This window comes from Oncorhynchus tshawytscha, linkage group LG19 (assembly GCF_018296145.1).
Source record: "Oncorhynchus tshawytscha isolate Ot180627B linkage group LG19, Otsh_v2.0, whole genome shotgun sequence".
Lineage (NCBI taxonomy): Eukaryota > Metazoa > Chordata > Actinopteri > Salmoniformes > Salmonidae > Oncorhynchus > Oncorhynchus tshawytscha.
Window position 1 is genome coordinate 27,535,561 of NC_056447.1, and position 144,179 is coordinate 27,679,739.

The following is a 144,179-nucleotide window of genomic DNA, read 5'->3' on the forward strand; positions in this document are numbered from 1 at the left end:
GGTGGGTGATTCTGTAACGGTTCTCTTGTGGTGAAGGAGAGTCGGACCAAAATGCAGCGTGTAGATTTCGATCCATGTTTAATAAACAAACGTAAAACACGAATCAATTATAAACACTACAAAACAAAGAACGTAATGAACGTAACGAAAACCAAAACAGCCTATACTTGTGTAAACTAACACAGAGACAGGAACAAGGACACTAAGGACAATCACCCACGAAACACTCAAAGAATATGGCTGCCTAAATATGGTTCCCAATCAGAGACAACGATAAACACCTGCCTCTGATTGAGAACCACTTCAGACAGCCATAGACTTAACTAGAACACCCCACTAAGCTACAATCCCAATACATACACACCACATACAAAAACTCATGCCACACCCTGGCCTGACCAAATAAATGAAGATAAACACAAAATACTTCGACCAGGACGTGACACTTATGATCCATGGAGAAGAATGTGGAACCAGTCATATGGAAACAAACTGAAAATGATATCGACATGTATTGTAGCCCCTTTTCCACATTGAAGTAGGCTATAAATAGCTGTGCCATTATTCAGAATTCTTACTGTGTGCCCTCACAATTTGCATGAATTGAGATCCAAGCTATAGGCTTCTCTAGGGCTGAACCTGCTGAATTGATGTATGCGCTTTGGAATTAATTATATACATGGCCCTTTATCCATTTTATTTACAAATTGTATCATGTTAAACATTAGCTATTGTCGGGGGCCACCGTCAGTTATACCCACATTTATAACTGTCACTTTAGAGTTCGTTTTCTTACATTTGGCCTCATTCCATTCAGATACGTTTCTTTCCTTTGTCACATCCGTGTAGTTGTTCCTGAGGGTAGCTAGCATTATTGGATCATATTAGGTGAACGTTGTGCATTCATTTTGGAACTCCGACCACGAGTAGCAGGTTAAACCTGGAGCATGGTTCACGACACTGGACCGTTGTCATACAGTTCCATGATTTAGTGAGAATTATGGTAGATTTATTGTTCAAGCCTTTTTTATTTTTTTTACCCCCTTTTTCTCCCCAATTTCGTGGTATCCAATTGTTGTTGTCTCATCGCTACAACTCCAGTACGGGCTCGGGAGAGACGAAGGTCGAAAGCCATGCGTTCTCCGAAACACAAACCAACCAAGCCGCACTGCTTCTTAACATAGTGCGCCTCCAACCCGGAAGCCAGCCGCACCAATGTGTCGGAGGAAACACAGTGCACCTGGCTACCTTGGTTAGCGCGTACTGCGCCCGGCCCGCCACAGGAGTTGCTGGTGCGCAATGAGACAAGGATATCCCTACCGGCCAAACCCTCCCTAACCCGGACGATGCTAGGCCAATTGTGCGTCGCCCCACGGACCTCCCGGTCGCGTCCGGTTGCGACAGGGCCTGGGCGCGAACCCAGAGTCTCTGGTGGCACAGCTATTTTATTATTCATAAATACTTTCCTAACCCAAAAATGCCCCTAAATAATCAACTAAATCTGAGTTTTTTATCTACCAGCTGGTGCTTAAACGTAGACGAATATGCACCCTGATCTGTTTCACCTGTCTTGTGCTTGTCACAACCCTCCAAAAGGTGTCTCTTATTTTTCAGCCTGCCTGCCGTTCTGTCCCTCTTTGACCCTGCCTTGGATTACGAACCACTGCCTACCCTCGACCTGTCCTTTGCCTGCCCCTTTGTATAAAATACAAATTTGGAGTATCGAACTATATGCCTCCTGTGTCTGCATCAGGGTCATGTCCTGAGTCGTGATAGTACAAACTGGCCATTACTGACCAAGCACACTCATACCAGCTCCACAATGCTGTCTCCCTGCAAGGAGCCACCATTGGAATACACAAGGAGCTACTTCAGAACCTTATGGAGGAATTCCATAACTTGGAGGAATACCATGACCATATATTAAAAACTCATTACTGGAATAAACCACAATGGAAACCTCCCGGGTGCTCAGTAACCTCACTACTAGTGATGCTTTTCCCCAGCCTACCCCGACAACCCTGCTTACTTCCTCTGGAGCGCTATGCAGGAGAACCTGGAACCTGCTGGGCGTTTTTCTCCCAGTGCTCTCATCTTTCAGCTACAGCTCTTGTCATTTCCTTCGGATCAGTCAAAGATAGCATATCATATAACGCTGATGTCTGGAAGGGCGCTTGCTTGGGCTACGGCAGTGTGGGGTCAACAATCCACCATTTGCCTTAGTCTGGAGGATTTCGTAGCAGAGGTAAGGAAGTTGTTCGATTCCCCAGTGTACGGGAGAAAGGCGGCTCGGACGCTACTTCGTCTGCATCAAGACTCCCGCAGTGTGGTAGACTAGGCAGTAGACTTTCGCACTCTGGCTGCCAAGAGAGCCTGGAACCCAGAGTCCCTGTTTGACACCTTCCTTTGTGGATTATCGGAGGAAATGAAAGACTAACTCGCTGGAACGCAGGAGGGAGAGGTCTGTTCTCAGCCACACTCGCTCGTCCACGGTTTCTCCCTCTTCTCCAATTAACCCCGGAATTCCCCGACATATGCATTCCCGAGAGAACCCGAAATCACTCAAACCCCCTCGGGTGGTGGCTAGTGACTCGTCTCTTCCGGAGCCCATGCAACTGGGCAGGGCTAGATTGTCTCCTAGTGAATGTTTATGCAGGCTGAGCTTGAACAGTTGCTTGTATTGTGGTACTAGAGGACATTACAGATCTATCCAGTAGGTGGATATGTAATCATCAGTATGTACGGAACACTGGTGGGCCATACAGGGATTCTCCAAACTCCCATTACTTGTACTCCTCTCCACACTATCCTGCTGTGGGGTGACCGTTCAAAATCTCTCTGGGTACTCATTGACTCTGGGGCTGACGAGAGCTTCATGGACTCTACCCTGGTATCTGAGCTGGGTATATATACTCAACTCCTCTCCATTGCCATGTATGCCAAAGCTTTGGACGGATGCTCCATTGGCAGGGTCATTCACAGTACGGTTCCCATTAACCTACGAATGGTGTTGGGTTACCACAGAGAGTTCATACAGTTCCTACTAATTGAATCTCCTCATGCACCTGTGGTTTTGGGATTTTCATGGCTCCAGAGGCACAACCCCCTGATTGACTGGGCTACTGGTTCTATCCTGAGTTAGAGCCCATTCTGCAACGCACATTACATTAAGGCGGTGCAGCCTGCCGTGGGACGTCCTTCTGCGGGCTTAGGTAAAGCCTCAGATCTCTCTGCTATCCCCGTGGCGTACCAGGACCTACTGGAGGTTTTCAATAAGACTCGCGCCACATCTCTTCCTCTGCATTGACCGAACGATTGCGCTATTGACCTCCTCCCGGGCACCGCACCACACCACCTTGGAGGCAGATTTATTCCCTGTCTGGCTCGGAGACCAAGACCATGGATGTATACTGAGTGGCGCAGCGGTCTAAGGCACTGCATCTCAGTGCTAGAGGTGTCACTACAGACAACCTGGTTCAAATCCAGGCTGTATCACAACTGGCTGTGATTGGTAGTCCCATAAGGTTGTGCACAATTTTCCCAGCGTTGTCTGGGTTTGGTCGGTGTAGGCCATCATTGTAAATAAGAATTTGTTCTTAAACAAATTAAAGTTAACACATACAGTACATTGAGGACTCTATAGCGGCCGGGATGTAGGGAGTGTAGGGATTTTCTTTCTGGGAAAGGACAAAACCCTGTGCCTGTGTAACTACCGAGGCCTCAATGACATCACTGTAAAAAATCATTACCTGCTACCACTCCTCTCTGCTTTCGAGCCTCTCCAGTGGGCATCATATTTTGAAGATGGGCCTGCGGAACGCCTATCACCTGGTTTGGATACGGGAATGGCATGAGTGTAAGACAGCTTTCAATGTGGCTAGCGGACACCACGAGTACCTGGTTATGCCGTGTGGTCTGACCAATGCTCCCGCAGTGTTCCAGGCCCTGGTTAATGATGTGCTCTGTGACATGTTGAACCGGTTTGTGTTTGTCTATCTCGACGACATCCATGTCGGTTCAAAAGCATGTTCTCCATGTCTGACAAGTCCTCCAGCGTCTCCTGGAGAACCAGCTGTTTGTTCAAGTTGAGGACTGTGAGTTCCATCATTCCACTATCTCGTTTTTGGGATACGTCATTGCTGCAGGGAACATTCTGATGAGGTGAAAGCGGTGGTGGATTGGCTCCAACCCACATCCAGAGTGCAGCTGCAATGTTTCCTTTGATTTGCTCATTTCTACCACCACTTTATTTGGGGCTACAGCACCCTGGCCTCCCCTTCTCTTTACTCACCTCTCCCAAGGTTCCGTTCATGTGATCCCCAGCTGCTGACTGGGCATTTCTGGATCTGAAGCACCGTTTCACCACAGCCCCCATCCTCATCCATCCGGACCCATCCAGTCAGGTTGTACTGGAGGCTGACGCCTTGAACATCGGAGTGGGGAACGTCTTGTCCCAGCGTTGTGTCCAGGACTAAAAGCTGCTTCCCTGCACTTTCCACTCCCATTGTCTCAATTCCACTGAGAGGAACTATGAAGTGGGAAATCGGGAACTTCAGGCGGTCAAGATGGCACTGGAGGAGTGGAGGCACTGGCTTGAAGTGGTGGAACATCCATTCTTAGTGTGGACCGACCATAAGAATTTGGAATATCTCCGCACCACCAAGCATCTCAACTCAAGGCAGGCTCGTTGGACTCCGTTATTCACTCGATTCAATTTTACCATTGCCTACCGCCCTGGGTCCAAGAATGGGAAGCCTGACACCATTTCCCACCTGTATAGTTACGCTGCTAAACCACCTGACCCTGAGACCATCCTCCCTACCTTCTGTCCAGCAGCTGTCCCAGATTTGGCCCGGTCCTGGAATGGGCTCATTCCTTTAAACTCACCTGTCATCCCAGCTCCCGTCAGACCCCGGCTTCATCCGGCAACATTTTTTGGTGGCCCACCATGGTTCCGGACATCTCCTCATTCATCGCCACCTGCAATGTGTGCGCACATAACAAGACTCCGCGGCAAGCTCCGGCTGGCCTCCTTCAACCACTCCCGGATCCTCATTGCCCGTGGTCCCATATATCCCTGGACTTTGTCATTGGTCTCCCTCCTTCGTAAGGATGGTGGCAACACCACCATCCTTACGTGGTGGATAGGATTTCCAAAGCTACACATTTCAGCTTCCTTTCATTGATCCCTGTATTCTGAACCCGTTCTCTCAATGTATTCTAGTCTGTTAACAAAATTTGAATTAAAGGTACACCATTATTAAAGGGATGGCTTAAGATAAATGTACTGAAAACCCCACTGAATGAAAACTCCACAAGAATCTTTTGGCTAGCAAGTGGAAGGGTATTCCGTGGTTGAATTAAATCTATTCAGCGCACGCAAGGGAACCACGCCTACAAAGCCCATTACGCACCTGCAAAATCTAAGTCTGAATAACAACTACTGACAAGTGATTAGGAAAGGCTCGTGTAGGTTAGGCGTCTATTTCCTACGTCTGAATCGTGCCCATTATGCATTTTTCAGCAAATGTTGTCATTTCTATATCTTCCTCTGTTAAAAGCCATTGCAATATATTATATAACAACAGTTTCCACATAATCTAGTCTTTAGCTGTCTATTGAAATGTATTTTATTAGAGATTTGCATTAGTGATAGCTTGGATAAGCATGTCAGGACTCTGATTATTTATGATTCCTAATGCAACAGCTCACCCAGATCAGAGTAGAAGACTCATATGTATCTAGTCGTATTCTGTGGATTATCTGCAGTCACCATTCAAGGTAGGTTCTGTTGACATACTCTGACTGTATTGGACAGCAATTTCCCCTCATTAAGAACAAATAATTATCTCTTTCACCCACTTATCATTTGTGCAATGTGTACTAACATTTGGGAAGATGCAACATGAATGTTTGATAAAATGCTAAATTCCAAATCGCAACTCAGGCTGTTTCTATGACAACGAAGACGAAGATGGGCATGATATGAATGTCTGTTATTCATTTTGGGACTCTCAGTAAACTCGTTTCACTCATCTCTACTGAACAAAAATATAAACATAACATGCAACAATTTCAATGATTTTATTGACTTACAGTTATATAAGGAAATCTGCCAATTTAAATTCATTAGGCCCCAATCTAAGGATATCACATGACTTGGCAGGCGGGCAGCTATGGGTGGGCCTGGGAGCCAGGCCCAGCCAATCAGAATGAGCTGTTCCCCACAAAAGTGCTTTATTACAGACAAATACTCCTCAGTTTCATCAGCTGTCCAGGTGGCTGGTCTCAGACAATCCCGCAGGTGAAGAAACCGGATGTGGAGGTCCTGGGCTGGTTTGGTTACAAGTGGTCTGCGGTTTTGAGGCCGGTTGGACACACTGCCAAATTCCCTAAAACGAAGTTGGAGACAGCTTATGGTAGAGAATTAAACATTGAACATTGAGTTCAACTTTAAATTCTCTGGCAGCAACTCTGGTGGACATTCCTGCAGTCAGCATGCCGACTGCACGCTCCCTCAACTTCAGACATTTGTGGCGTTACGTGACAAAACTGCACACTTTAGAGTGGCTTTTTATTGTCCCCAGCACATGGTCCACTTGTGTACTGTTAAATCAGCTTCTTGATATGCCACACCTGTCAGCTGGATGGATTATATTGGCAGTAGAAAATGCTCACTAATAGGACTGTAAGCAAATTTGCACAAAATATGAGAGAAATAAGCTTTTTGTGCATATGGAACATTTCTGGGATCTTTTATTTCAGCTCATGAAACATGGGACCAACACTTCACATGTTTGTTTATATTTTTGTTCAGTATACTATTCAACTGAAGACCATCTAAGATACATTATAAAATATGTGAAAAGTGGCAGCTCATCTAAATGTGGGAAATTATATTCCATGTCCTCAGAAAATTACGATCTGCCCTCCCTCCATTTGGGAGACATTATGCAGCAAGAAATGTACAAGGCAGCTGTTTTATTGAGATAAGCCTCTGTACTGTAGAATACATTAACAAGACCAAACATGCAAATCGAAGCAGGTCTGTTGTTCTCCAACTCTCACTGCATTGCAATGTTTTGACAAACCACATGCATTATTCCAAGGACCATACTGTTCACTGGGTTGGCTCTGCACTTACCAATGTTGCTCATGGTCATTAGGTTTGATGTGCAGTGTCATTCAGTCTGATTATCTCTATTTGGTATCAGGACTAATTATACTTGCCGTCCATGCACATTCCCTAGTCCGGTTTGGTGCATGTCTAGAATTAAGGAGTGCACATAATTCTCATTGGATCAGTGTCTGGGCTTTAAAAAAAAGATTATCCTTCCCTGCCTAGAATGAGAATGTGTTTTTATATATATATATATATATATATATATATATATATACTGTATAATGAGGGTGTAAGCATTCTACTCCATAACTCTGTGTAAGGTTCTGCCAATTTACTGCTTTCCTTCATTCACATTGTTATAGACTATGTCTGAGTAATGCTATGCACTGCCTGCTTTCTACATATCACCAGCAAATAGACTTTTCACTCACACCTCTCATTATCAAAGACAATGACACACACCCTCATTTCAGACGTCATTCATCTAGGCTATGATACCTTTTAAGTCCTATTTTATTTGAGTTTGTACACCAGCTGTGATGAGAAGACATGGAACTGCCTGTCTTAATTTTTCTTTGTTAGCACCTGTAAAGTAGCTATCTAGCTACTTAAACCACGCCGCTCTGCAAACACACCTTCTCCGATGTTGGTTACAAAGCGTTACTTATTTAAATTAGGTAAGAGTATATCATGTTACCATTGGGGTATTAAAATGAGAGAGTTAGGGTGATATCACCCTATCCCCTTAATAATCCCGCCTCCTGAAAAGTCCTGTTTTTGACATGGGGGAGGGGACCAGTAACTTTATGATCAAACTTTATCAATGTAAAAGAAACAGGCCTTTTTCATAAATTGGTAATCATACTTTGATCTGGTTTCATCCAAACATCATCCAATTTCAGGAAAAACATTATTTTGACTGTTCATGACCTTTAAACGCTGTGTGAAAGAGAGAAATTAAATTTTTTTATTTCAGTTGGAGAAACAATCCCACTGCTTCTCGGACAGCCATGACAAATAAATCCATCTGGAGTAAGTCTGCAAAATGCACACACACCTCAGCAGATATTCAGCTCACTGCCTGACTCACTTTTGGCACCTTGTTGTTATGCTAGCTAGGTAGGAAACAGATGGGCCTACCAGCCAATCAGAGGATCATAATGCTACAATCCCTTGCTATTCAAGTCAATGCAAATACTAATTTTTAAAAACAATCTCCTTAATCTGTTAGAGGCTCTGAATATTTATCTCTGTACTGCTATAATCCCCTAAACACTTGTTCCGTTAATACATAGTTCAGTGGTCAATTTACCTCTTTAAGTAACATATTACACCATCCACATTTTGTACAGTGCCTTCAGAAAGTATGCATACCACATGATTTCATCCACATTTTGTTGTGTTACAGTTCAAAATTGTTTCAATCGATTTTGAAACAAAACCCCATAATGACAACGTGAAAGGATGTTTTTAGACATTTTGCACATTTATTGAAAATTTATCATTTACATAAGTATTCACACCCCTGAGTCAAGTTAGAATCACCTTTGGCAGCGATTACAGCCGTGAGTCTTTTTGGGTAAGTCTCTAAAGAAGGCATCAGCATGCTTCGGTTCGAACTCGGCTTGGCGAACCGAATGAGTGTGCTTGCATAACCCCTTATTAATAGACCCCTTGTAGTCATAGCAGATAATATTCTAATCTTTGGTGACTTTAATATTCACATGGAAAAGTCCACAGACCCACTCCAAAAGGCTTTCGGAGCCATCATCGACTCAGTGGGTTTTGTCCAACATGTCTCTGGACCCACTCACTGTCACAGTCATACTCTGGACCTAGTTTTGTCCCATGGAATAAATGTTGTGGATCTTAATGTTATTCCTCATAATCCTGGACTATCGGACCACCATTTTATTACGTTTGCAATTGCAACAAATAATCTGCTCAGACCCCAACCAAGGAACATCAAAAGTCGTGCTATAAATTCACAGACAACACAAAGATTCCTTGATGTCCTTCCAGATTACCTCTGTCTACCCAAGGACGCCAGAGGACAAAAATCAGTTAACCACCTAACTGAGGAACTCAATTTAACCTTGCGCAATACCCTAGATGCAGTTGCACCCCTAAAAACTAAAAACATTTATCATAAGAAACTAGCTCCCTGGTACACAGAAAATACCCGAGCTCTGAAGCAAGCTTCCAGAAAATTGGAACGGAAATGGCGCCACACCAAACTGGAAGTCTTCCGACTAGCTTGGAAAGACAGTACCGTGCAATATCGAAGAGCGCTCACTGCTGCTCGATCATCCTATTTTTCCAACTTAATTAAGGAAAATAAGAACAATCCGAAATTCCTTTTTGATACTGTCGCAAAGCTAACTAAAAAGCAGCATTCCCCAAGAGAGGATGGCTTTCACTTTAGCAGTGATAAATTCATGAACTTCTTTGAGGAAAAGATCATGATTATTAGAAAGCAAATTACGGACTCCTCTTTAAATCTGCTTATTCCTTCAAAGCTCAGTTGTCCTGAGTCTGCACAACTCTGCCAGGACCTAGGATCAAGAGAGACGCTCAAGTGTTTTAGTACTATATCTCTTGACACAATGATGAAAATAATCATGGCCTCTAAACCTTCAAGCTGCATACTGGACCCTATTCCAACTAAACTACTGAAAGAGCTGCTTCCTGTGCTTGGCCCTCCTATGTTGAACATAATAAACAGCTCTCTATCCTCCGGATGTGTACCAAACTCACTAAAAGTGTCAGTAATAAAGCCTCTCTTGAAAAAGCCAAACCTTGACCCAGAAAATATAAAAAACTATCGGCCTATATATCGAATCTTCCATTTCTCTCAAAAATTTTAGAAAAGGCTGTTGCGCAGCTACTCACTGCCTTCCTGAAGACATACAATGTATACGAAATGCTTCAGTCTGGTTTTAGACCCTATCATAGCACTGAGACTGCACTTGTGAAGGTGGTAAATTACCTTTTAATGGCATCAGACTGAGGCTCTGCATCTGTCCTCGTGCTCCTAGACCTTAGTGCTGCTTTTGATACCATCGATTACCACATTCTTTTAGAGAGATTGGAAACCCAAATTGGTCTACACGGACAAGTTCTGGCCTGGTTTAGATCTTATCTGTCGGAAAGATATCAGTTTGTCTCTGTGAATGGTTTGTCCTCTGACAAATCAACTGTAAATCTCGGTGTTCCTCAAGGTTCCGTTTTAGGACCACTATTGTTTCGTTATATATTTTACCTCTTGGGGATGTCATTCGAAAACATAATGTTAACTTTCACTGCTATGCGGATGACACAGCTGTACATTTCAATGAAACATGGTGAAGCCCCAAAATTGCCCTCGCTAGAAGCATGTGTTTCAGACATAAGGAAGTGGATGGCTGCAAACTTTCTACTTTTAAACTCGGACAAAACAGAGATGCTTGTTCTAGGTCCCAAGAAACAAAGAGATCTTCTGTTGAATCTGACAATTAATCTTAATGGTTGTACAGTCGTCTCAAATAAAACTGTGAAGGACCTCGGCGTTACTCTGGACGCTGATCTCTCTTTTGAAGACCATTTCAAGGACAGCTTTTTTCCATCTACGTAACATTGCAAAAATCTGAAACTTTCTGTCCAAAACCGGCTACCCGGATAAAGCACTAAATAAACTTCAGTTAGTGCTAAATACGGCTGCTAGAATCCTGACTAGAACCAAAAAATTTGATCATATTACTCCAGTGCTAGCCTCCCTACACTGGCTTCCTGTCAAAGCAAGGGCTGATATCAAGGTTTTACTGCTAACCTACAAAGCATTACATGGGCTTGCTCCTACCTATCTCTCTGATTTGGTCCTGCCGTACATACCTACACGTACGCTACGGTCACAAGACGCAGGCCTCCTAATTGTCCCTAGAATTTCTAAGCAAACAGCTGGAGGCAGGGCTTTCTCCTATAGAGCTCCATTTTTATGGAACGGTCTGCCTACCCATGTCAGAGACGCAAACTCGGTCTCAACCTTTATGAGTCTTTACTGAAGACTCATCTCTTCAGTGGGTCATATGATTGAGTGTAGTCTGGCCCAGGAGTGGGAAGGTGAACGGAAAGGCTCTGGAGCAACGAACCGCCCTTGCTGTCTCTGCCTGGCTGGTTCCCCTCTTTCCACTGGGATTCTCTGCCTCTAACCCTATTACAGGGGCTGAGTCACTGGCTTACTGGGGCTCTCTCATACCATCCCTGGGAGGGGTACGTCACCTGAGTGGGTTGAGTCACTGATGTGATCATCCTGTCTGGGTTGGCGCCCCCCTCCCCCCCCTTGGGTTGTGCCGTGGCGGAGATCTTTGTGGGAGATCTTTGGGGGCTATACTCAGCCTTGTCTCAGGATGGGTGTGGGGGCTGTGCTTTGGCAAAGTGGGTGGGTTATATCCTTCCTGCTTGGCCCTGTCCGGGGGTGTCCTCGGATGGGGCCACAGTATCTCCTGACCCCTCCTGTCTCAGCCTCCAGTATTTATGCTGCAGTAGTTTATGTGTCGGTGGGTTAGGGTCAGTTTGTTATATCTGGAGTACTTCTCCTGTCCTATTCGGTGTCCTGTGTGAAAATTTAAGTGTGCTCTCTCTTTCTCTCTTTCTTTCTCTCTCTCGGAGGACCTGAGCCCTAGGACCATGCCTCAGGACTACCTGACATGATGACTCCTTGCTGTCCCCAGTCCACCTGGCCGTGCTGCTGCTCCAGTTTCAACTGTTCTGCCTTATTATTATTGGACCATGCTGGTCATTTATGAACATTTGAACATCTTGGCCATGTTCTGTTATAATCTCCACCCGGCACAGCCAGAAGAGGACTGGCCACCCCACATAGCCTGGTTCCTCTCTAGGTTTCTTCCTAGGTTTTGGCCTTTCTAGGGAGTTTTTCCTAGCCACCGTGCTTCTACTCCTGTATTGCTTGTCTGTTTGGGGTTTTAGGCTGGGTTTCTGTACAGCACTTTGAGATATCAGCTGATGTACGAAGGGCTATATAAATAAATTTGATTTGATTTGATTTTAGACCTTTGCTTGAAAAATGTGAAAAAAGTTGCAAAAGTACTGTTTGTCCATCTTGAGATGCCGTAGTCAAAATAGTCTGAATTCATTTGAAATTACTCTCAATCTGCTATTCGTTTTAACATTTTTGCAGAGGTCTTAGTCACGCAATTTTATGTCTAAGATGTTTAGTGCAGTATTTCTCGATTGAAGAAATGTGCGTGAAAATGAGTTGTCTCTAGTTGAATGACAACAACCACTTCATTGAAGAATCCCTACTGTTGACCAACAAAGAGGCGTAGACTTCGGCTCCCGAAAAGCCGAGAAAAACCTTGGTGAAGACCAAAACAAACAAACAACAAAATGAACGAACTTTTCCAAACTTTTTCGGATGTAGCTTTGCACATCTGGACTGTACAATACTTGCACATTTTTGATTATTAAAATTCTTCAAGCACTATCAAGTTGGTTGTTGATCATTGCTAGACAACCATTTTCAAGTCTTGCCATAGATTTTCAAGCCGATTTTAAGTCAAAACTAACTAGGCCACTCATGGACATTCAATGTCGTCTTGGTAAGCAACTCCAGTGTAGATTTGGCATTGGCATTTAGGTTATTGTCTTACTGAAAGGTTAATTTGTCTCCCATTGTCTGTTGGAAAGCTGACTTAATCAGATTTTTCTCTAGGATTTTTCCTGTGTTTAGCTCTATTCTGTTTATTTTTATCCTAAACAACTCTCTAGTCCAACTCAAATGTGCTGGTTGTTTAAAGACCTGTATTTATGGGAAAGATGTTTGAAATGGTATTTTGTTTTTAAATTATATTGTAAATTGGAATGGTAGAGTTTGTCTTTCGTGGAGTTATCAGAATTGCATGGGAAGGTCTGCTCAATCCAAGATTACAATTGATTACAGCATTAACCTAAAAATGGAGGAGGCAGGTGGCAGCAGGAGGAGGTAGGGAACTGGTCTGTCTGCCCAATATAAAGGATAAAAACTGTCAGAGGAATAAAAATAGCATAAATAGGAAAGTATACCAGTTTTATTTGAGAACCAGGATGTTGACAGCTGTGCCATACAGATTGCAAAATAGTTGGGAAGAGATTTTTGATGTACCGATTCCATGGTACAGGGTGTACGAGTTGATATATAAAACGACACAAGATTCAAGACTTTGTGCTTTTCAGCTAAAATTATTATATAGAATTCTTGACACCAACAAAATGTTGAATATTTGGGGCATACAATTAATCGAAGCTCTGCAGATTTTGTTGTGAGGATACAGAGTCAATAGACCATTTATTTTGGTATTGCCCTCAGGTAGCCTGTTTGTGGTCTCAGGTTCAGGAATGGCTATAAATGAATAACATTGATCTAAAATTGACCCTAGAAGTAGTACTGTTGGGAGATCTGTAGAGACCAGGTCAGTCAATTACGAATATATAATACTCTTAGTAAACCTATTTATCTTCAACTTGCAATCTGTGGCTTCTATTCGATTATATAGGTTGAAATTGTATGTTAAACATCACAGCATAGTTGAAGATATATGACGCGTAGAAATCCAAAGAGGGTGGCCAGCAGAGATAGGTGGGATGGGCTTAGGGAAACTGAGAGTAGAGATGTTAAATTGGAGACAAGTGGGAGTGGAGTTGCTGTGCGGGGGACAGAATGACGGTCAAAGATAAAACATTTTTTTAAATAAAGTCAAAATAAAACATAACAAAAAGTATGTTTGAATGACACAGGGGCAGTGTTGTTAGTTAATGCCGGTTTGCCTGAGGCTGATGCCGTGCAGGTGTATGTCACATGCATATACACCCACACTCATTCAAATGCACACATGTACACATACGCGGACAGACACACACGTAAAAAGTGCCATACATACACTCAAACATATTCGGTTGACCTTGCTGTTATGATTGTTATTGATGTCTTTTGTTTTTTGCATTGTTGTTTTCTGTATTTCTCTTTTTCGCTATTGTTCATTTTGTTGGTTGTTGGGGGGGGTCTTGGGCGTGGGGAATGGAATTACTGAATGTATAATTTTTTTCTCGGGGGGGAGGGTCACAGATGGTTGAGGGGCAGCTCTTGGGGAACTGTGGGGGGATCTTGGAGGGCTGGTATCCTGGCAGTTGGTGGATCACTGGTTCGGTTCCCCATTTTCGACCTTGTGGGAGATCTGTCGACATGCCATTGAGCAGGGCGTTGACTCTGGTTGCTTCTCTGTGTCACTCTGGATGGGAGTCTGTTAGATGACTAATGTGATGTAGTTGTTGAGTGGCTTCACTGTAAGTATATTGTATGCTTTAAATATTTAAAAAATACTAAATTAACTCCCTAGTCCTTGACGATGGCAAGCAAACCCATAACATGATGCAGCCACCACCATGCTTGAAAATATGAATAGTGGTACTCAGTGATGTTGTGTTGGATTTGCACCAAACATAACACTTTGTATTCAGAAAGTTATTTTTTTGCCACATTTTTTGCAGTATTACTTAAGTGCCTTGTTGCAAACAGGATGCATGTTTTGGAATATTTTTTTATTCTGTACAGGCTTCCTTCCTTTCACTCTGTCATATAGGTTGGTATTGTGGAGTAACTACAATGTTGTTGATCCATCCTCAGTTTTCTCCTATCACATCAATTAAACTTTAAAGTCACCATTGGCCTCAAGGTGAAATCCCTGATCGGTTTCCTTCCAAACCAGCAACTGAATTAGGAAGGACACCTGTATCTTTTGTATTGACTGGATCCAAAGTGTAATTGGTCTCTTCAATGGGATTTTCAATGTCTGCTTTTTTATTTTTTACACATCTACCAATACAAGGCATTACATAACCTCCCTAGTTGTGTGGTTAAATCTGTGTTTGCAATTCACTGATCGACTGAGGGACCTTACGGATAATTGTTTGTGTGGGGTACAGAGATGAGGTAGTCATTCAAAAATCATGTTAAACACTATTATTGCACACAGAGTGAGTCCATGCAACTTATTATGTGACTTGTTAAGCACATTTTTACTCCTGAATTTATTTAGGTTTCCCATAACAAAGGGGGTGAATACTTACTGACTCAAGCCATTACAGCTTTTCATTTTTAATGAGTTTGTAAACATTTCTAAAAACATAATTGCACTTTGACATTATGAGGTATAGTGTGTAGGCCAATGACACAAAATCTCAATTGAATCCATTTAAAATTCAGGCTGTAACAACAAAATGTGGAAAAGGTCAAGGGGTGTGAATACTTTCTGAAGGCACTGTAAGTGACACATTTTAAAAAATGTGGATTCTCATTGTTATTGTTCAATGACTGGTATTAGGTGAAACTTAACATTATGAATGTTTTGCACCTATTTGCATTTCCGTGCACACAAATCAGAATCTGGAATCTCCCACAAGCAAAAACAGAACGATGGCTAAGAATGTAAACAAACCTGTATCCAAACAGAGGCTGTCATCACAAGCTTAGATTTATGAGAAGTTCTAATGATCAGCAGATTAAATAAATACTTTTAAAAAAAAGGTTCTTGTTTGTCATGCAAGCCTTAATTTTTGATATGCTGCCAAAAGCCAGGTAGGGACTAATAGGGTGCAAAATTGTTGTGATCTTAGCCATGTGTGTGGCTGAAAAATAACTTTCAAAACAAACCCTGACATATGACATCCTTGCATTTGAACTTTGAATATTAGGAAGACCGGTACTATTTCCTGTATATTTCTCTGATAGAAATTAAAAACATTGAGAAGAAGCATTCACCTAACCGTGACATTGAAGAACCCATATTAATTACCCTGGTTGTTTACCTTCTGTCGCCACCATTGTTTTCCTCTTTTGTTGTCCCCTTAATGACCCCAGTCTATTCTGTAAGGCTGATTATCAGCTACAGCCAAGGTGACATTCATACACAAAATGTGTTTTAAAGATATCATTTATAGAGATAGAATATTGTCTGATATAGCAGTATTTACTCATACCACCTTACATACACATTGGAAAGCTGTTTCATATATATTAGCCTGACCCCTCCAACAGCTTATCTGACACAACCTTTTGTGTAAAATAAATTAGATCAAGTTAAAGTGGAATCAGAAATATTTCCCTTTCAAAACAGTGTCAATGCGACACATTCAGAAATGTAAGACATAGAATGACTACTACAGGGTAATATTACTTTAAAAAAATAACTTGGTTTGTTCATTATGGCTATCTTTGTCTCTTTGGGTCACAGGTATATAGATTCATTGAATAAACATAAGAGGAAGTCTAGTAGACAGCATATAACCATTTGATTCCTTGCCACTTTTTTTACATGAACAAATTGGAAAATAAATGGTTTCGCCGGTATCAGGGGGCTCATGATCTCCGTTCCTGAATATTAATAGGAAAATCCTGAGCCCTGACAGTTTGAGCCTTACAAAATCCCATTTTCACCTTCATTTTCTATTTCAGTGGCTGGAGTTTTATGTGGGTCTAGACCTGACAGACTTGGTATAATGGATTAAATGAAACATAATGACATTTCTCCTGTCAGTATTCAGTGGTGAAGGACATCACAGGGAGCCAATGGAAGGCTTTATTGATCATTTCTTTCACTCTGGGTAATAATAGTTGCATGACTGATTGCATTTAACATTTTAGTCATTTTGCAGATTTTTATTTTACCTTTATTTAACTAGGCAAGTCAGTTATGAACAAATTCTTATTTACAATGACAGCCTAGGAACAGTGGGTTAACTGCCTTGTTCAGGGGCAGAACAATATATTTTTACCTTGTGGTCTGGGATTCAATCTAGCAAGCTTTCGGTTACTGGCCCTACGCTCTAACCACTAGGGTACCTGCCGCCCTGTTGTATCTAATTTGTCCTGAAACATTGACGGTTGAAATGCAATGAGCTTGACATCTTGATATCTCAACACAAAAAATACAGTTAATATTTTTGGTAGTGTGTGTCTATCTACTATGTCAGTACAGTAAATCATTCTACAAAACTGCAGTCTGTCATATTGATGTCAACTGACTATTTGTGTTGACTGACCACACTGTTGCAGAGAGGCAGCCCCCCACCAGCTGTGTTTGAGACAGGGGGCCAGCATCCGGCACTTCTAAAGCCGTTATTTTCACACTGGGGTAGCAGCCTTTCATGTGTGAGCTGTTACATCAATGTAAAAATTCTTCTTCTCAATAGCCATTAGTGAAGGGCAGCCCTGAGCTGGAAACTGCTCAGGGATTTCACCATGAGGCCAATGGTGATTTTAAAACAGAGTTTAATGGTTGTGATATGAGAACTGAGGATGGATCAACAGCATTGTACTCCAAAATACTAACCTAAATGAAAAAATGAAAAGAAGGAAGCCGGTACAGCATAAAAAATATACCAAAACTTGCATCCTATTTGAAATAAGGAACTTAAGTAATGCTGCAAAAAATGTGGCAAAGAAATTAACTTTTTGTCCTGAATACAAAGTGTTTTGTTTGGGGCAAATCCATCACAACACATCAGAGTACCACTATTCATAGTTTCAAGCATGGTGGTGGCTGCATCATGTTATGGGTTTGCTTGCCATCGTCAAGGACTAGGGAATTTTTTTAGGATAAAAAAAGGATTACAGCTTTAAGCACAGGCAAAATTCTAGAGGAAAACCTGGTTCAGTCTGTTTTCTAACAGACACTGGGAGATAAATTCACCTTTCAGCAGGACATTAACCTAAAACACAAGGTCAAATCTACACCGGAGTTGCTTACCAAGATGACATTGAATGTTACTGAGTGGCCTAGTTACAGATTTGACTTAAATCGACTTGAAAATCTACGGCAAGACTTAGCAATGTTTGTCTAGCAATGATCAACAATCAACATGACAAAGCTTGAAGAATTAAAAAAATAACAAGGGGCAAATATTGTACAATCCAGGTTTGCAAAGCTCTTGGAAACTTACCTAAAAAGACTCACAGCTGTAATCACAGCCAAAGGGCTTCTACAAAGTATTGACTCAGAGGTGTGAATACTAGAGGTCGACTGATTTATGATTTTTCAATGCCGATACCGATTTATTGGAGGATCAAAAAAAGCTGATACCGATTAATTAGACCATTTATATATATATAAATAAAATAAATATATATTTATATATATATATATATATATATATATATATATATATATATATATATATAGCCGTATATATTCCCCCAAGCAGACACATCGATGGCTCTGAACGAACTTTATTTGACTCTTTGCAAACTGGAATCCATATATCCTGAGGCTGCATTCGTTGTAGCTGGGGATTTTAACAAGGCTAATCTGAAAACAAGACTCCCTAAATTGTATCAGCATATCGATTGCGCAACCAGGGCTGGTAAAACCTTGGATCATTGCTATTCTAACTTCCGCGATGCATATAAGGCCCTCCCCCGCACTCCCTTCGGAAAAGCTGACCACGACTCCATTTTGTTGCTCCCTGCCTACAGACAGAAACTAAAACAAGAAGCTCCCACGCTGAGGTCTGTTCAACGCTGGTCCGACCAATCTGATTCCACGCTCCAAGACTGCTTCCATCACGTGGACTGGGATATGTTTCATATTGCGTCAGACAACAACATTGACGAATACGCTGATTCGGTGAGCGAGTTCATTAGAATGTGCTTTGAAGATGTCGTTCCCATAGCAACGATTAAAACATTCCCAAACCAGAAACCGTGGATTGATGGCAGCATTGGCGTGAAACTGAAAGCGCGAACCACCACCGCTTTTAATCAGGGCAAGGTGACCGGAAACATGACCGAATACAAACAGTGTAGCTATTCCCTCCGCAAGGCAATCAAACAATCTAAGCGTCAGTATAGAGACAAAGTAGAATCGCAATTCAACGGCTCAGACACAAGAGGTATGTGGCAGGGTCTACAGTCAATCACAGATTACAAAAAGAAAACCAGCCCAGTCACGGACCAGGATGCCTTGCTCCCAGGCAGACTAAATAACTTTTTTGCCCGCATTGAGGACAATACAGTGCCACTGACACGGCCCGCAACCAAAACATGCGGACTCTCCTTCACTGCAACCGAGGTGAGTAAAACATTTAAACGTGTTAACCCTCGCAAGGCTGCAGGCCCAGACGGCATCCCCAGCCGCGCCCTCAGAGCATGCGCAGACCAGCTGGCTGGTGTGTTTACGGACATATTCAATCGATCCCTATCCCAGTCTGCTGTTCCCACATGCTTCATGAGGGCCACCATTGTTCCTGTTCCCAAGAAAGCTAAGGTAACTGAGCTAAATGACTACCGCCCCGTAGCACTCACCTCCGTCATCATGAAGTGCTTTGAGAGACTAGTCAAGGACCATATCACCTCCACCCTACCTGACACCCTAGACCCACTCCAATTTGCTTACCGCCCAAATAGGTCCACAGACGATGCAATCTCAACCACACTGCACACTGCCCTAACCCATCTGGACAAGAGGAATACCTATGTGAGAATGCTGTTCATCGACTACAGCTCAGCATTTAACACCATAATACCATCCAAACTCGTCATCAAGCTCGAGACCCTGGGTCTCGACCCCGCCCTGTGCAACTGGGTACTGGGCTTCCTGACGGGCCGCCCCCAGGTGGTGAGGGTAGGTAACAACATCTCCACCCCGCTGATCCTCAACACTGGGGCCCCACAGGGGTGCGTTCTGAGCCCTCTCCTGTACTCTCTGTTCACCCACGACTGCGTGGCCACGCACGCCTCCAACTCAATCATCAAGTTTGCGGACGACACAACAGTGGTAGGCTTGATTACCAACAACGACGAGATGGCCTACAGGGAGGAGGTGAGGGCCCTCGGAGTGTGGTGTCAGGAAAATAACCTCACACTCAACGTCAACAAAACTAAGGAGATGATTGTGGACTTCAGGAAACAGCAGAGGGAACACCCCCCTATCCACATCGATGGAACAGTAGTGGAGAGGGTAGTAAGTTTTAAGTTCCTCGGCGTACACATCACAGACAAACTGAATTGGTCCACCCACACAGACAGCATCGTGAAGAAGGCGCAGCAGCGCCTCTTCAACCTCAGGAGGCTGAAGAAATTTGGCTTGTCACCAAAGTACTCCCAAACTTCTACAGATGCACAATCGAGAGCATCCTGGCGGGCTGTATCACCGCCTGGTACGGCAACTGCTCCGCCCACAACCGTAAGGCTCTCCAGAGGGTAGTGAGGTCTGCACAACGCATCACCGGGGGCAAACTACCTGACCTCCAGGACACCTACACCACCCGATGTCACAGGAAGGCCATAAAGATCATCAAGGACAACAACCACCCGAGCCACTGCCTGTTCACCCCGCTATCATCAAGAAGGCGAGGTCAGTACAGGTGCATCAAAGCTGGGACCGAGAGACTGAAAAACAGCTTCTATCTCAAGGCCATCAGACTGTTAAACAGCCACCACTAACATTGAGTGGCTGCTGCCAACACACTGACTCAACTCCAGCCACTTTAATGATGGGAATTGATGTAAAATATATCACTAGCCACTTTAAACAATGCTACTTAAAATAATGTTTACATACCCTACATTATTTATCTCATATGTATACGTATATACTGTACTCTATATCATCTACTGCATCTTTATGTAATACATGTATCACTAGCCACTTTAAACTATGCCACTTTGTTTACATACTCATCTCATATGTATATACTGTACTTGATACCATCTACTGCATCTTGCCTATGCCGCTCTGTACCATCACTCATTCATATATCTTTATGTACATATTCTTTATCCCTTTACACTTGTGTGTATAAGGTAGTAGTTTTGGAATTGTTAGCTAGATTACTCGTTGGTTATTACTGCATTGTCGGAACTAGAAGCACAAGCATTTCGCTACACTCGCATTAACATCTGCTAACCATGTGTATGTGACAAATAAAATTGGATTTATATTTATATATATATATATATATATATATATATATATATATATATATATATATATATATATATATATATATTATTGACAATTACAACAATACTGAATGAACACTTATTTTAACTTCACTTAATATAATACATAAACAAAAATCTATTTAGTCTCAAATAAATAATGAAACATGTTCAATTTGGTAAAAAATGCAAAAACACAGTGTTGAAGAAGAAAGTAAAAGTCAATATGTGCCATGTAAAAAAGCTAATGTTTAAGTTCCTTGCTCAGAACATGAGAACATATGACAACTGGTGATTCTTTTTAACATGAGTCTTCAATATTCCCAGTTAAGAAGTTTTATATTGTAGTTATTATAGGAATTATTGTACTATTTCTCTCTATATCATTTGTATTTCATATACCTTTGACTATTGGATGTTCTTAAAGGCACAATAGTATTGCCAGCTCAATCTTGGGAGTTGATAGGCTTGAAGTCATAAACAGCTCTGTGCTTCAAGCATTGCGAAGAGCTGCTGGCAAACGCAGGAAAGTGCTGTTTGAATGAATGCTCACGAGCCTGCTGATGCCTACCACCACTCAGTCAGACTGCTCTATCAAATATAAAATCATAGACTTAATTATAATATAACAAACACACAGAAATACGATCCTTAGGTCATTAATATGGTCAAATCCAGAAACTATCATTTCGAAAACAAACCGTTTATTCTTTCAGTGAAATAAGGAACCGTTCTATATTTTATTGAACGGGTGGCATCCATAAGTCTAAATATTGCTGTTACATTGCACAACCTTCAATGTTATGTCATAATTATGTAAAATTCTGGCAAATGAATTACGGTCTTTGTTAGGAAGAAATGGTCTTCACACAGTTCGCAATGAGCCAGGCGGCCCAAACTGCTGCATATACCCTGATTCTGCTTGTACAGAACGCAAGAGAAGTGACACAATTTCCCTAGTTAATATTGCTTGCTAACATTAATTTATTTTAACTAAGTATGCAGGTTTTAAAAAATATACTTGTGTATTGATTTTAAGAAAGGCATTGATGTTTATGGTTAGGTACATTGGGCAAAAACAATGCCTTTTTCACGAATGCGCTTGTTAAATCATCATCCGTTTAGCGAAGTAGGCTGTGATTTGATGATAAACAGGCACCGCATTGATTATTTGCAATGCAGGACAAGCTAGTTAAACTAGTAATATTAACTACCATGTGTAGTTAACTAGTGATTATCTTAAGATTGATTGTTTTTTAAAGATAAGTTTAATGCTAGCTAGCAACTTACCTTGTCTCCATGCTGCACTCGTGTAACAGGCGTCCAAAAATGCCGATTACCGATTGTTATGAAAACTTGAAATTGGCCCTAATTAATCGCAAACATGTCTAAAAACATGTTTTCACTTGGTCGTGATGGGGTATTATGTGTAGATGGGTGAGGGAAAAAATGTTTTAATCAATTTTGAATTCAGGCTGTAACTATATGAACGTACTCCATGTCCCCAGTAGGTCAGGTTCAGATGGATAAATGTGATGGACTCAGAAATGTTGCATTATCTACAGTATGACATAGTAGCTGTCCAAGAGAAGCAATATATTTCTCATGTTTGACATGACACTCAATGCACAAGTTTATGACACCATTTGAAGAACTGGGCTACTTTCACTGACATTTTTAGTGGTTCATGTCCGGTAATATGTTCAGATTCATAGGCTACCTGTTTCTGATGCCAGCCCATGCTGGGTATTTTTCTATCTAGCTACATCTGGAAAGAAGGCATAATAGCCTACACCATTGGAGCTTAGCAAATGTCTGTCCCATGACTCAGTGATATGGTTGACTCCAATCACCTGTTTGATGGATTTTCCTGATCACAGAGCAGTGGAGGCAGTGAGAGCCTTCTCCCTAGAGGGATGAGGTTGGAGCCCGGCCTTGTAATGGCTCTCTAGGAGGGGGTGGTCTGGTCACTCTGCTTGAGTTTGATCCTAAAACACAGGTGCAGTGTAATTCCCCTATTCCCCCCTCTGTCTTTGAGTCTGATCCATCCGTTACCTTCCCGTTTCTAAATTTGGCCATATCCAAAGCTAGTTTTTAATATCTAATATATAGTCATGTTGGATTTGGACCCAAGCTCTCGTCATGCTGTGCTACTGTACTTGCTGTTTCCCTTTCACTTTTAATCTCGGCGAAGTGAATGGTAGGCTATTTTGGCATAAATGTCAAATATTGCTTAAGCTGGCCTACTAAAACAGCGTATGCATCATTATTATTCTAATTTGATAAGATAGTGGTTATAGTGTAGTTATTATAGTGTAATACAGAGTGGTGGGAGGTACGAAATGTGAAGGAGGAGCATGAATCTTAGTTATTGTGGTTTATTAAAATTAGTTGCACCAGTTTATGCATAATATTTGGAGAATAAATACCCAGTCTAAACACTCGCAAATCGCCTGAAACGGCGCGAGGTGTCGGGGGACTGAAGAGGGGTCCCAGCGGCGTCATGTAGAGCCGATCATTGTCTCTCACACTTTCTAAGTATCCATTACACAACAGTGAGCAAGGCAAGGAGTCGGGCCAGAGATATCAGCAGCCCATGTGAAGCAGCAGCGGTGCCCGGAGGGCTCTTCCTCTCAACGTCAACGAGAACCAACTAAACTGAGATCAGGAATACAAGCGTAGAGATGAGAACAACTGTTAATTATGGTAATATTTTATGAGACGTGAACGTTTATATCGTGGGAATGTTCAGTCAACGGAATGAGGAAGAATAGTATCCAAGTGTATGAGAATCAATGAGTTGAACGGGTGCTCTATTTCAATGCGAATTATTGTTTGCAAAAATCACTTTGATTTCACACTCCTTATTTGAGACACCTTCGAGGGAAACCATGAATGGAGGTCGGCATTTTCCACCAATTTAAACAACGGTATATGCGAAACATTTGGATTACTTTGCTGCACAACACCTATTTGGGGTGGAATTTCGGACTCGGGACTTCTCGCCTTTGCGCTTTCCTCGCGTTCAGCAGCTAAACTTGGAGGGATCCATGCAGTCGCAAAGGTTGGTATTGGTCGTTTCTCAACAGCGAACAATTAGGCCATTTACAGATTTTTGCCAGGCTAAAATCCAACTTTATATTTTCGTGGAGGCTTCTCATAATATTTCTGTCAATGGGTCATTTTATTTTGAAAAAGTCTGTGTTTTTGACAGTGGACTATAGGAGACTACTTCTATTGTGAAGCGTAACGGTAATCCATATTGTGTGTTGATTACCCTTATAATACATTTGCCCGGCATTGTCTGCTACAGACTTTCTTTACATGTTTTGGCAAAGAACGGCAATAGCCTACATAGTAGGCCTACATACTACAAAAGTGAACTTGCAATGCAAGTTGTCCAGCTGTTATAACATGTTTTAAATGTTATTAGGTCTATAAGCATTGACATAGGGTACGGCATTGCTACACAACTAGGATACTTGTATAGCCTAAAGTCTATGGATTATTGTAAATTCATAATGGTCATAATACGATTCTATTAGACAATATCGCTGTCTTCTCCTCTTTCACAATGCTAAAATCAAACCCTTTACGAATGCATTATTCAGAATCAAATGGAATTGGAAATCTATTAGAAAACTTCCAATCGAGCGCCTATCATATTTGTGTTTTGAATAAATAAAACATAGAACATGGGATTATTTATTCGCTGTGATAGAAAGTAAATGGGGTGGTAGGCCTAACAATGTTGATGACTGACTGACAGTTGTGGGCTACAGTTGCACTAAACCGCCAAATAATAGACCTGTGTACTAATTTAATGACAGATCAACTTGTCCCGGTACTCATAATGCCATGTGCGTTTGTCATGATGTGAGGTTTGATATCTAGAGTTAATACAGGCGCCATCTGTTGGAAAGTGTGAAGTATCTTCACTGGGTGTCGTATAAACCAGATCATACAGTATGTGGCTATGGGCCAGATGCATTACCAGTATAGGCCTATCTCCCCGAAATATATAAGGAAACATCTGGAACGCTGTAGTAATTTTATGAATTTAAATCGACATTTAGGTCTAGGTATTTTAAGCCAAAGGATAGGCCCTACGTTTATATTTCAAGGTCAGTGATGACTAAAATGAAATCAAAACTCATTTTGGCCAATGAGACCATCTATTTGTTCAATGGACGGATTTAGCTTGGGGGGAATTTGGTTTTAGCTGGCCTTGCAGGAGGCATTACATGGGGGCTTTATACTGTAGGTCCCCATTGAGATGTGATATTGTAGGCCTACAGTGAAATGTGATTGAGTGTTCTACAAGTCGAGGCTACATGTCAGTTACCATACATTGTTAAGCAATCCAAAACATCTTCCAGTCCTTACAGAATATAAGTATGTTAAGAAATAAAGCACTATCAATGTAATATCACTCAAGTGGCCCAACTAAATGTCTAAACACATCCATGTAGTTTCAACAAACTATGCCCTTTAATCTGGTTTAATAATCATATTCACTTATAGAACAATGGCTATCTCTTTCCAGACAAATAGATAGTCTGGGTGGTGTTTGGGGTTTTCCAGTAGGCTAATGTTCCCAGGGTTTGTTATCAACCCCAATAGACTAGTATAGCCTACACAGTATGTATTTATGCCTACATAACTTCTTAGCTGGATAGTATTCTTAAGTATTCTCATTGAAGTGCAATGGTGCATCAATATGTTCAATGTCTTAGGGAATCAGCCACCTTCATTGCCTGACATTAAGGATTCAAAAAAAATGGATCAACATGGTCAGACATATTTTACACCACACAACAGACTTGACTTGCTTCAGTGACATTTATACTGTAGACCTACAGAGCAAACAGTGTTGTGTAGAGCAGTATTGTACTGATGGGTGGTTGATCAACATGTGTAGTAGTTCTTCATACAAGTCCTGGTGCATATTGCCTATTCATTATCCAAATCATGACATAATGTATAGAACTAATAGACAGACAAATAAAACATTCTTAATGAACATCTGCTGACTTGTTTCTCAATTGTTTGCTGGCTGACGTATGTTTTCTTTCAATTGTGATTTCATAAAGATGTTATGTATCATGTTACTAAAAGGCTAAGCATCAATGTTTGCTCCAATTTAAATCATACTAGCCTTCTATGTGTTTGTATCTTATGGATGATCAAATACCAACTATTGTGTTATGGAGGTTTCGTTGACAGTGCACCAACCAGCGTAATATATCGTACCTGTTATTTGACACAGCTAAAATAACACGTTTTGCTTGAGTATCTTTTTTGAGGATAAATGCTATTATCCTTTTTTGCTGTTTATCTCCATTTAAATTCAATTTCAATTCTACATAGATTGTCATGAACAACACCTGACAAGAATTCTGTGTAGAAGTAATTCATTTTTGTAGGGAGTTAGTTTATTTAATCTAAAAGTGTTAAAACAGTGTTAAAAAATGGTTTGCAATGACTTCCCAACACAATATTAGGTAGGTGTTCCTTATGTTTGGTATACTCAGCGTATAATCAGTCACGTTATCATTGATTGTGAGTCTATTAAAGAAATGCCACAAAGACAGAACACAATATGAGTCAATAATACTGTATTAGCCTAAAGGGCGTATAGCCTACAGGTTTATAAGTGGTAACTTTTGACATAGCCTATTTGACATTGTGACGTATATGTTAATTTGTCTTTTGTACTACTATTAGCATGGTTTGCAAGGTTAAACATTTTCATAATGGACTATAGGCTAAGTCAAGGCGCAAGAGAAGTGACATTCACCCATGCAGGCTAACCTCTGCCCCAACATAGATTTAGCAACATAGAAATAACGTTAATAAGGTTAGCATGTTTATGTAGCAGCAAAGCAAAACACTTTTGTTCCCATCAAACTGTCGAGGCCCAACGTGCTATAATGAACAAATCTACACCGTTGAGTTGTAATTTGAGACTCAGGAGGGGACGAAGGCTTTAACAACGGCTCCTCATTGGTCCAGTGAGTAGTATAAACTGCACCTTCTTGACACTCCCTAAATTCAAGATCGATTGCCAGCTTTTACTGTTTGCTAAGGAATTCGAGTGCATTGAATCGGCTCCTAGAAAGAGGGCGAAAGTTACTTCGAGATTTCGAAACAAGTACTTGATCGAGGACATGACTGCATTACGTGACTTCAGATCTCATGTAGCCTACTGCTCCGTCTTATTCAACAAGATAGACGATAGGAATATCTCCTAATTCATTTTTCTTCCACCTTCTTGATTTGATTCGACCAGGGAGAGGAGAGAAGTGCGACCCCGTGCTGGATGGACGGTTATGGGGAAGGGAGTAGCAGGACCTTCGGCGCTTGAAGTCGGCAAGATCCTTGTTTTGTTTCTTTGCCTGTTTCCTTCTGGTAAGACTTTGCAATAGAGATACTATTTAAATCATGCGCGTTAACTGTATTAATATGATTATTATCTAGTTATTACAACCCTTGTTTTGCCCTACGGTAACCATTTGCAGCTCACATAGCTTAATTAAACAACCTGCCAGATGGATGTAATAGACATGTACCTACATTATTTGTCAAACGAGACAATTAGTTGATCAACACAAATGGAAGACTGACTTTATAAATTGCATGTCAACACTGGTAAAACATATAATGTCAGAGTCCTGTGGAATCGACAGTGTCGGTACGAACCGCCAATGGTTTCGCGTTTCTTGTGCTCCATGTTGAGGTGGTATATTCGTAATAAAAGAAATCGTCACATGGGAGTAAGACTTTTTTGTTTCTATTGAATAATTTTACACAGCTCAAGCCTATGCTACCCAAGCTGTATAACCCCGTAGTTGTGTTATGCTTGGGGGGAGGGGATAGGGTTTACGCATTCTAACCCTCTTTTCTAAAGTAACCTAACGGTACTTGCCTTTTTCCTTTTGTACCCGTATTGCGTCGGTCTAAAGAAAGTAAAGACAAATAGTTCGGGAAATCCATGAATCCCTGAATCCCAGGCGTTATTTTTGGTTGGATGAACAATGAGCAATTCGTAACCATGCTTAGGTTATTTATTATTCGACCTGCATGGATCTTTCTAAGCAACATTAAAACACCTTGATATGACACTGGTTATAATGGTCTTACTTGAGCCCTTCTTCCTTATTATGAGATGCAGAAATAGCCTATCTCCATGGCCTCGTAGAAATCAATTTGCTCATTTACCGACTTTTATCAGTTTCTCTTTCAAGTCATTTACCGCCAAACCAAAAAGTGATAATGCAAGTGTTAATTGTTGTTGACGTTTATTCAAGATTAAGATTAGTTTATTGCCACTTATCAGATGCATGATAATAAATGCCTTTTGTTGCTGGGAATGGGAGGAGGGAGTGGTGTGTGCTGTGTGGAGGTTGGAATAGTTGGGGTGGAATGGTAGAGTCATCCATATTAATAACTGAAAGTGTGACTTCAAAGTGTTGTATAGTCATTGAACGTTTGGTGCAGCAAAGTTACATGTAGACTCGTCCTAAACTGAAGTTTGTTTATTAGGGTGAAGTTAGGAGATCCAATTGTATTGGTATTTGCTATGAATTACATCTATTCTTTCCTCTGTAACCCCCCTATACCATGCCACCCAAAGCAACTTAAATTTCAGGTCATGTCATTTAAGTTCTGGGGAATGCCTGTTGGAAGTTGCATTACTCTTTGATTAAGGCCTTCTGCAATGGACAGGTGGATATCTAATATCCAGTTTGACCTGTGGAATGGTGAGGCCTCTCTTCTGTTCCGCTCTCTGGTCCTGGAGCTAGTTTCTTTCCTGTCTGAACCCCCCCCCCCACGATACAATCCATTGCTGATGAACAACCTGATCCCCTTACACAGAGCAAATTTATGACTGCTGGTCTCTTCACAATAGCAACTTACATTGCCTTCATTCACTCCCTCCCACATTGGCTCGCACAATATCATCCCCCTTCCAGTTCACCTCAACAATAGCTAAATTCTCAAAATAATAATTTCCTCACTCCGTTCTGGCTTTTAGCCATGCAACAGGAGGATGTAGTATAGATGCAAACATTAGGTAGCTGTGAATTTATGCAGTTAACACTTCTGAGTAGCTTGTTCTGACTAATTAATGAGGTGTGTGTTGGTGCTTTTCCTAATGTAGCCCCCAATGTCCCTGTTGAAATCAAATTTGTATGTTTTTTATGACAAGTTTACATACCATGTCTCCCACCATTTTTTTTTAAATGATGCATGATCTTTTGCAGATTCACTGAATCTCTTGGAAAAGGCTAAACTCACTGTGTGCTGTATGAAGTCTCAGCGCAGACTTGATTTGTAATGAAGTGTGCATACACATCCCACTGGGCATAGACTCGTTGAATCAACGTTGTTTCCACGTCATTTCAATGAAATTACATTCAACCAACATGGAATAGATGTTGAATTGATGTCTGTGCCCAGTGGGATGATGGAGTTGGCAATCTGCAGCCACTTGGAATCCACATATTTGGTGGAATTTTGGTTTTCGTTACACTTGAAGTCAGAGTTATTTGATGGAAATAAATGCTCAATTTGTCTCGAGACACTGAAAAAACATGGAAAAACTCAAAGAATGCTGCAGGGCTTTTTTGGATTATAGGAGTCTAAAGACTGGCCATTGCATAGGTTATTGTTTAAGGGTTTCAAACACACAGATAAGACTGTATAACACCTACTTTTCCTGTTTGTTTAGTACATTAATTGTTCAACACAATGTTTAGTGATTGGATGAACAGTCCATTGTGGGTATTGGTTTGCCATTGTTGTGTGATCTATGGTCCTAATGTTTTCTTCTCCTCTCTACAGTGAGTCTGCAGTGTAAGATCCTCAAGTGTAACTCAGAGTTTTGGGCCTCCACCTCAAGCTCTGGCCCGGAGGAGGAGTTCTGTACGGCACTGCGGGCGTACAACAACTGTGTACGCCGCACCGCACGCACTTGCAGAGGCGACCTGGCCTACCACTCAGCACAACATGGCATAGAGGACCTCATGAGTCAACACAACTGCTCCAAGGAGGGACCTACAACCCAGCCTCGAGCCCGGACCCCCGCTCCACCCCCACCACCGCAGCTCCAGCCTGACAGCCAGGAGCGCTCCGATGGGCCGGAGCAGTGTCACTACGAACGCAGCCTTCCTCGCCATTCCTCGCCACCCAACTACACCCACTGCGGCTTCTTTGGAGACCCACACCTCCGTACCTTCAGCGATGACTTCCAGACCTGCAAGGTGGAGGGAGCCTGGCCACTTATCCATAACAAATACCTGTCTGTTCAGGTGACCAACACACCTGTCGTGCCTGGCTCCTCTGCTACAGCCACCAGCAAGGTGAGAGTAGCCGCTACATCTCTCTATCATCTTGAATCAATGTGATATTGACTGTATGTTGGGTACACCACAGTTACAGTGTCTGGTGATGCTTGACATTGCTACTGATCCAAGTATTCTGTGATTATTTCATTGCTACAGACTGAATCCTTGAAAAACTACTCTATTGAATTAGAATTTCACAACTTTCCTTATCATAGAAATATCAACAGACCTTGCAGAACGTCTGATAACACTGGTCTTCTCACCACTGTGGAGGAGTGTAGACATGCATCTAAGTAGAGAACAAAAAGATAGCCAAAAGATACATGTAACTGCCAAAATAATGGAAACACTTGAGCAAATGAAGGATACAACGTATATTGAAAGCCGGTGCTTGAACACAGGTGTGGTTCCTGAGTTAATTAAGCAATTAACATGCCATCATGCTTAGGGTCATGTACATAAAGGTTGGGCATGCAGGCCATTATTTTGGCTACCATAGCCATTTTACGAAAGGGAAAGTTTTGTTGTCTCCTGAGCAAGGCTGCTACTCCTCTATTTGACCCTTTTCTTACTAAAGAAAGCCCTTTCAGGTAATGGGAGATAATATTTTTTGCTTTGTTTGAAACACTGAATGGAATGTTGTTGGACAAATTGTACTGCAGTGATTTATTTGTAAGAGCTCTCAAATCAAGAAATATTATCTTAAGTAAGACCTTCGTATGTAAGAGGTTGTGGGCCTCTTTAATGTGGCCAGAGAAGTAGGAGCAGCCGTGGGAATGTTTTACTGTGGACTCTGGTTAATGTTTGGATCAGTTCCATCGCAGACCAATAGGCAATACACAGAACAATTGTTGGGATCCTGATAAGGTTTACAAATGATATGCCAGTATTATACCCGCAGTATAAACATCATGTGGACAGCCAAGTCGAATTTTAGGCCCACCCTATGTGTAGCAGTCCATACCCTAGCATTGTGTGTATGTTAGTTAGAAACTGTTGTTTTAACTAAGTGCTCAAGCCATGCAGGAAACTGCAGATATTTTCTGCACATTAGTTGGCCCTGATACCTCATAAATTATCATTGTTTTGTTTCTACAGTACATTGTACGGCCTGGAGGGCCACCCCAGAAATGTATTTCATTAGAACATGAGGTGAAAACAAAGATCCCTGAGCATTTGTAGTCTGCAAAGTCATTTAATATTAGGTCCACATTTGGTACGATTTTGGCAGTCGCGGTTGTGTGACCAATAGGCCTCCGTGCACTGTATCCTGACTGCAGGGTTTACACTGACATTTTGTCCTCAATCACATAAAGAGAGAGACCAATTTTCCATCATCAGACCTAATGATGCACTTTCAGCATTCTGGCTTTTTTCTGTGTGCTTAAGGTAATGATATTTTTACACAGCTGTACTTGGAAGCAAATTACACAGCTTTTGAAGTTATTCAGTCTGGACAAAGGGAAAACAAGGCAGAAGCCTATGCCACCTGTACAAACAAGACTGAGTATTTCTGTAGCTCTGTTTCATATGGGCTCCTGCTGCAGTGTATGGAATGGTCTGTTGTATGCACTACCTTCATTCAAGGGATGGGTTGATGAAACAGTTTGTTTCTTTATGCACAGGGGTTTTGTAGAGGTTTTTTCATGTTCTTAGATCATGTTATCCTTCGAAAAGAGGGGTCAGTGGCAGGTAAAAAAAATGGGGGATTGTGGGGTGGGATGATTGAGGGGTGGGTTGGGGGCTGGGTTGGCAGATGACTTGACTGGGTAATAACAGGGCATTTTGGTGCTCTACTTCCTGCCCCCTATTTGAGATCAGAGCCTATCGGCTGTCCCGGGGTCACTTCTGAGACAACGGCTCACTGGCGTCCTAATGAAATCATGCAAGCAGAGAAGTGACCAGCATTAGTTAATTAGCCACAGAGCAGAGCACGCTCTCCCCTCCTGGCTCAGTGCCACTCCCTGGAGCACAGTTCTGGGGTTCACAGGCAGGTTTTTCACCACTATGAATGGCTCGTCTTTGTGTCTGCACACTGAGGCCCGATTTAACATGGCCTATACCCGTGTTTTCTGAGAGCGTTTACTTTGGCCTCCCCCATGTTGAGGCAGAGCTGAAATGTGACACTGAACTGGGGTGGTGGTGTAGATGGGTCTGCATTATACAAACTACTGGTCTTCTTAATGCCAAAGCAAAAAGATTCCCCTCAGTCATTTGTGTAGCCCTACCACTAACTCTTGTCCACATAAACATGTAAATATAGAGGTTCCATAGAGTTTAAAAAAAATTCAACTGCTGTTCAATGATTTAATAATTTGATGTCTATATATGTACCTTGCTATTTTCATCCTCAAAATGCCTGACACATATTGAAACATATTGGCTATTGTTGTGCTGACTGCTAATTCTAATCTTCTCCCCTCTCTCACTCGGTACAGTTGACAATCATCTTCAAGAACTTCCAGGAGTGTGTGGACCAGAAGATGTACCACGCAGAGACAGACGAGCTACCTGCGGCGTTCGCCGACGGCTCCAAGAACGGTGGAGACCGCCACGGAGCCAACACGCTGCGCATCGTGGATAAGGTGCCTGGGCAGCATGTGGAGATCCACGCACGCTACATCGGTACAACCATCGTGGTCCGGCAGGTGGGCCGATACCTGACCTTTGCTGTGCGGATGCCAGAGGAAGTAGTGAACTCTGTAGAAGACCGAGACAACCAGGACCTGTATCTCTGCCTGCACGGCTGTCCCGCCAACCAACGTATCGACTTCAGGACATTCAGGGACCGTGCTGTGGAGGGCCACAGCCTGGTCAAGAGCAGGACGGGCAGCCAGTCCCATGGGTTTACCTATCAGGCTGCCATGGCCAAGTGTAAAGAGCGCCTCCCAGTGGAAGACCTGTACTTCCAGTCTTGTGTGTTCGACCTGCTTTCCTCTGGGGACATCAACTTCACCATGGCTGCCTACTATGCTTTTGAGGACGTGAAAATGCTCCACTCCAACAAGGACAAATACCACATTTTTGAAAAGGATGCTTTTGGGAGTAATGCAGCACCGAGGGGATCAGATATGTTCTCGCTAGTTCTCCTCAACTGTCTGTCTATGTTGTTGTGGATTGAGTGCTGCTGGGTTCATCTATAGTGCCCTGCCAACATCATCCTCATTATGCTAGCTGTCAGTGGGTGTGAAACAAAGCCCTCACCATGTCATACTTCACCTCTACTGCTCTGTTCTCAGTGGCTGGTGGCCAGTGTAGACAGCAGGGCCGTCCATGCCTCTGAGGGGACACAGCAGCTCATTTGCAATCAAACTCATCCCAGCCCATGGTCTCATCATTGTTGTCATCATGTGTTGACTTACATCTGGGGAAGAGGTGAGCTCTCTGTGCTCCCACCTATCATTGTGTTCATTCAGCTGGTTTAAGGACTGGTCCTTTGATTAAAGGAGCAGTGGTGAGAGAGGAGAGCCCAGGAGCCCCAGCACTTTGGATATCCAGCTGGGATTAAATCCTACATTCCCACTGGGACTGCATGCCTATGGCAAGCAAGACGAGATGATCTCTTACAGAAAGAAGAGTTTGCTGATCTCCTCTCCTCACTTGTGCCAAGCCAGTGGAGCTCTCTGTGGCTCATGGTTCTGGGCTAGAGGACATGACAGGGGCTTTTGTTAATGTCTGTCCAGAAGGAGCTCACTGTTTGATGAGCTTCCAGCTTTGGAAAAGCCAGAGCTTTTTGGAGAAAGTACTCGGGCCAAAAGGATGTCAAAGCAGCGAGTGACAGTCTAGTCTGCTGTGGAGGTTAATAGGTCATAATGCCAGGTCTTTTGTAAGATTGTGTGTGTGTGGTTGTGCCCCTCTGTGGTTTAGTGTGTCCGCCAGAACAGGCTGTCTTGAATATTGGCGTTTAAAGTGTTAATTATGATAAATGTATTTTTTGTATAGGGTGTAATTAAGATGTTCATAAGAAAACAGCCCTTTACAAACTTTACCAAGGGCACAGATATTGCAGAACCCCAGATCACGTTTACAGAGTATATCTCATCCCTTCATTCAACCAATCAACATGTACCATGGCCAAGAAATTGATTTCTACAGGTCTTTTGTGAGTTATTTCTCTTTTTCTAGGCAGTCAACAGTTCCACACAGATGTAGGTATCGTGGCCATGTATTTGGTTTGAGAAAGATAGTCTTTCTGACGACTCTGTAGAGAGCAGAAAGTAGGTCCTGTATCAGAGGAGGCTGGTGGGAGGAGCTATAGGAGGACGGGCTCATTGGAATGGCTGGAATGGAATAGCTGTCAAATCCAAAAGCAGCACCCGGCGTTATACCTATTGCGTACATTGCCATTGGATGCGCCGAGTCACATTAGTAGAAATCCCATGCAGCTGTTTCAAGTTCGAACATTTGCATGTGTGATGTAGAGCGGGTTAATGCTTGATCTGATTGAATCTAAGCCTAAGTATTTTAACTTTTAATTGTGTAGAATGCTGGAAGGTGCTAAATGATCTTAGTGGATAGACATATTCAGAGCAGCATATGGCAAAGAAGTTGTCCGTTTTCGGTTTTGAATTGTACCTCTAGTCATATGCAGGACCCGTGTGATGTGCATACATCTACAGTACCATTTTGATTTGTTGTAGTTTTCCAATTGCATTGTTTGTGTTCATAGTAATAATGTCATTCACCAGTAAGCCTAAATCTTGAGGCTGAGATACTAATACCCCGAAGGCCTGCTATTTATGAACAAGACATTTAACCTACATTCTGGTTTGATCTTTATTTCAATTATTTGTTGTATACCGAAGTAAAGCTCAAAGGATACAACCTTGTCAGATGATTTGCTTCATTTTTTCCCTTCCTATTTCATCTCGGTAGAATATATTTAGATTTGACCATTCCCTTAGTACTAATCTATTCAACAACTTAACAAGGTAATATATCCCTACACTGAAGTGTTTGGCAGGCCTAACTACATGTACTGGTGCAGTTTGTTCTTAGTCTGGCAAAAAAAAGTTGTTCAAATAAACAAACATGATTGTAACATTGAATCTTGTTTTTATAGATGTAACTTGTATTTTGAGTTTTCTATATGGTTCTACATGTGTAATGTGAGATTGTATATACGTTTGTGTGTAAAATATTGTATTTTATCTGTATTGAATTTCACTACAGTTTTGAATATGAGAAAGGGTTTGGTGGTGAATGTAACCTTTTTATTTTCAAATAATTTGATGAAAACGTGAACACCACATCACAAAGCTGTAGGGTCTTTAGGGGATAGTGTTCAGCTATTTATCAATGGCAGGGATCCTATCCTGGTTACTGTAGTTTCAGAGCATTCATTTTCTTGCTCAGGAGCAGACACAAGTTAACCTGGATTCCATCCAGGTGGATATCTAAAAAGGGAATACAAGAAAGTGTCCCTTTTTTTGGTGTTCATGTTTTTAATTTTAAAGCACTTTATGTTCTTTTCACTTAGCTCTTACTTGGTTTGAACTTGATTGTGAATAGAGGTTGTCAGATTTGTAACGGTAGAAAATATGGCATTTAAACACTTGGCCGAATGGCAGAAGCCAGAAAGATCAAACTGTGTTTGTATGTAGGACACAAGCGGTGTGACACACCAACTGTTTATATTGTAAATTATTTATTAAATAAAAGATGTGTCTTGCTAACTTTTGGGTGATGTCTCTATGTTGTGGTAAACCTCTTACTTTGTTTCATAGTGATAACGAAACACTGACCAATGAAGAGCTTTTTTTTATGATCTAGATTTCCAGTGGAGGAGGTTAGGCTACTTGATTTGCTTCGTTACACTGCCACCTGGTGTAAGCAATGTGTAAGGATATGAATACATTAAAAAAACAGCCCTGGGGAGCCCTGACATTCTTATCATACAACAGTGCTTGATAAACCATAATAATCCAGGTGGATGCTTGTAGTGATAGCCATTTATGTTTTATGTATTAGCATAATTGTTGTGGGGAGGATCAAGATCACCAAAGGCAAAGACATTTATTATAATCAGACCGTTTTAGGCTGAGGCCCAATTATAAGTGTCAGACTGTTAAGGCTTCCGCATGCTTTGGTTCGTCTGGCGCCTAGCCGAACTCGGCTAGGTGAACGGAACAAGTGCGCTCGCATAATTCCCTTAAAAGACCTTCGCTTGAAAACCATGAAAAAGTTTCAATAGCAGTTTGTCTGTCTTGAGACGCAATAGTCGGTATAGACTTACTCAAAATAGTCAATCTAAGATGACTCAAGAAATTTGTTGCGCAATCTTACATTAAAATGTTTGGTGCAGTATTTCTCACGTTACACATGTGCATGAAAACGAGTCATCTATCTCAATGACAACACTTAATTGAAGAATTCCTACTATGGACCAACGTTGACTTCAGCTACCGAAATTCGGTCTGCCTCAAGAAATTGTTTGTGTGCACGAACAGCTGAAAAAACCCTAGTCTGAGGCCAAAACGAATATATATATATACTGATACTGTGTGTGTGTATATATATATATATATATATATATATACACACACAGTATCAGTCAGAAGTTTGGACACTCTCATTCCAGCGTTTTTCTTTCTTTTTACTATTTTCTACATTGTAAAATGATAGAGAAGACATCAAAACTATGAAATAACACATATGGAATAATACATATGGAAAAAAGTGTTAAACAAATCAAAATACTCTCAACCAGTTTCATGAGGTAGTCACCTGGAATTCATTTCAAGGTGTGCCTTGTTAAAAGTGAACTTGTGGAATTTCTTTCATTTTTTAATGCATTTGAGCCAATCAGTTGTGTTGTGACAAGGTAGGGCTGGTATACATAAGATAGCCCTATTTGGTAAAAGACCAAGTCCGTATCATGGCAAGAACATCTCAAATAAACACAGAAACGACAGCCCCTCGTTACTATACGTCATGAAGGTCAGTCAATCCAGAACATTTCAAGAACTTAGATAGGTTCTTCAACTGCAGTCACAAAAACCATCAAGCGCTATGATGAAACTGGCTCTCATGAGGACTGCCACAGGAAAGGAAGACCTAGAGTTACCTGATTAGAGTTAACTGCACCTAAGATTGCAGCCCAACTAAATGCTTCACAGAGTTCACACATCTCAACATCAACTGTTCAGAGGAGACTGTGTGAATCAGGCCTTCATAGTTGAATTGCTGCAAAGAAACCACTACTAAAGGACACCAATAATAAGAAGAGACTTGCTTGGGCCAAGAAACACGAGCAACGGACAATAGACTGGTCAAAATCTGTCCTTTGGTCTGATGAGTCCAAATTTGAGATGTCTCTGTGAGATGCAGAGTAGGTGAACGGATGACCTCTGCATGTGTGGTTCCCATCGTGAAGCATGTGTGATGATGCTTTGCTGGTGACACTGTCAGTGATTTATTTAGAATTCCAGGCACACTCAACCAGCATGGCTACCACAGCATTCTACAGCGATACTCCATCCCATCTGGTTTGTGCTCCGTATTTTTGTTTTTCAACAGGACAATGACCCAACACAACAAGCTGTGTAAGGGCTATATGACCAAGGAGAGTGATGGAGTGCTGTATCAGATGACCTGCCCTTCACAATCACCCGACCTCAACCCAATTGAGATAGTTTGGGATGAGTTGGACAGCAGAGTGAAGGAAAAGCATATGTGGGAACTTCAAGACTGTTGGAAAAGCATTCCAGGTGAAGCTGGTTGAGAGAATGCCACAAGTGGGCAAAGCTGTCAAGGCAAAGGGTGGCTACCTTGAAGATTCTCAAATATAAAATATATTTAGAGATGCTTAATACTTTTGTTTCTACACCATTTCATATGTTATTTCATAGTGCTGTCTTCGCTATTATTCTACAATGTAGTAAATAGAGAAAATAAAGAAACTATTGAATGAGTAGGTGTCCAAAATGTTGACTGGTACACACAGTTGAAGTCGGAAGTTTACATACACCTTAGCCAAATACATTTAAACTCAGTTTCACAATTCCTGACATTTAATCCTAGTAAAAATTCCCTGTTTTAGGTCAGTTAGGATCACCACCTTATTTTAAGAATGTGAAATGTCAGAATAATAGTAGAGAGAATGATTTATTTCAGCTTTTATTTCTTTCATCACATTCCCAGTGGGTCAGAAGTTTACATACACTCAATTAATATTTGGTAGCATTGCCTTTAAATTGTTTAACTTGGGTCAAACGTGTCAGGTAGCCCTCCACAAGCTTCCCACAATAAGTTGGGTGAATTTTGGCCCATTCCTCCTGACAGAGCTGGTGTAACTGAGTCAGGTTTGTAGGCCTCCTTGCTCGTTCACGCTTTTTCAGTTCTGCCCACAAAATTTCCATAGGATTGAGGTCAGGGCTTTGTGATGGCAACTCCAATACCTTGACTTTGTTGTCCTTAAGCCATTTTGCCACAACTTTGGAAGTGTGCTTGGGGCCATTGTCCATTTGGAAGACCCATTTGCGACCAAGCTTTAACTTCCTGACTGATGTCTTGAGATGTTGCTTCAATATATCCACTTAATTTTCCCCTCATGATGCCATCTATTTTGTGAAGTACACCAGCCCCTCCTGCAGCAAAGCACCCCCACAACAGGATGTAGCCACCGACGTGCTTCACGTTTGGGAAGGTGTTCTTCGGCTTGCAAGCATCCCCCTTTTTCCTCCAAACATAATGGTCAATATGGCCAAACAGCTATTTTCGTTTCATCAGAACAGAGGACATTTCTCCAAAAAGTACGATCTTTGCCCCTATGTGTAGCTGCAAACCATAGTCTGGCTTTTTTATGGCGGTTTTGGAGCAGTGGATTCTTCCTTGCTGCGCAGCCTTTCAGGTTATGGCGATATAGGCTTCATTTAAACTGTGGATATAGATACTTTTGTACCCGTTTCCTCCAGCATTTTCACAAGCTCCATTGCTGTTGTTTGGGATTGATTTGCACTTTTCGCACCAAAGTACGTTCATTTCTAGGAGAGAATCATTCTCCTTCCTGAGCGGTATGACGGATGCGAGGTCCCATGGTGTTTATACTTGCCTACTATTGTTTGTACGGATGAACGTGGTACCTTCAGGTGTTTGGAAATTTCTCCAAAGGATGAACCAGACTTGTGGAGGTCTACAATTTTTTTTTCTGAAGTCTTGGCTGATTTCCCCATGATGTCAAGCAATGAGGCACTGAATTCAAAGGTAGGCCTTGAAATTCATCCACAGGTACACCTCCAATATTGTCAATTATCCTATCAGAAGCTTCTAAAGCCATGACAATTTTCTAGATTTTTCCAAGCTGTTTAAAGGCAGTCGACTTAGTGTATGTACATTTCTGACCCACTGGAATTGTGATACAGTGAATGTGAAATAATCTGTAAACATTGTTGGAAAAATTACATGTCATGCACAAAGTAGTTGTCCTAACAGACTTGCCAAAACTACAGTTTGTTAACAAGACATTTGTGGAGTAGTTGAAAAACCTAAGTGTATGTAAACATCCGACTTAAACTGGACATACATACACAAACTTGTCATAATATAGGCAAGAACTGTCCCAGATGTGAAGCATGCGGATGGACGCCTTTAGGTCTTTAGACTATACTGGATGAAAAAACAACAGTGAACATATATTTTATAATGTAGCAAAGTTTAATACATATGTCTATAAACATATTGACAGTATATTTCACGTGGAGTGGCTTTCTCACAAATATAAATTATTTAGGCTTGTTTTCAAAAACAACTCCAGGGACTGTAGCGTGGAGAAAAGGAAGGTGGTGTCGGTTGGCTATTCCTTCTATCAGATATGCCCACAGAGGACATAACACTGACTCATCTGTGTAAATCATTTTTCCCAAGATCTTTTGGAGAGTTGCAGAAGAACATGACAAACAATATCATTTTGTTCCCACCACCAGTCTTCGCTTATTAACAAGCATGCCACGTTACACAATCATCCATTGAGAATTATCTCAAGAAATGACTGTTTAATACTGCATCATCTCTGTAGAAGAGTACAGTAAATGTCCATAACCCATCCCACTGGGCAAATCAGTTGTTTCCATGTAATTTCAATGAAATTACATTGAATTGACATGTGTCCAGTAGGATATACAGTATGAAAATATACACAGAAATAAGGCACAAATGGAGAAGCACACCAGAAATCATAAGAACCACAGCAGGGCCAGTCTCTGGTTTGGCACTAAAACAGAATGACCAATAACAGCTTGTCATCAACCACATCCGTAAACACTCAAGTGTACCGTAGAAAATCGATCAGTGGTTACACTGCTGTCACTGTGTCACATAACTATAGAAAATGAAAAAATTATTTCCAGATTCTTCTCAAACATAGCGCAATACTTTTACGGGTTGACTAAGCCAGTAGAGTGCAGTACTAATTGTGCAATGTAAGATGCAAAAAGTACCATTCATACATAGGATAGAGAGAAATATGGTTTAAATGGCAAATTCTTTGCACACCTACAAATAAACGTGGTTAGGGATAGCTTTAACAGTCAGTGTTCTTCTGAAGCTTTGCACAACGAATTACCTTAAATAATGTTTATAAACATGTCCTTCTCATTAGGTCCTTAACCACTGACCCGCTAATAAGTTATCATAAACAAAAAAAAAGACAATGGCAATGAATGTCTTTATAGAAGAATGATTATCAACACTAATGACAAATGCTCATTAAAACACTTTAAATAGCAATTCTGAGAACTAGGTACTGGTGTGACTAACTTACTATTCGTCTTCAATTTAGACAGAAGGATGCACTTATTTTGAGTCGGGAAAGGATGGGCATCTCTTTATGAAATTATGATAGTTTCATAACCAGGTCAAGATGAATAAACATTACTTTTATTATAATGGCATAAAGCTAAACTCAAAAAAATAAAAGTATTTGGGAATAATCCCATACCGCTAACATTTAAAAGGCTAAATACTTCAGACACTTCAATGTTTCCAGATCAGTCATCATCAATTTTTCCCCACATAATAGTCCATAGGACTAACTATCCATAGGCATTCTACAGACTCATCACTAACACTGACTGATTATCTGTCATTTCAACAACAAAAACATTGCTTAGTGTGATACATATTCCATAATGTTGAACACTTTTCTACATGGGCACAGACACGGATCGTTACCACAATCACACCTGGAGGAGGGATGCGGAGAGTTTGGTGTTTGCTGGTAAACAGAGTATTTGTCAATTCCGTTTCCGACTGAGGTTGTCTGGCCAAGCGAAACAGTGAGTCTAGCCAGCCCAGACCTGTCCTTCAGCAGCACCACTGTGTTCCTCACCTGGACAACACCTTTTCATTCAGTGACAGGCCTCATGTCTTCCTGTTGTTCCAGTTTAAATCAGCCCCTGCTGCTTTACGCTCTGCAGTCCGCTCTGCGTTTGGCGAGCGTGAGTCCTGGGGGGACTTCTGAGCCTGTGGGGAGCGTGGGTCCAGCAGGGGAGGGGGTTTGTTGTCTGGATAGGGCCGGGTGAAGTGTTCTTGCCCTGTTGGCCCCCTTTGCTCCAGCATCCTCCCCCTGAAGTCCTGGGGATGGCCTCCTCCACTCCTGAAGTCTTGGGGAGGACGGAAGTCATCGCCGCGTCTACGCTTGGCGTCTGGATGTCTGAAGTGAGAGGGATGATGTCTTACAAAGCTTACGACTACAGAGCTACAAGCTACCACAACACTTATGGTTTTAGCATTACATTCCAATACTGACAAATACATAATCTAGACATTATTGGGTTTGAAAAGATGAGGCCTAATTGTGAGTGTTTCTCACCTGTCATAATAGGCCCGGCGGTCCCTGTGATCCTGGTCGTTGTCATACTGGTCATATGGCCTCTTCCGCGGGGAGTTGCTGCTGCCGCTACGGTAACTACTACAGCTACTGCGGTAGGAGTCTTCACGTGGATGACGGTCGCCATAGTGATGGTCCTTATACCGATGGGCGTCATATGGATGATGTCGCTCGCCTTGCCAGGATTGATTGCTATTTCCAGGGTAGTTGTATTTACGATCTCTCTGCCAATCTCCTCGATCTGTCATCATGAGATAAAATACAGTGGGCCATGAGATATGTTGTGCTCATTTCTAAAATTAGAAATCCTCACAATTGCTGTCAAGTTGTAGAATTGTATACTTCAGATTTGATAAGACCAAATAAACAGCTCTTACCATCATTTCCAAAGTGTCTGTTGTTGGATTTGTTATAGCCTTCTCTGTGGTGACCTTGGGGGGATGTGGGAGAGGGGCGAGGCATGCCTGGATGAGACTTAGACGATGGCTGGGTGCCGGTGGAGTCTCGACTGGAACTAGACGCCTCTGCTCTGAAAGACTTCTTCTTGCCCGACGGGTCATCCCCCTTTTTTTTATGCTCCTTCTGAAAATGAGCAAAGGACAATGGAAGGGTTAAGCAGAGGACCGAGCAAAAAGATCAGATAAATGATTGGCTGACTGTACTTGTTACAAAAACCTGAAAGTTTTGATTAGTGCTGAGCGATTAATGCTTTTTGAGGACATTGTGATTCTTAAAAAGTAATCATGGTTTTCAGTTTCAATAAACATTAAAAAAATGTATTATGAAATAATGACGGTATAATCATTTGACATTTTAATGGAATTTCCAAAGCAAAAAATTGCAAACATTCAATTGGCAAAACATAGAAGATACTCAATTGTCTCCATCAGGTTCACATTGTATAGACATCAATAGAAAAACAGAAAATGACTATGAAATAATAAAAAAATGTCAGTTGTGTATATTATTTCATGACTACTCTTTTTCATTCCTTAAAAGTAATCATCTCATCTCAGGCACTAACAGTCAGCCAGCCAGGCCATCTAATGTTGTGCACTCCCAATACTGAACAGTCTTTAGTAATCCTATATAAGTAGCCTGCTCATGCCGCAGAGCTGTTTTGGCAAAATAGTTCCACTATTTCTTCAAAGTGTCTCTGTCCCTCTTGTCGTTATGTTGTGTACATTGTGCTCACATGCGTTCTGTGTGAATCTAACGTAGCGGGTGTAAAAGTGTATCTGTCCAGAGATCTGTATACAATGACGAGATGCTCATGTCTATGCCCTAATAATGCTAGTCGTCATCCGAAAGGCAGGCTAAAAGTTCAGGTCCAAAATAAGCCCACAGAAACGCATTGGGTTTATTTTGGACAGATTTGGCGAGAGTGTAACCCTCTGGCTTCGCCTCTTTCTGTCTGATCCGTCTACGAGCTGGGAAAAAAAATGGCTCCATGATTACGGACACTGTAGTTGATTACCACATTTCTGCGCTAAACTAGGTTGAATATTTAGGCTCACAAAAAAAAAAAAAAAAATGGAATTCAAATAATTGAACCGCTGCCGGGCAATTAGTTGTATAATAACCGGAAAAAAGCGAACGATCTGTCTATCACTCAGCACTAGTTTTGATACTGGGAGAAAAGAGATCACCTCCTCCTCCTGAGACCGCTTCTTCTGAGCCATCTTGTACAGCTTGTGAAGCTTCCTCGCTCCAAACTCTGTGAACTTGGACACAAAAATCCAGAGATTCCTGCCGAACAAAGAGACATCTTAGTAAGAGTTACCCTTAATATGGAGAACGATTTTAATGAAACTCAAATGGTATCAGAATTAAAAACATAAGACAGACCTAAATGACCACGGAACAGGTTTCATAATCAAACCTTCAATGCAAACAACTATCTTGTGGTTGAATGAGGGCTTACCGACGCCATGTTTTGACATGCTCTGAGTCGCTGTAGGCTTTAAGGCACTCAGTGATGCGGTCTCCTATCTTCAGCAGGCAGGTGCGTGTGTGTTGGAGCTGCTCCTGAACAGACAGGCCTTCGTCAGGCTTATCCAGCTGCTTCAGAGCCTTCTTCACCGGCCTCATGCGCTCCTTACACTGGACAGACACACACAGTTTACTCAGCAAAGTAAAAATGATCCATATGTTTCAATTATCCTCTGCTGTACAGATGTAGGATTTGAATTTGATCCAGTTTGCTACAGCAGGACAATAATCCTGCAGCAACAGCAAATGTGAATTATTATGTGAATTATAATTAATGGACATTTTTGTAGGGATTTAAACATTTTTCGTGAGGGCAAATCAAGTCAGATTTCAAAGTTGAAATTAAAAACTCTAGATGCCTTATAAAAACTAAAACACACTACAAGTTTGCATTTCCTGCTGTGCAGAACAATTCTCAACAACAAAAGAGTGATCAAATGAAGATCTTACATTTGTAACGGCACCTCCATTATGCTTGACACGTTAAATGGCTTATGGTTGGCTGCAGGTAGCCTAGCGGTTCAGAGTGTTGGGCCAGAAACTGAAAGGTCACTTGTTCGAATCCCCAAGCCGACTAGGTGAAAATTCTGTTGTGTGTAATTGCTCTTATAAGTTGCTCTGGATAAAAGCGTCTGCTAAATGACTAGTTTGGCTCCTGAAAGCCATGGTATGAGAGACAATTTACCAACATTATGACGCAAAACTAATTGTTTACTGTTCTAATTACATTGGTAACCAGTTTATAATAGCAACAAGGCACCTCGGGGGTTTGTGTTTTATGGCCAATATAACACTGCTAAGAACAGCCCTTAGTTGTGGTCATATAACCACACCCACTCCGGGCCTTATTGCTTAAAACCTGTTGAGACTCTAGGGGCAGTATTTTCATTTTGGATAAAAAAACGTTTCCGTTTTAAACAAGATATTTTGTCACGAAAAGATGCTCGACTATGCATATAATTGACAGCTTTGGATAGAAAACACTGACGTTTCCAAAACTGCAAAGATATCGTCTGTGAGTGCAACAGAACTGATGTTACAGGCAAAACCCAGATAAAAATCCAATCAGGAAGTGCCGCATTTTTTGAAACCGCCTCATGCCAATGACTCCTTATATGGCTGTGAATGAGCTACGAATGAGCTTACATTTTCTACGTATTCCCCAAGGTGTCTACTGCATTGCGACGTCTTTTTACGCATTTATGTTGAAGAATAGCCGTAAGGGACCACATTTAGCAAGTGGTCACATGATGGCTCCCGCAGAAAATCTTGCGTAAAGTAAACAAGTAGCCATTTTCCAATCGCTTCTTATGAGAAACCAATTGTCCCGACGGATATATTATCGAATAGATATGTGAAAAACACCTTGAGGATTGATTCTAAACAACGTTTGCCATGTTTCTGTCGTTATTATAGAGCTAATTTGGAAAAAAGTTCAGCGTTGTAGTGACTGCATTTTTCGTGTCGATTTCTCAGCCAAACGTGAAGAACAAACGGAGCTATTTCGCCTACAAAAATAATATTTTTGGGAAAAAGGAACATTTGCTATCTAACTGGGAGTCTCCTGAGCGAAAACTTCCAAAGCTCTTCAAAGGTAAATTATTTAATTTGATTGCTTTTCTTATTTTCGTGAAAATGTTGCCTGCTGGTAGCAGAGCCTAGCCATAGCATTATGCCATGATAAACTTACACAAATGCTTGTCTAGCGTTGGCTGTAAAGCATATTTTGAAAATCTGAGATGACAGTGTGATTAACAAAAGGCTAAGCTGTGTCTCAATATTTCATTTGTGATTTTCATGAATAGGAAGATTTATGTCCGCTGCGTTATGCTAATTTGTTTGAGGCTATGGTTACGCTCCCGCGTGCGGGTTTGAGAGTCATGAGAAGTTAAATGTAAAATGTTATTAACACCTACATTAGTCTTGTATGTAGTGAATAATATATCCTTATCCTGTCCACGTCAGTAGGGACATGGTGTAATAACTCACAATGCTGAAGGTCTCCTGGTCCAGCTCGTCGTCATCCTCTCCGATGGGAACAGGGTCACTTCCAGCAGTAATGTGGACCGGCCCCTGGGGCTTCTTCCCTTTGGCTCCTTTAGCCTGAAACAGACAAACAACAGACACCACTCAGCAGGGCAACAGATCTTCACACAAACACCTGCACTGCAACACTTCAACCTGCTGGTCCAAGAACAATCTGATAACATAATCTGTTCATCCACCCATCTAACAAAAGTTCCCCATTTGTTCAGACACAGGAAAGGTTAGTGGGTGTGAAATTGTATACTACCGCAGCACAATGCATAAAGTTCACGACTGCTAAAGTACCTTTTCTTTTTTTGACTTGGGACGTTTGTCTTTTTCCACCTCTTTTTTAGGAGTTTCCTGTTTTTCTTTGTTCTCTTTGTTATCCTTTTTCTTCTGTCTCTTCTTTGAGGGAGTTTTTTCTGTCCCGTCATCCTGGTTAAATAAAGAGCCGAAAGGTAAATAAGTAAACCAGTTCTGGTGGATTACAAAGACTGCATCATGTTGCCATTGTGTTCTCTATCCCGGTATTCTGTAACCAACAGGAAATTCCCCTGTAAAAAGGCAGGTGGGTTTTATAGGCAGGTTGCGCTGGGTCTTTCGAGGTGACTTACCCTCACCTCCCCTTCCTCGGAGGGGTTGTCTGACAGGCGAGGGGAGGAAATGTAATTTCCCTGCTCATCTTTCGGGGCCTTGTTCTCTTTCTTCACCCGAGGCTTCCTCTGCTTCACTTTGACCTGGGGGGGATATGATCAGCCAAGGGGATATGTGCTCTATTGTGAAGAGACCAATACCAGACAGAATGTAAGGAAGAGCATTATTGAATGGATTTGCATATAGATAATCCAAGGGGTTCAGATGCATAGGCATTACCATTCCCCTATGGTCCTGATAAACAGAGCAGTGAGGTCTTTGCTTACCTCGTCCTTAGTGACTTCTTTACTCTCCACTTCTTTCTTCAACGTCTTCAGAAGATAGTCCACTCTGCCCTGCAACTGCTTCCCTTGGGGTTTCTTATCTGGGTCATCGGGGATAATCTGGAATACAGATTTTAATACAATTTGTTACCAGAAGAATAAAATGCACCCACACCGCTTTACTGAGTTCCACAGCTATCTGAGAAATATTTGATTCTGACATTCTGATGGTTACCTTGTCTGCAAGTTTGAGATCCGGATCGGTCTTCATCAGATCCCAGTTGCCGTAGCCATGCTCATAGACCCCCAGCAACAGTTGAGTGTCATCCTGCAGATCCCAGTCCACGTCAAAGTGCGGCACCTTCACTCTGCAAGTCAGTTGGAACCTATGGCAGGAAGAGGAGGAGAGGTGGTCAAACCCTCTGCTACTGCTGCCCATCAAGATAATGCTCTGGTGTCTGCATCAGTTGTTACAACTTTAACCCTTTACAGTCATGGGAATTATCCTATATGGATAGGGATACATTGAAATGTTTCTAACAGGAAAAAATATGGAAATGCATAACCATGGTAGAAATTAAAAGGGAACAGTTAGGAGATTATGGTAAATTATTAGACTAGAGGTACAGACAACAGTTCACCTGACAATCCAAACACTACACTGTTTTTTTGTGGATTTTACATTTACTGTATTAGACGTATTTGTTGATAACCAAATCTGAATACTCAGTCAGTAACATGGTAAGAATTTTCTTAGAAAATTTGGGGTAGTTGCAACATAAGACAAAAAAGGGTTTGAATGAGAGATCAAACTGGTGTCTCCAAGTACACCACCACACGCCACACACCTCTCCAAAGTGTGCACAGTTCCTAAGTAATTTCAATGCACTTTTATGACTCAAAGAAAAGTCTTTAAAAATGTTTTTTTTAAATTGAGCTCTCCTAGCTGTGCCGTTGATGAACTAGAGTAAGCACACTTCTAATTGTTTTGAACACAGCCCTAAACCCCCCCATCACATAATTACTGTTGTTTACGCAATTCAAAATCTATTACAAAATCGCAATCTGCAAATTCAAGTTCAAGTTGCATGTAGAGGCTCAAGTTCAGAACGGCTGTCAGTCAAAAACCCATACAGAGCTGTGAAGCGGAGACCCTACGCTCTGTCGTCATGTATAGCATGTTACTGTACAGCCACTGTGTTTCGATTTACTCACTTAGTGTCCAAATCTACCATTTTCAACCCGTATAGGAACATTTATTTTCTTTGCATATTCATCTGATAAAATGATTCACATGCCTCAGATATACCTGCAATGGTATCTTACTTGTTTCTCTCAGCAGGATTAGCTGGCACAACTTTGTGCAGTGGCTCAAACTCCTCCTCATGCTGAATGATGGACTTGGCATTGACCTGCACTCCTGAGATTTTTATGTTTATACCTCTGCGCTTCCCAGGACCTTTGGCTAAAGGAACAGGGTATACATGAATAAAAATATACTTGTTAGCCATAATTCCCCAAAAACTGAGTCATGCAGACAGTCAGAATGTCACACCTTCACTGGGGTTCTCTCTGAGGTGCTCTTCGTGCTCTTGGACAGCCATCACACAGCTGTTGTGGATCAGCTCTCCCAGTCTCTTCAGGTCTGCCTGGGATTTTTCCACCAGCTCAGAGTCCCGGGCAATGCACTCCAGCCTTTCAAGCGGAGCTGCAAATTTCTTGTAAGCCTTGATGAACCTGATAAAGGAAAGAGTAAAACATTAACCTTAACTATTTAATGAAACTTTGAGAAACCATTTGGTTTAATGTATAAAGACACCTACATACTGTACCTGCGGATCTCTGCATCAGTAAAACCCTCCACGTTGTTCTTGCGGGCTCTGGGCCTGCCTCTCCTCTTTGGCTTCTTGTCATCGCCGCTGTCGTCCGTCTCACTCTCAGAGCCTGAGGAACGGTGCTTCAGCTTGGAGCCAATGTCACTGTCACTGTCGTTAGCCTGGGGCTGCAAGACACAAGACAACCTTCAGACACAACAAGCTAAACCTAATTCCTACTGAACGTAGTTGCCAAGTTCCCTTTTGTGTTATGGATACTTCTAAATGCTTAAATTATGCGCTTTTACAATAATAAGAAATTAAATCATGATCAAATCTAATCATCAATAATGATAATTTATCTTCATATTGAATCATTTCGAGATGACTCTTCCATGCATTTAGAGCTTCAACAGGAGAGGATATTATCTGTGTGATAGAAAGACCCACTGAAATAAAACCTAATGATTTATTAAGGGAAGCTTCTTATGCGGTAGATTCACACACAGTGGAATCACCTACACCGAGGCAGGCAGTAAAAACCTCATTACTCATGACCACCCCATCATATCCCCCTGACTGAGATCAGTAGAGTACACAGCTCAGCAGCACAGTAGGAAAGCCCCTTCACTCACACACACACACAGCCAACTGTGTTGCACCATGTAGCAGTCACATCGTGCTCCTGCTCTAGAGAGAAGACCTAACGTGAGATGTGTGTGTATGTGTTCTCTCCTGCTTACCCTCTTGTTGGAGCTCCTGCTCCTGGGCAGCATGTAGATGTCCTCCATCTCCTTCTGCTTCTGCTCCTCCTCCAGCTTCCGCCTCTGGTCCTCAGGGATGATGTCGTCCCAGTCAGGTACCGTCCGCTCCACCAGGTCTGGAGCACTCTCCTCCATGTTGGAGAAGTTTGCCACCTGCAGGAACACAGAACACATGTACTGTCAGACTGGGAGTAGAGTGGCTAGTGTAGTAGCTAAAGGTATTCCTGCAGATTTGGTTCAAATCAGGCTCAGAGTTGGATCAACTTCTAGATACCTTGAACTGAGAGAGAAGCTCATCTGTGGCACTGGATCCGTGGTCGCTTTCTCTGGTTTCAGCCAACCGCAAGATCTCATCGATATCCATCTCCTGCGAGGGCCAAAAGAGAACAGCACAAGGTAAATTACAAATAACAGACATTTGGCAAATATGGAAGTATCAAAATCTGTCATTAATACTCTTACGAATTACCTGTTTCAACACTTTTCAAAGCACATAATCAATAGAAATGTGTCTATGTACCGTAGGTTCAGTCTCCTCTCCTTCTGCCTCTTTGAACAGATCTTCAGCTCCAAACTTCAGGATGGCAGTCAACTCATCTTTGTTGAATGGGTTGGAACTGTGAAAAGAAGTTGAGGTTGTTAACTTCACTAGGGTAGGGGGCAGCATTTGGATGAAAAGCGTGCCCAAAATAAACTGCCTGCTACTCAGGCCCAGAAGCTAGAATATGCATATAATTAGATAGTGTTTTCTAACCTTTCCAAAACTGTTAAAATAATGTCTGTAAGTATAACAGAACTGATATGGCAGACAAAAACCTGAGGAAAATCCAACCAGGAAGTACTATTATTTTGAAAGGCTGTTTTTCCATTGAAAGCCTATCCACCATACAAAGACTTAGGACCCAGTTCACAAGCTCTATGGCTTCTTCTACATGTGGCCAGTCTTTAGGCATTGTTTCAGACTTTTACTCTGAAAAAATAGGGAGATACAGCACTTTCAATCAGTGGCCAGTGGAAATTTCCAGACATCAGCCATGCTCCTGATGGGGAACTCGCCTTTCTTGTTTCTCTTTGTCTATTGACAAAGCTTTTGTCCGGTTTAAATATTATTGATTACTTATGACAAAAACTGGAGGTTTGATTTTAAACACCGTTTGGCATGTTTCTACTAACTTTTATTGTACATTTCTTTTTACTTTTCGACTGAACTTAGCGCACGCTCCTTAACTTCTCTAGGGTAGGGGTCAGAATTCGGAATATAGATGAATGCCCAAATTAAACTGCCTGCTACTCGGGCCCAGAAGATATGATATGCATATAGCTGGTAGATTTGGATAGAAAACACAAAACTTTCCAAAACTGTTAAAATAGTGTCTGAGTACAACAGGACTGATTTGGCAGGCGAAAACCTGAGAAAAATCCATTCAGGAATTTGTGTGTGTGTGTAGTTTTCTATTCAATGCCATTACAGTATCCATTGACTTAGGACTCAAATTGCAGTTCCTATGCCTTCCACTAGATGTCAACAGTCTTTAGAAATAGTTTCAGTCTTGTATTCTGAAAAAATAGGGAGTAAGAGCAGTCGGAATGAGTGGACCTTGCCGTGTCACAGAGCTTTTTCATGCGTGATATCGAGAGAGTGCCTTTCTTGTTTACCGTTTATATTGACGACGTTATTGTCCGGTTTAAATATTATCGATTATTTAGGCTAAAAAAAACAACCTGAGGATTGAATATATGCATCGTTTGACATGTTTCTATGAACTTCACGGATACAATTTGGATTTTTTTGTCTGCGTTTGTGCGTTTTCTTCAGTAATCCACAGGCTCAAACAAAACTGAGGTTTTTGGATATAAAAAGACTATCGAACAAAAGGAACATTTATTGAGTAAATTAATGTCTTCTGAGTGCAACCATATGAAGATCAAAGGTAAGGGATTAATATTATCTCTATTTCTGACTTGTGTAACTCTTCTACTTCGCTGGTTACTGTTCGTAATGATTTGTCTGCTGGGCTATGTTCTCAAATAATTGTAATGTATGCTTTCGCCATAAAGCATTTAAAAAAATCTGACACTGTGGTTGGATTCACAAGAAGTTCATCTTTAAACCTATGTAAAATATGTTTTGTTTTCTAAATTTTTATAATGAATATTTCTGTATTTGAATTTGGAGCTCTGCAATCTCACTTGATGTTGGCCAGGTGGGACTCTAGCGTCCCACATACCCTAGAGAGGTTAAGCATTCAGATTACTGGACAAAAAGCTCAAACAAAAAAGGAGGTTTTTGGTCATAAAGAGAGACATTATCGAACAAAATGAACATGTATTGTCTAACATGGAGAGATGCGAGTGCCACCAGATGAAGATCAAAGGTAAGTGATTAATTTTAATGCCATTTCTGACTTTTGTGAGCCCTCTCCTTGGCTGGAAAATGGCTGTATGGGTTTCTGTGGCTAGGTCCTGACCTAACATAATCGCAAAGTGTGCTTTCGCCGTAAAGCCTTTTTGAAATCGGACACAGCGGTTGCATTAACTCTGGGATATGTGGGACGGTAGCGTCCCACCTGGCCAACATCCAGTGAAAATGCAAGAGCGCCAAATTCAAATAAATTACTATAAAAATGTAACTTTGATGAAATCACACATTCAATATACCAAATTAAAGCTACACTTGTGAATACAGCCAATGTGTCAGATTTCAAAAATACTTTACGGCGAAAGCAAACGATGCTATTATCTGAGGATAGCACCCCAGTAAACAAAGAAAGAAAAGCATATTTCAACCCTGCAGGCGCGACACAAAACGCAGAAATAAAAATATAATTCATGCCTTCTGTTATATAATATATAATTCACGAGCTTCTTCTGTTGGCTCTCCAATATGTCCCATAAACATCACAAATGGTCCCTTTGTTTGATTAATTCCGTCGATATATCAAATCAAATTTTATTTGTCACATACATGGTTAGCAGATGTTAATGCGAGTGTAGCGAAATGCTTGTGCTTCTAGTTCCGACAATGCAGTAATAACCAACAAGTAATCTAACTAACAATTCCAAAACTACTGTCTTATACACAGTGTAAGGGGATAAAGAATATGTACATAAGGATATGAATGAGTGATGGTACAGAGGAGCATAGGCAAGATACAGTAGATGGTATCGAGTACAGTATATACATATGAGATGAGTATGTAAACAAAGTGGCATAGTTTAAAGTGGCTAGTGATACATGTATTACATAAGGATGCAGTCGATGATAGAGTACAGTATATACGTATGCATATAAGATGAATAATGTAGGGTATGTAAACATTATATTAGGTAGCATTGTTTAAAGTGGCTAGTGATATATTTTACATCATGTCCCATCAATTCCCATTATTAAAGTGGCTGGAGTTGAGTCAGTGTGTTGGCAGCAGCCACTCAAGGTTAGTGATGGCTGTTTAACAGTCTGATGGCCTTGAGATAGAAGCTGTTTTTCAGTCTCTCGGTCCCAGCTTTGATGCACCTGTACTGACCTCGCCTTCTGGATGATAGCGGGGTGAACAGGCAGTGGCTCGGGTGGTTGTTGTCCTTGATGATCTTTATGGCCTTCCTGTAGCATCGGGTGGTGTAGGTGTCCTGGAGGGCAGGTAGTTTGCCCCCGGTGATGCGTTGTGCAGACCTCACTACCCTCTGGAGAGCCTTACGGTTGTGGGCGGAGCAGTTGCCGTACCAGGCGGTGATACAGCCCGCCAGGATGCTCTCGATTGTGCATCTGTAGAAGTTTGTGAGTGCTTTTGGTGACAAGCCGAATTTCTTCAGCCTCCTGAGGTTGAAGAGGCGCTGCTGCGCCTTCTTCACGATGCTGTCTGTGTGAGTGGACCAATTCAGTTTGTCTGTGATGTGTATGCCGAGGAACTTAAAACTTGCTACCCTCTCCACTACTGTTCCATCTGCTGTTTCCTGAAGTCCACGATCATCTCCTTAGTTTTGTTGACGTTGAGTGTGAGGTTATTTTCCTGACACCACACTCCGAGGGCCCTCACCTCCTCCCTGTAGGCCGTCTCGTCGTCGTTGGTAATCAAGCCTACCACTGTTGTGTCGTCCGCAAACTTGATGATTGAGTTGGAGGCGTGCGTGGCCACGCAGTCGTGGGTGAACCGGGATTACAGGAGAGGGCTCAGAACGCACCCTTGTGGGGCCCCAGTGTTGAGGATCAGCGGGGTGGAGATGTTGTTGCCTACCCTCACCACCTGGGGGCGGCCCGTCAGGAAGTCCAGTACCCAGTTGCACAGGGCGGGGTCGAGACCCAGGGTCTCGAGCTTGATGACGAGCTTGGAGGTGACTATGGTGTTGAATGCCGAGCTGTAGTGGATGAACAGCATTCTCACATAGGTATTCCTCTTGTCCAGATGGGTTAGGGCAGTGTGCAGTGTGGTTGAGATTGCATCGTCTGTGGACCTATTTGGGCGGTAAGCAAATTGGAGTGGGTCTAGGGCGTCAGGTAGGGTGGAGGTGATATGGTCCTTGACTAGTCTCTCAAAGCACTTCATGATGACGGATGTGAGTGCTACGGGGCGGTAGTCGTTTAGCTCAGTTACCTTAGCTTTCTTGGGAACAGGAACAATGGTGGCCCTCTTGAAGCATGTGGGAACAGCAGACTGGTATAGGGATTGATTGAATATGTGTCACCGGCCAGCTGGTCTGCGCATGCTCTGAGGGCGCGGCTGGGGATGCCGTCTGGGCCTGCAGCCTTGCGATTGTTAACACGTTTAAATGTCTTACTCACCTCGGCTGCAGTGAAGGAGAGTCCGCATGTTTTCGTTGCAGGCCATGTCAGTGGCACTGTATTGTCCTCAAAGCGGGCAAAAAAGTTATTTAGTCTGCCTGGGAGCAAGATATCCTGGTCCGTGACTGGGCTGGATTTCTTCTTGTAGTCCGTGATTGACTGTACACCCTGCCACATGCCTCTTGTGTCTGAGCTGTTGAATTGAGATTCTACTTTGTCTCTGTACTGACGCTTAGCTTGTTTGATAGTGCAGCTATTCCCTCCGCAAGGCTGTTTGTATTCGATCATGTTACCAGTCACCTTGCCCTGATTAAAAGCAGTGGTTCGCGCTTTCAGTTTCACGCGAATGCTGCCATCAATCCACGGTTTCTGGTTAGGGAATGTTTTAATCGTTGCTATGGGAACGACATCTTCAACGCACGTTCTAATGAACTCGCACACCGAATCAGCGTATTCGTCAATATTGTTATCTGACGCAATACGAAACACATCCCAGTCCACGTGATGGAAGCAGTCTTGGAGTGTGGCGTCAGCTTGGTCGGACCAGCGTTGGACAGACCTCAGCGTGGGAGCCTCTTGTTTTAGTTTCTGTCTGTAGGCAGGGATCAACAAAATGGAGTCGTGGTCAGCTTTTCCGAAAGGAGGGCGGGGCAAGGCCTTATATGCGTCGCGGAAGTTAGAGTAACAATGATCCAATGATCCACCCCTGGTTGCGCAATCGATATGCTGATAAAATTTAGGGAGTCTTGTTTTCAGATTAGCCTTGTTAAAATCCCCAGCTACAATGAATGCAGCCTCCGGATAAATGGATTCCAGTTTGCAAAGAGTCAAATAAAGTTTGTTCAGAGCCATCGATGTGTCTGCTTGGGGGGGTATATACGGCTGTGATTATAATCGAAGAGAATTCTCTTGGTAGATAATGCGGTCTACATTTGATTGTGAGGAATTCTAAATCAGGTGAACAGAAGGATTTGAGTTCCTGTATGTTTCTTTCGTCACACCATGTCTCGTTAGCCATAAGGCATATGCCCCCGCCCCTCTTCTTACCAGAAAGATGTTTGTTTCTGTCGGTGCGATGCGTGGAGAAACCCGCTGGCTGCACCGCCTCGGATAGCGTCTCTCCAGTGAGCCATGTTTCCGTGAAGCAAAGAACGTTACAGTCTCTGATGTCCCTCTGGAATGCTACCCTTGCTCGGATTTCATCAACCTTGTTGTCAAGAGACTGGACATTGGCGAGAAGAATGCTAGGGAGTGGTGCACGATGAGCCCGTCTCTGGAGTCTGACCAGAAGACCGCCTCGTTTCCCTCTTTTTTGGGTCGCCGCATAGGATCCATACTGTTGTCCCGGTTGAAAGGCAGAACACAGGATCCGCGTCGCGAAAAACATATTCTTGGTCGTACTGATCGTGAGTTGACGCTGATCTTATATTAAGTAGTTCTTCTCGACTGTATGTAATGAAACCTAAGATGACCTGGGGTACTAATGTAAGAAATAACACGTAAAAAAAACAAAACACTGCATAGTTTCCTAGGAACGCGAACCGAGGCGGCCGTCTCTGTCGGCGCCGGAAGTAGTGTGTGTGTGTGTATATATATATATATATATATATATAATGTCCATTTATTTGGTGCGTTTGATCCAGAAAAACACCGGTTCCAACTTGCGCAACATGACTACAAAATATCTCAAAAGTTACCTGTAAGCATGGTCCAAACATTTAACACTACTTTTGTAATACAACTTTAGGTATTTTTTTACATAAATAATCAATCAAATTGAAGACTGGATGATCTGTGTTCAATACCAGAGGAAAACAAAGTGGAGTGTGCTTTCAGATCATGTGCCTCTAACAAAGAGTACACTTCCCTCGAGCCTCATTCTGAACAGTGTTACTTCTTCATTTCTCAAAGGAAAAATCTCAACCAATTTTTAAAGACTGTTGACATCCAGTGGAAGCGGTAGGAACTACAAGAAGGTCCCTTAGAATTCTGGATTCCCAATTAAATCCCATTGAAAAGAGTGACCTCAAAAAAAACAAAATCTGAATGGTTTGTCCTCGGGGTTTCGCCTGCCAAATAAGTTCTGTAATACTCAGACATGAATCAAACAGTTTTAGAAACTTCAGTGGTTTCTATCCAAATCCACTAATAATATATGAGTAGCAGGATGAGTAGCAGGAGGATGAGGATGAGTAGCAGGCAGTTGAATTTGGGCATGCTTTTCAACCAAAATTCTGAATGCTGCCCCCTATCCTAGAGAAGTTAAGGAGAAGTTTCTTTATTTGTATGTTTAACACTGCGTTGTATCATTTATCAATGTTTAATGATGAGTATTTCTGTAATTTGATGTGGCTCTCTGCACTTTCACTGGATGTTTGTTTGAGACAATGCATTTCTGAACATAATGCGCCAATGTAAACTGTGATTTTTGGATATAAATGAACTTTATCGAACAAAACATACATGTATTGTGTAACATGAAGTCCTATGACTGCCATCTGATGAAGATCAAAGGTTAGTGATTAATTTAATCGCCATTACTGACTTTTGTGAGCCCTCTCCTTTGCCGGAAAATGGTTCTCTGTGACTAGGTGCTGACCTAACAATCGCATGGTGTGCTTTCTCAGTAAAGCCTTTTTGAAATCGGACACTGTGGTTGGATTTACAAGAAGTTCCTTTAATGGTGTATAATACTTGTATGTTTGAGGAATTTTAATTATGGGATTTCTGTTGTTTTGAATTTGGCACCCTGCAATTTCACTGGCTGTTGTCGAGGTGGGACGCTTGTACCAGAGAGGTTAAGAATGAGGAATCTCATGTTTTCAGAAGTTACTCAAACGTAAAGCTATATCCAGACTAACAGATTCCATGTTAAAGTTACTTACTTAGAATTTCCAGAGTTGTTATCCAGTACAGTTCGACCAGTGGTGTCCATTCTCTGAATGACAAGATGGTCCAAAACCATCTTCTTCTTGGCTCGCTCAATAATGTCTTCCTCCACAGATCCCTTTGTGACCAAGCGATAGATATTCACCTGTTCATTGAGACAAGGAGATATTTCAATCAAATGTTAATTGGTCACATTCACATATATAGCAGATGTTATTGCAGGCGTAGCAATATGCTTGTGTCTTACTTGGAAAGTTGGCAAAGACCTACATTTCCATGACGACTCTGCTCAAGTTAGCAGAATCAAGTCAGCTTGTGCTTAGCCAAGCCTGCCCTCCATACTAATGAATCACTATGGGTCTAGTTGTGGTTACCTGTTTCTTCTGGCCAATCCTGTGAGCCCTGGCCTGAGCCTGCAGGTCGTTCTGAGGATTCCAGTCAGAGTCAAAGATGACCACAGTGTCTGCAGATGCCAGGTTGATCCCCAGCCCTCCAGCCCTGGTGGACAGCAGGAAACAGAAGTCCTGGACAGAGAGGAGAAATTATTATATAAAAAAAACTAACCACCTTACATAGTGCATCATAGCCGACTTGATGAACATCGCAAAGGGATTAAATGCTTGAAGTTGAAAAACATGCCAAGCGTGATAATTGTTAATGTGGCTTTAATTGTATGGGTAATTAGATATGTTGTTATCACTTCTTAAAGAAAAGTTTTCTTAACAGAATATTATAACTTCGACGTGGAAAATCCTAACATTCAAAGAAAATGAGATTCTAGTATCAATATGGTAATCTTGACGATATACATCTCCTTGCGCATAATCATTGACAGAGTAACTGAAACATAACTAAGCCCTGACGCAGATACAGAGCTGACAAACACTGAAATTATCAACCCCTCCAATCTGTAACAGCTAAAACATCACATAGTTCCGATTACATACCTCAGAGCCTTCAGCATTAAAGTGGTCAAGTGCCTGTTTTCGTATTTCTCCCTTTATGGAACCGTCCAGGCGCTGAGAAGAGAGGGAAGGAGAGAGACCTCAAACCTTGGAACCTTGCCGAAACTCCCTCCGCCCTAAGATGCCACTGAGCAACGCTCAGCTATACATGCCATTATACGATCCATCAGGCAAGCAGCATATTGTCAGAGAGCAATACAGCAGTAAAGCTATGTCTACAGTGATTTAAACATGCTAAAGCCCAGCATGAAGACAGTGGGCACTCTGACTTTGGGGACCAGCCAGTCCCCATCAAAAATAACTTGAGGATAAAAATAACCATATACACTATCAGTCTGCCAGTGCATGTATGCTGCAAAACTAGCACGAGCCGGTTAACACCAGAGTTGACACCAACACTGCTCCAATATCTCAACAGCTCCTCTACTGTTAACGCCTTCACTAAGTCAATATAATAAATATGGAATAACATTTTTATTTATTTCACCTTTATTTAACCAGGTAGGCTAGTTGAGAACAAGTTCTCATTTGCAACTGTGACCTGGCCAAGATAAAGCATAGCAGTTTGACATATACAACACCACAGAGTTACACATGGAATAAATAAAACATAATGGAGATGTAAAATAACTAACAAGGAGAAGTCATACTAAATACAAGAACAACAGGGGGAAGACTACTGAAGGTTTGGACCTGCCTTGCCGTCCCCTGGGCTGTGTTACACCCTACCTGGAATGGGTAGCGCTTCAGGGCCAGGTACTCAGCCAGAATGTCCAACATCCGCACCATCTGGGAGAAGATGAGGACTCGGTTGCCCCTCTCCCGAAGTCTGGTCAGCAGCTTGTCTAGTAGCACCAGCTTCCCACTGCCCCTCACCAATGCCTGAGATTCACAGAAGGTAAGAGGTCAAATCTGTTCTCCACCGCTAAACAAACCAATACATTAGTGTGGGTTGCATGGAATCATGCAATTTTAATCTATGTATTTCTCAAAATTCAAAACAGCAAAAACAGAGGAGATAATAAGTTCACAGTCATATCATTTGCAAGGTAAAGACTAATTCACATAACACACCTTTTAATGCGTTGAGCTGAGCTCTTATTGCTGGTCCTACCTGCAGGTGCTCCTGTTGAGTGTCACACTCCTCCTCGGGCTGCCTGATGAGGAAACCATGGTTAGTGCACTTCTTCAGCTCCATGACGATGTTGAGGAAACCAGAGGAGCTGCCTCGGGTGCCTTTCTGCAAGGCTCTGAAGTTCCTGGTCAGAATCCACCTGAAACAATCACAAAACACATCAACAGTTAACTTCAATGACAAGGAGTAAGACCGTTTAGATACTGCTCAAATCATCTGTCCAGACTGGCAAACATTGATAAGAGAGAAAAGCTACATATGAGGGAACATACTTGTAGTACTGCTTCTGCACGGCGGACATGTCCACACGGAGGATCTGTTCTACCTTGGCAGGCAGGGATTTCTCCACATCCTTCTTGACACGCCTCAGGAGGAAGGGCTCAAGGACTTTGTGGAGGCTCTGGTAGCCATTGTCAGTCCCTTTACCATGGTCGCTTTCAAAATCTTCCCAATTCTCAAACCTTCAGGAGGGGGAAAAGTACAATTGGATTGGGATAAGATTACTGTAAATTAATATAAATGTATAGGCTGTTCTTCTCAAAGTCAGAATTTGCCAAAGTTTATCTGATGTATTTAATAATAAAATAAGTACATACTTGTCAGGCATGAGGAAGTGCAGAAGGGACCATAGTTCTTTGAGAGAGTTCTGCAGTGGTGTCCCTGTGATTAGAAGTCTGTGGTTGGACCGGAACTCGATCAGGGTTTTGTACAACAGGGAGTCATCATTCTTCAGCCTGTGAGCTTCGTCCACACCCAGGAAGGCCCAGTTTATGTTCCCCAACACTGCCTATGGACAGATCACACCAATAGAGTCAGTGGAGAGTTGCATTCAATCAAATAATTCACTTTTTATTTCCATAAAAATAAAAATGTGTACTATTTTGGCAAGTACAAATCCAAGCTCATTTCTAAACATATCTGTATGAAAATACTTCCAAGCAATACTGATGCCTTACCTTGTCTTTCAGTAGAATTTCATACGTGGTTATAAGTGCATTGAACTTTATTCTCTTCGTCTGATGGCATACCCACTCATAGTCACGGATCTGTCCAACACAAAAGCAAAGCATTGGGGAACATTTATTCTTATTTTTTGGGCACAAGATCAAAACTCTTCTTTAGAGTTCTGTAAAGAGCAGATTTCCATACCGATTTCCTGCTCATCACATCTCCCAGGTAGACCACCACGTTCATGTCGGGGGCCCAGGTGTCAAACTCTCTCTGCCAGGAGGTGAGGGTGGACAAGGGCACCACCACCAGAGAGGGCCCATACAGCTGGTGCTGGTGGAACAGGTAGGAAAGGAATGAGATGGTCTGGATGGTTTTCCCCAGACCCATCTCATCAGCCAGGATCACACTATTGCACCTGAAAAACACCGACCATGGAGTCTTAGTGTACATTTGTGTTTTTACAAAAATGACATTCAAACTATCTAAATGGCAGGTAATTGACAGTACACCTCAGTAAAGCATCAGTATAACCACTGAATGTGATGTTCCAAACCATAATAATCTGTTTCTCAATACAGCATTCCTCGTGACTTGATGTGTACCTGCACCAGGAGTGAGCCAGCCAGTTCAGTCCATCTAGTTGGTAATCTCTCAGCAGCAGGTTCTCATCCCCAATGTACAATGGCTGGTTCTTCAGTGCAACAAATCTGGGCCTCTGTTTCAGCACCTGAAATTAGAGTAAGGAAATCACTGCACTGTTCTAAAATGACTATAGCTGTAGCGCTTGTGTTCTAGCTGAGAGTCAACTTTAAATAAAACATTTGTGATAGGATACCATGTGCAATCCATCTAGTTAGGACACTTTCCTCACTCACTTTGCAGTCTTTGGAGGGGACTGTTTTGCTGGAGTTCCTGTTGGTGAAGCTGTCTATACAGTGCTGGAACTTCTTCCCCAGCAGAGCTCCATCCTCCCAGCTGCACTCTGAATAGGGCAGGCCCATCCACTTACACAGGTACTCCGGCTCATTGGACGACGACGCATTCTTGTGGCTGTGAGCTGATACACAGTGAAAACAACATCTTTAGTTGAAGTGCTTCTCAGAATCAAAATGTGCTGAGTATGATAATGATGAAGATATGATCATGATAATGTTGAGGATATGAGGAACTTACAAGGGAAATCAGATGGTCCCTGTGTCTTCCCTATTTTAGTCGCTGAAAATAAATATAAGGTTAAGTCTTGTAATAATCACACTTTGTCAAACAAATCTAATTGAATTGTTGAACCATTGCTGCAAGTCAATGAAGACTAATTTCAAAAGGAGTTTAGTTGTTTTTTTTTACCAATGACTCTTTCCAAAATTTGGAACTGCTTATTTAAGTCAGTGGTTAGCTCTTGTTGGCAGTTGTAGTATTCTGAATCCTCGGGGGATGCTTTGTTCAACCTTTGGAAGACAATCAGTGTCAGTAAGTAACAGAACTAATCAACAGTGAAAGGTAAAACGTTAGTGGTGTGTAGCTATGTGTACAAAACAAATCCTCACCAAGCATTGAGCTCATTGTTTTTCTTCTTGAAGTTCTCTAGTTTCTTCAGTCCCTTGACCTTCTGTTGAGTGAGGGAGTCGATGCTCTCCCAGGTGTTGTGGATATAGGACCAGCCTTTCCACTTGATCAGGTAATGGGTCTCTCCTTCATCCTTCTCAGAGTCAAAGTCTGCTCCGGGGTCCCCGTTTTCCTCCACAGCATACTGGGTAGTGGAAGCCCCACAGGCTAAAATAGATACACGCACAAAATTCTGACAAATATTTTCAATATCTGATTTTTATTCACAGTTTAAATTCCTAACCAGGCAGCAGCCTCTAGTAAACATGTCTCATCTATCAGGGTAATATCATCACCTCTTCTGTGAGCCACAAGATTTTTTGCCTTCTCTTTCAACACCTGCTGGCAATGTCTAACTAGATGGGTTAACACAATACAGGTGAGATACCGACAATAAGATACCAAGTGAGGATGCATCACCTCCTTTTTTGCCTGTTCTGGTGTCCATGATCTTCTCAATGGTCTCGCTGTCATCTTCCGGCTCCACCTCAGCTCCCTCCATCTCTATCAGGTCGTCAGAATCTGTCTCAAAGTCATTCAGGTCCTCCTTGTAACTGGAACAAACCAACACAACGCATGTAATGCAAAGTAATGTGACAGAAGCAATGTGGAACAGCAACACTTCCCTTCATATTTCAGATTGAACTAGTGAAACAATGACATACCTGACTTTGGCCGCCACCCTTCGCCGGGTTTGTCTCTTTGGGGTATCTTCATCATCGTCATCATCATCATCTTCCTCCACAGATGACTCTTGTTTCCTGGTTTTCCTTCCCTTTGGAGGCTGCTGTTTTTTGACTGTAGATGATTTGGTCTGTGGTCTAAAATATTGAGTCAAATACACACATGAATCCCACTTCTAACCACTCTGCAAGACACCCTACTTACTAGTTTTTCCACTAACAGCTCTAGCTGACTATAATCCCTCCTAACAACCTTACTCACACCAATGGCCTTGAGACAGCTTCTAAACCTCCAACCTCAGCAATATGAATAATATTGGTGATAAGGTTACAGGTGAACGTCTTCATTAAATGCCTTTAGAGCACTAAGTGCTCAATTGAGGGAAATCATAAAGTCAACCCACAAAAGTGACACTGCAAAAACACTAATAAGACATCGCCCGATTTTTGGGCCATGTAGCTGGTATGTTAGCGAGCTTTCATCAGAAAATCATTTTGGTTGACTTTGGGATTTTGCCCAAGTATATTGTCGTCATTCTTCTGAGTCTAAATTAAAATATTAACAGCAATATATAATAGTAGAATGCATATCATAGTTGATACAACATTAAATGCTCAGTAATAAATACATAGAAAGTTTCACAATTATCAGATTTGAATTTACAGATTTGATATTTTGTTAGTGACTGAAGGCTAAAAAGAAGCCCAGTCATACAGTATTTTGAAAGCCAAAAAAACACTAATATAGCTAGTTTCTGATTTCATACAATGGAAATGAAAGTGTACAGATTAGTTGTCTGAAGACCAGTCTTCACTACATCCTTACCTTCTAGCAGGAAGTCGTCTGGATCTAACTTTCTCTTCCTGCTCACTGTCTGCACTGCTGGCATCATCCTCCTCCTGCTCCTCCGAGTCATCACTCTTCCAGGTATTTCTTACAACACAGAAATACCACAGGTTCACCCTTTGGGCTTATTATGGGTCTACACCTGGCTTAGGGTGATCTGGTTAGCCAGGTTTGATGAGATCTAAACAAACTAAAGTTCTGAAGACCACCTCAGTCTGGCTGGAACTCCTAATGACCCACGTTAGACGAGCACAAACGCATGAAAATAGAAAGGACACAATACTGACAGCACAGAAAATAATTTGGCAACATAATGACAAATACAAACACCACTGAATTGAACGATACAACTAAATAAATGGCATGCACTTACATCCAAATAGTCATGGGATACTAATTAGGTGTGACCAATTATTCGACTGGTCGATTGTTTGGTCAACAGGCTGTTGATCAACAAAAAAATGTTTTGTTGAGCAGTAGAAAATATACACACACACTATTATTTTATGGCACACGAGACACCCGTTGTATTCACGCCCATCTCAGTGAACTATTCCATTGCGGAGGCTGCAGGGATGCGGACGCCTCTGAAGGGTTGGGAATTTGTTATGTCTCCCCCACTTCGAAAACCAGTGGCGCCCCTGCCTTTAGATAACCACTCAGCGTGAAAAATTTACAAATGTCATGCTCTGATCCAGTGTAAACTTCAGAAAATAGGCATGCCTACCTGATTACATCTTATCCCTTGCACAAATAGCCTATAGCTGTGTCTGTCCCGAGCTCACTGGCTGTTGCAAGGAGATTCAGGCTGGACCCAAGTTATTAGTTGTTTAAAGTTGGTTGCAGACAGGCCATGCATAGCCACTGTGATTTATATGATAATTGTTTTTTAAAATCTGGATATTTTCTACCTGCAGGCTGCAATGTTTTTATTTGTTGGCTTTATTGGCTGGTTTTACATAGTTGGCAATAGAAGTTACTTTTTAGGTTCGTATTATTTTCATTACTTGGATAGAATTTGATCTATATGGATAGAATCTTTGGATACGAAGATGTTATTATAAATTAAATGTAACTGCTCAAGGAAAATGTGCATATGAAAACCATAACTGGCACACAGATCAGTAAAAATGGTAAGATAAATTGGCATTCCACATGAGAAGGTTTACAGACTCCTCGTGTAGCTTATTACCGGCAATTTCAGGAGCGTAACGACAGAATCTGCAAAAGCCAGTAGGAGGGGGATGGTCGGGAAAGCTTAAGATTTTTGTTCTTATGGTTGATCTCTGTCTCCCACTTGAGTCATTTGTGTCTTATTTTATCAAACAATGAGCTTAAAGCATCAGACTAGCTCAATGCATATATAGTTGATTTTATGAAAACACATAGGGTGTGTCTATATTTGGAAAAATACATGTTTAAAAACTTAGACCAATCGATTGGTCGAAAGAACAGACAACTTTTGGTTGACCAAGATTTGTTTTAGTCGGGGACAGGTTGGGCTGTTGCGGTGACCGTATTACTGCCACACTGGCGGTCACGAGTCATGAAGACAGTCAAATTCCACATGACCGTTTAGTCACTAAATTAGGCTTCTCCAAGCTATGATGCTGCTGCTGGTCATTGGTAGCCTACAAAACTTGCTGCCTGGTACTAAGCACAACATTGTCCCTCTAATCAATCTGACATCAATGCAAATGTATTAGAAAATCTAATAAAACACTTCATGAGAGCACGTCTCATTTTGCACAACTTTTCTAAAGGCTGTGTAATTGTGGGGGAAAACAGAGTGATGTCCGTTAATAAAAAGAGGATCCGATAAACTTTCTATAGGCTAGGCCTACTAAATTTATTTATCAACTTCCTAATAGTTAGAACATTGCATTTATTTACTAAAGGATTATAGCCTACCTGCCTGGATTAAAAATAAACCATGGGGAAAAGCATCCTCCATTCGCTATTTAAGTGCCTGTTTCGATACAGGCGCATGATAATGGTCCATTCTAAATCATAACAAAATGTCACACATATATTACTTAGTATATGTAAAGACAAGATTGAATCAAGAATAGTCTGATGGGTGACAATATTAGCCAATCACTTGTGAATTATATATTATCACTTGTGAATGATGCCCAGCATAAGAAACAATGCCATTCTTTTGCGACTTGTTCTAATCATAGTCGCCGATTTCATGTAGCCTAGCCCATAGGCCTATATGTTTTGATAAGCTTTGTATGACAACTAAAGTGGCCACTTCTTAAAATTAAACACATTAATCTGCTTTACAAGGGGTGTAGAGCCTAACTGGCAAAAAATAAACATCCCTTTTTCAGGACCCTGTCTTTCAAAGAGAATTCATAAAAATCCAAATAACTTCAGATCTTCATTGTAAAGGGTTTAAACACTGTTTCCCATGCTTGTTCAATGAACCATAAACAATTAATGAACATGCACCTGTGGAATAGTCACTAAGACATTAACAGCTTATAGACGGTAGGCCATTTTAAGGTCACAGTTATGAAAACGTAGGACACTAAAGAGGCCGTTCTACTGACTTTGAAAAACACCAAAAGAAAGATGCCTAGGGTTCCTGCTCATCTGCATGAACATGCCTTAGGCATGCTGCAAGGAGGCATGAGGACTGCAGATGAGGCCAGTGCAATAAATTGCAATGTTCGTACTGTGAGACGCCTAAGACAGCACTACAGGGAGACAGGACGGACAGCTGATTGTCCTCACAGCGGCAGACCATGTTTAACACTTGCATAGGATCGGTACATCCGAACATCACACCTGAGGGACAGGTACAGGATGGTAACAACAACTGCCTGAGTTACACCAGGAACGCACAATCCCTCCATCAGTGCTCAGACCATCTGCAATAGGCTGAGAGAGGCTGGACTGAGGGCTTGTAGGCCTGTTGTAAGGCAGGTCCTCACCAGACATCACCAGCAACAACGTCACCTATGGGCACAAACCAACCTTCGCTGGACCAGACAGGACTGGCAAAAAGTCCTCTTCACTGACAAGTCGTGGTTTTGTCTCACCAGGGGTGATGGTCGGATTCGCGTTTATCGTCGAGGGAATAAGCGTTACACCGAAGCCTGCACTCTGGAGCGGGATCGATTTGGTGGTGGAGGGTCCGTCATGGTCTGGGGCAGTATTTCACAGCATCATCGGACTGAGCTTGTTGTCATCACAGGCAATCTCAACGCTGTGCGTTACAGGGAAGACACCCTCCTCCCTCATGTGGTACCCTTCCTGCAGGCTCATCCTTTCATGACCCTCCAGCATGACAATGCCTCCAGCCATACTGCTCGTTCTGTGCGTGATTTCCTGAAAGACAGGAATGTCAGTGTTCTGCAATGGCCAGCGAAGAGCCCGGATCTCAATCCCATTGAGCACGTCTGGGACCTGTTGGATCGGCAGGTGAGGGCTGGAGCCATTCCCCCCAGAAATGTCCAGGAACTTGCAGATGCCTTGATGGAAGAGTAAGGTAACATCTCACAGCAAGAACTGGAAAATCTGTTGCAGTCCATGAGGACATGCACTGCAGTACTTAATGGAGCTGGTGGCCACACCAGATACTGACTAACTTTTGATTTTGACTAGGGACACATTAGTCCATTTCTGTTAGTCACATGTCTGTGGAACTTGTTCAGTTCATGTCTCAGTTGTTCAATCTTGTTATGTTCATACAAATATTTACACATGTTAAGTTTGCTGAAATTAAATGCAGTTGACAGTGAGAGGACATTTTTTCAGTTTATGAGCAGCGCGTGAGATTCAAGTTTGGGGAAGATAACTTTCACCATAAATTTGCACCTTTATAATAAAAGCATTACATGTATAATTGCATTTGCAGTCACTTTGAATAATGGTGCTTTCCGCTAATGGAACAGTTGCGCTTATAGCTCAATACCATGTGTGCAATGCTGCGCTTATAATGTGAAGAAATAGCCTAATAGTTTATCAACATTTTGAGTTAAATGTTCTGATCTGTTGCGTCAGCCAGATTGCATAAAACATGTTTTTTGATGCTAGTGGTTGTATTAACTTGGGATCTATTGCATCCCACAACTGTCCCAGATTGTTTGGAATATTTATTTCTCGCACAGAATAGGTCAACTTTTGTACTATGGGGGAATAGTAGATTGACATAGGCTAGTGCTTTTGCTGTTCCTTAGGCCTACTCATCTTGTTGGATGACGAAAAGCAAATGTGAACAGTTCATCCAATATTTTCAATATGCACCTTGGAGTTGGATAAGGATATGTGCAGTTGTGTCCCCGATGAGTCTGTCTTAACTTGTAGCCTGTAACAAAGACCCGATCACGTGACTGAAAGCCGTGTGATTGAGAGACACTTCAGATTGTGCAGCACACTCTGGTAGAAGGGCAGAACGCAGCACTCCAGGCAACAAGACAGATTTTTTTAGGGTGCATTACGGCCACAAAGGGGATGCCAGCATGAAGTTTTACGCATTATCAAGAGCTTGTCAAATTGTGAATGTGAGACTGACAAATTATGTACAAGCTGAGCAAAAAAACAAAGCAGAGCTCACACCTTTCAAGTGACTTAAAAAAAGTAAATCAAGTCTAGTCATGCAGCCTTACAATGTATTAAAAATCAAACATATAGCCCAATGTTAGTAGAACAACTAAAGTCACATTAATAAATTTAGCATATGAGTACCCATTTCTTTGTTAACCGCTCAACACAGAATAGCCATGCACACTCCCTCAAATCGTTTGGAGAAAATGTATATTTTATTTAGCTTTGTTCAATTGTATTCTTCATACAATAAAATAATGCCACGGAATTATAAGCAAATCTTGTCTGCTAAATGAACTAGTGTAGCCCACAGCCATTTGGCATAGCTACATCAGGGCCTAACAAAGACAACTCAGAGTATGCTATTCTTTTCTCCTGAAATAAGACTACATTTTCTTCATATCATGCTTCTTTAGACCTGACTAAAATAAATACATGGATTTAATGTGAACGTTTAGGCTATTTTACATGGATTGATTAGACTTTTTAAGATGGAAGCCAGGAGATGCTGTATGTGTTTATGTTAATTAAATGGTCAATTACCATGAGACCGATAATTATTTGCTTGACAATCACAAGCTGACAAAAATGTGACTGCCACAGTCCTAGATACTATACATGATATCAAACAACAATGTGAGTCAAGACTATAGCAGAGAGTCTAATTGGATGACAGCAAGTGTATTTTGGGATAGCCAGTAAGGCAAACATATGCTATAGACAACTGCTCACTTCCAATTGCTTTGACGATTAGCCTACATCATGATTCAAATGATTTCTTGTGTTATTATAAATGGCATAACTTTGAGCAGCATTTGACACAATATAGTACATTTATCTCTTGACGTGATAGATTTGAGTTGATAAGAATAATCAAAATACAGAAGAAACTGAAATGAAAAGAAATAAACATCAAATACTCTCAATACTCACTCGTTCCTTTTTTGTCGTGCTGCTTTTCTTTTAGGACTTTCACCTTCTGAGTCACTGCTACCCTGCAAATGTGTTGAAATTGATTACATCTCAATGAGATATTAGGCTTTGCCGTTAGGGGTTGCAGCTACAGTGAATGAGACACCAATAAATCCACATCATATACACTAGATGGTGCAACTTCTACATGTGCAAACCCCTTTGAGGAAAAAATACATTTTTAGTGGGTTCGGACTTTTAGTACATGGACATTTTCAGTATATTTCATGTTGCACTTCTTACCCCGGCTCCAATATTGAGACGAGCAGGTTCTTGCCTGCTACGATTTGATCGCCTGACCCCATAGACATCTGGATGCTCTTCCCACATCTGGAATCAAAAACCAAATTGGATCATTGCATCTTTGCCTCCACTTTCTCCTTGACATTTTCAGTCTCCATCTGAATTGAAGCATTACTCCCTTTGTAAATATGCAGTGTCCATGCATCAACACTGTTGTATAATATATTTGTTTCCAAAACTTCAAGGGCCTTTCAGCCCTACATAATACAACCAGTTTGGAGTACAGGCCCTGCTTTGTTTACCTTCTTTACATCTGCCAGATTGTCTCTCTTTTTAACTGGTGGTTTGTCATTGACTTCTGCTGAGGCTTGCTGGGATTCACTCTGAGACCCAGACTGGCTCCCAGATTCAGAGGAACTGTTGGACTCTCCAGAGTGGTGCGATCTTCTCCTCTCCCTGCCCTGTTCACTCTCCGACTGACTCCCATACTCCGAACCAGAGTGGTTTGATTCTTCAGAGGCCGAATTGCTATAGTATAAAAAATATGGAGTTTGTGTAAATAGAACATTCCTGCACTACTTATACTAAAACAAAAAATGTAAAAAATGATATGCAATTCTCTGGCAGCAGCTCTGATGGACATTCCAGCTGTGTAATGATCATGCTTATTAATCAGCTTCTTGATATGCCACACCCATCAGGTGGATGGATTACCTTGTCAAAGGAGAAATGTTCACTAACTAGATGTAAACAAATCTGTGCACAATGAGAAAAATAAGCTTTTTGTGTATATGGAAAAATTGTGGGATTTTTTATTTAATCTCATGAAACATTGGACCAACACTTGTTGCACTAATATTTTTGTTCAGTATAGTATCAACCTTTTATAGTGGTGGATTTTAATTTGGGAAGCTATACAATAATTTCCTTTTCAATAAAAAGCCAATTTTATGAACAGTTTCTCTGACCTCCCACCTATTGTTAAACACTGATTTGGCTCAACAAATTAGGATCACTTTATTAATACAATTGTACACAAGGTCTAATGGAAATTTGACTCCCGCGTCATCCCAACCCCTATGAAAGACACACATACAGGTTGACGAGATCAGAGCAGGGGGCTGCCACACTGGGTACCCATGGAGCAGTTGTGGTGGGTTAAGTGCCTTGCTCAAGGGCACAGCAGCAGGCAATGGAATCTAGGTTTAGTATGTAGGACATGTTAACCTAGGCCAGGGGTATTCAACTATTACCCTACAAGATAGAGCCTGCTGGTTGTCTGTTCAACCTGATAATTAACAGCACCCACCTGGTGTCCAGGGTCTAAATCAGTCCCTGATTAGAGGGGAACAATGAAAAAAAACAGAGTGGAACCTGAGTTCGAGGTACAGAGTTGAGTTTGCGGGACATTGGCCTATACCACAAAGTAGAAAAAGCTGCGGAATGTGTAACATGTTAAATATAGAGTTCCTGTAGTACTGAAAAGACTACACACAACGCTAATGCCTTTAGTGGAGAGGAAACCGAAGACTCATAGCAACATAGTGTGCTCAGAGTAACTTTGTCATAACAAGCCCATTCTCTCCACCTCAAACCAATCCTCTTACACTGATCTTTAAAAATACTTAACTCCATGCAAGAGAACCTGCTGGAGGTCACCTAGAACAGTGGTTATCAATCTGGGGTGCATATTATTATTGTCATGCTGAAAGACCTTTCCACAATATTTAAAATGTTTCCTAGACTAAAATTCTCTTTGCATTCATTAAATTACTAAAATAGCCTACAAATCTTCACAAACAACTATAACCTGTTGTAAACAATAGAGGGCGCCAAATAAGTCCTGTTTGCCAATGCCACACGAGGGCTGCGATCAGCACGATCAGCACGTTTTTACGTTCTGGGACGTTCAATTTCCGAAATGGTGCTGTACTTTACGATCAGTTGAAAAAATGGGCGGGGTTGTGGTTTGGGGAACGTTGTCAGTATGGCCACTGCCCTTTAAAGACATCACTCATTGCTTCAAGCCACACCCACCAAACGGGAGCAAACGTACCTCAAAAGTCTGTTCAAGACAGTTTTGGTAAACGTGTCGTTCAGTACAAACCGTTCAGCAAACGTTCAAGCGAACTGAACGCACCTCAGTACACAGGGCCAACAGTGACTCAACCAAAAAACAGGAAGCACCTACTGAGATTCTGCCAAACAACCAATTATAACATCTAGATCTGAAATAATATTCACCTCAAGAGCACATCACAACCTATACAATTTGTCAATGCAAACATAATTTAACTAATGTATGTAACCAATGACAAAACCATGCCCTGATTCATTGAAAACACTCCACATTATTAGCAATCTAACCAAATATTCCATATTCATGCTGTACTTTAGCTTGAAAAAGTTACATGCAACTAAAAAAAAGATAATTCAATTTAAATTGAATATCATAAGGAAACCAGAACAAATCACTGCAACATGTATTTATTTCATAAGGAAACCAGAACAAATCACTGCAACATGTATTTATTTAACTGTAATTCTTACATCATAAACACAGCAAATTACACAAGGGAGTAAACCGGTCTATGCCCCACATTGCATTAGTTAAATTTGCCATGATGGAATGTGCAGTACCCTGAATAGACTATAGGGGGTACCTAATTCCAGATCAAATCCTACAGTCAAGACGACCTTGAATGGTTCAGACATGGAGTCGGCTGCTAGAATAGAACGAAGGAAAACAATTTCTTCATTTGAAGCCATGCTTTAATACCATTGTTTAGTCACTTATGATACATCATTTCTGTAGTTAAATAAATACAATTAATAACTACAGGGTAAATTAGGAAAGCCTATAATTAATATTATATATCTTATTAATAATGAAATGTTTATATAAACATTCAGATAAGAAAAAAGGGGGGAAGGATTTGAATAAGTTCTTATTGTGATATCAAAAGGTATTGGATTGTGATATTAAAAAGGTATTGTAATGTATCCACCACTCAGTCACCCAGCAACAAATGCTCAAACCCCTTCCTCTAGTGAGAATGTAGCTGCTGCTGACTAAGCAAGTGCATGAATGGGTGACTCCCTCCATTTAGTTAGGTCAGACATGGGCGGGACAAAAAATGTAACTGAACTACTACAGGCTGGTGGGTTGCTAGGTGAGGAATGAGCCAATCGCAGCTCAAAAGACAAGCCCCTGACCTTTGAAACACTTCCTGTTCCCGTTCCTGTAGTTCTGAGCATACAGTTCTAATGCAGAAAGTCAGTCTATGCAGCACAAAGCAAGAGCCATTTTGTGACTTAAGTGGACTCCACTTCATGCAACACATTTTAAAAGAACATTTAATAGTGACCTGCTCTCACAGTGCATCTTGCTTCTATGTGCTTCAAAATAATCTTCTATCAGGACAAGAGCAGTCAAAAGTGTGGTAGATTAGGATTTTTTTAGGACAGACTAACTGTGCATGTTACTAAAATGGCTGCCAACAGGACAGCAAATGCACTTGCACAGCATTTCTTGGTTGACACCATGCCTTAATGTCATGTTTTTCTGACCCATTATCAATTACATTCAGGACTAGGGGCAGTTAGCTGAAAAGTTTGCATTTGACAAAATCTATAACAAATGCAATGCTTATCTCTTGAGCAACCCAACCAGGCCTGTAGTTGAAGCATTCATGAAAGCTTATGGTTGTAGTAGATGTCAGTGACATCTGACAAGTTACAAAAACTGGCCCAAATGTCAAAATATAGGCCATGTAATAGATGACAAATATGAGGTTGGCCCTATTAGGCTTCAATTATGATATGCAGTCACCAATTATACGTTGGCCTACACATGACATTAGTAACTTCCATGACTTAAGTCTAAAACTATCATTGGTAGACCAGAGGTGTGAGCAATGTGCACTTACCATTCCCCATGAAATTATTTAAATATAATGGAAAACTATATTGTCAGATCTCATGTTAAACTCAAGACTACCATTAGATTATACAAGCAAGAATGATTATTTGACAGTACAGACATGACTATCTCCCACATGGCATCAAAATAAACTGAGCACATGAGGTCCTTTAAGAAGATGTAGCACTTTTTATTGATGATGAAATTACATTGTTTTGTGTTCCTTCTGTTTCCAACACAGAGATAATACATTTCAAACCCTTGAATCCCAACTTTAGATTATACCTTTATCTGTAAAATAAAATGAATTCTTAAGTCCGTGAGACCATGAAAACATCTGCAATACATGATGTTTACCATCTTGGCACTTAGCTTCTGATACCATGGAACAGCTATTAGCCTAAGAGGAACTCATAATCACCAACACAGTTGATGTTGTACAAACTTCAAAACTAGTGCACAAGCACAGCTGAATTAAAAGGGTTATTGAGCATTGAGGACATCACTCAATTTAAATCAGAATAAGCTGTCCTATAACATCTAAAATGTAGTTGGAGCATTACCACAGTTGAAATTCTATTCATAGTCAACATAAATAAATTAGTGAACACCTAAGGTGTGCAAAATTCAACATGTCAATGGTTAGTCAGATGTGTGCAGGTGATGATCCCTTCAGAAAAATAGAGATTCATTGATGCCAATAATAATCCTGAATTGAATGGAAAAAGGCATCAATAACATTGTTTCCCCATAAAGGTTAACGTGAATACATACTTTCAGTATAAACCTAATTGAATAACTATTTGAAATGGCTATACATAAAACATGTTGTAAAAGTGAAATAAAACATTAAATGTACAAGATGACTGACTATCAGAGAAACTAATATTGAGCTTCCATTTCTTGCTGAGAAACACATGAAGTTCTGAGAACAAGATATCCAGGAGGTAAATAGATCAACAGGCCAAATAGAAACTAAAATATTGTGAACATTCAGTCAAGAGTGATTGTATGGCCTACTATACATTAAACAGTTCTCATTAAAACACAATAGTTTATGATTTAGGCTACCAAAATGTCTAAGTTAACATTTGTTTTAGTAGTCAACTGTTTTAAATGAAGACAAAGGTGTCTTTAAAACTTAAACTGCATAACGTTCGTTGTCTATGCAGATGAAACAAATGATAATGCGCATTAGATATTAATTTGAATATTCCCCTCAGCCCCATATGTTAACATTAGTAAATTAGAGGTTTCAAATGTTTAAAAAAGAATAAGCATTGTATGTTCAAATGGTGCAATGCAGTATCGACTAATAAGACAAGGTCATATTACAATGTAACGATGGAACAACACATATTGATATCATGCATTTGTTCTTGGGGAAGAAGCCATAAACTTCTAGTTTGTATACATGTGGGTAAAGATGTAATTCAAAGAGCCTGAAAGTTCAGTATTTAGTGTAACAAATGCTAATAAGAATTAGGGTGTGGCTATTAAAAACCAAGGTCATTGATTTGAAACGGGTACAAATCGGGACAACTTAAGTAGCAAATATGTTCACAGGTGATCAACCATGCTTGTCAAGGTAAACAATCAAGACATGTCAAAAAAGTGAAAATATAGAAGATCGTACCTTGATGCGTTGCTTTGAGTCGAACCTTCATCTTCTTGCTTTTTATTCTTATTCTTCATCGTCGTTTTATCTTGAAAACGTTTGATTTGATGATCTTATGTCCTGGTATTGACTGTCAAAAGTTAGAGGGATGGACCATTATAAAACTCCCATAAGATTGTTTTTGCTCAGAGGACAGTAAAAACCTTCACGTTATGAAATAAGCCATCAGCATTGTGTCTGACGTTTAAAACTGGCATTATTTATATTACTATATACATTATCGATTAATAAATGACAACTGATGACATCCTGTGATAAAAAAATAGCCAAGTGTTGAGTGTATTTCAATTAGATTCACCGATCGAGCCACATGAACAAATTCTAACTGCGTCACCAAACAAAGAACGCCTAAACTGTGATAAATGAAAAAACAATCGATTGTAGGTAGGTATTATAAAACGTCAACATACCTATTCCATGTACAGGAAGGTATAATGAAGTTAGATTCACATCCGCAAAAGCAGACTTTAATACTTATGACATTAAAATTAAAATAAATGCAATTTAAAAAGGTTGAATGAAAATAAACAGGCACAAAAAAACTAAATGTTGATAATAGGATAATGAAACCTCACAAAAGTGATACTGAGACGAAATGCTAGAGCTCTTCACAGAGCACACTAAAAATGGAGGGGCGCCATGGCTGCCAAACCTAGGCAGAGAAAACAACGACTCGCGCATACACGCTGCAAAACGGATCTACACGACGAAAAACGCATTAAATACCGCAGAAAACCTAATTCACTGTTCACTATAGTAACACGTTTTCTTTTAAGTAAAACAAACATTAATAGCGCGTCATATTCGAGCTTGATTTCATGAAAAAGAAAAGGTCTGACGAAAGCCCAGTTAATTGTTCCCTTTCCCAAGGCTCATCCGCCATCTAGAGCTCCTTCCTAGCTCTGAAAGCTTTGCCTTTGATTGACGTTATTTCCATTTACCCCACACTCAGGTGATGTCCAAAAGTCCCACCCCCTTAATTTTGTATAAAAACGGCAAAACTATATTACATTTTTATATTTTTATTTATTTAGTTTCTTCACGTCAAGAGGATATCATTTGACAAATGTAGATACATATCGAAACAAAAATGGGTTTAAAGTTGAACAATAATATTTAAAACACTGAGACCCATCACTTCCTGTTCAGACAGGAAATAAGACTTCAGGAGCCATTTTAGACGCAAAGAACCTTGGACACCATTTCAGTTCTTGCCAAAAGCTCTGTTTTAACTCTTTGTATTATGTAGAGCTGCAGTGTATAACTTTTATTGGTTTAATTAATAGTCTGGATTAGCCAGCCACTTCACCATGGACTGCATCAATCACAATAAGCCATATGGTTTAACTTGACTTCAGTATTTTTTAAAAATCTAATCACGCAAATCAGATTTTGTGGACAGAAGTCCTACCTAGAGTGTATAAATGGTACCCAAAGTGTATGATGTAATTAACTTGAAAGGAAATTATCCCACCAGGGATGTAGTGTTACACAAAGGTAAGTTGCTAAGCAATGCTCGAGATGGAGACAAGTAAACGTAAACACTTCAGCAAAAAACTTTAGCGTAATAGGTGTGTGAAGATTCCCCAAATAAAAAGTTGCGTAAACTGTGTTACTTGCGTTTACCTTCTACTACATCCCTCGATCCTATGTAAAGGTAGTAATTACTAGCTAGCACTATTTATGTAATTTAAAATTGTATCCCTTCCACTGACTGGATGCATTAAGAAGCCCCAGAAAATACCAGACAGGTCATTACATTTTTGTGAAATTGATTCGAAGTTTGTATTTAGAATTTTCACATTTAGAAAATAGACAATATAGTCTGGTAACAATTTTGGGTAGCATAGTGACCAATGAAAGAGTCAGAATAGTGAAAAAACATTGTTTTATTTAATATAAATAACAGCGCATTAGGAAATCACAGAAGTAGAAAAGTACTCTAATTGAATGCAGTCAAAGCAACTATTACAATAGCCTATTCAAACAACTGAGTCCAAAGAATCCCCAGCACAAGAGTCCATGTGAAAGTTTAAGTAATTCCAATTGACACAGTCAAATAAAATCCAGAAAAATCCAAGCAGTCAGCTTTTCAAAAATCCAATTAGCTCCCAAATCCCAGTCGCCATCTTGATGACAAAGCAGTTGTCTCCACTTCAATGTCCAGTAGAATTGGGTCTTTAATGGAATTAAGAAAAAGATGAAATGAGTAAAAAAAAAAAAATATATATATATAAATAATATATATATATATATATATATATATATATATATATTACATTTATTTAATAATGAACTATTGTCCAAACCCATCAGGTGGATTTTCTTTTGGCCAAAATAGCATCAATAACTCCACAAAAGATTCCAATTCTGAATAGCTAGCTAAAAGTCAAGTTGGTAATGAAACCCAGAAGTTTAAAATGTCTGTATATTACTGCAGTATGCGGTAACAAATATCGCAATTCGAATCAATTAAAAAAATATAATAATAATAAAAATATATCTAAGAGCATTAAGGGCTGAATCCTTGCTCCCCATACATATAACATGTAATTTGCAAACAGATTGGACAAAATATAAATATTTCAGAATTCTGACCTATTTGCCCAAATGGCATTGTGTGCCTTTTATCGCTTTTAAAACACCAACAGAGATGCTCATGCTTTTCAAACATGAACCGAAGACAATGAAGTGAATAAATATATGGAATACTAAAAGTAATGCAAGTGTTCTAGTATGAACCTCAAAACTATCTGAACTGGGAAAGTCGGGAGTACAACGACTATTTCCTACGTGGGAGCTTGTTGTGATCGGTTTTGGATGTCGGAAACTCGTAATTATGGCGATTCAGGGAGCTTTACAGAAGTATCCCAATCCTGAGTTTCCGATAATTCCGAGAGCACATGAACGTAGCATTATACAATTTAATAGCAACCATTCAACACATTTTAGAGTTGAACAATTGGAAACAGCAAAAGACAAAACAGGAAATACAACAAAATTGCATGCACAAGTAAAAGCTAAGCAAATGGAATGTTCTAACACATCTGTTAATTGAAACATATGACCGTTCACTATAACTTATATTTGAATGTGGATCATGTAAATGAGTTATTTCTCAAAATGATCAGAAAAACTAATTATGCCATGGTTTGTGATCTGCTTCTGGAATTGCACCATGCTCTTTAGATGTTACCAATTTATTTGATAACATTAACTTGATACGGTTTATTATTATTTTGCTGTCAGGCTAGTTAAAACTACTTAAACTGTCCATTAGGGGGCCCACCAGAATCACATTGAGTACACGTTGGCATGAGTTAATCTCATAATCTTGCAAAATTCCTTTTCCAACACTTTTGGACAACTGACATTGCTGAACCATTACAGTTGTATCTAAACTATTGCAGCTTGATTTGTAAACAAAACACAAAACTACAAAAATAGTAATCATGCATGAGCTAAACTGCACAAAATATGCTAAATGTGCTTCCTCTGCATGCACCCTGCCTCCAAAATTTCCAAACATGACCAGCAGAGATTCACCAAGGAAGAGATAAAATCTACATGTGGTATGAGAATAAAACCATCTTTTTCTCTAAATGGATTACACATTCATATGAGCCAAGAAAAACAAGGGGCAGGTTCCGACCCGAGATGTCAGTTCTTGACCAGCAGGTGACAACAAAGTTAGTTTTTGGAGGATCCTGCCAAGAAAACTGAGTTTCCGTTGAACATTTAGTTTGACATTATCATTCAGTGGACAGTAGGGCCATGCACAGAAATCCATTAGTAGAGGTGGGTTGGGTCTAATTAATACAGGGTTAGTCCCCATTTCATATTTTACTCATGAAAAGACTGGATTTTTTAAATTATTTAACTAGGCAAGTCAGTTAAGAACAAATTCTCATTTACAATGACGGCCTACGGGGGAACAGTGCCGCTGATCTGTCTTTTCAGGGGCAGAATGACAGATTTTTACCTTGAAAGCTCGGGGATTCGATCCAGCAACCTTTTGTTACTGGCCCAATACTCTAACCACTAGGCTACCTGCCGCCCCAAATGTATCACAGAAGACAGTGTGGCCTAAGTGTAACAGTTTCACTATTTTCTAACATTGTTGGAAAAGTCAAACATAATGGTAGTAGTATCTAGGTTACTTTATTATACCAGATGAGACAATAAGAGTACTATAGAATAATAGTCTATGCATTGTCAGAATACACTGACCTTACCATAGAGATGAAGTGAAAAATCTTTTCTGGTTAAGTTTGTTACTAAAGGATAGATTTGGGCAGTTGTGAATAATCATAGTTCATGATGGGCTGGCATATGTCACAGGCATGAAAATAATCCGGGAATATTTGAAAGATGGAGGAACTCTTAAAGAAGCTATCAAGAATGAATGGAAACGTTCAGCTACTAAGGAAAATATGCTGCTTCTAGGGGGAGTATGGGCATATTTTATGCAAAAAAATTTTTTTAAAGGGGAGGAGTCTGTCTTGAATTATTGTGATATGATAAAATGCCCTTGTACAAGGCTTCTTATACCAAAAGGGAGAGATGAGCAACTTTAAACTGATTTAGCTAAAGTGTTCTAACTTTCACCGGAATACACATCTTTCAATAATACTGGAAGATGAGGTACAATTCCATGGTGGGAGATCTCTGTTGATCTCAATTGGTTACAATCATTGCTCTAAATTATATATAACTGGGAACCCTACTACCCATTACCAATAAATAGACCTACCTTTGGATTGTTATTTGCGCTAAAGATCACAACCTTTACTTAAATATTATGCAACAGAGGTAAAAATGTTTAAGAAATCGATTTAGTACAGTATTGAAAGTGTTATAGCAGATATTTGAAGAAACATTCCATTTGTTACAGCACAGATCAAAAGACATGACTTACACATAGCTGTCTTCTTATTTCATTGGGAGGGAATGACAGTTCAGGCCTTGATTCTGTTAGGGATAAGAGGTGAAATTAGGTGACCAACAAATACAACAGACCATGAGTTGTCGTCAACTCTGGAATTAATTCCAAATCTAGCTTGGATTAAGTCAATGCAAACCAAAGATATGTTCCCCAAAATGTCACCTCTGAAATTATCAGGTTTCTTGGAGCTATGCTGTATACTCCGGTCAAGCAGTGTCAGCTAGCAAAAAAATATTGGTTTCCAATTTTTTATTATTTTACATTTAGATGACTCGCCAAGATGAAATTCCTAAATTCTGCAACCCCAGTTTACGAGTTATGACATATTACTTTTCACCTTTTGAAACATAATTTAAAGATTGTCATAAAATATATGAATTTTGTGTATTATCAATAATTATGATAAACATGTATTGTTATGAACAGAATACTAAAATGGCATCTTCTTGATTGTTAATGTAGCTAATTTGACCATCTGTCAACATTAGCAAGCTAGCTACTTTTTTATAGCAATTTTAGCTAGCTTATTTGCTAGCATCTTAGTATAAAACTTACTACATAAACTCATCTCATTCATCCCGACTTCTAACGAACATCAGGCTTAAGTCATATAGCAACTTCAACAACTTGTAAATACTAGTTTCCAAGGAGCACTTGAACGGAGACTTTCATGATCATACGTTTTAGGCCTAGGCATGATTGAGTTGAGCCAGATGAATAGGCATATTTTAAAAATACCTGTAATTTGCTGTGTTCTTTAATTGTCTGAGATCATACATTTACCCATTACCTAGCTAGCTATTTTTCCCTTCTGATGTATGGATGTCAGTTACAGTTCTCCCCAAAATGATAAACAGCACATTTTGCAAGCACTTAACAGAGACCCTGTGCACTGCAATGTAACCATACGCATCCAGAATCAAATTTCGAAAATAAGTCACAAATCGCAAACGTAACAGGAACCCTCTCAGCTTTGAAGCAACGTCATGTTAGCATCACGAGCTAAACGTAAGTGAATGATGTTGCCCTCTTGTGGTCGTAACGAGCATAACAGTGCCGGCAAGTGTTCACTTATATGTTAAAAAAATTTTTTTACAAATCATATTAACTCTTTCTTGTTATATTGTCACGATACCATTATAAGGAAGTAACAAAGCAAAGGAAATAAAACATGAAGCAGACTCCATTTCTTGAGGAAAATGACTGATGCCACCCAGAGTCACATTAGTTTATTTTGCAAGCTATAGAACACAATATTTGTCAAAAGTAGGTTTTTAAGGAGCTTACAGTTAAGTCTGCTTTGTGTTTTCATTTTTGCTAAGGAAAATCTGGTATTGTAGTATCGAGATACTGGTATCGTGACTACTTTGTGTTTATTTTGTTCTTCTTTCAAATATTGAATGGGCGCAGACTAATGCCAAGTGTGTACATAATGCAAATGTTTTGTTACAATGTACTCGTTTTAGGATACAAGGTTTATTAAACACTTCCATATCATCTTTCACATTAAACATTTTATTTCCCTCTTTTTCCTTATGTTATTGTGCGTCATGCGTTTAATGTTAAATGTGTCATGCAGTCAGGTTTTATTATCTGCTCAGTCTTTAATTAAAAGGAAACATTTTATACTTACAAGTCTTGGTCATTCCAATCCCCCTAGTCATAAATATGGTCGACCATCCGGGTGACAAACCTTCAAAAATACAAATACAAAAGTGAAAACAGGCCAACAGCCCAACCTATTGGTAAGTCTTATATGACAGTAAGGAGAATCATACTCGCTTAATTAAACACTCATGGTTAAATCATTAATATTCATAAAATACCCTCACAAACTTACATTTTTTCAAATATCAAAACATTAGTATTCTTCTTTCAGCCCATTTTTCTAACTTCAATGGTTCCTGAAATAAATAAAATAGGAGAATGGATTATCATAACATGTCAGATTAAAACAATTATATAATGTCACTAAATATGGCAGAATGCCATCAAATTATCTGATAGAGATTCTACACATCTTTACAGAATTGTATATTCAAATATGTTACTACAAATGCTACAGAGGCAACCATGTACATGACTTTAAGTGGGTAAAAAATAAAATCTACTATCTACCCATAATTAATTGTTGATATAAAACCATTTGTATTAAGGCAACTGATCTGCATTTACACATTTCAAATGCATGCATGTCAAAAAAATACTATACATTCATCATGAAAAACATAAATATGCATTGTGGCCATTGATCCAATTACTTGTGTGTGTGTATCAAAATTGAGACAATTTGTAAGAATTGTTATTGGAATATTAAGATTAAAATATTTTTTTTTACCAATTTATGACCACCATATAGATGATATCTATACATCTTTTTTAAATCTAGTATCTCTAAACAGGAAGACTTTTAGACTTTCTCAGCCCGAGACCTTTGTGTTAAGCTTTAATTAAGGTGATAACACAGCATCAATTTGATTACATTAAATATCTATGAAACCAATCTCATCCTCACTGCATGAACATATTTCAATAATCTGGCCAGGACAGCATAAACTTTTGTGTCTTGGAAAAGGGTGCATTTCTAAATAATTATTCTATGAATTGTGATAAAGTGAATAGTTTTGTATTTGTCAAGTGTGAAAAAAACTAAAAAGTTACTCCCAAATCTTATCTTCATAACAGCTAGAAACAATAACCTAAAAACGATGTATGACATTTTTTCAGTGGCTTTTATTTCCATTCTGTACCACAACGAGTTAAAAGGCAACACCCTATTTTACATTTTCGAAAAATAGCTTATATATGCTCCTCAAGACATGGCAGTTTCATTTGAACATAATAAACCTTTGGTGTTATATGTATAGAAAGTACATAAAGAACATTATCGAACATATTGATTTACCTTAATTTTAATTAATTATTAATTGCTGTTAAAATTAGCCAAAATATTACGTTATGCCTAACTACCTGTCCGGAATGTTTTTCAACAAGTAACTCCTAAACCTGGCAATAAAGCCTTTTGTAATATATATATATATTATTTTTTTAAATTAATTGTTGTATGGAAAAACATCGACATTCACTCATAATATATTATCTCTTGAAATCACAATAAAATGATTCATACTTACATCTTACTCTCGACCCACTCAAATAAAACATGTATGTTAAGGTGTACTCAATTTAGTTACATTTTCCTCTGTCCATTTCAGACAAGGGCATATGCCCTTTCAAGGACAAAGCACATTTTAAATGCGTAGGTTCTAGAACTCGAAAGTGTACCCAATCATATAGGTTTCTTTATATTTGACTTAGGCTAACACAACACATTTTTCTCTACTCATCCCACGAATTAGAATTTCAACCGCACCGACATCCAGTCTGAAAATCGTTTTTCCTTTTCATTCTTGGCAGGGGACCCTACCATGGCCATTTTTACAACAGACTATCGAACCCTCGCTCTTACCACCATATTGCCACATCTTCTAACCGCGCCTTTACAGGGGAAAACTGTGTTTTTCTTTCAGATACTTACCCATATGTGAGACGGGCGCTATCCCTTGTCTTCTACCGCGCGGCCGCCGCATTTCTTTCTGATTTTCGTATTTTATCGGGAACTTCTCCCTGACAGCTGTACTTCTCTCTGCCATGCTGTGCTGTGCTGTAGGCTCGTCTCTTCCGTCTGTCCTTCTCACTACGTCTGCATGAACTGTTATCCTGTTCAATACAGCTCTGCCCCCTCTTTTTCAACATAAGCGCATACAACTTCCTCTGAAACACACCAGCATCCTGGGTAGCAGAGCCTCTGCGCGGAAGGTTTACATTATTGCAATTAATATATTAATTGAAGTCAATATGCAACATTGTGCTCAACGTTTTGAAATGTATCTAATGTTAGTTACAAGGAGGAAGGATACATTGTTGCAAGATTCCCCTACATTACCCAAATATGTATTCTCAAAGGGTTATTTATGTATGTTATGCATTTAAATACACATTTTGTGTGCCTCCTAAGACATGTGTTTATGAAGACCATTTAAAGGCAAGATGTAAACAAACTTCAGTAGTGAAATCATTTGTAGTTTTGAATATCAAACATAGTTTTGTTTTAATTCCTCCTGTCCTGTACATTTCACTAAACATTTCAGCAGACACTTATTACATCACCTGTTGCATAGCCCTATATTCATCTCAATAATTATTGAACAGTGTACACACACAGAGAGAGAGAGAGTCAAAATATACCCGTGTCAACTAATGTAGACTCAAAAGGGAGTTCAACAAATGAACTGCTATCACATTTGTAATTGTTTACCAAAGATGGGGTGATACAATTGCTAATATTGATAATGACTTGTATTGATATCACCAATAATATGCATTGACCATGTTATAATCACTTGCATACAGATATAACTGAATAATTCATGGATAGACTGTAACTGCATTGCTTTGCAAGAAGCAGCAATAACATAAACGCCATTTTGAATGTCCTGTTCAGTGTTCAGTCCTTGGTACTCCACCCCCATCACCAACCAATAAGATGAAAGCCAGAATAGCCCTTGCTGTTTTGCAGTGGAAGATTTTCTTTAAAAAGAACCACAGCCTAGCAACAAGCGCTGTAAGCCCTCCCTGCTTGGGAGGATCACTGATCTCACCAGACTGAATAACCCCAAAAAAACATTGTACAAATCATGCTTTATACTATTAGATAGTGATCATCCAAAAGAGAGGAGGAGGAGATAGGGTGTACAGGTCAATAGTATTGTAATCAGACCAGAATTGTCTTTGCAATGGAAAAATAAAAGGGTGCCAGATGAGCTTGAGGTAGAAGTTACACGTCGCTACAGATCTTGGATCAGATTACCCTGCCAAACCCTAACCTTAATAACTAGGGGAAGAACAATCAGATCCTGTATCAGTGGTTAAGGATAGTAGCGGTGCGTTGGTGAAATCACTTGGGAAGCCAGAAAAAAAGGCATATTACAACATTTGGGTTGCAAGAATTGCGTTGTTTGCTCTATTACCTGGTAATTCATATGCCTTGCGACCATGATTTTTAAGTGATAATGCCAGAGAAGCCAGGGTTTGGAGGATATATTGGCACAGGTGTTGTTAGGCCCAAGACAAAGTTGGCTACGAGGACATTATCACTTTTATACAACGGGTTACCAACATATTCTAATAACGATTTACATATTTTCAAGAAAAACATTATTTTTATTCATTCTATTTCATCCTTACACAAGATAAAGTCTTGACACAAATCTAGAGTTGCTACCCAAGCCGGCTGGTCGTTCGTTCTATCGGTTTGGTTGCCAGAGACACGACCAAGTCTTTTTGTTCTGCATCTATGGATGCAACCCTGTCATTCGTTCTAAATGTTCTATTGCCATACTGGCTGGCAACAATCGTATCCCTTGCTTGCTAGCTAGCCAACTAACAGTGCAGCCAGAATAACAACAAAGTAGCTGCATTTGCATAAGGTGTTTTCTAGTGACATTTATTTGGATACATCCATAACAATCAGCTAATGATGCGCTATTTCACCTGGCATAGAAAATGTGCTCTCTCGTCAGGACACTGTTGTTTAGAGGAGCTAGCCAACAACACAGCTAACACAATCACTTCTGAAGCTGGAAAGACTGCAAACTAGCTGCACTTTGTTTAGTTTGATCTGTTTTCTATCCATAAAAAATGATGCTGATTCATGATTTTGACTGGCTGAGAAAAGCTGCCTGCCTGTCTCATCCCAACTACCCACATTTTCACTACTATTCGACAGCTGGAGATCGAATTTGAATATTGAAACAATGATGCAAATGTCAGAGAGACATACAGCAAGGTTTATATAAATCTCCGCTGTTGAAAACTAAATGTTAGTCTAAAAGAAATGTGAGATAATATCTAGATGCTTTTTATAGTGGCAATCAAGTTTATAAATTGCCTGGCTGAGCTGAAGACATAGCGGTTTGGCAGACAAATGGAACAGAGTAAATAGGCATTTTAATGTCATAGATTTAGCCAGAGTTAATGTCGTTTAACCAATCAGCATCAGACCCACCCGTTGTATAAATAGGCTTAAAGGTCGAGACATTAAGATGACAGTGGCAGAATAAATTCAACCACACCTTTGTTTTATAACAAATCGGAAAGCAACCTCTGTCCGGTTTAGTTCACAAAGCATATTTTGACCACAGCATGGTCAAGCAAATGTTTTGACATTTTCGGACCACATAACAAGTATTGATTTAGAACCACAGAGTTACCGCAAGTCGCCAAAAAAACAAGAGCAAGAAAACAGGAGCTGCCTCCACTATTCCAGCATAATTTCAACATCATTAAACATGATTAAATCACCTCTGCTTAGTCTAATACAGTGACAAGTAAAATATAGCAAAAACTATTTAGTCCAATCAACATAAGCTACATAGGATGTGGCTGCGGTTCTGACTTCTGTGTCCATGCCAGGGGCACAGTAAAGGATGAATTAATGGTTGGATCAGAATCACTGTTATATTCATTAACGAGTACAGAGAATGAAGTAAAGTCACAAGTCCAAATCCCTATCTCCATTCATGTTTTTTTTTAGGAAACGGACTATTTTAGCTAGCTAGCTAGCCACCAGAGGGCAACAACACAACAAGATGCAACAATTCAAGTTGTTTCTGTCAATTGACTTATGCTCTCTAACCCTAAGTTGGCTTCCCTTGACACTTTTTTTTGGTGCACCAGGACCATTCACAGTTGAGCTAGCTCAGTTTAGCTCAACGCTGAATGGCAAAGGTTTTATACTTTTGTTGATCAAGAGAGGCCAATTGCTCACTGGCTTCCCTTGCATTCTATTCAATGCTACGTTCGGGAACAATGTCATACTTGTTTGGACCAGACAGCATCAGATAGATGACCTAAACCTAGAGAGACAGAGGGGCGCTGTTTCACTTGCTCAGATGCTTTCTCAGGTGAGATAAATTCAGCCTCTTGTGAATTGAAGGAAAATTCTGAAACACAGAGATGATTATTTTATTTGTTTTTTTTGGGAAGCCTGGCTTCTCTTGACATCTATGAATACACACCACTGGTTAGGGGTCAGCTCTACTGCTCAAATCTAGAAGGACACCGCACATTGTAATGGACAGAGGAGATATGAATGCAACATTGATCAAACTTATTTTGTTAGACATGAAAAAATATAGCTTACCTTTTTTACAGTGGCCTATAAAATCATGATGGTATCTGATTATAAGTGCTTGTTTACACATGCTTTAGAAATTAAGAATTGCTCATCAATATGCCTATTTATGTAGATTTGGATTATTTTAACTGTAATGATTGTCTTGTATTAGACTGAAAGACTAGGCCCCAGTTCCCTGTCAGTTGTTGTTTCTGAAGCCCTCATTAACTGGTTTGAATACCAGGTGTCCAGGAAACAGTAACCAGATTGATTCGTTTTCGAATTCCAAACGGACAGCAGATCTGATAAAAACAAATATGCATACATTTTATTTTGATAAAACCAATAGTGTCAAACAAAGCTATATTATATTTCTGTAAAATTCAGAAATAGATCTAAAAGCAGCATCTGACAGCCCATAGTCATCACCATTCCACAATTCAAAGTACACAGTAAGCCTACAGGCAAGTTGTAATGTAACCGGGCACCTAGAAAACATTGGTACATCTATATTTTGCCAGCATTAAATTATATTTTACAAAAACAACCTGGTAATCACCTTTATGGTCTGATATTTAAGGGTTATTCTACAAGTCACAATGCAGGACATTATTCTTATAAACTTACTTAGTGCTTCAGCACATCCCAGAGTGAAATTCCACCCCTTGAACAGTTGGGAAGCAAAGGGCTACGCACCTCCCAGTGTCATGGTGAATAAATGCCGCCATCTAGTGTCTATTAGAGCGCAATTGGTTATAGATTTGCTTATTTAATATGTTTGTTCAATAACCTTCAACTTTTGTGGAAGCTTACAAAATGTATCAGCTTGTAAACAATATATACTCTTTGTTTTCTTCATTCCGGCCTGCTATGACCTGCTGGTTAAGGTTTGCAGGATCCAGCTAGAGGCAATGTAAGTGGGATTAAACAGGAGCGCTCGTTCAGTACTGACAACAAATATAAAAGCATTGGATTGGTGTAGGCATGGGCTAGAGCTAGAGGGAGTTTCGATATAACAGTAATTTCCTTTCAAATATTATTTTTTTTACTCCTGAATTAATTTAAGCTTGCCATAAAAGGGGTTAAATACTTATTGACTCAAGACATTTCAGCTTTTCATTTTGAATGAATTTGTAAAAATGTCTAAAAACACAATTCCACTTCGACATTATGGGGTATTGTGTGTAGGCAATTGGTTAAAGAAAATCTCAATTTAATCCATTTTAAATTCAGGCTGTAACACAACAAATCGTGGAAAAAGTCAAGAGGTGTGAATACTTTCTGAAGGCACTGTAACTGTGTGCTAACACTGCACTACCCCTTGCTTATGTAGCACATGGGGATGCGTGAAACTTAGTCCTCAGCCTGAAGTGTCCCCACTTGTGCCGGCGAATAGCTAGCTGTTCGGGTGGTGCCGACTTGTAAAAAAAAAAAAAAATCAGGAGGACGGTCATGTGTGCTAGCAAGTCAGAAGTCCCGAGTTCGCACCAGGTATGGGCCGAATCGGAAAGAAGCTGTACTCGCTAAGCAAGCAGCGAAAACATCCTTCACAGTGGTGCCGTGACCCAATCTACATTTGCGCCCAACGCTGGGATCACTGTTGAGTATGTTTGAGGGGTGAATGTGTGAAACTTACTCCTCCGCCTGAAGTGTCCCCACTGACGTCCTTTACACTTACACCTGTCAAAACATCCACAAATGCATAGGGCGTAGGGTTTAGGCCTAGGGGTCGATTTGGGATTAGGACGAGTAATCAAAATTGCAAGAGAGGAAGAGGCGAAATGAGAGGGTCCATGCCTATCAAAATCCATTGACTTGGTAATACAGTGATAAGCAGACCGCGTGCCTTCCTGCCTTTGTTATGGAGGAGACAAGACAATCTTGTCAATATATGCAGTATCTCTGGCCATGCTCTGGGCAAACAGGAAACAACCATACCTCTGGACTGCGTCACTTCCTGTCTGTGGCAGCACCTCAAACAAAAAGAAAAGAGTTCTTAAATCAACTAGAGCCCAATTCCATTTCTCCCCATCCCCAAAGTGTTAACTTGTGCACAGTGTACTCCACTTCAATGATTTGTAATTATTTAAAGCATTTGATTGTTCGAAGTATAGGCTAGCTAGGGACTTCCCACCATAAAACCAATCATTTATTTTTTTATGCACTAGGGGGGGGCGTGAGGGTGTACTCGCAGAGAAGGGGGAGAAACAGAATTGGGCTCCCCCTTCTAGACAAGCCAATGAGATCTCTTGGTTATTTACAATTGGTTCCACCTGTGACAATAATCTGTTCCAAATAAGCAGCCCACTGACTTGTTTCTAAGAAAAGCTAAATTCTAGGTAAATACTTGATAAAATGAATAGGATGTAGAGATTGCTAGAATAATGTGGGCCCATTTTAACAGATTTCAGATGACAGCTACATGCTCCAGCTGACGCTTGGCATTGCGCATGGTGATCATAGGCTTGTGTGCAGCTGCTCGGCCATGGAATCCCATTTCTTGTGCTGATGTTGCTTCCAGAGGCAGATTGGAAAGCGGTAGTGAGTGTTGCAACCAAGAACAGACGAGCCTGTGTGGCCTACCACTTCGAGGCTGAGCCATAGTTGTTTCTAGATGTTTCCACTTCAAAATAACAGCACTTACAGTTGACCGGGGCAGCTCTAGCAGGGCAGAAATTTGACAAACTGACTTGTTGGAAAGGTGGCCTTCTCTTCAACAAACTTACAATAATATAATAACACATGATCCACCGTTTCATTGACCATACAATCCAGACAAACCAATCACATGCTTGCCAACCAGATGTAATAACGAGTTCAATGTACAATGTCCTAAGCGCAATCGAGAAAACACCACCTCTTCCTTCCTAATCTGACCTTTGAATCTTAGTCCACACACCTTTCTTTGGAGGGCATATATTGTTGGCCCTTGTGCTCAGAGTCCCATCTCTTCTGCACACATCTATAAAAATTGTTCTGATCTTACATTTGGCCTCACCTCTACACAGTGTAACATTCATATCAAGATCTAGTTTCAATGCGCTTTTGGGTAATTGGTCTACAATTTCATTCCCTTCCACACCCAAATGTCTTGGGAGCCAGCAGAATCTCACTACTACACCCATTCTCTCAATTCTCCACAATAAAATTAATACCTCCAATAGTAGGTCATTCCTATTAGATTTACCAGAAGATAAACTATTCAATAAAGACAGAGAATGTGATCATAATTGAATTCTAACAGGTTGTACGTCCAACCACCCACTGGAAGGCAACTATTATCGCCAATAGTTAAACTGAGTATACTAACAGTTCATCTGTTAGTCTTCTACATATCTGCACATCATATTTAGGAGTGTAAACACCTGCTCCTATGCACTCACAATCTGAGTCCTTGGATCCATCAGTGAAAAGCAGTAAAAAAGCTTGTTATTGTCAACCAGTTTCCCTATATCACTGACTTCTGACCAATCTATAATTTTCTCTACCAAGGTTAGATCAACAACAGAATCTGGGAGCACCATGGAAGAACATCATCTCCCCCATCACCACAGAAGGGCAAACCTCTAACTCCCTCAAACCACTCTCATCAGCATAGCTTTCCAACTGTCCAACCAAAACCACTGTCTTGTCTACTAGCATATTCCCTACCGTCATCTAGAACAGTAGCAGTAGGATGCTTAACCTCACAGCTTTTCAACCGAATGACACTTTTTTTTTGCCATTTATCCAAAGGCATCTCACCTGCCTCCACTAGTAAGGCACATACATATCCTTAAAGGTATATACTGGATTCTGTCCAGCTTCTGAAGCCAAGTCTTTGCCGCAGTTCCATAAACTATACACCCGTAATCAATTGTCGTCCTGATCAGAGCTTTATAAATATCCATCAACAATTCACCACTTTCTTACACTTTGTTTCAACATTTATGACATGATCTTTCCATGTATATTGCTCATTGAACCATAGACCCAAATATTTGTACTTAGAAACCCTCCCCATAGCCTGTCCAAACAGAAACAACAATATATTATCAGTAACTTTCTCCTTCGAGAAGAGCATACAAGACTTCGCCACTGACAATTTAAAATCCTTTAACATCCACTATAGCTTGTTGAAAAGATTTGATCACGAGAAACATTCCTTCCCCTCTTCCAAATAGCTCCATTATCAGCATATAGGGAAGCCCGAACACACCTACCTACATTCAAAAACACATAGTTAATTATAATGTTGAACAAAATAGGACTGATAGAACTGTCTTGTGGAATACCATTGTCATCTCCATAGGCATCATGAAATGGATCCTATTTTAACTCGAAAAGAGTGATTAAATAAGGACAAAACCCAGATATATAATCTCCCACCAAAACCAAGTCTTTCCATCTTAATCAGTAGGCCTTCTCTCCACATAGTGTCATAAGCCTTTTCAATGTCAAAAAAGTCAGAAGCCATTACTTCTTTCATGACCAGAGTGTTTTCAACTTCATTGCTCACCTTTACTAATGCATCCAAAGTAGATCTACCTTTATGGAATCCACTTTGACATCGACTCAATAAACCTCTAAGTTCAAGGCAATATGACAACCTATTGACTATCATCTTTTCCATGAGTTAGTGGTCAGTGCTATTGGTCTATAACTATCAGCACATGAAGGGTCTTTACCAGGCTATACAAAAGGTAATATTACTGCACGTTTCCTACCAGAAGGTATAACCCCCTCACTCCAAATCGTATTAAATAATACCAGTAGAACATGTATGACCTCATCAGGTAGATAGTTAAACATTACATAGCACAACTGATCATGACCTGGGGCTGTATATCCACAGCCTATTACGGCTGAACGCATTTCACATATGGTAAAATCAGCATCCAAAGAAGACTCAACAGTATCCCTTTTCTTATACACATTAACATAAGCATTTAAAATCTCACACCTGCATTGTTTATATACAGTAGCAGTCAAAAGTTTGGACACACTCATTCAATGGTTTTTCTTTATTGTTTAAATCTTTTTTCTACATTTGTAGAATAATAGTGAAGACATCAACACTATGAAATAACACGTATGGAATCATGTCGTAACCAAAAAAGTGTTAAGCAAATAGACACCCTTTGCCTTGATGACAACTTTGCACACTCTTGGCATTCTCTGAAGCAGCTTCATGAGGTAGTCACCTGGAATAGATTTTAATTAACAGATGTGCCTTGTTAATTTGTGGAATTTCTTTCCTTCTTCATGCTTTTGAGCCACTTAATTGTGTTGTGGCAAGGTAGAGAAGATAGCCCTATTTGGTAAAAGACCAAGTCCATATTATGGCAAGAACACCTCAAATAAGCAAAGAAAAATTAAAGTCCATCACTACTTTAAGACATGAAGGTCAGTCAATCCGTAAAATGTCAAGAACTTTGAAAGTTTCTTCAAGTGCAGTCACAAAAACCATCAAGCGCTATGATGAAATTGGCTCTCACGAGGACCGCCACAGGAAAGGAAGACCCAGAGTTACCTCTGCTGCAGAGGATAAGTTCATTAGAGTTACCAGCCTCAGAAATTGCAGCCCAATTAAATGCTTCACAGAGTTCAAGTAACAGACACATCAACTATTCAGAGGAGACTACGTGAATCAGGCCTTCATGGTCAAATTGCTGCAAAGAAACCACTCAACACTGGGGCCCCACAAGGGTGCGTTCTGAGCCCTCTCCTGTACTCCCTGTTCACCCACGACTGCGTGGCCACGCACGCCTCCAACTCAATCATCAAGTTTGCGGACGACACAACAGTGGTAGGCTTGATTACCAACAACGACGAGACGGCCTACAGGGAGGAGGTGAGGGCCCTCGGAGTGTGGTGTCAGGAAAATAACCTCACACTCAACGTCAACAAAACTAAGGAGATGATTGTGGACTTCAGGAAACAGCAGAGGGAACACCCCCCCATCCACATCGATGGAACAGTAGTGGAGAGGGTAGCAAGTTTTAAGTTCCTCGGCATACACATCACAGACAAACTGAATTGGTCCACTCACACAGAATTGGTCCACTCACACTACCTGCCCTCTACAACCTCAGGAGGCTGAAGAAATTCGGCTTATCACCAAAAGCACTCACAAACTTCTACAGATGCACAATCGAGAGCATCCTGGCGGGCTGTATCACCGCCTGGTATGGCAACTGCACCGCCCTCAACCGTAAGGCTCTCCAGAGGGTAGTGAGGTCTGCACAACGCATCACCGGGGGCAAACTACCTGCCCTCCAGGACACCTACACCACCCGATGCTACAGGAAGGCCATAAAGATCATCAAGGACATCAACCACCCGAGCCACTGCCTGTTCACCCCGCTGTCATCCAGAAGGCGAGGTCAGTACAGGTGCATCAAAGCTGGGACCGAGAGACTGAAAAACAGCTTCTATCTCAAGGCCATCAGACTGTTAAACAGCCACCACTAACATTGAGTGGCTACTGCCAACACACTGTCAATGACACTGACTCTACTCCAGCCACTTTAATAATGGGAATTGATGGGAAATGATGTAAATATATCACTAGCCACTTTAAACAATGCTACCTTATATAATGTTACTTACCCTACATTATTCATCTCATATGCATACGTAGATACTGTACTCTATATCATCGACTGCATCCTTATGTAATACATGTATCACTAGCCACTTTAACTATGCCACTTGGTTTACATACTCATCTCATATGTATATACTGTACTCGATATCATCTACTGTATCTTGCCTATGCTGCTCTGTACCATCACTCATTCATATATCCTTATGTATATATTCTTTATCCCCTTACACTGTGTATAAGACAGTAGTTTTTTGGAATTGTTAGTTAGATTACTTGTTCGTTATTACTGCATTGTCGGAACTAGAAGCACAAGCATTTCGCTACACTCGCATTAACATCTGCTAACCATGTGTATGTGACAAATAAAATTTGATTTGATTTGATTTAAATGACACCAATAAGAAGAAGAGACTTGCTTGGACCAAGAAACACGAGCAATGGACATTAAACCGGTGGAAATCTGTCCTTAGGTCTGATGAGTCCAAATGTTAGATTTTTTGTTCCAACCACCGTGTCTTTGTAAGATGCAGAGTAGGTAAATGGATGATCTCCGCATGTGTGGTTCCCACCGTGTAGCATGGAGGAGGAGGTGTGATGGTGTCAGGGTGCTTTGCTGGTGACACTGTCAGTGATTTATTTAGAATTCAAGGCACACTTAACCAGCATGGCTACCACAGCCTTCTGCAGCAATACGTCATCCCATCTGGTTTGTGCTTAGTGGGACTAGAGCAGAACTGGTTTGTGCTTGTAGAGCAGAACTGTATCCATGCATTTCTCTTGACATACTTAATGACTCTACATACTAAAACTCTCTTTCTTTGGAAATCAAACAGATCCTCATGAGTCATTCCTACGCAACACTCTGTAAGCCCTATTACTTTTTCAAATAGCCGCAGCGCACTCTTCAGTCCACCCACTTTACTCACTGGTACATATAAATTCACAGCACTCAAAATCAGAGGTCACAGAGGCAGCACATACATCACCCAGCCTCTCAAAAGACAACTGTCCAACAGACTTTAAGCAATGATCACCAAATGTTTCCCAGTCTGCTTTATGAAAGCCCAAACTTCTGAATGGTACTCTACCTGGAAGAGTAATATCACAGTTCATGGTACACGAAATCGGGAAATTATCACATCCAACAGGACGCTGGGTAGGACGTTTACATCCACCTTAGCCAAATACATTTAAACTCAGTTTCACAAATCCTGACATTTAATCCTAGTAAAAATTCCCGGTCTTAGGTCAGTTAGGATCACCATGTTATTTTAAGAATCTGAAATGTCAGAATAATAGTAGAGAGTGATTTATTTCAGATTTGATTTCTTTCATCACATTCCCAGTGGGTCAGAAGTTTACCTACACTCAATTAGTATTTGGTAGCATTGCCTTTAAATTATTAACTTGGGTCAAACATTTCGGGTAGCCTTCCACAAGTTTCCCACAATAAGTTGGGTGAATTTTGGCCCATTCCTCCTGACAGAGCTGGTGTAACTGAGTCAGGTTTGTAGGCCTCCTTGCTCACATACGCTTTTTCAGTTCTGCAAAAAAAAACTCTATAGGCTTGAGGTCAGGGCTTTGTGATGGCAACTACAATACCTTGACTTTGTTGTCCTTAAGCCATTTTGCCACAACTTTGGAAGTATGCTTGGGGTCATTGTCCATTTGGAAGACCCATTTGCGACCAAGCTTTAACTTCCTGACTGATGTCTTGAGGTGTTGCTTCAATATATCCACATAATTTTCATTCCTCATGAAGCCATCTATTTTGTGAAGTGCACCAGTCCCTCCTGCAGCAAAGCACCCCCACAACATGATGCTGCCACACCTGTGCTTCACGGTTGGGATGGTGTTCTTCGGCTTACAAGCCTCCCCATTTATCCTCCAAACATAACGACGGTCATTATGGCCAAACAGTTCTATTTTTGTTTCATCAGAAGTACGATCTTTGTCCCCATGTGCAGTTGCAAACAGTAGTCTGGCTTTTTATGGCGGTTTTAGAGCAGTGGCTTCTTCCTTGCTGAGCGGCCTTTCAGGTTATGTCGATATAGGACTCGTTTTACTGTGGATATAGACCCTTTTGTACCTGTGTCCTCCAGCATCTTCATAAGCTCCTTTGCTGTTGTTTTGGGATTGATTTTCACTTTTCGCACCAAAGTACGTTCTGATGATGTCAATTAGCCTATCAGAAGCTTCTAAAGCCATGACATAATTTTCTGGAATTTTCTGTTTAAAGGCACAGTCAACTTAGTGTATGTAAACTTCTGACCCACTGGAATTGTGATACAGTGAATTATAAGTGAAATAATCTGTCTGTAAACAATTGTTGGAAAAATTACTTGTGTCATGCACAAATTAGATGTTCTAACCGACTTGCCAAAACTATAGTTTGTCTACAAGAAATTTGTGGAGTGGTTTAAAAATGAGTTTTAATGACTCCAACATAAGTGCATGTAAACTTCCGACTTCAACTGTAGATGCAGAGTTAGAAGCCATTGCGAGGTCCAGGCAGGATGTAACCCCTCTAACATCAACTTTTGTACCACATCTGTCATTAAGATATACTAATGCTTGTTTCCATCATATCTTCCACAATATTAACATTAGTAACTATGTGTGCTTTCCCATAAACTATTATGAGTATTAAAGTCACCACACCATATCTCTCTAGAGCCCAATTCTCTTGATATTTCATCAAACATCGCTACAGATAGTTGACGACAAGGGTTGTACAAATTGTGTAACTTAATATTTCTACCTGCACTGTAGATTTCCACCATCACACATTCAGTTATATTATAATATTGTAGCGACCCGCACAGTGTTATGTGTTAGGCTAGTAGGTGGTTGTGTTGTACGTACCAGTAACCAGTGTTCGCAGGGTCCGACATGCCAATCAACCTGCTTTTTGCCAATCACGGGAATGCCTGGAATGTTCTGATGCCGGGCATCCTGGCGGTTGGTGGAGTGGCGTGGAGGGGGTTGGGCAGGGGGATGGAGCATTGGAAGTTAAGACCAGGTTTAGCCTTTGTTCTCTCTTTTACGTCTAGGCTTCACAAGAGAAGGTCACGATAGGCTTGTGGGTTTCATTTATTTGGCGTGGGCTACGGCCAAACAGTAGCCTGTGTAAAGTTGGTTTAATAAACCGTCAATTCGTAAACTCAAGCGTCTGTCTGGACAATTGTTCCTTTATGATCTAGTCAGGTCATTACAATATACAACACCTTCTCTTATGAACATAGCACAACCACCACCTTGTCCGAATTGATATATCACATCTGACTGAACAATTACCAGAAATAATAAAATCAAGATGTAGTCTAAGCCATGTTTCTAAAACACATCTCAATTCAGGTTTGATCTCTAAATCTATGACATGTTTCTTAAACTCCTGACTGTTAGCAATAAGGCTTCTGGCATTCCACTGAAGGATAAGAAAAAACATAACTCTACTTATCTTACTGAGACATTCCATCATTAGTATTATTAGGAGTCAACATATCAACAATCATGGCGACAGTAACATCTGTTACTCCTAAAAAACTGTTGCTGCTTCCACAATGATCTTCAACTTGACGGTTATTCTGTCCACAAACGCAGTCAGGTTGATAACCTCTCCAATGAAGGCTATAAAGTAAATCTGACTAACAATTAAGGTGTCCTTTGAAATGACACATTTGTGAGAGCAAGATTTCTGAGCAGGTTTCGTATCTGTGTCTGGATCTGCACCTGGCATCCACCAAAGGTTGCACTGTGCCCCCCCGCACAGTTTCACACTGCTCAAAAAAATAAAGGGAACACTTAAACAACACAATGTATCTCCAAGTCAATCACACTTCTGTGAAATCAAACTGTCCACTTAGGAAGCAACACTGATTGACAATAAATTTCACATGCTGTTGTGCAAATGGAATAGACAAGAGGTGGAAATTATAGGCAATAAGCAAGACACCCCCAATAAAGGAGTGGTTCTGTAGGTGGTGACCACAGACCACTTCTCAGTTCCTATGCTTCCTGGCTGATGTTTTGGTCACTTTTGAATGCTGGCGGTGCTTTCACTCTAGTGGTAACATGAGACGGAGTCTACAACCCACACAAGTGGCTCAGGTAGTGCAGCTCATCCAGGATGGCACATAAATGCGAGCTGTGGCAAGAAGGTTTGCTGTGTCTGTCAGCGTAGTGTCCAGAGCATGGAGGCGCTACCAGGAGACAGGCCAGTACATCAGGAGATGTGGAGGAGGCCGTAGGAGGGCAACAACCCAGCAGCAGGACCGCTACCTCCGCCTTTGTGCAAGGAGGAGCAGGAGGAGCACTGCCAGAGCCCTGCAAAATGACCTCCAGCAGGCCACAAATGTGCATGTGTCTGCTCAAACGGTCAGAAACAGACTCCATGAGGGTGGTATGAGGGCCCGACGTCCACAGGTGGGGGTTGTGCTTACAGCCCAACACCGTGCAGGACGTTTGGCATTTGCCAGAGAACACCAAGATTGGCAAATTTGCCACTGGCGCCCTTTGCTCTTCACAGATGAAAGCAGGTTCACACTGAGCACATGTGACAGACGTGACAGAGTCTGGAGACGCCGTGGAGAACGTTCTGCTGCCTGCAACATCCGCCAGCATGACCGGTTTGGCGGTGGGTCAGTCATGGTGTGGGGTGGCATTTCTTTGGGGGGCCGCACAGCCCTCCATGTGCTCGCCAGAGGTAGCCTGACTGCCATTAGGTACCGAGATGAGATCCTCAGACCCCTTGTGAGACCGTATGCTGGTGCGGTTGGCCCTGGGTTCCTCCTAATGCAAGACAATGCTAGACCTCATGTGGCTGGAGTGTCAGCAGTTCCTGCAAGAGGAAGGCATTGATGCTATGGACTGGCCCGCCCGTTCCCCAGACCTGAATCCAATTGAGCACATCTGGGACATCATGTCTCGCTCCATCCACCAACGCCACATTGCACCACAGACTGTCCAGGAGTTGGCGGATGCTTTAGTCCAGGTCTGGGAGGAGATCCCTCAGGAGACCATCCACCACCTCATCAGGAGCATGCCCAGGCGTTGTAGGGAGGTCATACAGGCACGTGGAGGCCACAGACACTAGTGAGCCTCATTTTGACTTGTTTTAAGTACATTACATCAAAGTTGGATCAGCCTGTAGTGTGGTTTTCCACTCAATTTTGAGTGTGACTCCAAATCCAGACTTCCATGGGTTGATCAATTTGATTTCCATTGATAATTTTTGTTTGATTTTGTTGTCAGCACATTCAACTATGTAAAGAAAAAAGTATTTAATAAGAATATTTAATTCATTCAGATCTAGGATGTGTTATTTTAGTGTTCCCTTTATTTTTTTGAGCAGTGTATAATCTATGGACATAGAAAGTGAAACCCCAGAAATTACCCCCCTCAGCATAGCCGAAGTTCCAGGGACATGACTTGTGATTTTCTTCCCTATGAGTTTTCATTTTCAGAATCTTCCCTTGCTGAACATGGTCAGCACATAATATTTTAACAGTCTACCATTACCAATAAATCGGGGTAATGTGACTTCCCCTATCTCTTTCTTAACGGCATTGGTTAGTCGAATATGGTGTAAATGAGACCCCGTGGTCGCATCAAACATGATTACAACTTTCCATTAAGAGACATCATGTATTTTGTTTTTTCGCTACCATTACCCTCTTCACGGACTCAACACTAGAACTGTCACGTGCCATTCTTTTTTATTTCACTTTCCACAACAGACCATCCCGGACCATGACTTTCATCATCCCCAACCATACCATCAGAACTATCATCCATGTCCAGCACAGCTGTCTCTAAAACCGCCTACCATATAGACCGATGGATTCTATTCCACTTCCTTGTTTGAAGTCGAACCTCACGCGTCCACATTTACAGGGGCTTTAAAATTACCCATGACATCACGTGCCCTGCGTATCTTCAAAATGATTCAGTAAAAAAAACGTTTCCATTATTTGTCGCAATAAAGTTCGACAAAATAAAAATCAACCCGTTGAACAAATAAAAATGTTGTCGATATTTAAAAAGTTTCTCCTATATCTGCCGTTTTCATTACACATATCGCAAATGTTTTTTATTGCGACATTGCTTTTGTCGAATAAACCCGGGGTCAATGGACAATGGGCTGATACCCCATTTCATGAGTGCACAATCCATAAATCAGGCTGTACAGTGCATATAAGTAGCCAATGCCCCCAATGCTATTCTGAATTCAAACACATCTACAGTACGATTTTAACTGATGTTTACATTTTGTTTTTCAAATTAACTTAGAATGTAATAGGAAAGTTGGCAACTTAGAACGTCTTTTGTTTGATTTCTATAACACTATTCCAACCTTGTTTAGCACGTTCGAGTCCAATTGTGGCATGATTCCACTATTTTTATCCGTTTGCATCAGTTTCAATTAGGAACTTTTATTTTGAAGGCGATCCGCTGATTCCACAATTGTTGCTCACGCTAATGTTGTTCACGACACACACGTATGAACAGTGGCCTACACACACAGGGCTCTTCCGGCTGTAGATAATCCTCCTCCCTTTTCCCTGCACGCATTCCAAATGAAATCATGAAGGGATTGTAGGCTACTAGAAGCAACGGGCTTTGACAGCAGCTAGGAAAAACAGCGAGGAGCGACCATTCAGGAGATAATTGTTAGGTTATACAGATGGATAGGCTATTTACACCGTTTTAAGGAACCGGTTCGTTTGACGACTGGATGCGCAATTTTAAACACTTCCTTGAAATGTCACAGAATGTCATCATCGCCAATCTTGAATCGCATATCTTCCTTGGCTTCGTGAAAGAAATTTAGAGAGAAAGAAACGACGATTATTTTCACAAGCAATTTACTCTTATTCTTTCAAGCAGGATGGTTTCATACAGTTTAATATTCACTTTAGTTATTGCTGCGGCATGCAAAGTTATAGGTGAACCACAAACTGTGTCTTCACACGCAACGCAGTTAAATTCAACACCAACCCCCCATGGAGGGGATTTGTCAAATAATATCACAGATCATGCACAGACCGAATCAAGAATTTATTCAATATTACAATATCTTCCGACTCTTAAAAATATTGTAATTATTATCTGCGTGCTAACAGCTGTTCTCATCACGTGCTTGGTCATCAAAGTGATCAGGTAAGCTGATTTATGTTTACACCATACCAATAACTATTATAGCCAACTGAATTATCCTAATTAAATAGTCCTTGTATAATATGCTATACTATTCTTATAAGACAACTAATTTGAGCATTCATAAAGATCCTCCTTGTTGATTATGTCATGCAGCATGTAATAGGAAAGTTGGCAAGTGGGGGATGTGTTCTCTCTATTGCAGCAACTATCATATTGTGTCAGTAATTGCTGTTGGGAATATCTAAATCTTAAAATATCTAATGTTAAACACCACTACATTAGGCTACATCAGCAATGCCATAATCACTTCCCACACCAGGTGGGCAGTAGGCCTAGCTCCTAGAGTGTGCAATGTGTGTGGCAGGTGGGCAGTAGCTCCTAGAGTGTGCGTCTCTCCTTTATTTTCAAGTTTTCTACTCCGCTAACCAGCACCTCACCTAAATAGGTGTGTGTTTCTTTTTCTTCTAGATTGGGCAGTAGGCCTTAACCACAATACACTGCATTAATCCTGTCCATATGGCAAAACAGCCATGTCAGGTTCTGCTTGGTTCAAGGTGAGAAACTACTCCACACCTCTTGTCTCATTATCACAACCCTTCTCTGGTTTGTCATAGATCTGGAAGGAGAATAAGGAAAACACGAAAGTATGACATAATCACTACACCAGCAGAGCGAGTAGAGATGGATCCTTTGAATGAGGAGAATGAGGAAGAAGAGGACTCCACCCTCTTTGATGTCAAGTACAGGTAGGTAGGTTTGTTATGGGTCTACTCGTATCAGTTCCAGGCGTCCTAATCCCAACGTGACCATGCTATCCTATCCCTGGACAGCAGGGCCTCTGATTTTTGAATAGATTAAAACCTAAACGTCCCTTATCTATCATCAATGTTTAATACTATATTTTCTTAAATAGGATGGAAATTGAGACAAAATATCCAAAGGAACGTATCAGAGAGGAAGTAGGTCTACAATCTACTTTTGATATTTTGTCTCCAATTCTGCCCTGTATAAGAACCCACACCACATACATTTATTTCAGTGTAATTGATTAACTCATTAAATTAAAGTTATAGATATGTTTTTGTCCCATCCATGAATGTGCAACTTCCTCAGAGGTATGTTCTGTTTGTAATGCAAAAAGGATGTGTACTTAGGCCCTTCTTCATACCATCTCAGTTTAAAAACATAAGGACAAAATTAGAGCATACAGAAATGTGTTATATTGGCTTTTTTGTGTAATCTCCACTACTTTCATTGCCAGTGCTTAAGCGTAATTAAACATTTTACAAGGTTACAATAATTGTTTTCCCTTATATGTTTCATCATTAAAGGTTTTCTGTGCGGAAAAGCCACACACGTTGCTTTTGCCATAATTGCACATTTAGAAAATGTTTGAACCTGGGATATTTAGATTTTAGACTGTCTGCTTAATAAATACTAAATTACGATGAACATGAAAGTGGGGAACTGTTTGAGCTCAAATGTATCTGTTCAATATCATCCATCTGACATGGTTTGGGAAGTTCTTAATGTTGACTGAACCTATGGTGTTATTTCAGGGTAACGTAATTACTAGCTATAAGCTAAGAAATAACATGCAACAATTGTAATTACATAGGAATAACACAAATTACTTGTCTGTTTCATTGTGATTCAATAATACAAGAACCACTATGTAATATTTAGTACCAGCTAGCCTAGAACCATGTTACCAAATTCTTTGAAGTACTACAAAGTATCCATTGTTACTAAAATACCAGGGGAAATGGAAACAGTACTGTACAATAAAGTCACATGCTTTCATGTGTTGCAACATTTCAGGTGTTAACATTAGGGTTCTCCCTTCCGTCCTTTCAATTGTTCTTTGACACGGTCACAACTTCCTGTGATGAAGATATGGGCTCCTGTTTACCTGACATTCTATGCTTATAAGTCAAACTCTCCCATACCCAGTGGACAGTAGACTTACAAAAGCAAACAGCGGAGTGGTAAATCAATAGCTAGTATTTATAAACATTGTTTTTCTCCTGTAAGAAGGTTTATTTGAAACATGGTAGCTTGTGTTGATTGAATAGGAAGCCAGGTCTGTCTGATTCTACACTATTCACAATTTAGCAACATTTCACACGAACCTATAAATGCACATTTCTATGTAGACTACTGTAATTATGTATTGTCATTTGTTTTTTAGGTGAATGCCAGCATTAAACAGAGGATGTTGGATTTTAATCCCACCATTTTCTCCAGTGGGAACACAACCCAAGGATATGTGGCCGAATGCAGTCTCCTGATGTCTTCAGTGTTTGGTAACTTTTGCCAAGTCTAGTCAAGTTTCCGATCTCACCGATATTTGCAGAAAAGGTTACCTCTGTGGTCTGGTATTCTAGAATGTATTCTGATTGTAAACATGCTGTATTTACAATCCTTTTGTACACATCAGACACTTCCAACGCAGAAGGTTCCTCTTCAGACGGATGTTGCCAATAGATTGTGAATTGGGGCTAGCTCAGTAAATTTGAATCTTCTTTAAGCAAAAATAAAATACATAGAGAACATTTGATGGCTTTTGCTGTCTGCAAGGCAATCCTTTTGCCGTCCTGTAATGCTTATGGTATATTATTCACTGTAATAATAAGATACAATCCTCAGAATAATATTTTATATGAATACTTATTTACTCGTCTGTTGCAAAGATTATTTTAATTATTATTCTTATTCCAAATATTACACTAACCACTCAAATGTGCATACACTGTATACTGTCTGAGGCTTTCTGTCCTCTGTCTCATAGTTTGTTTGGGTGCATATTTTTACTGTATGTGTTTGAGAGTCTCCCATTTTGCTGCTATCTCTAACCTGGGGTTGGATAAGGTTTCTAGTGCATATGTTTGGTCACAATGACAAACAAGTATATTGAAGAACAGGTCATAGAATATACTTTGTAGGATTTTGGAAATACATGTACGTTTCTCAAAGTTGGATTGTAAAATATATCAATGTATATTTGAATATACAAACACTATCTCATCTTTTTTTTACCATTATTACCTTGCCAGACATGTTCCGAGACCGGGTCATTGGTGTGTTCTAGTGAATGTAATTACACATAACAGGCAAATCCTGGTATTGCTTACACAGGCTTATTAAAAATGGTAACCGTAACCCAGGATTTTCGTGGCATGTTCCACATTTACTCAGAACTTGTGGAATTAATTATTTGATTGGTTCCATGCCACAATGATTGGCTTTGCGACTAGACTGATGTGTGATAGATATTTCTTTTAAGTGAAGGAATAATCATGGATAACTAACTACTCTTACAAAATGAATGCTTTTAAGCTGTTGATAGAAGAAAGTGTGAGAAGAGGGGGTTATGACTGTTGTAATATAAATGTATGCAGATTACTTTCAAATGAAATTGGCACCTACCTCTTTCCTGTAATAATTAAGAAAGTTGAAACCCCAAACAACGTCCCACCATTTAGACAGTTGCAGTATAATAAACTGACCAATGGACTGGCAAACTGTATAAAGTGCATGGTTTTTCTGTTTCAAAATAGAAGCAATTGAACAGCCAATGTGTATGTACAGTGCCTTTTAATTGGACCATACATCAGTAAATGGAGTGCATGCTTTCACATTCAAAAGCTTTACATTAGCCTATCCCTACAATTAAAACACATTGTTGGACAAAAGTTACCCATCAACTCAGGTATTTCAAGGCACCTGTGACGTGTCGCTCTAAATAGTCTAATACATAAGGAATACTTTTGATTGAAACAAAAGTACATGTTTAAAGAATCAGTTAATATGAAGAAATAACTCAAAGAATCATTCCATCCTTAGATAATGTGGTCTTTAGATCCTCTGGAAATGTTGTGTAGTAATATAAAAAAAACGCGTTGAATCCCTAATGTCACCTTGTCTGTTTAACCAGTTTTGTTATCTGAGAGTACACTATCAACTAGAGTACATACGGGGGGTTCCAGGAAACTCAAATTAATTCCATTTGAACTATCTGATAAGTAACACCATTAGAGGAACTTAAAACGTTCTGTTCAATCTTCCTATGCCACATTGTCAGAGAGCACATTATGATTTTGAGCTGTTAACTTGTTTTCCATTTAGATTTGTATTTTTCAGCCTGCAGTTCAAATAAATTACTGTTGAAGATTGACAGTAAGATTCAAGTTTTCCATTGTATACAAATATAAAAAACTTGAGTCCAGTTTGGATTATTATTTTATGTTTCAGTCATTAGAGGATTTTTATTTAGGATATTTTGAGTGTGATTTAGTTAATTCTGTAGTTTTCAATAATGTACAGGTAGTCTTGTTTCTTTGATTGTATTCTTGATATATTTCTTTTAGATGCATTGTTGCTAAAACATTTCCACCTTCCTCATTTCTCTCCTCTGCAATTGATTTCTTCTACAAATTCCTCTCTAAAAGGATAATAGTGTGAATGTTTCTGATCTTCAGTGCAGTGTTTGAATGTACAAGTAATTTATTTTGGGGTTTATGTCTCGTAACAATATTCATTTGAACTTTATTGAGAACTTTTATTTGAAATGAATATTCTGGTTAAGGCAGCTTTTCCTCTGGTAAATGCAATCAAAGCTGTCCTACTATATCTAGATCATTGCTAATTACCCTCATCCCAACTCTAAGCCAAAAATGCCTAAGTGAGAAAACCATTGTTTAATGCTTCTTTTGAAGAATATAGAAAGCATGTCTAGCTTGGTTTTTCTGTCACAGAAAATGTCATTGTAGAGTTAACTACCCACTGGCTGGCTCCATGTTTTTTTTTCCAAATAAAAGTACTCTCCCTCACCATCAACCATCCACCTCCTGTCTTGGTCTTGTTGAATAATTTTACTGAAGTGTGACATTTGCACTTGGTCAGTATTCATTTTTGCTAAGCCCTCGGCTTTTGGAGTTCCATATGAAGTCATGGTTGTATATCAGCAGTACTCTCTGGCCTTCTATTGGGACCCTATCACAATGTTCTACACCTTTCTGCAAACTTTTCTCCTTCCTGTAACATGCACACAGTTCCTTTGATACTACAGATGTACTTTCTATGCGCTTCCTGTTTCAATCACTGTAAAAGGCAAAAGGTAAATTACATTAGCCAATTTCAAGAAAGATTTCATTGTTTTAGTATGGTGTCCTTCTAAAACAAAAAGCACTTTCAGATCCAACACAATAATTTGCATAAAATAAATTTTAACAAAATGCTGAGGATGTATAGCTCAGACAGGAAAAACCTCAATATAGAATACCAAAGAATAATCATTAACACATTTTGACAGCAGGATATGTAAACATTTCTTCAGAATGTCCCATAAGCTGTGACCCCAAGGCCGTTTCAGGGGTAATTAGTTTAGTGGTATTGGTCACATACTGTTTCTATTTTTGCAGAACACAGACTTTCTTTTATGAAAAGATACGTTCATTACTCCGGAAGGCCCACTGACATCTAAAGTAAGAATAAGTCTATTTTTAACTGGAAGTGTAATAAGAGCAACATGTAGTTCTACAGAAGCATCATGTCAAAACAACATTTTTCTACAGCCAGATTACGTGTGAGAGCACGAGCATGCTTTTTGGACTTGAGTAAGCCACACGGAATATTTCTATTAGTTCTTGCTCTTCCATATATTTTATATAATATTATCCCATTCCTTTACTAGATTGTGTGTATTAGGTTGTGGAATTGTTAGATATTACCTGTTAGATACTGCTGCACTGTCGGATCAAAAGCATTTCGCTACACTCGCAATAACATCTGCTAACCATGTGTATGTGACCAATAACATTTGATTTGATTTCTAGTAACTTCTACAGTGTCTTCAGAAAGTATTCACACCCCTTGACTTTTTCCACATTTTGTTGTTACAGCCTTATTCTAAAATTGATAATTGTTTTTTTTATTATACATCTACGTAATACCCCATAATGACAAAGCAAAAACAGGTTTTTAGAAATGTTTGCTCATTTATATATATATATATATATATATATATAAAGGGAAATGTCACATTTACATAAGTATTCAGCCCCTTTACTCAGTACTTTGTTGAAGCATCTTTGGAAGCAATTACAGCCTTGAGTCTTCTTGGGTATGACGCTACAAGCTTGGCACACCTGAATTTGGGGAGTTTCTCCCATTCTTCTCTGCAGATCCACTCAAACTCTGTCAGGTTGGATGGGGAGCGTTGCTGTACAGCTATTTTCAGGTCTCTCCAGAGATGTTTGATCGGGTTCTAGTCCAGGCTCAGGCTGGGCCACTCAAGGACATTCAGAGACTTGTCCCGAAGCCACTCCTGCCTTGTCTTGGCTGTACGCTTAGGGTTGTTGTCCTGTTGGAAGGTTGAACCTTCGCCCCAGTCTGAGGTCCTGAGCAGGATTTAATCAAGGATTTTTGATACCACCATGCTTCACTGTTGGGATGGTGCCAGGTTTCCTCCAGATGTGACGCTAGGCATTCAGGCCAAAGAATTCAATCTTGGTTTCATCAGACCAGAGAATGTTGTTTCTCATGGTCTGAGTGTCTTTCGGTGACTTTTGCCAAACTCCAAGCGGGATGTCATGTGCCTTTTACTGAGGAGTGGCTTCCATCTGGCCACTCTACCATAAAGGCCTAATTGGTGGAGTGCTGCAGAGATGGTTGTCCTTCTGGAAGTTTCTCCCATCTCCACAGAGGAACTCTAGAGCTCTGTCAGAGTGACCATCGGGTTCTTGGTCACCTCCCTGACCAAGGACCTTCCCCCCTGATTGCTCAGTTTGGCCAGGTGGCCAACTCTAGGAAGAGTCTTGGTGGTTCAAAACTTCTTCCATTTAAGAATGATGGAGGCCACTGTGTTCTTGGGGACCTTCCATGCTGCAGAAATGTATTGGTACCCTTCCCCAGATCTGTTCCTCTACACAATCCTGTCTCGGAGCTCTATGGGCAATTATTTTGACCACATGGCTTGGTTTTTGCTCTGACATGCACTGTCAACTGACAGGTGCGCCTTTCCAAATCATGTCCAATCAATGGAATTTACTACAGGTGGACTCCAAGTTGTATAAACATTTCAAGGATGATCAATGGAAACAGGATGCATCTAAGTTCAATTTCGAGTCTCATAGCAAACAGTCGGCATACTTATGTAAATAAGGTATTTCTGTTTTTCTTATATATATTTGCAAAAAATTCTAAAGACCTGTTTTTGCTTTGTCATTATGGGGTATTGTGTGTAGATTGATGAGGACATTTTTTTCTTAAGACAAATAGTAAAACAACAAAACAAGCACAACCTTCTGAATATCTGCAAAGCATTAGCCAACATCAACACAAGGTCTTTTAACACACCTATACTTGGAAATGGTCTTAAGAGGCAAATTCCTAAGAAGAAATTGTCAAACCCACAGGGAACCGTTGAAGATCAGGAGTTTGCTGTTGGCTGTTCCTGTGTAAAGAGTAGTGTGTGAACAGCTGGGTGTGTTCCCTGTCTGACTGTTATCGCTTAAACATTTTGCATTCCAGTTGAGTGCCTCTATTCAACATTACTACAGTGCACTGCCTCAGAATAAGCAGTAGGTAAACTAATCACTAGCCTATGTCTGCCCTGGATGGCTTGAATCCCGTGGCTTTAAGAGCTCTGTAGATCATCTGTAGGATCATTTAATAAGCTGTGAAGCTGCTTAAATATCTGTTATTTATTTTCTGTCTTTTCCAACATTATTGATTTGATCTCAGTGATTGCTGCATGCTGCTATTTCTTAAGACTACATTCAAAGACTCGTTATACTTCACACCCTAAACAGAACAAGGAAAGAAATGCGATACTGTATTTCATAACCTGGGGACGACAAGATTCTGACATGCTGGTAAAAATTGAGTTATTCACATAGTAGCTCTTTAGGTGGTCCTTTACCTGTGAGATGTTGCTAGTTATCCATAGGATACAATCTCTTTAACAAATGTGTGATGAACATGAATTAATATATTTGATAATGTGATTAGAAATAATTAAGGGTATTCTCTTTATTTAATCATTAAATATCTGTACTTTTCTATTGAAATTGAAAATCCTGTGCACCCCACACAAAAAAAGATTGACAAATGTCTTAGAATTGGGATACTCTGCACTTTAGGTACCTTGATGGCGAGGACCTTAATGGGTTATGAAAGCAAATAATTCACTACAAAACATTTGAGATCTGGGATGTGAAAAATGTCATTCTCAATATCTCAGAACCATGCTTTGTGCAGATATAACCTTATAGTCCCAAGGTCTCGATTTCCAAATACCACAAACCAGTTTCCCCGATGAGGAAGAAGTTAAGGCAAAAATAAGAAACTAGGCCTACACTATTAGGCTACTCATTAAATACAATTCCCAATTTAAGGTGAGAGCTAACAAAACTGCCCAGGGACTGCGGTTGAAAATTAGCCGGATGGCTAAAACCGGCACTTTTACTGAAACGATGATTAATGTGCACTGTCCCTGTAAAAAAAAAAAAACATCACACAGTAGTATGTAGTTGAACCCATGTTAACTAATAAACTAAATGTACTACTATTCATAGTTTCCTTATGAAGAAGTGCTTCCATCTTGTGGCTCAATCAGTGCTATGCAGGCTGGTGCTCCTGCCTTTGATCTGTCTTATATGATGTCTCCAACAGTAGTGAAGTAGATTTATCGTATAATTCAAAGGAATAATTTTCAAAATATCAATAAAAAGTTTTTATAAATGTTGTAATTATATACATTTTATATGACACATTAAATGTAAATAGAAAAGGTATTCTTGTTGAAAAAAAGCATATAGCTACATAAATTAGTTATTTTTTAACAATTTAAAAAGTGTCTGTTTTAGGTAAAATTTTCACAGGTTACTGTAGAAATGTTAAAAACTCTTCAGTGCTCATGTCTCTTGAAGGACAACAACATGAGCCCAAATAAGACATGCAGTATCCTGCATACGGTCGTTCAACTAAATTCACAGCTACATAAAAATGTCCTAGAGTTTAATACAGGAAGTATTTCCTCTGAGATGTCCGTGTCTGACAGACATCAACTGAGCAGGAGGTATTTTCCCAAAAGCGTAAGGGTCATTTTGATGGAGACATACAGTACATTCCTTGCTGTGTTTTTAGATTATGTTCCTACATCACAAGAGCCAGTGTGGAGACGCAGCGCCCCCTGTCTGTGGAGTGAACTCAGGGTCCTGAACTCCAGTGGCATAGTGTGTGGACTGGCATGGGACGTGTACTCGTAGGTCAGAGTGTCATAGTAATGGTACTTCACTGGTTTCCCCTGTGAATCCTGAGGGAAAGGCCAGAAACCGTACAGGTGGATCTCCTCACAGAAGCGAGTGGCCATGGTGTACATCAGTAGACCAGTGGTGGGTCTCTTTATCTGGACGTTGTTGGTCAGCCAATACCTGAAGAATGGAGCAAGCTAGTTATATAACCAGGCTAAAGGTATTTTAAGGCACTCAAGTATTACCTGACATCTGAAAGAAATACCGAAGAGGAAATCTTTGGAATCTTTATTTTAGGATAGAGCTATTTCTCAGTGTTCAATATTTTCCTTTGTATCTGGAAAATAAATCTACAGAACCTATAAAACTAGTAGACACTTGTACACACGCCAAGGTCCTATGACAGATAACACATAGCAAGAATACAATCGTGTTGAAGATTATCTGAAGCAAAGTCTGGTAGAATTTATCTCTGATAAAGAGGATGAGTGCATTGAAGCCAATATCTGTTAGAAAGCACTGAACCCTCTGCATTCTTAGCACTACAATGGCAGTCCACTCACCCTTGAATAAGCCCCTACAATAAGCACCCTTTCTCTCCCTATGTGGTGTCTTTCACTCAGCTTTCTGGGTGGATGTATGCTGAGGCGCCAGTGGGCTCAAGAAGAGGAACAGAATTGTAATAAGAGAGACAGGTCTGGGGCTTGCAGTCAAAATGCAAGCCCCATCTGGTCCTCTCACTCACAGGCCCCCAGCCCAGCGTGGCCTACCTGGACCTCGAGATACTCTAAGAGGAGCCCAGTGACCTAGCAGTGGCCTAGGACTCGCAGGAGGTCAATGGTGGATCTATCGAGTACTCAGAGAAGCAGAAACCCAGGGGAATCTATTCAGTTTGGCATTTATCAAGCACCACTGTAGCTAAAAGGTCATAGACATGTACTGCATTTCTAACAGCGTTTTCCCTGCATTTCAAAAAATGTATTGCCCTTTCAGAAAAGATTCAAGGCTTTTTGTCAAAATACACTACAAAAAAATAACACTTCTGCTGGCTAGCTGTCCTCCTGCAAATTCAACAGCAGGCAGAGAGGCCAGCAGCAGTAAGTTGATCAACAATGGCCTGTTGAGTAGCTCTAATACTCTTAAAAATTGCAGGGGACCTGTGAACTGCTGCTTAATTAGTGGCTGCCAGGCCCTGGATTGTGGAGCTCACAGGTGTACAGACTATGAGCTTCAGTGTCACAAAGAGCACATGCGTTCCCTCCTTGTCTTACCCTCTGACAGCATGGAGAAGGCGCAGTGAGGGGAAGGCGGTGTGCACATCAACCGTGTGCAGCAGGATGAGACGGATGGCCCACTCTACCCTCTCCTCTCCTCCCTTGGCCATGAAGGCTGGGATCCACAGTACGCTGCCGCTGAGGCTCCGGAGCCGCTGCAGGAAGCGCTCCCTCCACTCCTCACTGGCCAGGTCCTGGAAGGCCCGCTGCACCACAGATGGGTTCATGGTCACAAGGTTGGTGCGCCGGCCCACATCCCCAGCATACTCTTCCACTGGCGCCAGGTTACATCTGCAAAGATACATTTATCTAAATTACTCTGCTATCACTTAGTCCATTTGATAAGTCTTTCACAAATATTAAGGTCAAACCACAGATCTCATAAATTGGCCCAATCCTACTGTCCTCCATAAACTCCATGAAGATTTGTAAACTCCACATACACTAATTTAGGTAGCTCTGACATTGTTCAACATGCATTAAGCACATAATCAGTCAGCTAATGACAACCCTACACCAAACACAGCTAGCTCAGGGGTGAACTGCAACTGAAAACCCTAATGAATGTATTCCGTGTCATCCTGCTGTGTGTTGGTATCGTGTCCAAAGAAGGTTACTTGACTGACCTCAGTAAAAGTAATTACTATACCAATGCACCGAGAGATAATGACTTAAGGGGAAATAAAATGTCCCGTATCTATTAAAATAAATAATGTGGAGCTGTGTGAGAGCCAGAGTCGGGTTTAACTGAGCACTGCTGTGAGCAGAGGCATTATTTCCCTACCTGAATACCTCAGCAAATCCCTCATCACTCCCTCCCAGCTAACGGCCCCTGCTTAGCTATGTCTTTCTCTGCAAACCCATTCTGACCCATCTTTCCGTTTCCCTGTTGATCTGACACTCCAGCAGCAGGGAGGTTGGGGATTTACTCTTCCACCATAGAGGCATACAGTATGGCTCTGCATATCCAGACATTAGATCAAGTTACAAGGAGGATGGGGAAAAACACCTTCCCAAAGTAATGAGGGACTTCAAATATCCCAATCTCATTACAGCAGTACAAACGTATCAGCAGAAATTCACTGCCTTGCTACAGTTTTGCTATTATTGTACAGGAATCAAACTACTATGATTCCCATCCCTAGAAATCTGTGAAATATTGATATGGTTTCGCATATTTCCCAATTTCCATTAGTTCAGATGCCTCTCTTCATCATTAATTTATGTCATATGTCAAACTCATTCCACAACTGGGCCGAGTGTCTGCGGGTTTTCGCTCCTCCCTTGTACTTGATTGATTAATTAGGTCACTAATTAGTAAGGAACTCCCCTCACCTGGTTGTCTAGGTCTTAATTGAAATGAAAAAACAAAAACCAGCAGACACTATGCCCTCCATGGAATGAGTTTGAAACCCCTGATTTATGTGCTCTACTTTCTAATTACCCATACTCACGATGCAGTGGAGGCTTTTTTGCCTGGTCACAGAAATCTGCTGTGTTGTGCACTGAAGTCCACAAGCGAAGGGAAAAGATGACAGGAGGAGAGTGCATAGATAGTTGTGAGAAGGAATTTTATATACAATGAGCAGTGATCATGCTGTTTTTATGTGGCTGTTATGAAAGTGAACTGTGTTTGCGTGGGATCAGCGATGTATTCATTCTGCTGATTCTGTTCAAAACGCTTCTTAAATGGAAGCAAACGGAATCGGGATAAGCATACCTGAATCTGTCCCATATAAAACTCTAATTTGTAACTGTTGGACTAATGATTACACCCCAGATCAGCTAGATGCAGGCAAGAGTGTGCAAGGCGTATTGAATGTGTCAAAGTCTGTCACCTTGATTAGTCAAAAATCTCTCGACCTGTGCACCTACATTGTCAACTTTTATTCATAGGTTAGGTAGTAGCAACCTCATGATGGGTACAGGGAAAATTGGTTATTGTCATGTAATTGGTCATTGTCATGTAGTAGCATTGTCATGTAGTAGCCTAAACCTATCGATGTTACATTGAGCTGGGTTAATGGCATTTGAATGACAATCATCCAATATGCTGTAATAGAAATAAAGCCATGCTCATAAAAACAAAATCATCCTCCCTCATCTCAAACGGCACCGACCGCCACTGTCACAATGCCTTGCTGTAGTATGGACACAGTTAGGCAACCTTGGATTTCTTCCCCCTATAAACATCTGTAGTTGTACAATTGCTATGCATAGCTGTACTTTCTCTGTTGCTACACTGACAGGCAAAGCAGTTATATAGCAATAAATAACCCACTCACAGAAAGCCGTTTGCTGACACACTAGCACAGAGCAGCATTGACGGATTGTTCCAGACAGACATTCTCCCTTGGTAAATGAGTGTAGCAGTCCTAGGAACAAACGGTAGTGCTTCTCTAAAGCACCCCATTTCATTTCGGGTGGATAGCAGTAGCTTTTGAAAATGTCACATTTACCCAGCAGGTATTTAATTGCTGTAAGTACTGCTGCTCATTTCTAAAAGTAGCAGGCATTTCAAAGGTGTGGAGAATATGTTATAGAGCAGTGGCATTGAATCCTCAAGGTAAAGTATTTGTGAAATCTAAGGGACTGTGCTTACATAAACGTTATGAGTATAAAGATGTATAGTGCTTTAATAGAGAGAGCCTCATTACTATCCTGAATATTCCACTGCAAATTCAATGATAAATTAACTCATAATTCACTTTTATACACAGCAAATTGGCCCGTGTTACCTAGTCTTGATTTCTCAGTGTAACATTTCTAGTGTTGATACAGGTGTTAAATTACGTTAACACTCATTTATGTAAAAGAATCCCAGTGTTGATATTAATAACCAATCTTAAAACAAAATCACACCCAAAATTATCATACTTACCAGAATGCTCTATTGCAGGTGTCACAACTTCTGCCAAAGTCAATGCCTCTCCTTGTTCGGGCAGTGCTCGGCGGTCGACGTCACCGGTCTTCTAGCCATCATTGATCCATTTTTCATGTTCCATTGGTTTTGTCTTGTCTTCCTACACACCTGGTTTCAATCCCATTCATTACCTGTTGTGTATTTAACCCTCTGTTTCCCCTCATGTCCTTGTCAGAGATTGTTTGTTGTTCAGTATTCGTGTTGTTTGTATTGGTGCGTGAAGTGTCCTCATACCCACTTTGTTTATTGTATTCATGGTTTTAGAGTTATGTTTGTTTTCAAGTTATTAAACAACTCCATTCCACTAAGTTTGATTATCCTGCTCCTGACTTCCCTGCCACCTATACACACGATTCTGACAGAATCTCTGACCAAACATGAAGTCAGCAGGAGAAGGTACCCCGGCCATGGAGGTGGAGGAGCGCGTCATGGAACATACAGAGATGATTTACAATCTGAGCGCCGCCATGGATCGCGTTGTCCAGAATATGGACCGCTGGGAGACACACAGGGAGGTTTTCCAGTGCCTCCACTAGCACAACCGAGGTCTCCCCTGAGTGCACCTTTCCCGCCTGAACCCAGCAGGATTCATCTATCCATGCCACAGGGGTGCGACAGAGATGCTGCCAGGGTTTCCTCCTCAAACTAAGCCTGTACCTGGCCACGGTCCACCCAGCTCCATTGGACCGTGAGAAGAGTTTCGCCCTCGTCTCATGCCTCACCGTGAAAGCCCTGGAGTGGGCCAGCGCTGCTTGTGGAGGAGGAGATGCGGCATTGGACCATTTTGAGGAGTTCACCCGCAGTTTCCGGGCAGTATTCGACCACCCACCCGAGGGCAGAGTGGCGGGTGAGCGCCTCTACCATCTAAGGCAGGAGACAAGGAGCGCCCAGGAGTTTGCGCTGGAGTTTCGGACCCTGGCTGCCGGCGCTGGATGGAGCAACAGGGCCCTGATCGACCATTACTGCTGTAGTCTACGTGAGGACGTCCATCGGGAGCTGGCCTGCAGAGATGCCACCCTCACCTTCGACCAGCTGGTGGACCTGTCCATCCGGCTGGACAACCTGCTGACTACTCGCGGACGTCCAGATCAGGGTCTGGACGTCCATCCTCCCGCACACCCTCCGATACCCATGGAGCTGGGAGGGATGGAACGCAGGGAGACCGGAGGGGGTTCCCGTTCGTGGTCGCAGAGGTCACACATATGTGGTCGCAGAGGTCACACTGCTGGTCGGTGCCGGGTTGGTTCCTCTGGGAATCGAGGTAGCATTCTCATCCAGAGCCCTCTGTTGCACATATGTTTGTCTGTCACTTTTCCTGAATTGTCCCCGTGTTCCCAGCATAAGGCGCTAGTAGATTCAGGTGCGGCTGGGAATTTCATTAATAAAGTATTAGCTCATAGTTTAGGGATCCCCATTGTTCCTGTAGATGTGCCTTTCCCCGTTCACACCTTAGATAGTCGACCATTAGGGTCAGGGTTTATCAGGGAGGCCACCGCTCCTTTGAGTATGGTAACGCAGGGGGTCACAGGGAAAAGATTAGTTTTTCCTTATTTACTCCTGCATATCCCGTGGTGCTGAGCCTACCCTGGTTAGCTTGTCATAACCCCACTGTTTCTTGGCCACAGAGGACTCTCACAGGGTGGTCGCGAGAGTGCTCAGGTAGGTGTTTAGGGGTTTCCTTTGGTGCTACTACGGTGGAAAGTCCAGACCAGGTCTCCACCGTGCGCATTCCCCCAGAATATGCCGATTTGGCTCTCGCTTTCTGTAAAAAGAAGGCGACTCAATACCACCCCATCGACGAGGGGATTGTGCGATAAATCTCCTGGTAGACGCTGCACTTCCCAGGAGTCACGTGTATCCCCTGTTGCAAGCGGAGACGGTGGCTATGGAGACATATGTCTCCGAATCCCTGCATCAGGGGTACATTCGGCCCTCCATTTCACCCGTTTCCTCAAGTTTCTTTTTTTGTGAAGAAGGATGGAGGTTTGCACCCGTGCATTGATTATTGAGGTCTCAATCAAATCACGGTGAGGTACAGTGACCCGCTACCTCTAATCGCTATGGCGATTGAGTCAATGCACGGGGCGCGCTTCTTCACTAAACTGCATCTCAGGAGTGCGTACCACCTGGTGCGTATCCGGAAGGGAGACGAGTTGAAGACAGCCTTTACTACCACCTCAGGGCATTAGGAGTACCTAGTCATGCCGTATGGGTTGATGAATGCTCCATCGGTCTTCCAATCCTTTGTAGACGAGATTTTCAGAGACCTGCACGGGCAGGGTGTAGTGGTGTATATCGATGACGTTCTGATATACTCCGCTACACATGCAGAGCATGTGTCTCTGGTGCGCAGAGTGCTTGGTCGCCTGTTGGAGCATGACCTGTATGTCAAGGCTGAGAAATGCCTGTTCTTCCAACAGTCCGTTTCCATCCTAGGGCATCGGATTTCCATGTCAGGAGTGGAGATGGAGAGTGACCACATTGCAGCCATGCGTAATTGGCTGACTCCCACCACGGTAAAGGAGGTGCAGTGATTCTTAGGCTTTGCCAACTACTACCGGAGGTTTATCTGGGGTTTTGGTCAGGTTGCTGCTCCCATTACCTCACTGCTATAGGGGGGCTTGGTGTGCTTGCAGTGGTCAGCTGAGGCGAACAGGGCATTTAGGCACCTGAAGGCTGTTTGCCTCGGCACATGAGTTGGCTCATCCGGATCCCTTTTTGCCATTCATAGTGGAGGTGGACGCATCCGAAGCTGGGATAGGAGCAGTGCTCTCTCAGCGCTCGGGTACGCCACTGAAGCTCCGCTCATGCGCCTTCTTTTCGAAGAAGCTCAGCCCAGCGGAGCGAAACTATGATGTGGGGAACTGGTAGCTGTTGGCTGTCGTCAAGGCTTTGAAGGCGTGGAGACATTCGTTTGAGGGGGCTAAACACCCTTTTCTCATCTGGACTGACCATCGCAATCTGGACTACATCCGGGAGGCGAGGAGACTGAATCCTCGGCAGGCAAGGTGGGCCATGTTTTTCACCCGTTTTGTGTTTACCCTCTTACAGACCAGGCTTCCAGAACGTTAAGGCAGACGCTCTGTCCCGGCTGTATGACACAGAGGAGCGGTCCATGGATCCCACTCCTATACTCCCAGCCTCTTGTTTGGTGGCGCCGGTAGTGTGGGAGCTAGATGCAGACATTGAGCGGGCTTCACGTTCAGAGCCCTCTCCCCCTCAGTGCCCAGCTGGGCATCTGTACGTTCCGTCTGCTGTCCGCGACCGATTTATCTATTGGGCCCACACGTCACCCTCCTCTGATAACCCTGGGATAGGTCGAACGGTGCGCTGTCTTGATGGGAGGTACTGGTGGCCCACTTTAGCTAAGGACGTGAGGGTTTATGTTTCCTCCTGCTCAGTGTGCGCCCAGTGCAAGGCTCCTAGACACCTGCCCAGAGGTAAGTTACAACCCTTACCCATTCCACAACGGCCGTGGTCGCACCTGTCGGTGGATTTCTTAACTGATCTTCCACCTTCACAGGGTAACACCACGATCCTGGTCATTATGGATCGTTTTTCCTCTCGTCTCCTCTCTTTGCCCGGTCTCCCTACAGCCTTACCAACTGCGTAGGCCCTGTTTACACACGTCTTCTATGGGGTGCCTGAGGATATAGTGTCTGATCGGGGTCCCCAGATCACGTCAAGGGTCTGGAAGGCGTTCATGGAACATCTGGGGGTCCTGGTCAGCCTTACCTCAGGTTTTCACCCCGAGAGTAATGGGCAGGTGGAGAGAGTTAACCAGGATGTGGGTAGGTTTCTGCTGTCTTATTGCCAGGACAGGCCGGGGGAGTGGGCGAAGTTCGTGCCCTGGGCAGAGATGGCCCAGAACTCGCTTCACCACTCCTACTTTCTCCCTTTCAATGTGTATTAGGGTATCAGCCGGTACTGGCTCCTTGGCATCAGAGTCAGACCGAGGCTCCTGCGGTAGACAATTGGTTCTGGCGCGCGAAGGAAACCTGGGAGGTGCACCGTACTGCGCCAGAAAGTTGGTGCAGACCGTCATCGCAGTGAGGCCCCGGTGTACTCACCAGGGGACAGGGTCTGGTTCTCGACCCGAAACCTGCCCCTCCGCCTGCCCTGCCGGAAGCTTGGTCCGCGGTTTGTGGGGCCGTTTTAAAGTCCTGAGGAGAGTGAACAAGGTGTGTTATAGGTTACAGCTACCTACAAATTACCGTATTAACCCCTCGTTCCATGTGTCTCTCCTCAGGCCGGTGGTGGCTGGCCCGCTCCAGGACGCTGAAGTGCGGGATGTTCCACCACCGCCTCTGGACATTGAGGTGATCCCGGCGTACTCCGTTCGATCCATCTTGGATTCGAGACGTCGGGCGAGGGGCCTTCAGTACCTCGTGGATTGGGAGGGGTACGGTCCGGAGGAGAGATGCTGGGTTCCGGTGGAGGACGTGTTAGATCCTTCCCTGCTGCGAGAATTCCACCGTCTCCATCCGGATCGCCCTGTGCCTCGCCTTCCGGGTCGTCCCGAAGGCCGGTGTCGACGCACTGCTGGAGCCGCGCGTCGGGGGGGTACTGTCACAACTTCTGCCGAAGTTGATTCCTCTCCTTGTTTGGGCGGTGCTCTGCGGTCGACGTCACCGGTCTTCTAGCCATCATTGATCCATTTTTCATGTTCCATTGGTTTTGTCTTCCTACACACCTGGTTTCAATCCCATTTCATTACCTGTTGTGTATTTAACCCTCTGTTGGTGCGTGACGCGTCCTCGTACCCACTTTGTTTTATTGTATTCATGGTTTTGGAGTTATGTTTGTTTTCAAGTTATTAAACAACTCCATTCCATTAAGTTTGATTCTCCTGCGCCGGACTTCCCTGCCACCTATTACACACGATTCTGACAGGAGGTAGATTTGTAGAATTGTTTGTTTCAAATGTTTCCATGTTTTTGCATGTACATTGATTGATTCATTAATATTATGCCTCTCGAATATAAATAACATTTTTCTAAACAAATCCAATCAGTTACTGGGACTTGTTGCACCCGTTACTGAAATGGTAGTTCCAGTTTAGATGCTTTAGGTAGTCTCATATTTTAGTCTTCCCAACCCGGCAGTCATTCTAAATGCCGGTTTCCGGTGAATACAAATGAAAAATGTTGGATATCCCCACTCTGGCTGAATTCCAATAGGACTTACACATCACTTTGCAAGCCAGCATAATGTTACTTGCAGGCCTGGTGTTGCCTGTAAACCATGATTTTCAGCCCACTGTATTAAGATAACTATGCCTTCAAAATAAGGCCTTATGAAAAATGTTGTATTGTGTTAAATAATTAAATGTAATGATACCATATTCACTTAGTAGGCCACAGGACTAAGAATGCAACAACCATGTCTCTGTCACCAGGGGTGCAACTTTCACTGGGGATGGAGGGGACATATCCTGCCCAAATTCTGAAATGGGATTTTTGCCCTCCCCCCAGTTTTATAATTGGAATGTGATACAAAACGATGCAATGGTAGGCTTTAGGATCATGCGGACACCTCCGTGAGATCGGGTAGGCTGTTTGGAGTGTTTATCCAACTGGATTAAAAAATATATATTTGTCCCCCCACTTCTAAAACCACGATCCCTTATGATCCCTTATTGATGTCAACTGTTAAATCCACTTCAATCAGTGTAGATGAAGTGGAGGAGACAGGTTAGAGAAGGATTTTTAAGCCTTAAGACATTTAATACATGGATTGTGTTTGTGTGCCATTCAGAGGGTGAATGGGCAAGACAAAAGATGTAAGTGCCTTTGAACGGGGTATGGTAGTAGGTGCCAGGCGTACCAGTCTCAGTGTGTCAAGAACTGCAATTCTGCTGGTGGTTTCATGCTCAACAGTTTCCTGTGTGTATCAAGAATGGTCCACCACCCAAATGACATCCAGCCAACTTGACACAACTGTGGGAAACATTTGAGTCAACATGGGCCACATCCCTGTGGAACGCTTTCAACACCTTGTGTAGTCCATGCCCCGACTAATCGAGGCTGTTCTGAGGGCAATAGGTTTTGTTTAGTACACTCAGTGTATATAATGTAGGTATTCGTCTTGTCCAGATGGGATAGGGCAGTGTGCAGTGCAATGGTGATCTGTTGGGCCAATATGGGAATTGTAGTGGGTCTAGGGTGTCTGATAAGGTGGAGGTGATATGGTTCTTAACTAGCCTCTCAAAGCACTTCATCAGATCAGTTCCTTTCACGTTGTTGGGTACAGGAACAATTGTGAACATCTTGAATCAAGTGGGGACAACAGATTGGGATATGGAGAGTAAACACTCCAGCCAGCTGGTCTGTACATGCTCTGAGGCTAGGGATACGGTCTGGGCCGGCAGCCCTGCGAGAGTTAGCATGCATAAATAATTTACTCACGTCGACCACAGAGAACGAGAGCACACCTTACCTGATAACAAAGTCATAGGAGTCTATCTCTGGCCCACAGCTGCTGTTGAGTAGGATCCCAGAGTTCCCTATGATGGCACAGTGCCTGTGGTGCTGGTTCTTCATGGGGGATGCAGTGGGCAGCAACTGGTATAGGTTTTCTGAGATATTGGTAGTGCTCTGACGATCAAAGATGTAGTGGATGACATCTCCAGGTTTCAATGTGCCCTTCAGAATAGAGATGTCCCTCTCTGGGTCGAAAAACCTCAGGATGTTCTTCCTATAGAAAGAAAATAAGTTATCCATGAGGGAATACCTAGCTTAGAGGAGTGTGAGATCTGATGGAGACCAATGCAGAGGTAGGCCTACCTGATGAGATTGGAGAGGGTCCTGTTGAACATCCAGTTATCTGTAGAGAGCTTGGTGGTATTATTCGAGTATGAAGGAGAATCAGGGCTCTTGTCCTCCCCTTCACTGACTAAAGGTTTAGGATTGGCCTTCACTGCAACATTTCTACAACAGGACAGAGGCATTTATCCTAAATTAAGGGCAACATGACTTTGATACATGTGATATAAGAATGAATGTCATCACTTAAAAAAGCAGGTTGAATGAACAACCAAGTCCTGTGTATAAAGCCATCAAACGTGTAATGAAAGCCCTATAGTCCATTTCATGACATCATTAATGACACTTATTTTCAAACCCCAGGGAATTTCTATGTTTACAGTGAGGGGGAAAAGTATTTGATCCCCTGCTGATTTTGTACGTTTGCCCACTGACAAAAAAAATGATCAGTCTATAATTTTAATGGTAGGTTTATTTGAACAGTGAGAGACAGAATAACAACAACAAAAACCAGAAAAACGCATGTCAAAAATGTTATAAATTGATTTGCATTTTAATGAGGGAAATAACTATTTGACCCCTCTGCAAAACATGACTTAGTACTTGATGGCAAAACCCTTGTTGGCAATCACAGAGGTCAGACGTTTCTTGTAGTTGGCCACCAGGTTTGCACACATCTCAGGAGGGATTTTGTCCCACTCCTCTTTGCAGATCTTCTCCAAGTCATTAAGGTTTCGAGGCTGACGTTTGGCAACCTGAAACCTTCAGCTCCCTCCACAGATTTTCTACAAGATTAAGGTCTGGAGACTGGCTAGGCCACTCCAGGACCTTAATGTGCTTATTGAGCCACTCCTTTGTTGCCTTGGCCGTGTGTTTTGGGTCATTGTCATGCTGGAGTACCCATCCACGACCCATTTTCAATGCCCTGGCTGAGGGAAGGAGGTTCTCACCCAAGATTTGACGGTACATGGCCCCGTCCATTGTCCCTTTGATGCGGTGAAGTTGTCCTGTCCCCTTAGCAGAAAAACACCCCCAAAGCATAATGTTTCCACCTCCATGTTTGACGGTGGGGATGGTGTTCTTGGGGTCATAGGCAGCATTCTTCCTCCTCCAAACACGGCGAGTTGAGTTGATGCCAAATAGCTCCATTTTGGCTCATCTGACCACAACACTTTCACCCAGTTGTCCTCTGAATCATTCAGATGTTCATTGGCAAACTTCAGACGGGCATGTATATGTGCTTTCTTGAGCAGGGGACCTTGTGGGCGCTGCAGGATTTCAGTCCTTCACGGCATAGTGTGTTACCAATTGTTTTCTTGGTGACTATTGTCATGACGTTGGCTGGGGGTAGGTTTATGACAGTCATAAATACCTCTTTCCCCCTTTTTCCTCTCTCTACCCTACTGATGTTACATTTGCAAAACCCTTGGTTAACATAGAGATTCTGGGAACATCAGAAGGTGGGGGGGAAATTAACTATATTCTGGTAATCCGACCAATTGAACATATGCGGTGGTACTTAATGAATATGATGTCAGTTCGATTGTCATCTGAGACATTCTCATCAATGATAAGATGACATAAACTCTACAGTAGAACGGCTACACATCAGAGTTATCAGATTCACATGGAATTGTTGTTCAATTTAAATGTTTGAATATGAATTGATTTTAGCTTCTAAAATATGAGATTTGGGTTTTCATAAAATAGGGCTCTGCTCAATCAGTGGCCCTTGACGACAATAGAACTTTCTGTTCCGAGGACGTGAGGACGACGGTCCGATGTCAGAATGGTTCAGATAATAACTACAGAATGAAGCTCACATCAGCGTGAGCTTTGTTTGCGAATGGTATGAACTTTGAACTCTTATTCACTACAGAAGTGATACCTCCTAGCCGTTGAGTTAGCAACAGCCGCTGCAAACGAGGGTTAGAAAGGAACAGACAGAGTATCCCGTCTACCACACAACGACATTACTACAACATATTCAATTTACCAGCAGAGACATTCTTCAAAGGACGAAGGACTCGGTTGGGCAACACGGCCTTCCATCTACCACCAACCTACCGAAGTGCAGCTCAAAGTAAATATTTGTTGCATTTTCCTTTTTCAAATGGGCGGTCATTTAGAATGCATAAGATACTGTATTTACGATAGCACAACTTCACCCTTTGTTCCTCAGTCTTCCCGCTCTTTCACTCAAACCCAGCCCCTTTTCTTTTGTGTAACCAGCTGTCATATCTGTTCTGCCCACCAGGGACGTTTTCCTTTATGACGTAATTTGTAATCAAGTTATGATTTAAATATGTGTATGTGTAATTCTGTGTGATTAGTTAGGTATTTAGTAAATAAATAATTAAACCCAAATTTGTATTTCTGATTCAAATTGTTAGCCAGGGTTCGTGCAGATAACCAAAAATTTACAACTTTCAGTCTTGTAGCCCATTCCAGCCTTGTGTAGGTCTACAATCTTGTCCCTGACATCCTTGGAGAGCTCTTTGGTCTTGGCCAGGGTGGAGAGTTTGGAATCTGATTGATTGATTGCTTCTGTGGACAGGTGTCTTTTATACAGGTAACAAACTGAGATTAGGAGCACTCTCTTTAAGAGTGTGCTCCTAATCTCAGCTCGTTACCTGTATAAAAGACACCTGGGAGCCAGAAATCTTTCTGATTGATATAAAAGACACCTGGGAGCCAGAAATCTTTCTGACTGAGAGGGGGTCAAATACTTATTTCCCTCATTAAAATGCAAATAAATGTATAAAATTTTTGACATGCGTTTTTCTGGATTTTTGTTATTCTGTCTCTCATTGTTCAAATTAACCTACCATTAAAATGATAGACTAATCATTTCTTTGTCAGTGGGCAAATGTACAAAATCAGCAGGGGATCAAATACTTTTTTCCCTCACTGTATATAATTTTTAAACTGGACAAAAATATAAACACAACATGTAAAGTGATGGTCCCATGTTTCATGAGCTGAAATAATGATCCCAGAAATGTTCCATAGGCACAAAATCAAATCAAATCAAATCCAATTTTATTTGTCACATACACATGGTTAGCAGATGTTAATGCGAGTGTAGCGAAATGCTTGTGCTTCTAGTTCCGACAATGCAGTAATAACCAACAAGTAATCTAACTACCAATTCCAAAACTACTGTCTTATACACAGTGTAAGGGGATAAAGAATATGTACATAAGGATATATGAATGAGTGATGGTACAGAGCAGCATAGGCAAGATACAGTAGATGATATCGAGTACAGTATATACATATGAGATGAGTATGTAAACAAAGTGGCATAGTTAAAGTGGCTAGTGATACATGTATTACATAAGGATGCAGTCGATGATATAGAGTACAGTATATACGTATGCATATGAGATGAATAATGTAGGGTAAGTAACATTATATAAGGTAGCATTGTTTAAAGTGGCTAGTGATATATTTACATCATTTCCTATCAATTCCCATTATTAAAGTGGCTGGAGTTGAGTCAGTGTCATTGTCAGTGTGTTGGCAGCAGCCACTCAATGTTAGTGGTGGCTGTTTAACAGTCTGATGGCCTTGAGATAGAAGCTGTTTTTCAGTCTCTCGGTCCCAGCTTTGATGCACCTGTACTGACCTCGCCTTATGGATGATAGCGGGGTGAACAGGCAGTGGCTCGGGTGGTTGATGTCCTTGATGATCTTTATGGCCTTCCTGTAACATCGGGTGGTGTAGGTGTCCTGGAGGGCAGGTAGTTTGCCCCCGGTGATGCGTTGTGCAGACCTCACTACCCTCTGGAGAGCCTTACGGTTGAGGGCGGGGCAGTTGCCGTTCCAGGCGGGGATACAGCCCGCCAGGATGCTCTCGATTGTGCATCTGTAGAAGTTTGTGAGTGCTTTTGGTGACAAGCCAAATTTCTTCAGCCTCCTGAGGTTGAAGAGGCGCTGCTGCGCCTTCTTCACGATGCTGTCTGTGTGAGTGGACCAATTCAGTTTGTCTGTGATGTGTATGCCGAGGAACTTAAAACTTGCTACCCTCTCCACTACTGTTCCATCGATGTGGATAGGGGGGTGTTCCCTCTGCTGTTTCCTGAAGTCCACAATCATCTCCTTAGTTTTGTTGACGTTGAGTGTGAGGTTATTTTCCTGACACCACACTCCGAGGGCCCTCACCTCCTCCCTGTAGGCCGCCTCGTCGTTGTTAGTAATCAAGCCTACCACTGTTGTGTCGTCTGCAAACTTGATGATTGAGTTGGAGGCGTGCGTAGCCACGCAGTCGTGGGTGAACAGGGAGTACAGGAGAGGGCTCAGAACGCACCCTTGTGGGGCCCCAGTGTTGAGGATCAGCGGGGAGGAGATGTTGTTGCCTACCCTCACCACGTTGGGGCGGCCCGTCAGGAAGTCCAGTATGTTTCTTTCATCACACCATGTCACGTTAGCCATAAGGCATACGCCCCCGCCCCTCTTCTTACCAGAGAGATGTTTGTTTCTGTCGGCGCGATGCGTGGAGAAACCCGTTGGCTGCACCGCCTCGGATAGCGTCTCTCCAGTGAGCCATGTTTCCGTGAAGCAAAGAACGTTGCAGTCTCTGATGTCCCTCTGGAATGCTGCCCTTGCTCGGATTTCATCAACCTTGTTGTCAAGAGACTGGACATTGGCAAGAAGAATGCTAGGGAGTGGTGCACGGTGTGCCCGTCTCTGGAGTCTGACCAGAAGACCGCCTCGTTTCCCTCTTTTTCGGAGTCGTTTTTTTGGGTCGCTGCATGGAATCCACTCCGTTGTCCTGTTTGTAAGGCAGAACACAGGATCCGCGTCGCGAAAAACATATTCTTGGTCGTACTGATGGTGAGTTGACGCTGATCTTATATTCAGTAGTTCTTCTTGACCGTATGTAATGAAACCTAAGATGACCTGGGGTACTAATGTAAGAAATAACACGTAAATAAAACAAAAAACTGCATAGTTTCCTAGGAACGCGAAGCGAGGCAGCCATCTCTGTCGGCGCCGGAAGTGAGCATTTCTCCTTTGCCAAAATAATCCATCCACCTGACAGGTGTGGCATATCAAGAAGCTGATTAAACAGCATGCTCATTACACAGGTGCACCTTGTGCTGGGGGCAATAAAAGCAACTCTAAAATGTGCAGTTTTGTCACACAATACAATGCCACAGATGTCTCTAGTTTTGAGGGAGCATGCAATTGGCATGCTGACTGCAGGAACGTCCACCAGAGCTGTTGGCAGAGAATTGAATGTTAATTTCTTACCATAAGCCGCCACCAACGTCCTTTTATATAATTTCGCAGTACGTCTAACCGGACTCACAACTGCGTACCACGTGTATGGCATCGTGTCGGTGAGTGGTTTGCTGATGTCAACGTTGTGAACAGAGTGCCCCATGGTGGCGGTGGGGTTATGGTATGGGCAGGCATAAGATACGGACAATGAACACAATTGCATTTTATCAATGGCAATTTGAATGCACAGAGATACTGTGATAAGATCCTGAGGCTCATTGTCGTGCCACCATCACCTAATAATGCACGGCCCTATGTCGAAAGGATCTGTACACAAGCTGAAAATGTCTCAGTTCTTTCATGGCCTGCATACTCACCAGACATGTCACCCATTGAGCATGTTTGGGATTATCTGGATCGACGTGTACAACAGCATGTCCCAGTTCCTGCCAATATCTGCAACCTCACACAGCCATTGAAGAGGAGTGGGACAACATTCCACAGGCCACAATCAACAGCCTGATCAACTCTATGCAAAGGAGATGTGTCGTGCTGCATGAGGTAAATGGTGATAACTCATACCATATACTGCCTGGTTTTCTTATCCACGCCTCTACCTTCTTTTAAGGTACACTATATATACAGAAGTATGTGGACACCTCTTTAAATTTGGGGATTTAGCTATTTCAGCCACACCAGTTGCTGACAGGTGTATAAATTGTGCACACAGCCATGCAATCTTCCTAGACAAACATTGGTAGAAGAATGGGCTTCCTGAAGAGCTCAGTGACTTTCAACATAGCACCGGCATAAGGATGCCAACTTTCCAACAAGTCAGTTTGCCAAATTTCTGCTCTTCTAGAGCTGCTCTGGTTAACTGTAAGTGCTGTTATTGTGAAATGGAAACATCTAGGAGCAACAACGGCTCAGCAACAAAGTGGTAGTCCACACAAGCTCACAGAACGGGACAACCGAGTGATGAAGAGCATAGCGTCTGCAACACTCACCACCGAGTTCCAAACTGCCTCTGGAAGCAACGTCATCACAAGTACGGTTTGTGGGGAGCTTCATGAAATGGATTTCCACACACAAGCCTAAGATCACCATGCCCAGCGTCGGCGGGAGGAATAATGGTCTGGGGCTGTTTTTCATAGTTCGGGCTAGGCCCTGTAGTTCCAGTGAAGGGAAATCTTTACGCTACAGCATACAATGACATTATAGACGATTCTGTGCTTCCAACTTTGTGGCAACAGTTCGGGGGAGGCTCTTTCCTGTTTCTGCATATCAATGCCCCCGTGCACAAACGGAGGTCCATACAGAAATGGTTTGTTGAGATCGGTGTGAGAGAACTTGACTAGCCTGCACAGAGCCCTGACCTCAACCCCATCAAACACCTTTGGGATGAATTGGAACTCCGACTGCGAGCCAGGCCTAATCGCCCAACATCAGTGCTCAACCTCACTAACGCTCTTGTGGCTGAATGGAAGCAAGTCCCCACAGCAATGTTCCAACATCTAGTGGAAAGCCTTCCCAGCAGCAGCAAAGGGGGGACCAATTCTATATTAATGCCCATGAATTTGGAATGAGATGTTCGACGAGCAGGTGTCCACTTACTTTTGTTCATGGAGTGTATCTATGACCTACAGATGCATATCTGTATTCCCAGTCATGTGAAATACATAGATTAGGGCCTAATTAAATTATTTTAATTGACTGATTTCCTTATATGAACTGTAACTCTTTGAAATTGTTGCATGTAAAATCTTTGAAATTGTTGCATGTTGCATTCATATTTTTGTTCAGTACACATCAGAGATTGTACATCAATTTTGTGATTTATGAATTATTTTAATTAGATACAATTCTGTAATCCATGCAGCTTTCCCAAATCTCATAGGTCTTACATGTTTCTATGGAAACAAGCAATTTAATGTTTTTTTATTCAGGTTCATTTTCTTGCCTTAGGGCTAAACCCAATCATAGGGTAATGATATTGCTGAGATGTTCATGTGTGTTAAGTCTGTTAATTATTTTACATGTCTGCAAGCATATGAGCTCTGAAGGGTAGCAAATAAAAAGCTAGAATAACATAATTGATGAGTGTTACAAAATCAGGAGGCAATGGTGGAAGGGGCAGACCAGCCTGACAAACCTGTTTGGCTTGGGAATGAGGCTGTGCAAGTACAATTGTCTGGAACCTCCAAGATTCCTAGACCAAGAAAAAAGTAATTATAGCCACCATCAGAATAATTCACAATATTGTTTGTATGTGTATGTAGTGTATTAAAAAAATATTAATAACTGTACAAAAAATATTATTTGTCAGATGAATGGAATCATGCAGAACATGAAGTGTGAGGGGCAAGAGCTGGTTTAATCAAATTCCAGGCATATAAGTCAAGCTGTCAGAATATGGTATATGGCTATGCTCTTAATGTGTATTTGGATGAGCAGTAGGCTCATCACGCTCACGTGAACATGAAGGACAAGAGCATGCATCAAAATGCAGTCAGATGGTGAAACAGAACAGCCATTACATTGATATAATACTGGAAAATGTGCGCTGAAGGCCATGCTTGTCATTAAAGAGGTATGTAAGTAAGGCAATGTGTCACATGATCCCTGGTAGGGCGGGATATCTCAATGTCTCAGGTATCTTATGTACCTGAGGGAAAAAAAACAGGACATGCCAACTGATCTACCAATCTGACTGTTACCGAGTCTGGATAAAAACGTGTAGTCGGTCAACATCCTGTAAAGATCAACCTGAATGGTATATAATCTGTACTCTATGAGTAGCATGGACTACTGTTCAAGATATACAACATTAGATACATCATCATTGCCTTTTATGACCACAATCTCAACATAATAAAGAAAAGACGATAAAATCTCATCACATATCTGCTTCAAAAACCCAACTCTCACGGGGTGTGTAAAACTATAAAGCTCCAGAAAATCAATTAGAGCAAGCACTCAGTACTATAATACTATTGCTCCACTAATTGGAAGGTGCAAATGGACAGTGAAAATTCCAATTAGGTATGTGCAATTGCATCTTGTGTCAGTTATTACAGAGGCAAGGAGAATCACTAATATACCAGGCGGCAGACCAGGAGCTAGGAACATTCAATCTGCTGAAATGAATGTGACAGGCCTAGCTGTGCTATCTGGGGAGCAACACAGCTATTCTATTGTTCTTGGAATGGAGATATGTACTAATATAGGCAAGCTCCTCCATGAAGCATTTGTAATTCATTGGTTCTTACCATGTAATTACAATATAAACATGATTATTACTGTGTAATTACCACCATAAGTATGTTAATAAATACTTGGTCATTTGTGACCCGTTAGACAAAGTACTACATACCAACTGTTCCAGCTGCTTAACATTTACAGCCTTGAGACTTGTGCTATCATTCTCTCCAGCCCCAGAGGTCTCCATGGCAGAACTGTTTGCAGCACATGTATCTTCCAAGCTTCAAGAGTTGTATTTGTGTAATAGAGGATTTCTGCTGCAGGGCTCAATTATGTCTGGAGAAAGGCAAACTGTTTCTTCTGTCACCAGTCTGTTGCTCTCACAGTAACAAATCAAACAGTAATCTCCTATCTGCACAGCCACCCACTAAACAGCCCTCTACCATGACATGACTGGAGCTGGAGTGCAAACAGGATACACTGAAGTGTGGAACAAAACCACCAAGCGCATGCCATTTGTCACGAAGCCCTGGGGTGTCTCAGCTCAGCCTGATGATGCTATTGATTCAAGGTTTGATGTGGAAAGAAAAATGGGCTTCCAATTATTGGACTGGTTCATTTTGATACAGTGGTCTGTTCTATTGTGTTAGTATCTCTTCTAAAATAGTGACTATACACACTGTTTTTATTATCAAAATGCAATAGAATTAGAGCAAAATCCAGTTGACACTGCTGTTAGAGAGTACAGTATTCTTCACTGAAGAGAGCTAACAGTGTAAAGTTACACCTGAAACTATCTGATTACCAGCACATTATCTCTCCCCCCAAAAACTCCCCTGGTTTTGTAGCAATTAGTTAATCCATGCACTTCATAAGTAAAGTGCCAAGAGTACACGTATACACACATGCACACGCACACACACACACACACACACACACACACACACACACACACACACACACACACACACACACACACACACACACACACACACACACACACACACACACACACACACACACACACACACACACACACACAGGATCTGAAGGTAGTCCTTAAAGATACTGTAGCCTACTGTATAATGCATGGAGGCTAGTATTGGTATTGAGCGTCTGTTGAACAGCTGTCATCAATTGCATTATTACACTGGGATATCACAAACAAAGGAACAGCTAAAGTGAATGGTTCGATTAAAAACCAAAGACAACACTCTTTTAATTTTTTTCCCAAAAGGGTTCTTCGGCTGTCCACATAGGAGAACCCTTTTCGATTCCAGATAGAACCATCTGTAGAAAGGATTCTACATAGAACACACCTGGAACCAAAAGGTTCTACCTGGAACCAAAAAGGGTTCTTCAATTCTATAGGGACAGCCGAATAATCTTTTTAGGTTCTAGATTGCACATTTTTTCAAAGATGGGAATAGGAGTGGAACGTAATCAATACATGCACAGGGGTTTGTAACCTTGAAATGCACAAAATTGTACTCAACCTACATGCATCCTACTGAAGAAATGTAAGAGGAGCGCTCAACATCTTAAGTTCTAAACTGAATGAGTGAAGATAACGCTGAATCTAACAATTCTATATGAACATAAGATAATTATATTTATCTGAATAATGCATTTTAACATCTAGATAACACGTGCAACAAAATGCATGAACAACTCGAATCAGAATCCACCGCTATACTTACGCAATTTCTTTCTCGACTTCAGCAATATCAGCAATGATCAGAAATAATACCAGCACGGTTACAATTCCAAACATCAATGTTCGTAATTCTAACTGCATGACTGAGAAGGTAGAAGAACTAATCGAAGCTACACTCAAAAATCCAAATCGATTGCATATATTATCCTTTTAATCGCTGACATTGATAGATTGTACGCAATTAAACTCAATTATGTCCACCGATATTCCTCAATGTTGATTTTAAACGAAGACCATTTGTCTACGAACAAATCCCAGGTTCAAGTCCTTTAATAACGTTTTTTCTCTCTCCCTTTTTTTCCCAACAGCAGCGGCACTGTTTTCATTCTCTCCTCAATTCCCCAGTCAAACTTTCAAAGATTGTGCTTGAAACTACAAGGGATTGAGATAAAAGCAATATGGAAAAGATTTAAACCTTAAAGGTACAGCACGCTTTATGGCTTTCTACAGTAGGGTAGCCTATAGCTGCTCTTGGAGGCTTAGGCTATAGGCTGCTATAATTGGCTACTATCTATTACCATTGTCAGGTCATCATTGAATTGTGATTGACTATTGTTGTAGAACTAACTGATAACCAGGTTCAGGGACCACCTGACATGATTAGGCTACCATATGTCATCAAATTAATAATCACTGTCTATATTTAACCATTCATCATATAAAGAGCATTGTAATAGACACAAAATAATAAAACATGTCATCGCTGTCTTTGTGAGGTTAGGTTTGTTGAGATAACATTTTTAAAAATGTAATTTTGTATCATAAAGATATTCATTGAGTGGCATTCTGGTGTCACCATAACATAAATGATCCTTTGTATAGCTGGTTGTCCTGTCTCAGTCTGATTACTGTCCTCGCTCCAATGCAAAACCTTTCAGCTTTTAACTTAATAATGGTAGTCATGTTGAGTCAGTGAAAATGGTGTTTGTCAGGCGGATGGATGGGTGAGTGATTGAAGACCTATGGGAGGAATTAAATAGCGCCAGTACTCAGTTAAAAAACATTTGCATTTACTGTACATTTTGTCACTTTACTGGCTTATCGTACTGGTACTCTGGTACGTATATATACACCAATGGTGCTCTTTCAGCATTCAAATAAATCTGTCAAGTGACAGTGGAAATGGATTTCTCAATAAAACCTTTTAAGGATTTTTTTTGCTTGGACTGACATGGGTTGTGTGTGGCAGTGGTACTAAGGTAAATTGTTTTCCTACAACTGTGAATCAAATCAAATCAAAATCAAATCACATTTTATTTGCCACATGCACTGAATACAACAGGTGTAGAGCTTACTGTGAAATGTTTACTTACAAGCTTTTTAACCAACAATTAAGTTCAAGAAATAGAGTTAAGAAAATATTTACTAAGTAAACAGAGGTAAAAAAAATTAAAGAATCAAAAGGTAACAATAAAATTACATAACAATAACGAGGCGATATACAGGGGTTCTGATACAGAGTCAATGTGCGGGAGTATAGGTTAGTCGAGGTCATATGTAAAGTGACTATGCATAGATAATAAACAGACAGCGAGTAGCAGCAGTGTAGAAACAAAGTGGGGGGGGGGTCAATGTAAATACTCCTGGTGTGTAACGTTCGTCGGAATGAGGAGACCAAGGTACAGTGTGATTTAGGTTCATCATATTTATTTAAATGTGAACCAGCAACAAAACAATAAAAAATATATATAAAAAAACAAACGTACATCCTTGTAGGGCTCAAAGCAACAATACAAAAATCAAGATCCCACAAACAACAGGTGGGAAAAGACTGCCTAAGAATGATCCCCAATCAGAGACAACGATAGACAGCTGCCTCTGATTGGGAACCATACATGGCTAACAAAGAAATAGAAAACATAGAATATACATAGAAATAATAAACTTGAACACCCCCCAGTCACGCCCTGACTTACTCCACCATAGAAAATAAAGGCTTTCTATGGTCAGGACGTGACATTTTGGCCATTTGATTGGTCTTATGGCTTGGAGGTAGAAGCTGTTAAGGAGCCTTTTGGTCCAAGACTTGGTGCTCCGGTACCGCTTGCCGTGCTGTAGCAGAGAGAACAGTCTATGACTTGGGTGACTGGAGGGGACTAAGCATGCACCCCTGATGGGCCCTAGTGTTGAGGATCAGCGTGGCAGATGTGTTGTTGCCTACCCTTACCACCTGGGGGTGGCCCATCAGGAAATCCAGGATCCAGTTACAGAGGGAGGTGTTAAGTCCCAGGGTCCTTAGCTTAGTGAATCAGATCACATGTGCATATCCCACAAAGTATTTCTAAAAGACAGAAAAAGCTTTTCCAAACTATTCTCCCTTTTCAGCGTTCTGATATCGGCAGACAGGCTGTCAACACTGTACCACCTTGGTTTCTATGTCAGGTTTTGCTTCAAGGCCACCACTTTGAACACAAACTTTTTAAGATAGTCAAACCGGGGGCATCCAAAAATGTTATCTGTTATGTAGTGGGAATAGCAACACTGACCTTGATTTAACATCAGTCATAAAATTAAGTACCCATCTCCATATATTTATATTTCATACTGTCATAAGATTAAGGACAAACCAAATCTATTGACATGTGTAAAATGCACAATCACTCAAGCAGAGCCAAGTTAATTATTCACTAGCAGTCACTTTGGCAGACTCCCAAACAACACTTTTAGAGTGATCGGTTTATATGTATCAAAAGTCAAGATCAGATAATCAAGGGGGGCAGGGGGCCTCAGCTCCCTGGAATGAGACATTTGCTCCCCTAAATGCAACAAAAGTCTAACTTTGTGGAGTCTCCAAATAATGCTTATTTAACCATTCTCCTAATTGTTTAATATGCAGTGGAAAACATGTTTTACAGTGGTAAATATGAAAATAACAGCTTCCAAATGAAACGAACACCCCTACCTCTCTGTCAGAGTTTAAACCATTTATTTCTACATGGCTACACAAACCGTCTCCCTGTCCGCTGTATTTCGGCCTCATCTGAGCTCCTTTAAACGCATCGTTTTTCCTTTGAACTTGCTCATTTTTGCCATTTGTTTGCCTGTCCTTGATATAAAATAGCCTTTATTCCAATGCATTAGATTTATCCGTTGATTTATCATTGTTTGCTTTTGTCAGTCAGCTGTTTAGAGCGCTCATTGCTTTGTTTTTCAAGTGCACATGGGTACTGGTGTTCTTTGCGGATCAGCTGATGATGGTCACCAATATCATCAGACAGCTACCCTAATGTACAGCTAGACACCAATGTGCATCCAATCCATCCAACGTTAATGACAGTAGGCCTATATTTGACTCTTTTGGTTAGAAGCATTCGATTTTGCAATGGTATAGGCTTACAATATTTTGGATTTGTGTGCCCTTGAGAACTGTGTTCTTGGCGAAACGTAATTAAATGTTACAGTGCATTTTCTGAGATCTCCAAGATCCAGGAATCATACAGGGTTTAAGTTCAATGTTCTAAAGCAATTGTTAAATGCTTAATAATTACAAATAACACTGTCATAAATGTTATTCATGTAAGGAAAGAAAGTTAGTGTTTTAAGTCACATGATCTGTGAAGACTCCAAGCATTCAACTCATGAGTTATGGAAAAATCATGAACTAAGGTGCAAACATGTTTTGATTCAACTCGTGTATTATATTGAATGTAAGCTACCTGTTCTGCATTTGTCCATGTGTGTAAAATTGCCTCAGCTACCAGCAGTGGTGTAGAGCTAGTGGAGGGTAAATGCAACTAAGCACAGTTTACCCACCTTTTTCTGAAAAATGCATTGAAAGTATAGGGAGCGTTACTTTTGTTTTCCTGCAACTGGCAATCAGAGTTTTCCCAGCACCTATTTTTCTTTTACCACTACATCACTGCTTACCAACCAATTTGAAGTTCATGGTAATAGGCCTACACATTGTAGCCTAGTGTAGTAAATTGACCTTGTGTGTTAGGGTGACCATCATGTTTTTCCCGGGACAGTTTCAGCCCCACTTCAGGTGTCCCAACTTTTCAGGCTACAAAAATGTAAACACTATAGGAACACTATGGTTTTTTGAAGCAGATGTCTATTTACATTTATCAAATGGTGCAAGTGTACATACATTGCACTGTTTGGATTATTTTGGAGTGGCTGAACATGCACAGGTAGCCTATGTTTTAAAGTGATTTGTTTGACAATCAGATGAAAGCATCATGATTGGTTGTGTTCATGCCACATTAAAAAGTAATTCACTTTTACCATTAAATGATGTCTTTATTATTAGACTTGCTGTCTCTTTTAATGTGTGTAAACATGAAAAGATCATTGGAATCACAGGGTTCGGGATTTAAAACATAACAAAAAGGGCTGTCCAGATTAGATACTATATATGATGATATAGATTAGATATAGATATTATGTGTGTTTTTTGCTTGGTGACAAAATATTGCAGGCATTCTTCTTATTCTTCTCATTCTCTATGCATATTTTGGTAACGTGAGCTAGCCAAATAGATAACTTAAGGCATTGTAGCTAAGGACAGTTCATTTCTTTGCCTCCACTGTATTTCACGCATGTCCATCAAATTGTATTCCGGGGAACAATAGGCATTCATTTCTGTTGCCTTCAGAGCACATCTGATTTCATGAGGCACACAGTCCCATGGCTGTAAAGCAGACTTGGATTCAAGAACCACTAATAATAAATGCAAGACATTGCCTTAACCACATACTGTAGTCAAAAAACAGAATGAGGAAATCTTCGCTGCATCTCAACACAGCAGTGGAGTGTGTTCATGGATGCCAAGTGTAACAGTATAACTTTAGACCATCCCGTCGCCCATACCCGGGCTCGAACCAGGGACCCTCTGCACACATCAACAACAGTCACCCACGAAGCATCGTTACCTATCGCTCCACAAAAGCCGCGGCCCTTGCAGAGCAAGGGGAACTACTACTTCAAGGTCTCAGAGCAAGTGACGTCACCGATTGAAACGCTATTTAGCGGGCACCGCTAACTAAGCTAGCCGTTTCACATCCGTTACACAAGGGAAGCCTGGCTTCCCCCAAAAATCTACCAATTTTTTTTTTCAAAACATAAAATCATTTATCTTTCTCTCTGTGTTTCATAATTGTTCTTCAATTCACAAGAGGTTGAACGTATCTCACAGGAGAAAGCATCTGAGCGAGTGAAACAGCGCCCCTCTGTCTCACTATGTGTAGGCCATCTATCTGATGCTATCTGGTCCAAATGAGATTGACATTGTTGCCGAACGTTTTTGTCAAGAGAGCATTTGTCCTCCCTTGACAAAAAAGTATAAAAGATTAGCCAATCAGCTTTGAGCTAAACTGAGAAAGCTCAACTGTGAATGGTCCTGGCGCACCCAACAAGTGTCAAGGGAAGCCAGCTTGAATTTGTCGTCACTCCTTATCAAATCCCATCGAGAGCATATGTCATTGACAGAAAAACCTGAATTGTTGCATCCCGTTGTAGCTACAACACAACACTAAACAATGAATTAATTGCACTGTAACGGTGACAAACGGTTTAGGGCCTACATAAAGCTGTCCCTAAAGCAAAGTCCCAACAGCAGTCCCAACACTGCTACACCTGGCAATCAGTCAGCGGAGCCTTGTCTGGCAGCGAAACGTTTCATTCAGCCTCATTTACTACCATTTAAAAAAAATTGCTGATATGGCTGACTTGCTTAAACAAATACGGTTTCTACTGACAGTTGAGATGTACAAATTATGGCAACCGTGGCAACCGTGGGATAAATAAAGGGGGCATATAAGCAGACAATAAAAGTTCTTACAATATTAAGTGATTACACTTCTCAAAAACAGGTTATATGCTACATGTGCAACACCAAGTCAGAACAGTAGGTGAAATTAAGAGGTGAAAAATTGACAAAATTATTAGGGTGAGGCACATGGGCTACTAACAGCTTACTACACAACACACACTTAGTATTACTTTCTTAGCTACAGTATACATATATCCCTGGCATATTTTTTCCAGCATACAAGACAGTTGTCTTGAACTCACTAAAGTCAGATTTTGCAGTCCTGAGTTAACAGTTGTTTTGAGCCCGACACAAATCATGCTTCATTGACAGCATAGCCAATGTTGAAGGCTTATAATTTTAAATTGGGAAAAGAGACCTTTAAAATTAGACTTGGCACCACACAGCCACCCCACTGAATAGCAGGCTTTGCAATGATTGAGTTTAGCAACTGTTTCCTTGAATTTGCTGTGTAATGTTTATGTCCAATGGCCGATGAGCACCGATACGTTTTATCTATTATTTCTCTCCATTATTTCTCTTCATATGACAAGGATTAACAAGGATTTGCCAGTAGTTTGTCGACTTGATTCATGATGATGATGAATGCTAGCTAAGATTTTGAAAGTATGATGTTGACATGGTCAGTCCAATCAAAGCTACTGTAGATATATTGTGATTTGATGTCATTTAATCTGTGGCCAATGACCTTGAGCCTTCTCCCCTATCCACATTGATGGGACAGTAGTAGAGAGGGTAGTAAGTTTTAAGTTCCTCGGCGTACACATCACGGACAAACTGAATTGGTCCACCCACACAGACAGCATCGTGAAGAAGGCGCAGTAGCGCCTCTTCAACCTCAGGAGGCTGAAGAAATTTGGCTTGTCACCAAAAGCACTCACACACTTCTACAGATGCACAATCGAGAGCATCCTGTCGGGCTGTATCACCGCTTGGTACGGCAACTGCTCCGCCCACAACCGTAAGGCTCTCCAGAGGGTAGTGAGGTCTGCACAATGCATCACCAGGGGCAAACTACCTGCCCCCCAGGACACCTACACCACCCAATGTCACAGGAAGGCCATAAAGATCATCAAGGACAACAACCACCCGAGCCACTGCCTGTTTACCCCGCTATCATCCATAAGGCGAGGTCAGTACAGGTGCATCAAAGCTGGGACCGAGAGACTGAAAAACAGCTTCTATCTCAAGGCCATCAGACTGTTAAACAGCCACCACTATAACACTGAGTGGCTGCTGCCAACACACTGACTCAACTCCAGCCACTTTAATAACGGGAATTTATGGGAATTGATGTAAAATATATCACTAGCCACTTTAAACAATGGCACTTAATATAATGTTTACATACCCTACATTATTCATCTCATATGTATACGTATATACTGTACTCTATATCATCTACTGCATCTTTATGTAATACATGTATCACTAGCCACTTTAAACTATGCCACTTTGTTTTCATACTCATCTCATATGTATACACTGTACTCGATACCATCTACTGCATCTTGCCTATGCCGCTCTGTACCATCACTCATTCATATATCTTTATGTACATATTCTTTATCCCTTTACACTTGTATGTATAAGGTAGTAGTTTTGGAATTGTTAGTTAGATTACTTGTTGGTTATTACTGCAATGTCGGAACTAGAAGCACAAGCATTTCGCTACACTCGCATTAACATCTGCTAACCATGTGTATGTGACAAATAAATGTGATTTTGATTTGATTTGATATGGGCACTTCTAATGTAACTCTATGGCAGCACCCAGAGACAAGAATTTTCTAGCTCTACCCTTAGACTTGGCGTTGATGTAATGTCCCCATGAGTGACAGAACACTGAGCCAATCACGGCGCAACGCTCCGTATTTTCTGCTGGCTTGCTCCACCACCACAGAAAGCACTGAGCTAGGCTGAAACACCTGCATTTTGGAGCTGCCTTACTCAAGAAACCAAAAAAGAGACCATGTTTGTATGCAGCATTATTAACTCAATGATATATTTATTTTTTACATTGTTTGCAAACTGATATGTGACACGTATTAATGGCAAAATAACATGGAAAACATGTGGGGCTCTGCCGCACCTGCCCTGAATGACGGATCGCCACTGATTATAACGCAATTCTGACCCAACCATTAATTCATACATTGCTGTGCCCCTGGACTGAGAGGATGGAAGTTCAATATGTAGCTCGATGTAGAAGGCTAATGTTAACTAGCTAACGTCGCACATGAATGGAAGTTAGGCTAGCGAGCAAGCATTTTAGCCAAGTAGCATAGTACAACAAAAACTAAAAGTGTGTACTGTTTGACATGTTTTGTCAACATGAAAGAGAAGAGGATGGCATTGGCATTTATCTATCAAATCAAATCAAATCAAATTTATTTATATAGCCCTTCATACATCAGCTGATATCTCAAAGTACTGTACAGAAACCCAGCCTAAAACCCCAAACAGCAAGCAATGCAGGTGTAGAAGCACGGTGGCTAGGAAAAACTCCCTAGAAAGACCAAAACCTAGGAAGAAACCTAGAGAGGAACCAGGCTATGTGGGGTGGCCAGTCCTCTTCTGGCTGTGCCGGGTGGAGATTATAACAGAACATGGCCAAGATGTTCAAATGTTCATAAATGACCAGCATGGTCGAATAATAATAAGGCAGAACAGTTGAAACTGGAGCAGCAGCACGGCCAGGTTGACTGGGGACAGCAAGGAGTCATCATGTCAGGTAGTCCTGGGGCATGGTTCTAGGGCTCAGGTCCTCCGAAAGAGAGAAAGATAGAGAGAAGGAGAGAATTAGAGAACGCACACTTAGATTCACACAGGACACCGAATAGGACAGGAGAAGTCCTCCAGATATAACAAACTGACCCTAGCCCCCCGACACATAAACTACTGCAGCATAAATACTGGAGGCTGAGACAGGAGGGGTCAGGAGACACTGTGGCCCCATCCGAGGACACACCCGGACAGGGCCAAACAGGAAGGATATAACCACACCGACTTTGCCAAAGCACAGCCCCCACACCACTAGAGGGATATCTTCAACCACCAACTTACCATCCTGAGACAAGGCTGAGTATAGCCCACAAAGACCTCCGCCATGGCACAACCCAAGGGGGGCGCCAACCCAGACAGGATGACCACATCCGTGAATCAACCCACTCAGGTGACGCACCCCTTCCAGGGACGGCATGAGAGAGCCCCAGTAAGCCAGTGACTCAGCCCCTGTAATCGGGTTAGAGGCAGAGAATCCCAGTGGAAAGAGGGGAACCGGCCAGGCAGAGACAGCAAGGGCGGTTCGTTGCTCCAGAGCCTTTCTGTTCACCTTCCCACTCCTGGGCCAGACTACACTCAATCATATGACCCACTGAAGAGATGAGTCTTCAGTAAAGACTCATAAAGGTTGAGACCGAGTTTGCGTCTCTGACATGGGTAGGTAGACTGTTCCATAAAAATGGAGCTCTATAGGAGAAAGCCCTGCCTCCAGCTGTTTGCTTAGAAATTCTAGGGACAATTAGGAGGCCTGTGGACAATTAGGAGGTCTTGTGACCGTAGCGTACGTGTAGGTATGTACGGCAGGACCAAATCAGAGAGATAGGTAGGAGCAAGCCCATGTAATGCTTTGTAGGTTAGCAGTAACCTTGAAATCAGCCCTTGCTTTGTCAGGAAGCCAGTGTAGGGAGGCTAGCACTGGAGTAATATGATCAAATATTTTGGTTCTAGTCAGGATTCTAGCAGCCGTATTTAGCACTAACTGAAGTTTATTTAGTGCTTTATCCGGGTAGCCGGAAAGTAGAGCATCTATAAGTAGGGTGAGTCAACATGTTTTTGTACTTGCACGAACGTGCACGTGCGTGCACACACACACACACACACACACACACACACACACACACACACACACACACACACACACACACACACACACACACACACACACACACACACACACACACACACACACACACACACACACACACACACATCAGAACTATGGACAGCTACATCATATTTAGCTTACGTTGACTGGACTAAGTTGTTTTTAGTATCTTTTAGTTGTCACTCTTTAGGTGATGATGATGAAATGGTGCTGGAATAGTGGAGACAGCTCCTGTTTTCTTCACGACTTGTGGTAACTCTCTGTGGTTCTAAATCAATAGTTGTTAAAACTTCTTATGGCTGCAGGGGCAGTATTGAGTAGCTTGGATGAAAGGTGCCCAGAGGTGCCCAGAGTAAATGGCCTGCTCCTCAGTCCCAGTTGCTAATATATGCATATCATTATAAGTATTGGATAGAAAACACTCTGAAGTTTCTAAAACTGTTTGAATGATGCCTGTGAGTATAACAGAACTCATATGGCAGGCAAAAATCTGAGAAGAAATCCAAACAGGAAGTGGGAAATCTGAGGTTGGTCGATTTTCAACCCAGCCCCTATTGAATACACAGTGGGATATTGGTTATTTTGCTCTTCCCAAGGCTTCCACTACATGTCAACCATCTTTCGAAACTTGAATGAGGCTTCTACTGTGATGTGGGGCCGGATGAGAGCTCTTTGAGTCAGTGGTCTGGCAGAGAGCCAGGTCCTGGTCATGTGCATTTCGCATGATAGTGACCTGCGTTCCATGGCTTTTCTACAGACAATGGAATTCTCCGGTTGGAACGTTATTGAAGATTTATGATAAAAACATCCTAAAGATTGATTCTATGCTTAGTTTGAAATGTTTCTACGACCTGTAATATAACATTTAGAAGTTTTCGTCTGACGTTCAGCTGGACCTGCACAAGCGTTTGGATTTGTGTACTAAACGCCCTAACAAAAGTAGCTACTTGGACATAAAAAATGGACATTATCGAACAAATCAAACATTTATTGTGGAACTAGGATTCCTGGGAGTGCATTCTGATGAAGATCATCAAAGGTAAGGGAATATTTATAATGTTATTTCTGATATCTGTTGACTCCAACATGGCGGATAATTTTATTTTTCTTCTGAGCGCCTTTCTCAGATTATTGCATGGTTTGCTTTTTCCGTAAAGTGTAAAAAAAATCTGATACAGCGGCTGCATTAAGGAGAGGTATATCCATATTTCCATGTCTAACAATTGTATTTTCATCTACATTTTAAAAAATGAATGAAAAATGATTTGGCTCTCTGCAATATCACCGGATGTTTTTTGAACTGGTGAACGTAATGCGCCAATGTATACTGAGATTTTTTTATATAAATATGAACTTTATCATACAAAACATGCATGTATTGTGTAACATGAAGTCCTACGAGTGTCATCTGATGACGATCTTCAAAGGTTAGTGATTAATTTCATCTCTATTTGTGCTTTTTGTGACTCCTCTCTTTGGCTGGAAAAATGTCTGTGTTTTTCTGTGAGTTTATGGTGCTTTCGCTGTAAAGCCTTTTTGAAATCGGACACTGTGGTGGGATTAACAACAAGATTACCTTTAAAACGGTAGAGGATACATGTATGTTTGAGGAATTTTAATTAGGAGATTTCTGAGGTTTTGAAATTGGTGCCCTGCACTTTCACTGGCTGTTGTCATATCGATCCCGTTAACGGGATTGCAGCCCTAAGAACTTTTAAGTGGTCCGAATATGTCGGAAACATGGTTGATCAAGCTGTAGGTCATGTACAGTTGAAGTCGCAAGTTTACATACACCTTAGCCAAATACATTCCAACTCAGTTTTTCACAATTCCTGACATTTAATCCCAGTAAAAAATCACTATTTTAGGTCAGTTAGGATCACCACTTTATTTTAAGAATGTGAGATGTCAGAATGTCAGAATAATAGTAGAGAGAATGATTTATTTCAGCTTTTATTTCTTTCGTCACATTCCCAGTGGGTCAGAAGTTTACATACACTTAATTTGTATTTGGTAGCATTGCCTTTAAATTGTTTCATTTGGGTCAAACTTTTCAGGTAGCCCTCCACAAGCTTCTCACAATAAGTTGGAGGAATTCTGGCCCATTCCTCCTGACAGAGCTGGTGTAACCGAGTCAGGTTTATAAGCCTCCTTGTTCGTACATGCTTTTTCAGTTCTGCCCACAAATTTTCCAGAGGATTGAGGTCAGGGCTTTGTGATGGCCACTTCAATACCTTGACTTTGTTGTCCTTAAGCCATTTTGCCACAACTTTGGAAGTACGCTTGGGGTTATTGTCCATTTGGAAGACCCATTTGAGACCAAACTTTAACTTCCTGACTGATGTCTTGAGATATTGCTTCAGTATATTCATATCATTTTCCATCCCCATGATGCACCAGTGCACCAGTCCCTCCTGCAGCAAAGCACCCCCTCAACATGATGCTGCCACCCCCGTGCTTCACGGTTGGGATGGTGTTCTTAAGCTTACAAGCCTCCCCCTTTATCCTCCAAACATAACATTGGTCATTATGGCCAAACAGTTCTATTTTTCTTTCATCAGACCAGAGGACATTTCTCCAAAAAGTACAATCTTTGTCCTCATGTGTAGCTGCAAACCGTAGTCTGTCTTTTTTATGGCAGTTTTGGAGCAGTGACTTCTTCCTTGCTGAGCGGCCTTTCAGGTTATGTTGATTTAGGACTTGTTTTACTGTGGATATAAATTATTTTGTACCTGTTTCCTCCAGCATCTTCACAAGGTTATTTGCTGTAGTTCTGCGATTGATTTGCACTTTTCGCACCAAAAGTACTTTAATCTCTAGGAGACAGAACGCATCTCCTTCCTGAGCGGTATGATGGCTGAGTGGTCCCATGGTGTTTCTACTTGTGTACTATTGTTTCTACAGATGAACGTGGTACCTTCAGGCGTTTGGAAAATGCTCCCAAGGATGAACCAGACTTGTGGTCTACAATTTTTTTCTGAGGTCTTGGCTGATTTCTTTTGATTTTCCCATGATGTCAAGCAATGAGGCAATGAGTTTGAAGGAAGGCCTTGAAATACATCCATAGGTACACCTCCAATTGATGCAAATGATGTCAATTAGTCTATCAGAAGCTTCTAAATCCATGACATAATTTTCTGGAATTTTCCCAGCTGTTTAAATGCACTGTCAACTTAGTGTATGCAAACTTCTGACCCACTGGAATTGTGATACAGTGAATTATAAGGGAAATAATCTGTCTGTAAACAATTGTTGGAAAAATTACTTGTATCATGC

The 144,179-nt window shown here is 41.3% G+C and overlaps 3 protein-coding genes and 1 long non-coding RNA gene across 9 annotated transcripts; 2 read left to right on the top strand and 2 right to left on the bottom strand.

Annotated features, from left to right (window-relative positions):
- Nucleotides 1-23,516: 23,516 nt before the first annotated feature.
- On the top strand, nucleotides 23,517-36,117 carry LOC112218568 (repulsive guidance molecule BMP co-receptor a). Its single transcript, XM_024379460.2, has 4 exons — nucleotides 23,517-24,156; nucleotides 27,385-27,503; nucleotides 29,940-30,457; nucleotides 32,881-36,117. The coding sequence occupies exons 1-4, from the start codon at nucleotides 24,143-24,145 to the stop codon at nucleotides 33,583-33,585; spliced, it is 1,356 nt and encodes a 451-aa protein (XP_024235228.1). The 5' UTR covers nucleotides 23,517-24,142; the 3' UTR covers nucleotides 33,586-36,117.
- A 3,960-nt stretch (nucleotides 36,118-40,077) lies between these two features.
- Nucleotides 40,078-83,784, bottom strand: LOC112218569 (chromodomain-helicase-DNA-binding protein 2). 6 transcript variants are annotated; one of them, XM_042301532.1, is made up of 42 exons: nucleotides 83,489-83,759; nucleotides 81,791-81,854; nucleotides 81,584-81,643; nucleotides 79,924-79,976; nucleotides 75,416-77,183; nucleotides 74,964-75,075; nucleotides 69,708-69,933; nucleotides 69,406-69,492; nucleotides 69,124-69,185; nucleotides 63,613-63,720; nucleotides 62,769-62,924; nucleotides 62,524-62,657; nucleotides 62,046-62,271; nucleotides 61,846-61,946; nucleotides 61,675-61,716; nucleotides 61,368-61,558; nucleotides 61,104-61,228; nucleotides 60,700-60,916; nucleotides 60,507-60,596; nucleotides 60,147-60,337; nucleotides 59,823-60,011; nucleotides 59,530-59,689; nucleotides 59,145-59,297; nucleotides 58,398-58,469; nucleotides 57,825-57,974; nucleotides 57,447-57,595; nucleotides 50,305-50,401; nucleotides 50,059-50,151; nucleotides 49,764-49,937; nucleotides 49,030-49,208; nucleotides 48,762-48,943; nucleotides 48,533-48,671; nucleotides 47,442-47,592; nucleotides 47,210-47,326; nucleotides 46,904-47,026; nucleotides 46,593-46,724; nucleotides 46,251-46,364; nucleotides 44,194-44,372; nucleotides 43,919-44,018; nucleotides 42,647-42,851; nucleotides 42,252-42,510; nucleotides 40,078-42,092 (listed from the first exon to the last, which is right to left on the bottom strand). In XM_042301532.1, the coding sequence occupies exons 6-42, from the start codon at nucleotides 75,020-75,022 to the stop codon at nucleotides 41,801-41,803; spliced, it is 5,424 nt and encodes a 1,807-aa protein (XP_042157466.1). In that variant the 5' UTR covers nucleotides 75,023-75,075; nucleotides 75,416-77,183; nucleotides 79,924-79,976; nucleotides 81,584-81,643; nucleotides 81,791-81,854; nucleotides 83,489-83,759; the 3' UTR covers nucleotides 40,078-41,800. The 6 variants fall into 6 exon arrangements, with proteins under 6 accessions (XP_042157466.1, XP_042157465.1, XP_024235229.1 ...); XM_042301531.1 differs by having other exon boundaries at nucleotides 74,964-77,183; nucleotides 83,489-83,763; XM_024379461.2 differs by having other exon boundaries at nucleotides 61,377-61,558; nucleotides 74,964-77,183; nucleotides 83,489-83,762.
- Nucleotides 83,785-101,489: 17,705 nt separating this feature from the next.
- On the top strand, nucleotides 101,490-105,716 carry LOC112218570. The gene is made up of 2 exons (XR_002948637.2): nucleotides 101,490-101,623; nucleotides 103,069-105,716. It is a non-coding gene; the product is annotated as an uncharacterized LOC112218570 (long non-coding RNA).
- Nucleotides 105,717-109,689: 3,973 nt separating this feature from the next.
- Nucleotides 109,690-131,586, bottom strand: LOC112218571 (alpha-2,8-sialyltransferase 8B-like). The gene is made up of 5 exons (XM_024379465.2): nucleotides 131,225-131,586; nucleotides 121,117-121,260; nucleotides 120,770-121,027; nucleotides 111,406-111,699; nucleotides 109,690-110,314 (listed from the first exon to the last, which is right to left on the bottom strand). The coding sequence occupies exons 1-5, from the start codon at nucleotides 131,320-131,322 to the stop codon at nucleotides 110,029-110,031; spliced, it is 1,080 nt and encodes a 359-aa protein (XP_024235233.1). The 5' UTR covers nucleotides 131,323-131,586; the 3' UTR covers nucleotides 109,690-110,028.
- Nucleotides 131,587-144,179: the final 12,593 nt, after the last annotated feature.

Bases quoted from the DNA above. Each gene is read 5' to 3' on its own strand.
- LOC112218568 (XM_024379460.2), top strand. The intron at 27,504-29,939 runs GTAAGACTTTGC...TCCTCTCTACAG, and splicing joins TCTTTGCCTGTTTCCTTCTG to TGAGTCTGCAGTGTAAGATC. The intron at 30,458-32,880 runs GTGAGAGTAGCC...CACTCGGTACAG, and splicing joins CTGCTACAGCCACCAGCAAG to TTGACAATCATCTTCAAGAA.
- LOC112218569 (XM_042301533.1), bottom strand. From the start codon at position 75,022: ATGAAGAATAAGAATAAAAAGCAAGAAGATGAAGGTTCGACTCAAAGC. The intron at 58,470-59,144 runs GTAGGGTGTAAC...CTCTCTTCTCAG, and splicing joins TGAAGCGCTACCCATTCCAG to CGCCTGGACGGTTCCATAAA. The intron at 42,511-42,646 runs GTAAGAGCTGTT...TCATGATGACAG, and splicing joins CAGACACTTTGGAAATGATG to ATCGAGGAGATTGGCAGAGA.
- LOC112218571 (XM_024379465.2), bottom strand. From the start codon at position 131,322: ATGCAGTTAGAATTACGAACATTGATGTTTGGAATTGTAACCGTGCTG. The intron at 121,028-121,116 runs GTAGGCCTACCT...TTCTTTCTATAG, and splicing joins ACCCTCTCCAATCTCATCAG to GAAGAACATCCTGAGGTTTT. The intron at 111,700-120,769 runs GTAAGGTGTGCT...GTATCTTTGCAG, and splicing joins TCCTATGACTTTGTTATCAG to ATGTAACCTGGCGCCAGTGG.